The 140807-nt window shown below is 47.1% G+C and overlaps 5 protein-coding genes across 6 annotated transcripts in view; 3 read left to right on the top strand and 2 right to left on the bottom strand.

The window, feature by feature from the left end:
* LOC148593612 (serine/threonine-protein phosphatase 2A regulatory subunit B'' subunit alpha-like) overlaps positions 1 to 12768 on the bottom strand; it is a 25288-nt gene extending 12520 nt beyond the window's left edge. For both annotated transcript variants that reach the window (XM_088530293.1, XM_088530292.1), the window contains exons 1-2: positions 12732 to 12768; positions 800 to 3253 (exon numbers count right to left, since the gene is read on the bottom strand). In XM_088530293.1, coding sequence (XP_088386419.1) covers positions 800 to 2785 — 1986 coding nt within the window. In that variant the 5' untranslated portion in view covers positions 2786 to 3253; positions 12732 to 12768. The remainder of the gene's footprint in view (positions 1 to 799; positions 3254 to 12731) is intronic.
* A 1096-nt stretch (positions 12769 to 13864) lies between these two features.
* Positions 13865 to 20572, top strand: DBR1 (debranching RNA lariats 1). The gene is made up of 8 exons (XM_010218655.2): positions 13865 to 14062; positions 14135 to 14259; positions 14339 to 14419; positions 15546 to 15631; positions 16566 to 16790; positions 17636 to 17716; positions 18971 to 19116; positions 19645 to 20572. The coding sequence occupies exons 1-8, from the start codon at positions 13866 to 13868 to the stop codon at positions 20321 to 20323; spliced, it is 1620 nt and encodes a 539-aa protein (XP_010216957.2). The 5' UTR covers position 13865; the 3' UTR covers positions 20324 to 20572.
* Positions 20573 to 42488: 21916 nt separating this feature from the next.
* FARP2 (FERM, ARH/RhoGEF and pleckstrin domain protein 2) lies at positions 42489 to 103126 on the top strand. Its single transcript, XM_088530291.1, has 27 exons — positions 42489 to 42571; positions 45553 to 45787; positions 57783 to 57887; positions 59024 to 59066; positions 63295 to 63373; positions 64437 to 64534; positions 65540 to 65654; positions 72075 to 72222; positions 72803 to 72898; positions 73437 to 73600; positions 73806 to 73874; positions 75062 to 75119; positions 75566 to 75815; positions 87746 to 87924; positions 91268 to 91357; positions 91815 to 91948; positions 92492 to 92573; positions 93410 to 93647; positions 94026 to 94156; positions 94674 to 94742; positions 95066 to 95155; positions 95864 to 95946; positions 97550 to 97668; positions 98334 to 98497; positions 100546 to 100653; positions 100895 to 101046; positions 103017 to 103126. Exons 2-27 carry the CDS (start codon positions 45584 to 45586, stop codon positions 103105 to 103107), a joined length of 3159 nt encoding a protein of 1052 aa, XP_088386417.1. The 5' UTR covers positions 42489 to 42571; positions 45553 to 45583; the 3' UTR covers positions 103108 to 103126.
* A 5654-nt stretch (positions 103127 to 108780) lies between these two features.
* On the bottom strand, positions 108781 to 117633 carry STK25 (serine/threonine kinase 25). The gene is made up of 11 exons (XM_088530290.1): positions 117585 to 117633; positions 114269 to 114499; positions 113550 to 113606; positions 112428 to 112536; positions 111999 to 112156; positions 111546 to 111731; positions 111276 to 111421; positions 110907 to 111021; positions 110569 to 110640; positions 109846 to 109982; positions 108781 to 109111 (listed from the first exon to the last, which is right to left on the bottom strand). Exons 1-11 carry the CDS (start codon positions 117612 to 117614, stop codon positions 109072 to 109074), a joined length of 1281 nt encoding a protein of 426 aa, XP_088386416.1. The 5' UTR covers positions 117615 to 117633; the 3' UTR covers positions 108781 to 109071.
* Positions 117634 to 126741: 9108 nt separating this feature from the next.
* BOK (BCL2 family apoptosis regulator BOK) overlaps positions 126742 to 140807 on the top strand; it is a 14705-nt gene continuing 639 nt past the window's right edge. Inside the window, exons 1-3 of the mRNA XM_010220420.2 lie at positions 126742 to 127071; positions 130527 to 130655; positions 137278 to 137441. Coding sequence (XP_010218722.1) covers positions 126849 to 127071; positions 130527 to 130655; positions 137278 to 137441 — 516 coding nt within the window. The 5' untranslated portion in view covers positions 126742 to 126848. The remainder of the gene's footprint in view (positions 127072 to 130526; positions 130656 to 137277; positions 137442 to 140807) is intronic.

Genomic DNA, 140807 nt, shown 5'->3' with positions numbered 1-140807 from the left:
GAAACATTTATTTTAAAAACACCATATTAAAAAAAAGTAGTTTAAGATGGGCACACAGGACAGGAAATTTTAAACCAAATAGTTAGAGGTTTAAGAGATAATCAACAGAAAATGGGATCTCAGAATGGGAAGTGTCAGACAGTCTGAAGCAGGTAGTGCTTCCTGGCCCACCTCAGGCAAGTTCCATGTGCTCATTATGTGCTCCACAAAATCGATGGGCTTTTAGAGTATTCATTTCCCAGTTTGTGAATATTTTGGTTTTGAAAGTGAAGAGGCAAGTATTTCTATTGTTCCCCTGTGGAGAACCATAAGTGGGTTTGTGACAGAGGGACAGTCTCTTGCTGATGTAAGTTAGCCCCCTGTTCCAACAGAGACAGGCCACGCTTAGCCAGCAGTCTGTTCTGAAGCAGCCTTCCCTTTCCCTTTGCACTGCCTGGGATTTGAGAGGTATTAAAACTGCCATAACCTTCGCACTGGAAGCTGCAGTGTGTTTTCATCAGTGTTAGATCGGATTTTGTGTGTGTGTGTGTGTGTGTGCAAGTACTTGATAATAGTTTTAAAAGTCCTAAGGAAATGCAACATATTTACATATTATTCAGGCATGCACATGAATTACTAAAACAGACACTATACGGGGCTCTGGCTAGAGGCAAAGGTATCCCGGAAGACGCAGTTATTCCCTAAACCCTAGGGCTGGAAAGGGTCTTCTCAAGTGGGTGGCCACAGCTCTGGTACAACAAGAGCCCAAGCCGAGGGCTTTCCCACTCACTTTACTTCATGTCAGAAGCCTGGATCTTACCTTGATCACTTCTGGGGCCTGCTGAATCGCAGCTGGGACGGAGTCCTTGGGGGTATTCCCAGTGCAGCTTTTTTGCCCTACAAGGAGGGACTGCGACGGAGGGGTTAAAGTCTCCTGAAGAATCCTCATCACCTCCTTCTCCTTGGACAAGCTTCCTTTGCCTGCCTGGAATTCCACCAGCTCTTGGGCAAAGTCCTCAATGCTTTCGAGGATCCGCAGTAAGAGGGCTTTGTCGTCGTCTTCAATTTTATGGCCATTGGTTTCCATGATTTTTGACAAAGGGTTAGGGGGATCAATGGGTTTGCTTTTGGGTTCACTTTTAGGTTCAAGGGACAGAGGTAGTACCTGCCTACTCTGCCAGTCAAACACCTGCAAATGGGCAGGTTCACTCAGCTTTAGAGAGGGTTCCCTCAAAGTACTCTCCATTTTCTGCGAGAAGCACTCCAAGTCCAGGAGCAGTTTGTCTATCTCATCTTTGTCCGTCTTGCTGCATATCTCTCCTACTTTAGAGGCATCACCACCCAGCACAGAATCTGAAACTGGTTTTAGGAAAGTCATTTTCTCGGAAGTGTGGACTAGTTCATCAGCTCCCCCTGCAGCATGCTCTGCTTTAACATTGGCAGTCACATCTGGGTGGTAGCTGCACTCTAAACCCTCCCAGCTGCCTTTCTCCTCTTTCTTTACCTTCTTTAATGCTCTTTCCCCATCTGATTCTTCTTCAATGTACAGAGGCTCTGTGGAAGACGTGCAGTCAGCAGGGCTTGTGGAGGGTAACTGAGGTAGAGCACAAGCATCTTTCACTGCTCTCACACTGCTCTCCTGCGTGACACTGGGCAGGGAGTTTGAGGCCAAGCTCAAAGTGCTGGTTTGGCTGGACTGAGTGGTGCTTGTCACGTCACCCTGGTCACCTGGCGGGCTGAGAGGAGCTGTTCCTGAAGCTGGTAGCTGGATGATATCTTCATACCTGGGGGGTTGCTCATCTCCAAATACTGTGGAAAAGGGAGCCTGCTGCAATCCATGGAAACAGTTAACCAAGTCTGCCAAGTCACCAGCTTCCTTGAGCCCAGGAGACTTGAGCTCAAAGGGGAGCTTTTTTAGGTATGAAGAAAATCTTGTCATCAGATTCATATATATCATTTCGGAACTGGCCAGGGAATCATTGCTGTTCCCTCCACTAACTCTGCCTGCAGACTTCTTTTTGATGCAATGCTTTATGATGTCTGTGCACTTCTTCAGATCCTCTGAACACTTGAGCAGGATATCTAAGCACACCTTAATATCTCCACCAGAGGACCCATCCAGCTTGTGTTTTTCCAAAATCTGGGTAATGATGTTTTCTTCTAAGGAGGACTGCGGGGTGAAGGGAGCCATGGAATTCAGGCCGACTTCGGGAGAGTCATTGCTCTCCTGCCACTTCTCCCCAGGCGAGGGGCTCTGCAAAAAGCCACATGGAGGGCAATTCTCATCATTGTTAAAGTGTCCATAAATCAAGTCAAAATCAAAAGATTGTCTGAATGATTCGGATCGAACTTTCCTCCCCTTTTTGTAGGCCACATGACTGGAAGAGTTCTTGAGCTTGTCAAAGGAGAATTCCTTTATTTTACCACTGGCAAGGTTTATTGCCTCCCCAGTAATGTCTTTTAAACTGCCAGTGGCTTGTGCTGAAGATCCCTTTTTGAGCCTTGGATTACTTGGGAGGATTTGCTGATAGTCCTCATTTCCAGACAAGCCATTTTCAGAAACAGGAAGTTTATGGTCTAAGGTGGCATCTTGGACATTGAGCGCCGCACAAACACTGTGATGAGCAACTATACATGCAACATCTTGCTTAAAGAGCTGGCAAGTCCCCGTGCAGTAATGCACTGTGTGCTGAAAGTGACGGTCAATTACCACGCTGCCGTAGCAGTTCACAGTAGTGACCATGAGCCTGTAGGTTGCTGCCATATCATGGATCCCACTTGATAGGAAGGCTTCAAAATTCACCATGAATTTAGCAGGAAAAATATCACCCTCCACTTTTCACAGCCACACCAGACTGAGTGGAAACATTCAAATGTCAGTTGAAAATATTCACACTACATGAGAAACTACTGTCTTGGAAACGCCTAGAGAAGTCTGGAGTGGTATCTGCAATATGGTTACAGCAATTAGTGCAACTCACATATGGTTTGACTTAAAGCAACTCGATCACTGTACTCCAGGCGGGGAGCTTGGGTGAGCAGAGACGCAGCCCCAGCTGCTCCCTTGCTAACAGACCAGGTAGTTTCCCCAGCAGGCGTCATAAAATTCAGCCAGCTCTCAGGCAGAGGTGACAAGATGATGATTTTCACTTGATGATTCTTCTCTCTTTTAGAGTGGATCGGTAAAAAATAGACCACAATCATGTAGCCTGTACAGACAAAAAATCCACAGTATGCTTGTGTGATCCCTGTCTCAATCCAGCAAGGCAGGTCCCTGCAATGAGCAAAGGTGAGAGTCATTATAATGACCACGCAATATACGGTCCTGTTTAATACCAAACATAGGGCACCAGACCTTTATAACCAGCACGCAGGCTTGCAGAGATTAAGAGTACGCTGACATTTCTCTTTTCCCCAGGTCTGCCATATAAGAACACAGCTGAAGAGCTGGCCTATATTTATACATGGGCTGCCTGTGTGTTGCCATTTTAATGGCTCTATTTTAACCTCTCATATTATTTTTTTTTGGTCTTGTTTCTCCCCAACCAGTTGGGCAAAGTGTTAGATTTAATTCTAATGGACCAAGACATTTTGATCGTGTTGCAGACTTCTGGATTCCACTTTAGTCACAAAACTCTAAAGACAAAAAGAAACAGAGAAAAGTACTTACAGGATTCCCTAGATCCCTGGATAAAACACACACTCACACACACACACACACACAGCCTTTAGCAAAGGCTGCATTGGCTTCTATTAGCCTTTAACAAAGGTCTCTGGGACCAAAGCAAAATATTCTAAAGAGCTATAACAATCTCCATAATATTAAATAACTCACTGGAGTAGATATGCAGAACAGAAAGTAATATTTTCATAAAGGTTAAGCCTATGCAAACTGTTTTACACTTAGCTGAAGCAGTTTCTACTTGCATTTCTTATCACCATGGTCAGAATTGCACCACATATGAACAAAGACTGCTGAGCATTATTAGAAGAGAGGAAATCCTGGATTTAAGGGTCTTTAATTTTAGACATCACTCCCTCTTTCATGAATGCATCAACAATCAAATGAAGTCACCCCACTGAAACTCTGTGCACCCTCTATTGCTGTACAAACACAAATCCATTTCATAAAACACACTGAAATCCCAGGCAAACTGCACTGCAGCATGGGTTGCTTTGCTGCTGTTTGGTCAGGTAAGTGTTGAGCATTTTGCAAAAGGCCAAAGCCTGCCCAACATTTGCATTTTTTGAGTTGAGAAGCAGTGTTTTTAAGATTATTGGAGGGAATTTGCAATGTGTCATGTCCACTCATTGCAATTAGTTAGAGCAGCACAAGCTGTTCGGATCACAAGGACTGCATTTTCAAGCAGCCAGTGGCCGCTCCAGCTCCTGCACTGCTGTCTGTAACAGGCTGCCACCTGCCCAGCAGACACGGCGGGCCGAGCTCGGTACTGAGCCAGGGCCAGCTTCCCTGCAGGTTTCTGTGCCCACCCGCTGGCACTGCCCCAAAGCCCCCAGGCCAGGGAGGGCCTTTCCAGGGATGCCGGGAGGCATGGGGTGCGCCTCAGCCGCAGCCGTGACTCAGGCTGCCCAGGGAAAGGGCGTTTGCAGAACCGTTTTTAAGCCCTGCGGTGCCTATAGTCAGGCATGAAGCGAGGTAACGAGACTCCACTCCCTCCAGTCACTGACTCTGGGGCTTCAGCGGTGCTTAATGCTCTGCTGAATCAAAGCCACGGCTTAAGAAGTGCTATTGGCTCCCTGAAGTCTTCATCTGCTCAGACTCACAGGGCTGTGTTCAGACAGGAGAACCCGGGTTTTCACGTTGCCAAAAAGGCTGCTCAGCCTTGGTCTGCCAGGGAGGGTCTTCTCCGCAACACTTCTCAGGGAACAGACCTGCTGCTTATCCTCTCCTGAGTTTCCACCACCCACAAACTGCCTGGCATTTCCAAAAGAAAAGTTATAAATATTCAGCCCCTTTTGCTTTAGTATAAGCCAGGCCCCTCCAGCTGCGCTTTCTGCACTCTCCTTCCCATTTGTGTGCATCTTTGGCACTATTGCATCCAGGAATCAACACAATCCAGACAAAAACTTGTCAAAGCTAACGCAGCATTACCACCTCCTCCTGCCTCTGGTCACGCATCCTTGCTCAGGCACCTTTGCTGCTGCATCAAGGAAGGGAGTCATCAAAGATTCAATACAGAAAACAGATACCCTGTTTGCTGCCAGATTAGCTAGTGCCTTCCCAGTGGTTTATGATGTATCTTATTTTCACTAGCTGCAAAAATGTGCTGAAATACTACATGGAACAAAAATATGAAAACTCTATAGGCAGCACAAATGCAATCACATGCAGGGCAGAAACTCTTTTTCTTGCTTCTTGCCTGGCTTTATTCAACCACAGTAGCATGTGCTCACCTTGCAGCTCGCCCAAATATAATTTTAGAATGAGGCAGCAAGCATGATTCAGCACGTAAACCAAGTCGAGGCAAAGCCTGAGACAAATCTTTCTGTTATCAGATGTGGGAATTTGTTCTCAAACTTTGCTTGAATGGGCTTTTGTTGTGGACTTTCTGCTGGTGACTAAAATCTACTATTTATGAATAGCAGCAATGGAAAGACTGAGCGCGTTAAGAGGAAACACTTGTGTTTTGTCCTTCTTGGATGGCTGTTTCGTTCCAGTTGTGACTCTAGAACAACCCCAGTTCAGCTAGCCCATCTACAGGGTTCCTGCTCAGGACTGCTGCCACAAAAGCAGCTCCAGCCCCGAGGATACAGCACTGGTTTCCCAGCGTAAACTGTGAATGAATAGGGCTTCTTGTGCAACTACAGAATAATGCTTTTAAGTCTTTCCCTATCTGCTACAAGACATGAATCACTTTCCAAGGGAAAAAATTATTGCAGATGCTAATGATATAAAAGGTTATTCTATAAAACACACAAGAAATTCTATTCATGTAAAGATTATGCTGGAGTGAAGTAACTGAGCAATGACAATCTGTTGGCATGAGAACGTTCCTGCAAGCTGTGATCTAGAAAGCTACAGCACAGACCTCTACTGCTCTGCAAGCTTCAAATTAGGCAAAAAAAATCTTCTTGCAGCCTTATCACCAATTCTATTCATTATACAAGACAAAAGCAGGCAAGAAACAAACGATGTATTCTTATAAAACACATCTTTCCACCAATCTTCAGTATTTCATCCAATAAAGGGTGGGGGGGGAGATGCATCCTTGTTCTCTTATATGAGCTTTAATTCAAATTAACAGCACAGAATAGCTGCCAATCCCAAAATGTATCATGATTTTCCATGAGTTTTTTTGCAATCTGGCTCATGTCAGCATATAGTAAATTTTAAGGTTAAAAAGCACACGTGCAAATGCAGAATTTGAGGAGGGAGATCAGAACAGATGATGCAACTCGCTCAGTTGCTGGAGTTCGTGAAGGAGCTGATGTTGAGCCAAACTCCACGAAGGCCAAAGGGTCTCTGGCCACACAGATGAGCAGGCGCTGCTCCAATGGCCCTCTGGCCCTTGCGGTGGCTACGTCACCTAACACCCAACTTGCTTTTTCCTTGGGCTTCACAGTCTCTTGGGAGCTGGAGCTTGGAGCAGAGGCTCTAACAGTCACCCCAGCAAATCAGAACAAAAGGTTTTCTCTAAAATACAGAGACACTGGGTTCAGATTTGTCTTCTCTTCCTCGCCTTACAAAGAACTCAGTTGAAATCACCTTGACACACAAAGTTTAAATTAGTTCTCAAAGCTACAGAACAAAATCTACAACAAAAATCACCGAATGCATGCTTGAAGTGAACAGATGCAGACATTGGGTTCCACTCTAATTTCCAAAACTCCTGCCTCACAGCATCTTGCCAGCTGAAGTTCTACTTTTGCTAGGCCATAAATGAGTCCCTGACCTAGTGAACTTCATCTGATATATGAAGAATCTGTTGACCTTTTAGCCAAGAATGGTAAGAACACCAGAATGGACGGGGTGTAATTACAACAGGCAATTCTGTACAATTTTAGATATAATCACTCACAAAAAAAAAATCTTAGAAAAAAAGCCCAAATATTAAGAACATCAACAAATGCTCTGGTCATGGTGGAGCTCCATCAGCAGTAGAGCTGGTAGGAAATTCTTGCACAAAATCCACTTTTGAACTCAACAGACATGCTAAAATAAACTGTTAACATGGACCAGTTTGAACCCCACGAAAGGGTTTTTATAATTTACAATTTGCTCTTACTTGCACAATTTACCTTCCCAAATAGTTTGAGCAGAATTCTAAAAAGCTGTAACTTTTCATTCAGTGCTCAGGAATTCCAGAAGGAACTATTTCTTACATATACAACCCAGAGCATATTTTGATGTCCTACCAAGAGGACATGTGAGGTGCTGGTTTTGTACATAGGACTTATATGAGAACTGCCAGCTGTGCTCAATTTTCAGGCCCCTTGGCCAGGAGTGATGCACACACATACACAGATTTCAGCTATAGTCAAAAATGTTAGTGTCATTATTTCCGATTTCCAATTCAACACCAGGTTCCAGCAAAGAAGCATCAGACTTTCTTGCTGCAAAGCTGAAGAATCCTTTAGGAAGGGACATTTCCTTACCTACAAGTACTGACCTACTATAATGAAATCATGTTTTAGCCTTTCCCAGGGTTGGCAGAGACTCCTAAGTCTGGAAGAAAGATGTCTTCAAAGGTATCACTGCAGCTCTTTTCCGAAGTCTTTCCATATTGTCAGTGTTCTTATAAAAATATGAGCAATAGAAATGGGATTTGCCTATGTTAAATTGCCTCCTAGGAGCAAAATATTTAGGTCCTCTCTGCAGGCAGTGGCATCAGGCATGCACCTCAAAAAGGCAGATCACCCCACTGAGCTTAGAAACCCATCCAGCTTTCAGATGGCCACAGTTAAATTAGCTGAATCCCACCCCCAGGATTAAAACAGGGACAACTGTTTCTGGCTCCTACAGAGGCTTGTTGCCAGTGGCCAAAGAACAAGAGAAAAGGGCAAAGATGCAGGATACTTCACTGGAGGGCTGGATTTGCACCATGACATTTGTTTTGTTTCCTCTTCCTGTTCTTTGCCCGGTGCTGAGTGAGTTGCAGTGAGTTTATCTGCCCTGAACAGCACAGACTCTTCACACCTCATCACTGTACAGATGCAATTAGTTGTTTCTCACTACACGCATTATTTTGTGTCTATTGGTATCAAGTATCACTTGCTCACAACGAAGTACAGTGAGAGCTCTCTGCTACTCGGGTCACCTTTTGTTTCTGTTACCCTAATTTTGTAATTCTCAGCAAATGCCGTCACTTCATTATTTAACCTCTTTCCCAGATCACTTATAACTATGTTGAGCAACACAAGCCTAAGCACATATCCCCCTGGAATTTCACTGATGATTTTTCACCACGGGAAGAGTTAACAGGTCGTCCTACACTTTAACCAAGTATTAATTAGTGGAAAAACTTCCCTCCTCCTCCATAGTGGTTCATTTCCTTTAAGAATCATTAATGAGAAACTTTTAAGCACTCTCAGAAATTTAAAACCAGCAGAAACTTTGTGCCATCTCATGAAATAACCTCAGCTTCTCTTATTTTACCAGCTGAGACTGGATTTGTGCATTCTTGCAGTGAACCATGAAGGTCACTGCAATGGGAGCACAAATCAAGGCAGGCTTCCAAGCAGACATGACCTTGGGAATCACCTTCCATGACAGGATGATAAATGCTGCTTTGCTGCCAGTGGGGAGTTAGAGAAGTCACTTTTCACACCAGGAAACCTCTGTTTTAGTAGATTTACCCTTAAAAAAAGCCTGTATGCAACCTCTCCCCGTTTATAGCAGCACGGAAAAGCAAGCCCAGCCTCCAAAAAGATTTGGGCTAATACCAGTGAGTAGCCAACCCTGCTTTTAAAATAAATTTGGCACTACCCCCTGCAGAACTAGTGTTCTACAAGACTGATTTGTAGTTAGTAAGCGCAGTGTTATTCAGAGCGATTCCTTCAAGTTAAGTCATACTTTTATCCAGCATTTTATTACTACTATGCCCTTCACAAATGTCCAGGGTCCTTGTATGCCAGGATACTTGATTGTCTGCTGGAGAGACCCAACATAACAGCCTTAAAGAGCTCACAGTTATGGATTTTATTTGGGGGAGGGGAACAGTTATTTATATAAAGGAATATTTCATCCTTTTCAGCTTTTTCTGGAGTATCCTTTTTCATTTTTTCCCTTTGGGCAGAGCCTTGGAACTAAAGCCGACCAGACAGGAATATGTGTCCCAAGAGACTGGATTCCAGTTACACAGATGAGGCAGCAAGCGAATGAAAGTTCACACATTTTTTTCAGTATAAGACCAATCTGCTAAATATAAATAATTGTCCAGCTAATTATTGTTCCAGCCCTGAGTCTGGATCTATCACATAACCTTAACTCACGCAGCAGCCCCCAATATACTAACGTATAACTATGTAACCGTATACTAACTTTGCTTAACAAAGCACAAGTGAAAAAAAGCAAAAAGCAGTGGGAAGCATGAGCCCTATTTAGCTTTGTCACGCTGGCAGAAAGTAAGATGCTGAACCGGAACACAGCAGGGGTGAAAGATTCAAAAGCACAAGCTGAGCAAGCCTTGGGGCAGGGGTCAGAAAGCCAGCTTGATTATAAACAGCCAAGACGCACATTGCCTAACCTTATATGGAGAGAGATAATTTCATGTTAGCAAGATGATTTACCCCAGAATCAGTTAATTTACTATTAACGGTATCTAGTTATGGCCAATTCCTCTGTACAAGTTACAATCACTTTATTACAGTGTTAGGATAATGAAGGAAGAGCTATGTTGGTGCTCCCTCAGTCCTTAACCTTCGCTAACGCTGAGGCTACTGCTTACGGAGTCTCTTAAACCATGTTTGGAACATGTAATTTCAGTAGAAGTTCTTCTGCAGCAGATCAGCCATCTGCTAGTGATCTGCCGAGTAAAACAAATATCTAATTTAATAATGAGCAGAGAGACAAGCTCATACATTTCTCATTACTGTCCTATACAATTTCTTTGCGTCTTATCAGTTTTGCACTGCTCCTTATTCATTTATTTCTCACATACTTGGGATTTTAGGTGACAGTCTTTTTCTCTAGGGCGGCTGCGGTTCCCAAACCACATCTAGCACCAGTTTTTCTATAAATCAGTGATAAAAACTGTGAAAAATGCCAAGCTGGAGAGAGATGTTCTGGCTCGGAGCCGCAATCTTCTCCTCTGAGGCATAATCCCCGAGTGAGAAGTGAGCAGGCGTTTTCACCAGTCATACCTTCCACAAGCCCGTTCCTGCCAGCTCCATCTCATGCTCTACAGACCAGCAGCTGGTGAAACGCAGCAAGTTACGCCAAAAGGTGCAGCATGTCCCAGCACTCAGAGTCTGGCATGGCTACAGCTTCTCCTGCTTATGACTTGGATAAACCACACCAGAACACCAAAACAGCCCTATGAGCCAAGCAACAAACGATTTAGGGAGGGATAACTTTGCTATCCCTTTTTTTTTTTCCACCAAGGAAAATTAGGGCCAATTCAGTGAGGCAGAAGTTGTTTGTTTGCCCTTTATCTTTTGTAAAGCCCACAGAGTTTTACAAAACAAAGCAAGAACGAACATTAATTCACTTCTTTTTCCCTTCTCTCCAACATAAGTGGATTGAAACAACAAGCGATACACAAAGCATCACAGGAGAGTCTCCTATGTGTCCTAATTTCACTCAGTACTAAGCCGTTCACATTCATTGTCATAAACATAAATGAATATTCAAAAAAAGGAAGCCACTTTTAACATGCTTGCTGTTAACATGAGGCCTCATATTGCTTACTGCATCCTATCCACACACTAGTCTGAAACTGAATTATTAGTTTCACCATCACCAGCGTTTAGTGATAGTGCCTCTTAAGCACTTATTTCCACAGCTTTCCATCAGCAAGGTGATACTACCCTCACTTCATATGTAAAGAGGGGAGGAAACAAGAATATATCAATTTTGGGGTTGAAATGCCTGACTTTTTGAGGTATATGACATTACAGACGCTCAAAGTACAGTTCGTGCTCACTTATCTTCGTGTTATTCGAAATTCGGCAAGTCTGATCCAGGGGGACCTAAGCAGGAGTGAAAATACAACAGTGGAAAGTCTGGTAGAAGAGGCTTGCCTAGCAACGCATATGAACTCGGCTCTGTAAAATGGGACTTAACTGCCTTAATTATGAATGAGAAAATTCCTTCATTCCCACAGCCCCACCTCACTGCCCAAACTCAGCCAGAATTGAAGTTCTGAGCTCTAACTTATTCCTCTGAAAAGTTCAACCCTGTGTAACAGCAGAAAACCCCATCTCATGGGGAGCTATAATCTGAGTTAAGATGCTGTTGTAAAGCTTTATGCACAAGGAAGTAAATCAAGATTGCAGAGCAACCTCTGTACTGTGCCAAGCCGCATGCATCCAGTTATCAGCTTGGTGCAGATTGAGGGGGAGGGAGAAGAGGAAAAACGCAACTGTGGGGAGGATGGGGAACAATCCTCACTAAACTCTGGGGGAGAAAATAATAAATTCCACTGTGCGGCATCCTATCTATGTTGCTGGGGAGGGCTACCCATACAGAGCCATACCGGTGCTGACCTTCGCGCTGTCAACTGCTCCACAGGCTGTAGTGGAGGGAGATGAAGCAGACGCTTTACCAGCAAATCTTGTTCCTGTTTTGGTCATGCAGTCAGTCTGAACCCAAGGCAGCCTGGCCAAAGCTACCTTCAACCATGCACCTTGGTACAAGTGACAAGCACAAAATAAAGGTGACTCATGACAGTGGTTGCAGAGGTCCAGGCAGTGGAAACAGATCCTTTGTCATCAGGGAACTTTAGCTTTTTGATTTTATATAAAGTGAAACGCACATGATCTCAACTTAGACACTTATACAACAATGGTTCGTATTCATATATATGTATCTATATACATGTATATAAACAAATTCATTGTCTTTAACTCCAGCTCCTCATCATTAGCGGGCACTAAGTAAATAGTTTTACTAAACTGTAACTGTATTTAACGTAGACGACTGGAAAACTGGTTTCCCAGAGCAGAAAAAGCCGGGACCACTGCTGCTACCAGGAACAGAGGCAGACCTTTAAGCAGCACTGGGGACTACCTCTCTCTTCTCTTTAGCTCATCCCTTTGCTCTGCTAACCTGCAGTGGCAGGGAAGACAGAGGCGGAAAACAGCACCTCTTCCACAGCTTATTTCTTCAGAATGGAGAGTAACGATAGCAAAATTAGCCCTGGGCTTAAAAAAATATTTACACTGCTTGATGCCAGGTGATGACCTTCAGAGGGACCCGCTCCGGGTCAGAAATGACTCCGCTGGTTGCTCAGCCCAGGTCCTGCGAGCTTACGCCCACCTACATCTTGGATTTGGCTGCCAGCGACGCAGAGAGCTCTGGCAGCCAAACTCCCGGGGAAACGACGCCCCGCGGCCACCTAGGAAACGCGGCCAGCGATATGAAGTATCCCGCGCGCAGGACAAGGTACGCACGGCTGCACGGGGCCAGGCTCGGGCTGCCCGAGGCAGCAACGCGGGCGCAGGGAGACTCTCGCCCCGGGCCGAGCGTCCCGCTTGCCGCGGCTAACGGCGCAGGGCGCCCCCACAGCCCTCCCGCAAGGGTCTCCGGCTCAGCCGCCCGCCCGCAGGCGGCGGGACAGCTCCGCACCTACCCGAGGGGGCAGCGCCCCGTCGTCCCATGCCGGCGCCGCCGCTGCAGCCGCTGCCAGGCGCGCGCTACAACCCGCCCCGCTGCGCTCCGCCCGCGCCGGCCCCTTCCGCGCGGCGGGGCGCGGGGCCCCGCCCCGGAGGCGGTGGCCGCGGGCGCGGAGCTCGGAGCCCGCCTGCGAGCTGGGGGAGCCGCGGCCCCGAAATGGCGCCGCCTGCCCGCGGGGGAAGGGGGAAGAACAGGGGGAGAAGGAGCCCGCGCGTGCCCGCCGCGCCCCGCCCCCGCCAACGGCCGCCCCGCCCCCGCCAACGGCCGCCCCGCCCCAACGGTCCCGCCCCGCCCCAACGGTCCCGCCCCTCCCTAAGGGCCGCCCCGCCCCAACGGCCGCCCCGCCCTAACGGTCTCGCCACGCGCCGCCCTGAGGCACCCAAGGCAGAGCCGTGGGCGGGCGGGCGCGCGCGCTTTGGCGCCCTGTGGATACGCGGGGCCGGAGAGCCCCTCCGCAACCCGGCAGCCCGGCTCGTGCGCGGGCTCCGGCGGAGCAGGCGATGGGCGCCCCCGGGGTCAAAAGGAGGGGATGGGGCAGCGGGAAGGGGAGGCAGGGGCCCCGCCGCAGCCGCAGGGATGGTGCAGACGGGGTTTGCGCTGCGGGGCGCGTCTCGTGCTGTAGTTATTAGGGGCAAAACCAGGCCGGGGGCGGTCCTCGGGGCTACACGGGCATGGCTGCAGGTAATTCTGGTGACTCAAACTCTCTGCGTGCCTTCGGTTTGTCTCTTGCTTCTCCCGTAATGAGTAGCATACAGAAAATAGAATGGCAACGTAAAGAAGAGCTACGGGTGAACCAGGTGGGATAGGGGCTTGGGACAAGCCCGAGCGAAAGGCCCGGGATTTACAATACAGATTTCCAGTTACAGGTAGCTCTGCCTGAGCGAGTGGCTGAGTGACCCTCCCGGGAAGGGAAGGCGCCTCCCGGCCCGCTGGGGGCGGCGCAGCGGGAAGGCAGCGGCTGGCGCTCCGGGTTCCGGGAAGGCGCCCGCGCGGCATCGTTCTCCGCAGCGCGCACGCGCGGGCGGCGGTGACGCGCAAGGGGCGCGCGGCGCGTGCGCGCGGCGGACGCAGGCAGGCGGCGCGGGCGGCCATGAAGGTGGCGGTGGCCGGTTGCTGCCATGGCGCCCTGGACAAGCTCTACGAGACGCTGGAGCTGCTGCAGCGGCGCCATAACGTGCGGCCCGACGTGCTGCTCTGCTGCGGCGACTTCCAGGCCGTGCGCAACGAGGCGGACTTGCGCTGCATGGCCGTGCCCGCCAAGTACCGCCACATGCAGACCTTCTACCGGTGAGCGCTGCCGCGCCCGGGCCGCTCCCGCCCGTCCGGCCTGCCCGCTACCGCCGTGTCGTGTCCCCGCAGGTACTACTCGGGCGAGAAGAAGGCTCCCGTGCTCACCATCTTCATCGGCGGCAACCACGAGGCCTCCAACCACCTGCAGGAGCTGCCCTATGGCGGCTGGGTGGCCCCCAACATCTACTACCTTGGTATGGTCTGGCTGTGAACATTTGGCACCTGGTCCCTGTCCAGTCCTGCCGTGACAAGCTGCCCTCCCATCTCCCCTAGGTTACGCTGGCGTTGTGCGGTTCCGCGGCGTGAGGATCGGCGGCATCTCGGGCATCTTCAAGTCTCACGACTACCGGAAAGGTATGGTGGGGTTTTGGGGCTGTCTGGGGCTGTCTGGGGCTGTCTGGAGCTGGTGGATATCATGGCAGCTGCTTGTCAGCCACAGCAGGAAGTAAATGTGCCCTTGGAATGTTTGGGGTAGCTGTGATGCTTCCTTGGCAAGGCCACTTTAGCACTTATTATAAAGCTCTTTAGCTTTATCTGTGTCAAACTTATAAGAAGCATGGTGTCACACGAATGTTCTCTCCTGAACAGAGACTTGCTGTGAGATTGATTCCCCCAGGTTTGTGTTGAACATTGAAGGGTCTCCCTGGGTGCTTAGAGATCTGCTCACAGCTATTAGCTGATGTCAGTAATACCTGAAGATAGATTAGTCTTCTCATCTCATCCACTTGGGGGATAATAATTTCTTATTTGCAATTATGGTACAGTGATACTGTTTTTCATAAGATACTGCTTCAGAGAATCTTTGTGGGTGTCTTTCATGCCGTACAGTAATAAACTAGTTTTCTGAAGCACTTGCTGACCTGAGCATCACTCTTTGCTTACAAGACTTTTTCACAATAGTGTGAGCTACTTAAAAAATGCTTGTTGCTCAACCTAAGAGTATGGGGGAGCTGTGCCAGATATTCAATTTCCTTGTCTTGAGGCAAACTGGTGGACTAGATCCTCCTTGGTGAGGGAATGTTTTTGCTGATCTGGCAAGCTGTGCATTCGTGATTGGGCCTTGAATATCAACACATTATATCAGCGGCAACCGTGAAAGTACAGTTACTTGTTTCAGAATCATCCTGGATTTTGAGCATTGCAGTCAAACTCCTAGTTTGATGTTCCTCAAACGAATTACTGCATTTTCCACATACAGAAAAACTGGAGAGACTGGAAGAAACGTTTGCTGTAGTAGTGTGTGTGTGTGTTTTTTTTTTTTTTTTCTCCTCCTTTTTTTAAATTGGCTTGCCTCATGAATGGAAAGAGTTAGCAGACTGTTGGTTTAAGCCTTCTGTAGAGGAAAATGCAGCATCTCCCGCAACCATAAGCTGTACTTAATATTGCCCTAGAGGTTTGTCCCTCCCTGGGAGGTCAACTTGCCAGCAGAGTTAGGAGGGAACTGGCAATGCAGACAACTCTTCTTGCTTCAATGTTTCAGGCCACTTTGAGTGTCCACCATACAACCAGCAAACAATAAGAAGCGCTTACCACGTGAGGAATATCGAGGTCTTCAAACTCAAGCAGGTTAGTGTTTTTTTTGTTTGTTTGTTTTAAAAACAATAATGTATAATACTGATTTTCATTAACTTGGAAACAAGATCCTAAAACTGTTCTGAACAGTATACTGGTAAAGAACTGAGACTTCTCTTCAACACTTGCTACTTCTGACTGGATCATTTATGCTGGCTGTGATTCTGCAGTTGTTCCTGTGGCACATCTGCTCTGCTGCTTTGCTTAGTAGTGCAGACTTGCTTGATTTAGGTGCAGGCATGAGTATGGTCTTTTTTGTTTGGTTGGGTTATTTATAGGATAAAATTCACAACAAGAAGGTACTTCAATTGTATGCATTTGTTCTAGATTTATATAATATGTAGGAAGACAGGTACTACCTTGTCTAATATAAAGCCTGGTTGATAAAAAGTTGACTAGTCAAAATAAGCAGAAAATGAACCACCAGATTGAGTTGATGACAAATGTGCTGAATATTGAACCAAGGTGTAGTTGACACATTGAAACGGGTGGTTCCTTTGAGGAGGACTATCATATATATCCATTATCTCTTTTAAACAAAGCTTTTAAATCTCATGAAGAAGAAAACATTAATGTAGACAGAACTTTCTCTGCAGTTGTAGTTTCAAGCATATTCTCAGTGTCTGACGCTACCTGTAAGTTGTGCTATCTTTTATAAGGCAGCATAGAGGTGAAGCACAGCACAGAAGGCTGCTGCCTTGAAAGTGTTACAAGAGCTGTGGGGAGTCTTTTGATAACCTCAAAAGCCACCGGGAAGATTGTGCTGGTACAATTTCGTTGCTCTAAAATGTGAGGCTGTTGGTCACTGCTGACTATCCAATCTGCAAGAGAGCACCTGCTGTTATATAAGTGCCATTTTGTGCTGTGTAAATTTTTAAATGTGGTTTAAATGTGTTTATTCACCCTACCTGCCTTTTTGGCTTGATAGCTGAAGGGTCCCATGGATATATTTATGTCACATGATTGGCCAAGGAGCATATATCACTATGGGAACAAGCAACAGCTTCTTCAGATGAAATCCTTCTTCCGTCAAGAAGTGGAAAGCAACACACTAGGAAGCCCTGCTGCTTCAGAGCTCCTGCAGCATCTGAAACCCGCCTACTGGTTTTCAGCACATCTTCATGTTAAATTTGCAGCTTTCATGCAACACCAGGTAAAGAAAAAGAAGCAAGAATGTGTGTGTCCAAGTATATGTAAGAACTCCAATGCAGGAAGTCATGTCTGGAAAAACAATTGATCTTGATGTTTTCACTCGGTTATTAAAACAGCTGGCAAGCCCCAAGATTTTAATTAATCTGAAGGCTACTAGCTTATGTAAGTAAAACGTACGTTATCAGTGGTGCAACAGGCTGATCTTTAGGGACAGCAAATAGCTAACTGCTGAACTTGAAGTGTTTTGATATTAAAATTTGTAATAAAGCTGCCCTTTTAAGCACTTCTCTGAGAAAGGAGACAACTTTGAAAGAAAGTGATAGAGAAGGGCAGCAAGTGACTCAGAAGACCATAGTGGGATAACTGGAACAGGAGGGTGCCTGAAGTTAAGGCCTGCCAGGTGAAGTACTCCAGGCTCCTTAGATGAACCCAAAAACTCCCATAGGCTGAGGCTTCTTTTGCTTGATTTAAGTTTCTACTGGGAGTGATGTCACCTGCTATTCCCATTTGCAAACTATTTTCTTGTTAAGCTGTAACTCTAGACCTTCTGTACTCAGCAGATCTGTTTGTAATTATGTTACAGTTTTCTTTCAGCATCAAGGTAAAGTTGGCTCAGATGCCTTGGTTGACAGAGACCAGTGGTTCTTGCTTTATGTTGTTAGCATCCAACTTTATCTAGAATTCTACCTCTCTTTATCCCTTCACCCTCTATTATATCCCATGATGTTTCTCTGTTTGAGAAACTCTTCTTCTGTTTAAAATATGCCTTTAAATCTCTCTTACTTAATTTAAATGGCCATATTTCAATAAATATTAATGTTAGTGTAAACGCTGCTTGTTTTCTAGACGACCTCCAAAGAAGAGCTACCAAAAGCAACGAAGTTTCTTGCTCTGGATAAATGTCTGCCTCACAGAGACTTTCTGCAGGTGATGGCCATGTACAGTGTGTTTTTACTATGCACTGCACTTGTCTGAACTGCAGTGTGTGTGCTCAGATAGCTGGGGAACAGGTGTGATAAGCAGGGCATGTGTATAGAAATTAGGTGCACATACGGAATGGCCTTTGTATATGGTTGCTCTTTTTTGCCAACTTTTACTTTAGAACGAGTAGTTGACTTAACTGCTTCCTTCCTATACCAGTTTGGGTCAGATAGCAGTCTAGCTTGATGAACTCGGGCAGGGTTGAGTACTGTAACTTGTTTTCAGTGCTGTGCATTCCACCAGGATTGATGCAGGTTCCTAGGAGCATGGCTGTACTTCCCTGTTTGGTGTATATCTTGGTGTATATCTTGGCTAGGGAGAGCAACAGCTGGATTTGGGTTATAGAGATTTTTAGCTGTAGGTGTCAAATGGAGTGTCCTTATGGTATCATCACAGCTTTTTGTCCAGTTATTGAAAGATTGGTATCAGCAGTGATTCAGAAATATCTTGTTGTTGATGCACCACATGCACATCTTAAAGGCCAGGTAATCCACATGTGCCTTTGTTTCAAGGATAGAATCTTTGCATGGCTTTATTACAAATGTGAACCAAAGCTAGAACTGGCACAGGGAACAACTGGCCAGGAGCAAAGCAATGTTTATGTGCATGGCCTGCGTGTGCTGCTGGCACTGCCCTCTGTAAAGGTGCTAAAATTAACATCCTTTGCTTTGAGAGGGAGCTGTTGGCAGCATATTCTGCATAGGCAGTTGAGCATTTTAGTAGTCTCTCTTTAGAGTAGCCTTTATTTGCCAACTTAAAGGAAAGATAATTCATTATCTGTTCCTTATGTGTGGTGAGATCCATTTGTTGCTTCTCCGAAGTTGGGGGAGAGTCCGGGGTAGGTCTTTATATATATATACACGTGTGTGTGTATGTGTGTATACGTGTGTGTGTGTGTGTATATATATATATATATATATATACATACATATATAAACACCCACTGGGGTGCTAAATTGCATTTAAAATCCTGTAGCAAAATTGGCCTGGCGGAATGCTAACTTCCTTCCTTGTTGACTCCCTCTTGTTTCATATTCCTACAGATTTATATATCGAGCTGCCTTGGGAGGATTTATTTGAGATCATTAGCTCAGTATACTTCAAATTTACTTAAAATTGTACCATGAAATAACAATGCAAACTTTTTAGCCCTGGAGAGATAATTCACTTCATTTATTCTGCCATCTTTTTTTATTAAAGATAGTAGACATAGAACACGATCCTAATGCAAGTGACTCACTGGAGTATGATGTAGAGTGGATTGCAGTCCTCAAGGCTACCAACAGTCTCATTAACGTGACTCCGAGGTCCTGGAATATGCCTGAAAATAATGGCCTCCATGCAAAGTAAGTAGCAGGCAAACCAGGGAGGAAAATGTGCTTTTCTTGCGCTGGAATTATGCTTGTATTTGTCTCTTCTGCAGCCTGTCTACAGGCTAGATAATTGCCTTGGAAAATGAAGGGGCTGGTAACAAGAATAAAACTTCTTTGCTGCTCTGTGAGCAATTACTTTTTTGTGGGGGTGGGGATGGAAGTACTGGGATATGCCTCTTCTCGGGGAGCGGGGGGAGATACTTTTTGAACAACAGCAAACATGTATGTGGGTGATTTTGTCAGTTACATTCTGAGTTTGAAAATCTGTCTGGATTCCTAGATTAGGATAGTATTATTACTGAGTGTGGTGAGGTAATACGCAAATCTTTGTGGGAAAAGGGGAATGTCAGTTTTGATCCAGGATAATGGATGTTCCTGAAAATCCATTTGAGGAGTTTGGTAACTGTGGTTAGAGAAATTCATTGGTTAAAAAGTTTCTTTGCAGTAGGAACAGAAAATATAGACCATATTAACTTGTGGTAACTTTATTTACTTCCTTAGGTGGGATTACAGTGTGACAGAAGAAGCCATCAAAGAAGTGTTAGAAGAGCTGAATCATAACCTCAAAATCCCCAGTAACTTCATACTGACAGCCGCCTGTTTTGATCCCAGCAAACCCCAGAAACACAGGGAACCAGTTCATACCATCAATCCCCAGACCACTGAATTCTGTGCGCAGTTTGGCCTCACCGACATCAATGACAGAATCCAGCAAGCTAAAGAAGAGGGCTCGGTACGTGGAGAATACGAAGAGGAGGAGGAGGAAGAGGAGATGGACAGTGCTGGCTCTGCAGAGGAACCCAGTGAATATAATACAGATAATTCTGGGCTTTCATCTATTAACCCAGATGAAATCATGCTGGATGAAGAAGGTGGTGATGAGGACTTGAGTACGTGCTCTGTGGACCCTTCCCCTGATCACCCTCCTGACTTCTCCACAAGTTTTTCTGACATCAGGATCATGCCAGATTCCATGGTGGTGTCATCTGATGATGCTATGGACTCCAACAATGAGGACCTGGAGAAATCAGGGGCAAGTAAGCAGGTGGAAGAGAAGAGCTTGAATGAGAGATCTTTAAAGCGTGTTGGTTGTAACGAAAATGGGAACAATGGCATGAAAAAAATTAAGAGAAGGAATCAAGCTATCTATGCTGCAGAGGATGAAGATAAAACGGAATAATTCACATGAGATATAACTTAAGTTCTCTCCCTACCCATTTTACAGCAAGATGGTGAGAGCTGTAGTGAACTACTTACAATTTTAACAGTATTTGATCTTGCTTCTGTTACTATAAGCTGCAATGGGCTGTATGTGCCTCTTGCAGGGAAGAATATTTAGCTGGATTTAAACATCTAAGCCAGAAGCAAACTCTTCCAACGAAGTACTTGTCAAAGGATTTACAGCTTGTGTATAATGAGTTGATTTTGCTTCTGTTCTTGGTTATTGATGTACACTACTACTTATGCTGTGCAAGATTTATCGTGCTTCTTTAAAAAGATGAGACTTTTAAACTCTTAAGTTGAAGTGAGAGAATGTCTGGCTTATGAGGCAGAAGAGTCTGATTTTATTGCCTTTCTTTTTGTTTTACACTGAAGTTTTAATGCAAAGTTAGTCTTATCAATGACTGAGCTAAATTTGGAGGTGGAGTTACTGGGATGATAAATCGCAATAGAAGCGTAGTCACATTTTTATTTTTGTCTCTGGAATTGGTGATACTCCATATGCCAGAAAGCTTAGTAATCATAAAAGACTATGTCCAATATTGGCTTTTAATTCTCATGCTTGGAATTGGGTTTTCTATCATGATAAAACTGTAATTTTAATTAAAATTGTGGAAGAGAATAACGGTTCTTAAAAACTCACGTGCTGTTTCCCAAAACTTCAGAAACATCTCTCAGAACTAAAGTGTAACTAGTTAGGAAGAGCAGCTTCTGATATGTGAACACATCATTGTCTCAATCCTTACTAAGTAGGGCCATGTTCCCTTTTCATACAAAAGATTGATATTTATGAATTGCTTGAGACAACAATGAAAGCCATTAGCCTGGGGTTTAATGCTTCTTTTCTCTCATGTATAACTTACCTCATTTTTATAACTTGGTCTGGAGTCTTCTAAAGCATCTTCATGAACTTCAGCTGAGGATGACAGGAGCTGCCACGAAACTGGTCCTCTCTGAAGTAGGAAATAATCTTTTTACATTCCTGTTTGCTCCAAATGTATTAGCAAGCAAATTGCATTCCTTTGGGCCTAAAAGGCTGTTAAGATGATAAAACTTGCTGAATTCATGAAAATGCCAATGTTTTCAATAACTAGGGCTGTAAGGCTGATAAATACTATGATTTATGTGCTATGTTCTGCAAGCAGTGTATGCTGCAGTTTTTAGGAGTCTGAAGGGAGCAGGACTTCCTCAGGACCATGCTGCCAGGTGTGCTTTTGAGAGCAGGAGCAACTGCCATATTCTTTCCCTCCTCCAAAACCTAGGCACTGTGGAGAAGAAAGCAACTTTACTGGAATAAGGATTTGGGCAAGGAGCCATATGTGTCCCAAATTGGTGAGAATGAGCTACAACAGGAAAACTATGAGAAGAGAACATCTCTAGGCCACTCATCCAGCATTTTCTATCTTGTCAGCACTTAACTATGAAACCGAAATGGACCCAAGTATTCAAGAACTAGGAAAAGACAAAATTGAAGTTATCCGCAGTCTTGACCACGAGCTTTAGCCTTGTGGGTTGATGTTGTTGTAATCCTAAGTGTTCTGTTTCTTCTAGAGAACACTGTGCTGTGTTTTAAATGATTAGCTGGGCTTTGCTAATTTGCTCTTGTATCTCCTTATACTTGCTTCTCTGTCAAAGAGTTGCAAGATGTGATTTAAAAAAAAATGGAATTTTAGTATAACCCCCAACTTAGGTAAAATAGCTCTAATTTGTCAGCTAGGTTACTGAAGGAAGTTGTGAGGCGTCTTTAATGGTCCTGAGTCTGTTGCTAAGACCTTAACTATGCCTATGTTTTCTTATGATGAAGACTATAAGGGAAATGTTTTATTCTCTCTACACCCTCAAAAAATGACATTTTAAGCATAAATTCTACTTGAACTGGGGTGGAAGATGTTGGTTATGGGATATGTTTTTTAAAATCTACGGAATCAAACTGAAGTGAATGTCTCTTCCCTTTTTGGTAAATGTAGTTTGGCTTTCCAGAAAGCAGGCGGCTTTGCCAAGACAGAATACTGTTTTAGTTGTTTGTTTTCCTAATTTGTTTTTTAATGATGTACTTCAGCACCCAGTGATCAGGGTGCAGACAGTAAATGTCTTTACCACAAAACAACAATGCTCAAGGACAAGCTGTGTCTGATCTGCTTAGAGTTACTGTGCTCTTTCCTCCAGTTATTCCCATCTTCCAATGTGGATCTGCCCTGCCTCGTGACCAAGGGAAAAGAGGGGGGAGCAAATAAAGCTCAGTCAAGCCTTGAGATCCTGAATCTCAAGGCCTCTTTGAAAAGAAATTTTGAAGTTTTTCAAGCTTTAACTTTTTTATTTTTGTTATTATTATTGTTATTTTAAGGAGAAATACTTGGAAACTTTTGGTCAGAACATGGTACTGCTCCTAATCAGTGTTGGGCATAAAAAAGGTTGGATTTATTCAGAAAAAGATTTTAATGTTATGTCTGAACTACTTGAGAAGACTATTCACCTGTTTCCTTCCAGGCTACAGAGGGGCAGTGTGTGCTAAGCACGTTCTAGTAACCTACACAAAAAGAACAACTCACTTGCAAGGAAAAAAAAAGCTTATACTTCAACAAGTGGAATATTTTTCAAATAAAAGCACTTATTAGATGTTATTAAACTTAACATTTGAAAGTGTCTTAAAATGTTTCTCCCATTCTCCTGGGCCTGTCCCCAGCAGTGCCTGAGCCTGTGTTCCTCCTCACCTGTCCCTAGCAGAAATGAAGAGCTGAGAATTTCTGTGAATTTGTAAAACTAAAGAAATGCGGCTTTTTCTGGCACTCCCCCCTGCCCCTCTGTGCACGCTGCGCCCACCTCCCTTGGCAAGGGGCTGGGTGGAGGGCGCACGGGCTGCCAGGGGCTGCCCTAGGAGGGGCCGGTGTCACAGTCGTGGCGGCCAAAAACACAAACAACTGGGGTAGGTGCAACGCAAACTACACTTTATTGTTCTCCTAGTACATTATTTTCACTAGAGACAGTAACCACCCAGACAGACCCCAGTTACCAAACAACTGATTCAACCACTCCCATCCATCATCCACTTGCAACTTGCGTGCTCTGTCTCTCAGTATCTGAATACTCTTGTGTATGGATGCACTGTGATCCAACAAATTCATGCAGCACATTCCATTGAAATCTTGACAACCATGCCCTTGTGCTAGTAATAGAAAATCTATTGCAGTTCTATTTTGCATCTGCTAAGGCAAGCATGGTGGCGTTAGTCTGCCTCGCAAGCCAGCATCCAAGCTTGGCGAGTTGCTTACGCGCACCAGCAGCAGCAACTCCTGGTATAAATAAGGATGCAGCGATTGCCTCAGCCAGATTCCAAAATGTAACAGCATTGTCACAGTTCTCATCAAATTTGTGAAAGCTACGGTGCTCCCTGCCACGCCTAGTATGGGCAAGGATCGTGGTCAGATTGGGAGTCAGTAAGGTCAACCTTCCAATTGAACAAGGGCCCCCGTGGGCCCAGGAGGAGATCCCGGGCCAGGCCTGGTCCCCACATATCAAGAATACCCCTCGAGGGAGCTTTAGCGGGTGGTCTTGGCCCACAATCTTCATTGCACTAACATTTGTGGTGGTCTGGTTACACCAGTAAGTTGTGTTCTGGTATATAGGGGAATTGGGACCAACACCTTGAAAGGTTCCCTCTTGATCCCCTCTACTACCCCCCATATAACTGAACATTATACACCAATCCATTTGGAGAGAGCCCAGCAAATCAATCTCCTGAGGCTCACTATAACGTCATACTGTGCCATTAACCCATATCCATCGCCCTTCTGAGCTCCTTCCCCGATGTACTACAGCTAAACAGCAATAGTTCTGACAGCTGGGATTACAATTCTGAGAATCACCACTAAAGTTTCTCCCAACAGTCATCTCGTTACACCATGGGTTGCAGTCCTTGTCATTATAGTAACTCATTGCTGTCACTTCCCACCATACTCGTACTTGTGCAAGCACTCCAACCAGGCATGTGCTAACGGGATTCTGCGGAGCGTTCGTCACTAAGCACAGCGCGTCTGGCCCAATGGCGTTCGCAAGGGTTACCCAGACGTTGCCATCTGGTCCTCTGGTTGGAGCTGGAATCCCGAATCCTCTACTGGTACATCCAAGGAGGAAGAAGACGAGAGCTGCTGCAACACCAGTCGTATGCACCGGGCTGGAACCCATCGTGGTCCTGTGCCTTTTCTAGATCATTCAGTTGCTCCCTTTTCTGGGCCGTAATCCTTACCGTTGATGGTGAATAGCCTTTGTTGGAGATGGTACACGTCATTTGTCACCTCTGTGCTGATACAGGTTGCGACTGGAAAACTTGAGGTGGACCCGTAGAGTCAAAGCTTCCTTCTCGTCATTCCCTAAGTTCTGTGTGAGGAACACAACTCAAAAAAGGCACAAGTTGAGCAAATGGTTACTGGGGGATGGGGAGTAGACATCACAGCACAAATGTGTCCAGTATAATCCGAATCAATAACACCTACATGAACAATTAATCCACTCAAAATACTGCTGGACCATCCAATTAATAATGCACTGAGTCCTCGACCTATAGGCCCCTTTGCATCCAGAGGCACTTTAACAATATCCGTAGTTGACAGAGTTACTGTGTCGGCGGTGGATACATCCATGCCTGCTGATCCACAGGTTTTCCCTGTGAGACGGTCGCAGAGGGATAAGCCATCGGAGGTGCTCCCATGCATGGAATCACTGTGTGAGGTACTTGCGTCCCCGCGCGCCTCCTCGCGCTCATTTTCTTGTTTCCCGTCAAAGAATGCCCATTAATATGGAGTTTAGATCGACAGTGCCTGGCAAAATGCCCTGTCCTACCGCATCGATTACAAGTATTGTCCGCTGGCTTGGCAAAATGTCCTGCTGCTTTGCCTTTTCGTTTGGCAGCTGCACTCTGAGATGAGCAAGCAACCTCAGTATGCCCCTCCTGACTGCACCCAAAGCACTTGGGATTGGGATGAAGAACTGCAGCTAGAGCAGTCATTTTATACGTTACTGTTCCCACTTTTGAACAGGCTGCTACCATTTCAGGAATAGTTGGCTTCCCTGGCATTGCTTCAATTATTTTCTGACAATCTTCATTAGCATTATCTTTAGCTAGCTGAGTGCACAGTCTCTCTCTCAAGTCATCATCCTCTACTTGTTTTTCCAATGATGCAGCAATCCGTTCCACAAATTGTAAGAATGGCTCTTTAACCCCTTGCTTAACTGTTGTATATTTAGGACGGGGCGAGGCCCGCTCCATAGTTTGTATCAGAGCTGACATACCTAAACGTTGCGCCTGTTGAAGAATACTAGGGTCCCACTGAGCCTGAAGATCAGGGTTAGCAAAAAGACCCGTTCCCATCAAAGCGTCAACCCCAACTCCCCGCCGCGGATCTCCTTGCGGCAATCGCATGTTATCTAGTGCCGCCCGCTCAGCTAACCTCCTCCAGTGTGCCATAAACACTTCATCCTGTTCAGGCTGGAACAGAATCTGAGCAAGATGGGATATATCATACGGGGCTAAAAGATCCACATTAATAATTCGGATCAGACGCATTACCTCCGGAGAGTTGACGCCATATTTCGATGCATATGTCTGCAAGTCTTGCACTACTTTGCAGGCAATCGTGCTATGTTCATCCCTTCTTTCTGAGTTGGGGGCCGCCTTAAACACAGGAAAAGCTCCCAAACCACAGGCGACAACTTGAGTGGAGGCCTCTGAGGGGTAACCAATCCTATCTAACAAATCCCATTGCCCTGCTTCAGCTGCCTTTTTTCTAATCTGATTCCAGAATTTACCAGGCTGTCGCGGCAACACAGTCACCGTGGGAGGGGGGAGAGTCCATGGTTCAGCCGCTAATCTCAAGGTCTGACATTGAGAACTCCCCATAGTCTCTTTCACAGAAGGACAAACAACAGAAACCGCCCCCTCTTCCTTGTCCAAGGAGTCTTGGGGAAGGCAGAGGGGTATAAAGTTTTTATTGGGGATTTCTTCATCATTTTCCTTCTCCTTCTCCCCAGAAGGAGCAGAGGGAAACACAGGTTTATTCGAAGCCTTCCACTCGGCCAACTGCTGCGCAGGTGTCTTATAGAGAGGAGGCAAAAACTCATTGGGAGACTTTTCCCGTTGCCGCATCTTTACCAGCTCATCAGGCGAGGGGTACTTACGACTCGAGTTGGTTTCATGTTTTGACGACCCAGGGGCGCCCACGGAGCACTGCAATGCATCCATTTCCTCCGTAAGAGACTCTACGGGAGAAGGGCGCTTCTCCGGGTCCTCTCTGTCTTCACCCAACAGCGGGGTACTTTCTGGCATCACCAGGATGCTCTCCTGGTCGTGCTCAGCTTTCCAACCCTCCAAAGTCTCCCGCAGCAGCCGCCACGTAGTAGGTAAACCCTCTACCTCTTTAGAGCCTTTAGAAAGGGCATCCCACAGCTTATCACCGACCTTCTGCCAAGTGCTCACACTGAATGCGACAGCAGAAGTGGCTTCAAACCCCTGTCCTCGGCACCAGAGCAACAGGCGGCGTAACGCATAGTCAGTAACTTTGATACCTCTGTGAACAAGCAGAGCTTTCCAAGTAGATAAGACTAGGGCTTCCTGCTTTGTCAGGTTTTGCCCCATGTCTCTATATTTCCACTCTCGGCGGCGCACCTTCGAGAGGTGTCAGTCCCGTTCCCGGCGGCTCACCTTCACAAGGAGTCAAATCACAGGTCCGGACCAGGCAACTTCCCTGCTGCTCTCAAGCTACGCCGGGCTCCGCCACCACCACCAGTCGCCAGGCGGTCCACTTCTTATCATCATGTCAGGGTCACCAGTTGTCTCAGTTGTGACGGCCAAAAACACAAACAACTGGGGTAGATGCAACGCAAACTACGCTTTATTGTTCTCCTAGTACATTATTTATACAGACTTTCCTCGTTGTGGCTGCTGCTTATTGGTGAGGACTGCAAAGGACAGTAGCTAGTAACAGAGTTATGATTGGATGATTCTTAGCTTGGCCAGTTTCTGCTCTGTGGCCAAAACCTCCTTAAACTTGTTAATAACTTTCTGCTGTCTCTGTGTGAATTCCCTATCTCATGGATACACTCTAATCTTTTCAAGGTCAATGTTCTCTGCTAAGGGAGCCAGGGATTCCACAGACCTGCTGTAATCCCTGATAGGCTGGGGGCCTCTACAGGCGTTCGGAGAGGCCTCCCTGCCCCTGGGAACTCCGTGCGCAAGGGGCAGGGGTGGCCCTACAGGGCCTCTGTGTGCCCGGTGCTACGGAGCACTACGGGCCTTGGTGCAGACACCGGGGCCTTTGTGCGCTCAGGACTGCAGGAGTACTATAGGTCTTCAGGCAGCGCCATGGGGCCCGGGGGGGCCCTACGGGCCTTCATATGCCCTGCTGGGGCCTCTGTGCACACAGAGTCAGGGGGTCCTATGAGAATTGAGGCAGCCTTCTGGGGCCTCCATGAGCACGGTGCTGTCGGGGCCCTAAGGGCCTTCATGGGGCTCCCCAGGGTCTCCATGAGGTCGAGGAGGCCCTATAGGCCTTCATGTGGCCCACCTGAGACCTCTGTGCACACTGGGAAAGGGGGACCCTACAGGACTTGGTGCAGCTCCCCAGGGCCTCCAGGCCCATGAGGCAGGGGGTCCCTGTGGGCCTTTGTCTGGCCCCACAGGGCCTCCGTGTGCATGGGGCCAGGGGAGGTACCACAGGCCTTCATGCAGCGCTGCGTGGCCTCTGTGCGCACAGTGCAGCAGGGCCCTTTGGGCCTTTGTGCAGCCTCCCGGGACCTCTGTGTGCACAGGGCCAGGCTGGCCCTACGGGCCTTCCTATGGCCTACCGTGGCCTCCATGCGCATGGGGCGAGGGGGGCCCTATGGGCCTTCACATGGCTCCCCAGGGCCTTTATGTGCATGGGTCCAGTGAGGCCTTCAGATCTTCGTGCTGCCTCCTGGAACCTCTATGCACACACTTCATGCAGACCCCGGGCCCTCCATGCACATGGAGCTGGCAGGGCCCTACAGGCCTTCGTGCAGCCCCCAGGGCCTCTGTGCCTACGGGGTTGCGGGGGCCCTACGGCACTTCGTGTGGCCCCTTCGTGTGCCCCCCCCCCCCAGGCCTCCCTGTAAACAGGACTGAGGGGGCCCTATGGGCCTTCATGCAGACCCCTGCGCCTCTGTGCAGACGGGGACAGGGCCGCACTATGGGTCTTGGTGTGGCCCCCTGGGTACTCCGTATGCATGGGGCCGGTGGGGCTCTATGGGCCTTCTTGAAATATTGCAACCACCTAGGAGACCTAGGAGACTTGTACTGGCCTAGAAGCCTCTCAGGCACAAGAGACCTACAACCAGAAAAAACATCCCCTGTCCAGAATGGGTCTATCAGCCACTGAGGCACAAGTAATGTCACAAGCACCAAGACCTACCAAGAGCCTGGCCCTGCCATATCCACCACTGAGGCACAAGGGATGTTGCAAGTCTCACGTGTAGCCAGGAGTTTAGAACTTGCCTATCATCCGCTCAGGCACACGGGACCCCACAATCACCATGATCAACTCCATAGCCAACATTGCTCTTTCATGCACTGAGGAAAAAGCAATGTTGCAACCACCAAGAGCACTTAAGAGACACAAACTGGCCTAGCAGCCTCTGTGGTAAAAGTGACCAAGCAAACAGCAACACCATCAGCTGTCAGACATGGGCACATCAGCAACTGAGGCACAAGTGCTGTCATAACCCCCAGCTGCAGCCATGAAACTTGAACTTGCCTAAAAGCCTCTCAGGCATGAGAGACCTCACAATCAACAGCATCAAGCCCATGCCTACCACTGGCCTTTCACACACTGAGCCAAGAGCGATGTCGCAGCACGAAGAGCACGTAGGAGACTTGTGCTGGCCAGTAGCCTCTCAGGCAGAAGAGACCTCACAATCACCATGATCCACCCCATGCCCAAAATCGGCCTTTCACACACTGAGGAAAAAGGGATGTCACAACCAAGAGCACCTTGGAAACTGCACTGGCCTGCAGCCTCTCAGGCAAAAGTGACCTCACAACCACTACGCCATCACCTCTTCAGCATGGGTTTATAAGCCACTGAGTCTCAACAGATGTCACAAGCACTAAGACCAGCCAAGAGCCTAGCATTGCCCTATCAGACACTGAGGCACAAGTGATGTCAGAACTGGCAGGAGTAGCCAGGAGCCTAAAACGGGCCTATCAACCTCTCATGCATTAGGGACCTCACAGGCACCATCACGAACCCCATGCCCACCACTGGCCTTTCATGCAGTGAGCCAAAAGCGATGTCGAAACCACCAAGAGCACCTAGGAGACTTATAACGGTCAGCAGTCTCTCAGGCACAAGTGACCTCGCAATCAGCAGCACCATCCCTGTCCAGCATGGGCCTATCTGCCACTGAGATACAAGTGATGTCACAAGCACTACAGGAGCCTAGCACTGCCTTAGGAGGCACTGAGGCATAAAAGGAGTCAACAATGCCCACAAGCAACAGGGAGTCTAAAACTGGCTGATTAGTCTCTCAGGCAGAATTGACTTCACAAGCTCCATCAACACTCCCATGGCCAGCATTAGTCTATCACACAGTGAGGAAAAATCGATGTTACAACCACAAGAGCACCTAGGAGACATGTCATCACCCAGTAGCCTCTCAGGCACAAGTGACCTCACGATCAGCAACACCATCACATGTCCAGCATGGGCCTATCAGTCACGGAGACACAAGTGATGTCACAAGCAATAAGACCAACCAGCAGCCTAGCACTGCCCTAGCAGGCACTGAGGCACAAGGGGGTCCACAACCCTTAGGAGCAGCCAGAAGCCTAGTATCCACCTATCAGCCTCTCTGGCTGATGTGACCTCACAATCACGATCATCAACCCCAAGACTACAATTGGGTTTTCACACACTAAGACAAAAGCAAGGCGGCAACCACCAAGAGCACTTGGGCCAACAGCCTCTCAGGCAAAAGTGACCTCACAATCAGCAAGATCATCACATGCCCAGCATGGGTCTTTCAGCCACTGAGGCACAAGTGATGTCACAAGCACCAAGACAAACCAAGAGCCAAGCACTGCACTATCAGCAAAAGAGGCACAAGTGATATCATAACCCCCAAGAGCAGCCAGGAGCCTACTACTGGCCTATCAGCCTCTCAGGGAAAAGTGACCTCGCAGGCTGTAAGACACAACAGACCAAACAACTGGCAACACCATCACCTGTCCAGCATGGGTCCATCAGCCACTGAGTCTCAATGGATATCACAAGCACCAAGATGAACCAAGAGACTAGCACTGCCCTGTCAGGCACTAAGGCACACGTGATTTCACAAACCCCATGAAAACTCAAGGACCTAGAACAGGCCTCTTGTCCTTCTGAGGCACAAGTGACCTCACAATCACCAATATCAGGCCCACGCCTACCATTGGCTTTTCACGTGCTAAGACAAAAGCGATGTCGCAAACACTGAGAGCACCTAGGAGACTTCTACTGATCATCAGTCTCTCAGACACAAGTGACATCACAATCAGCAACACCATCACCTGTCCAACATGGATCTATCAGCCATGAGACACGAGTGATGTTACAAGCAACACGACCAAACAGGATTCAAGCACAGCCCTAGCAGATACTGAGGCACAAGGGAGTCCACAGCTCCCACAAGCAGCCAGGAGCCTAGAACTCATCTATCAGCCTCTCAGGCACAATCACCATCATTCACTCCATGCTGACCATTGGCCTTCAACACACTGAGCCAAAAGTGATGTTGCAACCACCAAGAGCACCTAGGAGACATGTAACAGACTAGCTGCCTCTCAGGCACAAGTGACCTCACGATCAGCAACACCATCACTTGTCCAGCATGGCCCTATCAGCAAAAGAGACACAAATCATGTCGAAAGCACTAAGGCCAGCCAAGAGCCTAGCACTGCCCTAGCGTAGGCATTGAGGAACAAGGGAGTCAACAGCCCCCACAAATAGCCATGAGCCTTGAATGGGCCTATCAGCTTCTCAGGCACAAGTGACCTCTCAAGCACCATCGTCAACCTCGTGGCCACCATTGGCCTTTCGTGCATTGAGCCAACAGAGGTGCACAACCACCAAGAGCACCTAGGAGACTTGGACTGGTGAGCAGCCACTCAGACACAAGTCACCTCAGAATCAGCAACACCATCCCCTGCCTAGCATGGGTCTATGAGCCACTGTGATACAAGTGATGTCAAAGGCATAAAGACCAACCAAGAGCCTAGCACTGCCCTAGCAGGCACTGAGGCACAATGGAGTTTACAACCCTGACAGGCAGCCAGGAGCCCAGACGTCACCTATCAGCCTCTCAGACGCAAGACACCTCACAGTCACCATTATCTATCACATGGCTACCATTGGCCTTTTACACACTGAGGAAAATACAATTTTGCCACCAGGAAGAGAACTCAGATGACACCTACTGGCCTAGCAATGGCAAAAGTGACCAAACAACGGTCAAGAACACCACCTATTCAGCATGCGCCCATCAGCCACTGAGGCAGAAGTGATGTCATAACCTCCGTGAAATGCCTACGAGCCTAGAACTGGCCTTTCAGCCTCTCAGGCACTTATGACTCCACAATTAGCAACACCATCACTTGTATAGCATGGCTCTATGAGCCACTGAGACACAAGTGATGTCACAAGCACCAAGACCAACCAAGATACTAGCACTGCTCTATCAGACACTAAGGCACAAGGGAGTCAACAAACCCCATAGGCAGCCAAGAGCCTAGAAGTCACTTATCAGCACAAATGACTTCACAATCACCATCATCAAACCCATGTACAACATTGTCCTTTAACACATTGAGCCAAAAGCAAGAGCACCTAGGAGTTCTGTACTGGTCAGCAGGCAATAAGGTACAACAGACCAAACAACCAGCAACAGCATCACCTGTCCAGCATGGGTCCATCAGCCACTAAGTCTCAATGGATATCACAAGAACCAAGAGACTAGCACTGCCTTAACAGTCACTGAGGCACACATGATGTCACAAACCCCATGAAAACTTAAGGACCTAGAACGGGCCTATTATCCTTCTGAAGCACAAGCGACCTCACAATCACCATCAGCAACCCCATGCCCACCGTTGGCCTTTAACGCACTGAGCCAAAAGCAGTGTTGTAACAATGAAGAGCACCTGGAGACACCTACTGGCCTAGGAACCTGTGTGGCAAAAGTGACCAAACAGTGGGCAAGAACATCACCTATTGAGCATTCGCCTATCAGCCACTGAGGCACAAGGGGTGTCACAACCCCCATGGAAGGCCATGAGCCTGGAAAGGGACTATCAGCCTCTCAGGAACAAGTGACCTCACAATCAGCAAAACCATCACCTGTCCAGCATGGGTTTAGGAGCCACTGAGACACAAGTGGTGTCAAAAGCACCAAGACCAACAAAGAGCCTAACATTGTCCTAACAGACAGTGAGTCAGAGGGCAGTTAACAACCCCCACAAGCATCCACGAGCCTAGAATTTGCTTATCAGTCTCTCAGGCACAAGTCACCTCACAATCACCATTACCAACCCCATGCCCTCTATTGGTCTTTCACGCACTGAGGAAAAAGCGATGTGGCAACCACCAAGAGCACATAGAAGACAGGTACTGGCCTAACAACCTGTGTGGCAAAAGTTGCCAAACAAACGTAAACAGCATCACCCGTCCAGCAAGGAACTATCAGCCACTGAGACATGAGAGATGTAACAAGCACCAAGACCAACCAAGAGACTAGCACTGCCCCACCAGGCACTGAGGCACAAGTGATATCAGGCATAATTGATCTCACAATCACCACTATCAACTCCATAGCCCCCAGGGGCCTTTCACGCACTGTAGAAAATACTAATGTTGCAACCACCAAGAGCAGCTAGGAGACACCTACTGGGCAATCAACCTGGGCGACAAAAGTGACCAAAAAACCAGCAACACCACCACCTATCCAGTATGTGCCTCTCAGCTACTGAGATACAAGTGATGTCAAAAGCAACAAGACCAACTAGGAACCTAACACTGCCCTAGCAGGCACCGAGGCACAACCCTCACCAGCAGCCAGAAGCCTAGAACTGACCTATCATCCTTTCAGGCACATATGACCCATCCGTTGCCATCATCATTGAATGGGCACCAGTGGCCTTTCACCCAAAGAGGCAACAGAGATGTCACAATCACCAAAAGCACCTAGGAGACATGTCCTGGTCTAGCCAGCCTTTCAGAGACAAGAGACATTACAGCCAGCAACACCATCACCTGTCCTGCACGGGCCTATCAGCCACTGAGCAAAAGTGATGTCGCAAGCACCGAGACCAACCAAGAGCCTAGCACTGCCCTATCAGGCACTGAGGCACAAGTGATGTCAGAACTGGCAGGAGCAGCCAGGAGCCTAGAATGGGCCTATCATCCTCTCAGGCATAAGTGACCTCACAATCACCATTATCAACACCATGGACAACAGAGGCATTCGACACACTGAGCCAAAATCGACGCCGCAACCACCAAGAGCACCTACGAGACTTGCACTGCCAGTAGGCTCTCAGGCTAAAGTGACCTCCCAGTAGCAACACCAACACATGTCCTGCACAGGGACACAGCCCCGTGCCACTGAGGCACAGGTGATGTCCCAACCCCCACGAAAAGCCATGACCCTAGAAGTGGCCTACTAGGCTCTCAGGCACACATGATCCAAGAGTCACCATCATCAACACAATGGTCACCAGTTGCCTTTCACACACTGAGGCAACAGAGCTGTCGCAACCACCGAGAGCACCTAGGGCACATATACTGGCCTAACCAGCCTTTCAGGCGCAAGAGACCTCAAAATCAGCAACGCCATCACTTGTACAACACGGGCCCATCAGTAACTGAGGCACAAGTGATGTCACAAGCACCATGACCAACCAAGAGCCTGGCACTGCCCTAGCAGGCACTGAGGCACAGGTGATGTTGCAGCCCCCACGAAAAGCCACGAGCCTAGACCTCAACTATCAGCCTCACAGGCATAAGTGACTGATCAATCACCATCATTAACCCCATGGACCCCAGAAGCCTATCACACACTGAGTCAAAAGGGATGTTGCCCTGACGATTTCATGAGGCCTCCCGGGGCCTCTATGTGCACTGGGCGAGGGAAGGGCCTATGGGCTTTCGTGGGGCCTCCCGGGGCCTCTGTGCGCACCGGGCCATGGGGGTCCTACGGACTTCCACGTGATCTCCCGGGGCCTCCGTATGCACTGGGCCAGGGGGCCTCTACGGGCTTTTGTACATCCTCCTGGGGCCCCTGTGCACACTGGGCCAGCGTGTCCTACAGGCTTCCATGTGACCTCCTGGGGCCTCTGTGTGCACTGGGCTGGGGAGGGCCTAGGGGCTTCTGTGGGGCCTCCCGGGTCCACCATGCGCACTGGGCTGGGGGGGATGTCAGGGCTTTCGTGGGGCCTCTGTGTGCATTGAGCCACAGGGGACCTCCGGCTTTCATGTGGCCTTCAATGGCCTCCATGTGCACTGGGCTGGGGCACTCTATGGGCTTTTATGTGGCCCCCATCGGCCTCCATGCGCACTTGGCCGGAGAGGCCCTACAGGCTTTTGTGTGGCCTCTCAGTGCCTCTGTGTACAGAAGGGGGAGCCATACGGGTTCTTGTGCAGCCTCCTGGGGCCTCCGTGCGCACTGGGCCTGGGGTGCCCTATGGGCTTTTTCAAGGGTCTCTGTGTGGTCTGGTCCGAGGGGGCCCTACAAGCTTCTGTGCAGCCTCCCGGGACCTCCGTGCACACCTGAGTGGGGGGCGGGGGGGGGGGGGGGCCCTATGTGCTTTCGTGCGTCCTCCTGGGGCTTCCTTGCACACTGGTCCGGGAGGGCCCTACAGGCTTTCGTGCGGTGTCCCGTGGCCTCCGTGCACACTGGGCCGCGGAGGGGTGGTACGGGCTTTTGTGCAGCCTCCTCGGGCCTCCATGTGCACTGGGCTGGGGTGGTCCTACGGGCTTTCGTGCAGCCTCTAAGGGCCTCCTTGCGTACAGGTCCGGGGGACCCTACAGGCTTTCCTGCGGCCTCCCAGAGCCTCCATGCGCACTGGGCCAGGGGGGCCCTGTAGACTTTTGTGCAGCCTCCCGGGGCCTTCGTGCACACCTGAGCAGGGGGGTCCTACATGCTTTTGTGCATCCTCCCTGGGCTTCCTTGCGCACTGGTCCAGGAGGGCCCCACGGCCCCATGTGTGGCCTCCAAGTACCTTCGTGCACACTGGGGTGGGGAGACCCTACGAGCTTTCATGTGGTCTTCTGGGGCCTCTGTGCAAACTGAGCCAGCAGGGTCCTACTGCTTTCGTGCTGCCTCTCGGGGCCTCCATGTGCACTGGGCCAAGGGGGCCCTACGGGCTTTTGTGTGGCCTCCAAGGGCCTCTGTGCACGCTGGTCCGGGGGGACCCTACGAGCTTTCATGCAGCCCCAAGGGGCCTCCGTGCACACCTGAGCAGGGGGTCCCTACAGGCTTCCGTGTGTCCTCTCGGTGCTTCCTTGCGCGCTGGTCCGGGAGGGCCCTACGGGCTTTTGTGCAGCCTCCAAGTACCTCTGTGTGCACTGGCACTGGGGAGCCCTATGGGCTTTCATGCGGCCTCCCATGGCCTCTGTATGCACTGGGATGGGGGGGCCCTACAGGCTTTCGTGCGGCCTCCTGGGTCCTCCATCCACAGTGGGCCAGGGGATCCCTATGGGCAACCTCCAAGGGCCTCCATGTGCACAGGGCCGGGGGCCCCTATAAGCTTTCATGTGGCCTCTTAGAGCCTCTGTGCACACTGGGCTGGAGGGGCCCTATGGGCTTTTGTGCGGCCTCTGAGCACGTACATGTGCACTGGCTCCGAGGGGCCTTATTGGCTTTCATGCGGCCTCCACAGGCCTCCACATGCCATGTTCTCTATTCCAGGGGGTCCATATGGGCTTTCGTGTGGCCTCCTTGGGCCTCCATGCGCAGTGGGCTGGGGAGACTCTCTGGGCTTTTTGTGGCCTCCCCGATCCTCTTCCTTCACAGGAGTCTGAAGGAAATGACTTTCAGGCTCATGAACTGCACCTTTGGTGTCAGGCGAATCATCTTGACAACAGCTGAGCTGTTGGTACGAGTGGACTCCCCAGCTGATTGTTTTGCACCACGTGGGGTTTGGTCAACCTGTCACATATTGTCCGGACTTGCTTCCTGAGTGCCTAGCATGGAAGTGGCTGGAAGAGGGTCACTTTGTGTCATTGTTTCATTGGCACTTAGAGGCATTCTCACTGGAGCATCTTGCTTCTCTCTCCAGAAGGAGGAATGCCATCAGGACATTAAATATATGTGTACATATACTATAGATATGTCTGCAGATGTCCATTCAAGATTGCTTTCTAAAAAAAACCCAAAAAAAACAAAACCAAAAAATCCTTTCCCCCAGGCCTAAACCAATTTCTTTTTTCTTCATTTTTTAGGATGTTTTGTAGTAGATCTCCATGTTGCATGCTTTATGGAAGTATCTAAAATAGAGATTCAATGACGCTGATCATTCCTGATGGTTTGGGAATATCCCAAGCGCTGAGCAATGGAAGCAGGATACCTGTGTGGATCAACAAGGAGGTCCTGTTGGCCTCATAGTTTCATCCTTCTGGACTAGCTGCTCTGATGATCTGCTAGAGTGCAGAGGAAAATGTTGCAGAGCTCAGGATCCTTAGGGATGTCTTCGTCATCCAAACACAGGCGCGCTCTGTTTTCGGCTTGGGAATCCTGTTGATGTCAAGGTTGGAGTGATGCTGGCAGTCTGGTGTGAGCGCCCACAGTGAAATCAAATTTAGAGTCATTCCCGGTCAAGTTCAAAACCTGGGAATGAAGGGAGTGTGAGGAGAAAGCCAAGGGTTGTCTAAGGAGCAGTGTGGTGGGCGACCATTGATGGCACAGTCCAGAGGTGGTAGGATGTCCAGGTCTGGCCCAAAGCGATTTGCGGGTGTGTCAAAGTTCTAGGCGTGCTGGGGAGTTCCTACAGCGTTCAGCAAGGCGAGATCCTTCTGATGTAGCCCGAACTTTGCAAAGTGAGTTTCGGTGCTTGAAATACAAATAGACAAATGAAGCTCATTGCCGCCCACGGCAATGAAAGCCTGTAGATCTAGCAAGACGGAGAAGGCAACCAGCTCTCCAAGACGAGGAACAACCTGCTCTTCAGAAACTACCTCTGGCTAGTGCAGAGGCGGCCCCAGGCTCCTAGTTTCATGCCCTAGTCTCTGTGCTCCTTGGATCCTTAGCATTGGACACGACCTCACTGGTGGTGTGACTCGAGTTGGATGTTTGGCTCAAACCCACCAGGGTCCAAGGCTACAGATGGCAACTTTCTGCTCAACCACCTCACTCCCATGGAGGCAAATAGTGGCCAAAAGTCAGAGAGACTTGAGTTGCAGCCACCAGCACTGTCCCCATCTTGAGCCGCCCCTATGGCTTCTTGAGAAGCAAATTGGGCCAATAGGATGAGCAGGGAGGAATCACAACATGAGCTGATGTCAACCATTCCTGGGAAAAAATCCCACGTAGGAAAGGAGCAGGAGCTCCCAAGCTGGGCAACAATGACATGCTGTATCCTGCAGACGGTGTAAATAAACACGCCCCGAGAGCTGCCACAAAGCATTAATTAAAACAGATCCTGCACTGCTTTAGCAGCGGATTTATTAAGAAAAAGGGAAAGTGCTGACAGTAAAATGCTTTGCTTAGAGCCAGCCTGCTCCTGCACCTTGTGCTTTGCAGTTCCTGTGTCATTTTAATGTTCCTTTATTTTTGCATTCATCTTTACTTTTAAGAAACTTTCCTGTAATGGGGAGCATAAAAGCCAAGACAAATCCTTGCCACAGAGGTACTCGCCGGAGGTTCACAGCTCCTGACCTCCAGCACCAGCATGTTATGTTCTCCAGTCCCTGGCCCAAAGAACTGGGACAATTTGTTTGCATTTGGGGGCAGAGCAGGCAATCGAAGAGTTTGCTCTGTTGCTGGGAGGTTTGCTGTTTTATTGGCCTGTTTGCTTAATTCCTAGGTCACAGGAGCACTAACATCTACTCTGAAGCAAATAGAGGGGAATTTGGTATCATTTACCTTCTTTTGCAATAGGGTAGATTGACCTCTAGAGGGCAACGTATAATCGACTTTAATGTCTTGGAGTTTCCCTATACCTATAAAGGAAGAAGATCCGTGGCACCGCCTGCAGCTTTTGCCTGGACTTCTATGCAAGCAGGCACACCTTGGCCTTTGCAGCCTGCATGTTGGATGCCTTTGGTTCTTATTTATTTATATATCTATTTATTTTGCACTGTTGATTAAGAGCTGCTGCTGGCCGTGGACGGAACCTCCTGGGTAGGAAGGACGTGTTTAGGCAGGCCAGCTAATCAGCCGGGAAGATGTTGCAAAGCCAGCGGCTGCGTGTGTGTGCGCGCACAGGTATGAACACGTGGGCTGCTTAATTTGTTTCTTTTAATTGCCACTTTCCCCCATGAGAAGCTAACTTGAAATACGGACGTGGTTATGAAAGTCAAAGTAGGTGATTAATATTAAAAAAAAAGGAAGATTGCATCCTGCAATTTTTCTGACTAGCAGAAATTTTTCCTGTGTGTAGGGGTCTTTGCTGTTTTAAGGAATTAGTTGACATCGAGGTGTGATTCTAGATCTAAACTTTAAGGCTGGTGGAGGAAAAGAAAAATATTTAAGGTTGGAGGTAGAGGAAAAAAATAGCCCAAAAACTTCTGTATCATAGAAATTGGCTTCTCTAGCTTACTTAGCAAGATACTGCTAATAATGAGTGTCTTTGACACTGTATCTCCACCAGGGGAATGAGGGTGAGTTCTGCCAGTTTTCAAGTAGCTTCATTCAATGCTGTTAAGGAACATACTCACCTGGAGTTAAAGGAGAAAAATAACATTAACTGAACCCAGCATAAAAGAGTCTGGTTGCAGAAAGGGATGTGCCTGTCTGACATTTATCCCTTGTGCTTATTGTGTGGATCAAATCTCCAGCTGTTCAGCAGTTCCCATTTGTCTAGTTTTGCCCTTCGCTTATGATACCCTAGAGATGAAATTCTGTGATTTCAGTCTCTTCTCGCTCACATTTTTCTACCATTTAGGGTACAAGTAGGTTATGACAAGGAAAAAGACTATGGTAGTTCCAGTGAAACTGGCTTGGTTTTCCTGCTCGAGGTGAGTTCTGATGCAACTTGCAGCTGGTTGTGTAGAGAACTTGTCACCGATGAGGCAGGCGGAGGAATGATTCAACAGCCCACGCAGGCTGTTCTCTGCTGTTCCCGATGTGTCCATGGGGAAGCCAGTCCGGAGAAGGGACCTGTGAGACGAAGGGCCCAGTCTTGTGCCCCTGGTTCTGCAGGTACCAAACCGTGCAGTAGCCGAGCAAGCTCTGCTAGAAAATCTGCTTTCAAATCAGTACAACCAGGGAAATCCCTGATTTTCATGATGTGCAACACGGGTTGCAGAACTCACTTGTGGAAGTAAGGATTTTTTTCCATGGTGGAAGTGAGGATTTTTCCCATGGTGGACTTCTGAGGCACGCTGTACCAAGCCCTAGTAGCTTATGGAGAAGAAGGGGGACAACCCAACGAAGAAAGTTGTCAGCCGTTGCAGTTAGTCTTGCCCCTAAGCTCAGGGTTAGGAGAGTTTTAGGCTCAGGGGAGTTTTAGGAGTTGTATTGCAAAAAGTCTGCTCGTGCTAAGTAGGCTTTTCCCTTTACCACAATCACAGGTTTATACTTAGTTATACTTGGTTATATTGGCAATACAATGAAATCAGATGCTATGCCGAACTTGGCATCATCCTGGCTAGCAAGGTTTCTCTGGAAGTGATCTCAACAATCAGGGAGGAGACCCAGGCTAAATTTGGGAAGGGGAGAGCAAGAAGCGACTCGTCTTGTGCTATTGCCTCCTCGGCTGGATCTTAGGCAGGTCTAACCCAAACTTTAGGAGGATGCACTGCTTGGTTTTGTTTTACACCAGCCAGGGGAAAGGCCCATTTGTCTCCCACATCTCCTTAAGCTTCTGGCAGAGCTTGACCACTCAACAGTGCATTTGAAAACAACTGTGCACCCCGAACACTGAAACTGCCCTCTCACCTAGTCCCGTTGTCTCTGTGAAACTACTCTTGGGTAGGGCAAAATTTGGCTTGTTTTTCCCTGAGAATGCAGATAGCAGTAAAGGCTGAACGTGGCCTAGGCTACAGTGGAGATAACGTCCGTCCCCTCTCTGCTTGTCCTCACCCAGGAGTGGGTTGCTCTGAAAGGGAAATTCCCCAATGCTGCTGCATTTTGGAAACCATAGAAGGCACCTAATGCAAGTCTGGCACTGAGTTTAAAAGACTTGTGATGATTATGGGGTTCTTTGATGCTGCCCCCTGAAACAGAGGTGCAGACTTGGGTGAGATCCATTGAGCAGATCCACAAATAAATCATTCTCCAAGAAAAGCTCGTGCATCCTGCTGAACTCCTCGTGCTACAGTGAAAAGTCTAAATATTTAGCCTCGGGTGAGCAGAAGGAGCTGCTTTTAAAAACGCACATCCTGGGTGTGCGGACACAGGAGCTTCAGTGCCTTTTCATTACCGCATAGTCTCAGCTCAGTGAATGACATGTGTTTTGTGTGAGCAATAAAAAAGGCAATATATAACCCAGCACGATCAGCAGGCTGCCGACACTCCCAAAGGCTTTGCCGTATCCGTAATTATTGCTTCCTCCCTCTAATTGCTGTGGGACGTTCCCCGCAAAGCGGCATCGGGTTTGTCTCCAGCGTGGCAAGTACTGCTTTTTATTTTTTATTTTTCCGTAAGAAAATCTCTGCGTGCTTTTTAAATGTTAAAGCAGGTGATGGAAGTACAGATTGCTCCGAAGCACCTGCAGTTCAGGGGATGTGGAAGGGACTTAGCATTTAAGGCGAGAGTAAAATCAGCCCCTCCGTTTCCATCATGCAGCGCAAGTGGGAGGCAAAATGGGACACTGGAAAAAGTAATTTCGGTTACGAAAGCACCTGAACTTACTGGAATCACAAATGTTATGAGGGAGGCAGTTCTCTAAAGTGCTATGTGCGTTTTTACAACATTTTTAAGTAAGTGCTTTGGCATGCTTTTGGCATGAATGCTTTTGGCATGAATGAATTTCTTCAGTACCATTTCCATTCTTGAGGAGAACGAGCAATGAGCCACGGTTTTCAAAATACTCTTTCATTTATTTAATTTTTAGTTGAAAAGACAAGAACATTGCTAGTCAGGAATCACTGAGCACATAGGTGATGGCCTTTTTGTTTTTTTCTCATTTCCTTAAACAGATGGGTGAAGGTCCCAAGGCCACTCCAGGTGGAAGGGGATATTCTGCATGTTTAGGTGCAAAAGTTGTGCCCTACGCTGCTATTTTTAGCTTTCAAAGTGTTGCGGAAAAGCGAAATTCTCAGTTCCAAGGTGAGCCTGAGCGTTATTGTTTTCTTTCCTCGTTTTCAGAGGTGATGTTTTCCTGCGTGCCCTGTCACCAGTCAGCCCCGGGATCCGCTTTTGGATTGCGCGAGCATCCGGAGGGTGCAGAAACCCATTCGCATGGGAGGTGCCTGCCTTTAAAATCCATCCTGCATTGGATTCCCAACGGTGTTTTCCTGCGTTACTCGAGGCCGCGCTTTGGGGTGGCGGAAGCGGCTGGCGTATTTGGGGGTATTTGGGGGTATTTGGGGGTGGTGCTTTGTGAGCAGTGGGTGCTCCCCACGCGGAGGGGACGGCACCCCGGCACGTGGGTGTCCCGCTCAACGCTCCCATTCACCAGCCGCTTTTCGGGCGTTTCTGGAAACAGAAGTGTTTTGTTCACTCCGAGGGTGAAGGCTGGACCCACGCAAGAACAAACTCTCCAGGTTTTACCCTAACGTGTTCCTGGATGTATTTTTTTAGGATTGGGCGCGGTGCGAACCTCCCCGCTGGTGACAACGCGAGAACCCCCCATTCCAGTCGCTCCCGCGCCGGGGCCGGGCCTCGAACCCGCGACCCCGAAGGGAAGGGGAGGCCCCGCCTCCCGGCCCCGCCCGCCCAATGGGGAGGCGCCGCGGCGGGCGAGGCCGGCGGGGCCGGGTGCGCGGGGCGCGTCATGGCCGCCTGAGGCGCGGCGCGGGGGACGGCGCCCGGCGCGGCGCTGCCCGCTGCCATCCGGCCCTTGGAGGTGAGACGCGACCCTTCCTCCTGCCCCGTTCCCTTCCCCGTCCCGTCCCTCAGCGCGGGACACGCGGGCGGGAGGCCGCGGTGGTGGCCGGCCGGCTGAGCACCCTCCCCCCCTGCCCTCACAGCGAGCGCCGCGGCTCCGCGTTTATAAAAGCGACAAAAACCCCCAAAAAACAACAACAAAAAGTTCTGCCGCCCGCTTCTTCCTCCACATCCTCCTCCTCGCAACTTTCGCCGCGCCTGGAACGTGTTTGGCCTCGGCAGCGCGTCGGGGTCGCTCCGCAATGGGGTTTTTGGAGGAAATGCGTGAGGAAATTCCTTCCCTTGGTTCTTTATTCCTCGCACCTCTGATTTAGAGCCTCGTTGGTGAAGTTGCGCGTTCTCCTGGCCGGGCGGGTGCCTGGAACGGGCTGGTTTCCAGCCCTCTGGTCTGGGGAGCGCTCCCAGGGTCTCCGGTTGGCAAGTGGCCGCGAGGAGCCTGGGTTTGTGGAAGTGACCGCGTGCACCCAAAATAGAGTATTTTGCCCCAATGTGACTGAGGAGCCCTTTTCTTCTGTGGTTTTTCTGTCCCCCTTGGATTCCTGCAGCGTGAGTTGGTGTTGACTTGGAAATGGTTGGTGTGTTGATTCTGCTTGGAAATAATGTATAGTAAATCTCTCTGTGTGGTTATTGCTTAACCAGGGCAAAGCGGTGGTTTTTAGGGACCTGCTTTGGGATTTCCCAGTCGCTGGGTTTTGTGGAAATCCCTAGGTGAGGGAGGCACAAGTTCCCTGTTTTGTGCTTTGTCTGGGAAATTTGGTTTAGACTAGTGGTCTGCATAAGCACTTTATAAATTAAAGATGGGGCATCTTAGCGGCCCTCTCTCAATCACTGGCTGAAAGGTGCTGCCCTCAAAACGGGTTGAAAACCCGGGTGTCTCGGGCACAAGCTGTCTCTTTACCTTCCCTGCTAGCTGAAGGCACTGCCAGGCTTCTGAAAAGTGAGTTTATTCCATCAAAGGAAAGAGCAAAACTCGCTGCCTCTCCGAGGACCGAAAGCGCTCAGTGAGCTCCAGTTCCACAGCTCGGTTCCAGCCGCTCCTCCTGGCTGTTGCTATCGCGGTAACGTCGCACTTTGTCTTGGGGAGAGCGCAAACGAGGCCGTGTCCTGGCTTGCCCGCAGCGGGAGGCTCCTCGGCTCAACGGCGGACGCTCCTTCTTCCCAAGCCTGAACCCTGGGTGCTGCTGTTGGAGCCCAGGCTCCTCGGGGGTTTTAATAGTAAAAGTCCAGCAGGAATCACGTTTGCAATGGAGAGATGCTCACAAATGCTTTGCCAGAAATAAGGAAATTCCTTGCTGGACAAGCCTGGCTTCCCCATCTCGTATTTTCTGCCTAGACACTTCTCAAACCTGCGGAATTGCCACACTGTGCTGTCTATAGAGAGTCCGGGGTAGGAACGTGCAGGAGCGTGTCGCTCATGCAGCCGTGCCCTGCTGAATTCACTTTCCTTCTTCACACCTGTGTGGAAGGACTTTGACACCTGCACTTTCCATTTGACACCACTTTCACTTTTCCTGGCTTGCAGCTGCGGTGAGTAAAACTTTCCGGCAACTTCAGGTCTGATTTGGAGCTGAGTTGTCACACATGCACCCAGTGCAAAGCCTCGACGTTATCTCACTGTGGTGACTTCTGAGGCCTGCGAATGCCTCACGTGAGCACCATTTTTATGTTCTCTATATGTGCACAAGAATGAAAACCTAAAACAAAAAAAAAATCCTGTTTTTAAGTGATATTTAAGGTTAGCTCTGTTTACTCCATGCAACAGTCTTCCTACTTACTTGCTGGAGAAGGAGAAAGGAATGTTTTCCTGATTTGCCTTTCTTCCACAGAGAGAGCACTCTTTTAGACAAAGCCCTTGATTTATTACAAAGCAAACCTCTAACCACACTGTTTCCCCCCCCCCCCGACACGGCGGTTACATCCAGCTCTTCAAGGATGAGTTTCCACATACCTTGGGTTGTTCGGACACGGTCTGGAATTCGGGAAGCGCCACCAAGAGCGTGGGGGAACCTGGTGGTTTCGGTGCAAAGTGGGGCTTTCAGAGCAATGTCGTGTTTTGCAGGACGTCATTTGGCCCCCCGCCCCGCTCCACGGCGTTCGCTCTGTGCACCCAACCGTTGTGGTTTCGGGTACGACAGGGGCGGCTGGGAAAAGCTGCAGTGTTGGCTCAGGAAGAGAGGCCCTAATTGCTAAAGCCGCCCTGTGAAGCTGCTGTTTGCAGCTCGATTTGGAGCAGGTGAGAGGTGGAGTGTTATTCTCAGGGACAGCCCCAGGCCTGGGAAGTGCCAAGGGGCTTGTTCCCCATTTCTGTGGCTCTTTCCTCCTGTGTCCTCAAATGCTTGAACTGGGCTAGAGCACAAACAGCAACTTTGACCCCCCCGGCCTCCCTGTGTCAAATTAAACATTTGCTTGACTTGCAACAACCGCCGCCAACCCAGGAAAGCAGGAGCGCCACGCGGGGCGTTGAACTGCAGCGCTTTCCTGCCATCGGGATTTTTGCAGGGTGACTTAATCCGGGTACCGTTCAGGTTGGCTGCTATCGGCTCCAGAAATCTCCATTGCGAGGGCTCCGACCTGCCAGCCTGGGCTGGAAAAGTTACAGCTTTGCATGAGTCATCATCCTAAGGGATGAAGAAAGTGGCTCCTGTCTTATCTCAGGGAGTGTTCTCCCTCCGTGGCAGAGTGGCTGAGTGGTGAGGTACCATCTTTGAGTATTCTGTTTCCTAACTGTGTTTTGGAGTCATTATTTTTCCCCCTTGCCACTTATTTTTCTTAACAGTGGCTGTTATTTCCTGGGTTTGATCAGGTTTTACTGGCTCTGACAGTGGGATGAAGAGCATGAAAGGACTTGATGTGTAACGAGGCTTCTTGGAATAGAGTTTTTTTAATTGGCTGCTGGAGGAAAAACCGTATTTCAGACCACAAATCTCTGTTTTCTTCTAGGTTTGTTTTCAACTTTGCTCACTGCTGAAAAATGGGAGAGATAGAAGGAACTTACCGAGTGCTGCAGACTCCGGGCTCTCGTTTGGGTGTCCAGAAAAACACTGGAGTGAGTACCCTGGAGCCAGGGCAGAATCTCTCCACTACCATGGCGTCATCGCCAGCCAAAATGCACGAGAGGGATCTGCAGATCAAAATAAAGATGTTGGACAACACGGTGGAAGTGCTTGACATTGAGGTAAGAGAACTTTAAACTTCAAGTACACTTAACTTGAGATAATGTAAAGCTTGCAGAATGTGCTATTGAGGCAATATCCAAAAAAAAAAAAAAAAAAAGCTCTTGTAGGAGTCTGACCTACTTATGAGTAGGTAAATGAGTAGCTCTGCTTGTGTTTTTAAAAAACACAACCATCCGTTGCTTATAAAAGATTTTTTTAAAGATGTTTATTTGAACGCAGCCTCATACAGTATTGATTTTTAACTGTGGGTTGTGTTGCGGTGCATCAGGTATCTTCAAACTGTTCTCGCTTTCTGAGCCACATGCAGCTCGTTGGGTTTGGAGACTGGGAAACAGAAGGCCTTTAAACTTTTCTATTATTATCATTATCGGTGGTTCTAGTGGTTTGTAACCAAGGTTCCTTGCAAGCACATATTTGATGCTCTCCCCTAGTCAGGCTGCAGTGCTGTACCTGCCTTTTGTTGTTGTTGTAGTCCCAGCAAAGACGAGCAAACAAGATGTTTCTGATGGTTAAAAACTAGCTTGGGTTTCTCCAAAAGAAAGCACTCTCTGGTATGATATTCACAAAAACATCTCATTTTGGACAAGTGAGACAGTTATTATCCTGCTGTTCTGTAGGTTTTTCAGTTCTCTTAGTCTTTTGTCCTTAAGTTATAAGGAATAAGAATTGGCAATCCATTATCTGTTGAGCATTTAGCACAAAAAGGTCCCTAATCAGCAACTGTAGCATTAAAGAGTCCTAGCAATGGATTATCTGCATAATTTCTTTTTGTCTAAATAGTATAGCAAATGATAGCAATAATATAGCAAAAGCCTTGGCCATTTCAACCCTGTGGGATAAGCTATTCAATATAGCTAAAATGCACTGTTTTTTGTCTACTCACTGCTCTGCTCACACCTGCAATCTTTATTGTAAAAGGTTTTCTTTATAATTATGAATTCCTTTATAAGAAGGAGACGTTTTTTAAAGTATGCAGAGGCAGCGAGGGAATCTTTTCAATTTTAAGAGAAGGATATACTTTGGGGTGTATTCTAGAATAGAAAAAATGAAAATTGAAGGTTTATGCTTTCTCCCTTTTCTCCCCAAACAGAAAGCAAATGAAACATAGGCATCCAAAACTAGATTGGATACTGGTTCTTTTAATGAAACTCACTCCTCTCCCTTTTTACAGCCAGCTTGTTTAGTTAGTTTAAATCTTGAGCGTGCCGTATCAAGGGGCATTTATCCTCTTCTTTCCAAGTTAAGCCTGCTGAAAGAGGCAGGGTTTAAAATTTAGGTTAATTCAAACCTTGGGCACATGTCAAAAAGAGGTTTCTGCACTAGAAGTTCTACCTGCATTCTCAGTCCTTTCAGGAGATTTGGAGGCTTTTGGTCAGCTCAAGAATATGGCAGATTTAAGCAGAAGTGTCTGGACTTGCCAAAATGACCACTTTGATTTTACCCAGAAATGTTACAACAGGCTAGGGCAGATTATAAACAACAGTAAAATATCTTGCTTCAAAGGGCAATTTAGGATATGGAAAGTTTTATGCTTGCTAGAAATCTTTGCATTGATTTACCGGGGAGTTACAAGTGGAGCGTGTTATGGTGATAGATATATGGGCTGTCAAAAGTATAGAGTATGGCAGGTATGTCTGTGTTAGTGGAAACAACTGTTTTTTTTTTTTTTTTTTTTTTTTATATGGTGTAGCTGGAAAAAGAGTGGTACGGAGAGTAGATGAGACTGATAATATCTTAAAATACAGTTAGTGAAATAGAAGGTCCAAATTTTTAGTCAGAGAAAGACATTTTAAGTATATATATACATACCTAAACACACACACACAATATATATTCACTTTGTCACATCCTCCAGGTGTTTCCTCTAATACATTCCATTAATTTGGGGTCTTTTACTGCCTGCTTTGCATTAGTTTATAAGGTGTCGAACAGAACTGATGCCTTACTGTGATGTTTAATCTTTAGTCTATAGACCGTTCCATATGTAGGAAATCTATAGGATTCTATAGAACTTAACAACTGTGATCAATAGTAGCATGATTCTTAACACTCACCAAAGGCAAGTGGGTCAACCTCATCTCTTCAAGGAGAAGAATTAAGCTAGAATTCTTGCTCTGTTTTATTCTGTCACATTGTTTTGAGTAAATTGTCTGTTGTGGTGTGTTTGTTTAGTGTTTTGTTTGTTTTCATTATAGCAAAATAATTTGCTTCTCAGCAAAACACGAGGATTTGTTAGTGCTGGGCACACGTCAGTTTCCTCTTGGCTTTATTTTGGTTTCTGTTTGCCTTAGACTTCAACCAGCCTGCGTTCCCTGGGCTGGAATTTCAGTTTTGTCCTGGAGTCTTGCAATGGCCTGAAGTTAAATATTGTATAAGGCTTGGAGGCCAGGCAGGTGCTTTTGTGCTGTACGTCACAAAACTTTGCCTTAGGAAACTTATTCTCTTTTGTTTCTTCCCCTACTTTTTGGCATCTTTGCTGTGTCTTCTGTTTCCATACCCAGTGCTGGGAAACACTCCTCTTTACTGCAGTCTGAGGACAGCATAGTGCTGTAAGATTTCACTTCTATACCTGCATCTTCTTATTAGCTCTTGAGCCCTCACTGCTTGTGACTATTTTTGAGTTGACCCATGTGCTTTATAGTGTGACTCGTGTTATCATATTAATAAAAAATGAAAGCATCTTGTTCTATATTAAGTTGAAAAGTTACTTGATGTTTATTCTGCCCAGCAGTCATATCGTCTTTCCTTTCCCGGTTTATTTAAACATATAAATTGCATTATTAAAAATGCAAAATTCCTTTTTTTTTTTTTTTTTTTTCCTCCTCTGGAGGCTACGTTTAGTTATAACGTTATTTGCCATTATTTTTCAACCTAAACTTGAAAGAGGCCCTGAAAATCGCCACTTTTTTGACATTTGTTGTTGGGGGCTGCTGCCTGTGACTACGTTGTGCTCCGAGGTCTGAAAACCGGGAAGTGCATTAGGCCGTCGGCTGTTTTTATGGAGCCATGGAGGAAGCAATAGGAGCGCTGGAACGTACCCTGCGACTTCCTGTGGTTGGAAAAGAAGGTTTGCAGCCTCCCTGCGCATCGGGTGTGCAGCCTGCAGTGATTTTCACCCCATCCTCAGCATTTTGGCTTTTCCCAGCGCCCAGGGAGGCAGCACGAATCTGCTTCAGTGCCTTCCCTTTTTTGCTCTCTGCTCCCACATTCACACTCTCATTTCATAAAGGCATTTTCCCCCTCCTGGTGCTGGGGAAGCATTAACAGCTTAAATATGTGGGCAGTGGGAGGCCAGACTGCTGCTGAATCCTATTAGCTCTGTGCTAAACAAATCTAAACGCTGCCTTAGTAAGTGCCATGTTTTTCTTCTCTGCCCAGGAAGAAATAGTCAAAATTCCAGCAGGAATCGCAGCCAGATGTTTGCTGTTGCTCAGTTTGGACTCTCCTAAATATGGCAAATAAGCTGCCTTGGAGCTTATTTTTGCTTGACCTCAGAAGCCAAAGTTAGTAATTCGCCATTGGAAATGCAAAGTTTTATTACAGGGTGCAGCAAGAAAGTAATTGGAGCTTTGCAGTTTGCCTGCAGTTTCCTCCTGCTCTATATTTCTCCCTAAAGCCTGTTATTTTGGGTTTGGGGGCTTGAGATTTTTGATGCTACGTGGGAATGTGGTGTTGGGTGGGGAAAGGTGAACCCACAGCCATTTTATTGAGAGACTTTGGGGCTTTTTTAAGGAAAGATGTGAGCTTAATTGGCAATATGAAAGCCACAGCTGTACACTTCTTCAGGCGTTAATTGTCATGTTAGGTAGGAAGAAAGCTGAGTTATAAACCAACGAAGGACAGAAATGAAAGTCTGAATGTTCCTGTAAGAAAAATCTATTAAGACTTTATATGCACATAATAATAAAAAAAAACACAGAAACCGTTTAGTAAAGTAAAATAAAATTCTTGGCACTTAATCCTTTCAGGTGTCTTCCTCATACATTGAATTAGACAGTGTATTTTTTTAAAAAAATGGAAAATCTGTAAAGAAAAAAGAGGTTGCCTGTTGCTTTTTTACCAACTCCTCCAGTAATGCAGCATACTCAGCAATGAAGCTGAGAGGTGATGGTAGTTTTTGGTCCCATCTCCTGTAGGTTGCAGGTGTTTCATTTTTCATAAGCTCATGATGAACACTGGTGAAAATCAGCCGTTTTACAACACTTTTGGCAAGAGACATGTGTTACCTGTCTGTCTAGAAAGGGGATAAGAAGACTATTTAAAAAAAAATGTGCTGTGGTGATACTCGGCGTAAAATCTTTACACTTATAATGTGAGATGAAGCATTTTGAGCATGGCCTCCCAACTGCTTGAGCAAGCCGAGTGAGCCCCAAATGCTTTGCAGGGGGACCCGGTGCGTGGGGAGAAGCTCCTTTTTCACGTGCGCTTTCCCTCTCTGAGATTCGGGTTACTGTTTTGGACCTCTCTGACATCTCCACAGGTCGAGACTCCCCGTTAGAGCTATCCGACATGTGGCTTAGCTGGAATCCCCAAGGATTAAGGTCACGGTCCCACATAGTCTCCTTGCCTGGCACTGGGGCAGCCAGCGCAAAGCCAGAGGTGCCGGAACCTCCTGCTCCAAATGGGAAAGTTAGCAGAGCTCCCACCTTATCTAATCTCCCCCTGAGGTATTTATTAACTCATCGCCGCGGTGGCCAAGCACTGCTCAAAGTGCATGTTAGGCTGGGGAGCCCAACTTTGCTGTTCTGTGAAAGAAGTTTTACAGAGAAAAGAAATTCTGCAGGATATTTCTATTACTATTAAATATTGCGACATTTATTTAAAAGTTCCTGTTGTCTCTGGTTATCCTGCTGCCTCCTGAGGCCTGTGTGTATTAACATGGTCAAACCTAAACCTCGGTGACTGGTATTTGAGCGTGTCACACCTGTGGATGTTGTGGCTTTAGGTGATGGCACCACAACTGCAAAATAAAATCTGGAGCCTTGTAATCCCTCATCATTAATACCCAGATCAAACTGTGCTGATGGGGGTGTAGAGGGTTGTTTTGAGGCTCAAATTAGGGCTCGTGTTCACCATGAACACGCTGATGAGACCGAGTCCTTAATGTGGACAGTTCATGTCCAGAGAAGCCTGTCAGGACAGTGTCGCTCTGGCCTTTGGCAGCTTCTTATCATCTCATCCTACATTACAGTTGCAGGTTGCTCTCCCTGGGGATCTAAACATTATTTTTTTTTATTTATAATTTATTTTTGGTAGAGATTCGACTTCAGCTACCTCTGAACTGTTTTGATCAGGACCTCTGCAGCTCCCTTATGAAAGTGATATGCAAAGCAACAGCATCCTAAAGCTCTCTATAATTATATTTTATAAGATGTTAATTCCAGTGATTCATTTCAAACTACTTTTGCTCGGCTAATCTACTGCTGTCCGTGAAGCAAACGTATTTGATTTCCTTTTTCTTTTTTAATTTCAAGTAGTGAGAATGATTGTGGATTTTTGCTTGACTTTATGTAGGTTTTCATGTGCCACTCACATTTAGCACTTGTCCAACTGTGAATGCTTCATCAGCAGGAAACTTTGCTTTTTCCGAGCACCCAATGTGTCCTATTTCTTGTGCTTTTCCAGGTTTTGTAGGCACAAAAAAACGGTCCTATTGGCCTATGGATGTTTCCCAATCTCTTACATGTAATCCCCTCCCTGTTGGGAATCCTTCCCCGTGTCAACAAATTGCTGTTTTCCTTCTTGGAGGCATCCGGCAAGTCTTGCTGCTCTGGAAAAGCGTGTTGGGTGGGTAGAGCAGCTTCACCTGGCAGCGCAGGACTTTCTGAACATTTAAATGATGACGAGTTTTAAAGCTAGCCTTAATTAAAGGAGCCAGAGGCTTGTGCTTCTAGAATAACTTGTCTGGCTGTATATTCTGGAGGCGGGGGGGTTGGGAGAAAATTTTAAAAATTGATTTTTAACTAAAAGTTATTTCTAATATGCTGCATTTAAATGGCAGTTTTTTCTTTGCCTTTGCTGCCCAAACATGTGAACAAGCGAGTTTGCTGTGCTGAGGCCTGAGGAGATGCTTCCTGCCCGAGTGGCATGGAAGCTTGATCCCGAAAACGGGAAAACTCAAACCCGCCAGCAGCCGGAGTGTCTGCCCTCCCTGTCGATCCCATGGGGCTAAGGGAGTGTCCTTGGATGCAGCTGTGATTGTGTCTGGCTTTCGCATGCATATAATTTTATTCTCCATCTAAGGCATGTTAATTTAAGCCTGCCATAGTGGTGTTCCTGCTCAAGGCAGCAAATTCATGGATTTATTCTGTATATCCAGTATTGTGTTGATGCCGTATTCCTTTTCTTGCTGTTACCCCAGTAAAATAACCTATAGTTAGGGCTTGTTACTATGTACAGGTGAAAAAAGCAAACAGGCGTATTTAAAATATCGCTTTCTTTGCAAAGCGTTAGAAGTAAAAATTGAAATAACTTTCTGTGGAAGCTGAAAGTTATTAAGTGTTCCAGTAATTAAAATATTGTTTAGGCAGTGTTGGCTTTGTGAAGGTTTAAATATTTAAATATGCCTGCATAGGAGGCCTAAGGGATTTACTGACTGAGCATGTAAGACCAGACCTTGTGAAAGGGCAGATCTGTTTTTACCGGGGGGGAAAAAAAAAAAAAGGGAGGGGGGAAGGTGTAAAATCCCAATTTTGGGGAGACCATCTGCTCTTGGTGGACTGTGGAGCAACACAGTTTTAGCTGTAAAAATCTTGTCTCAAATGAATGGTATCCCTTGCCATCTCGCGCTGTTTCCTTTTTTTGCAGCAGTTACAGTTGAAATGTCCACCGCACATTCGCAAATGTGGTCTTGTTTATATGTGACATTAAGGATAGTTATTAATAGGGAGTTTTAAAAGTCTTATCAAATGGTGTTTGGACAGAGTTCTGTCAGATTTTGAAAGGGATGTAGATAAACAGAGCTATAAAATCACTGTAATGTTTGCATGGTTCTGGGTAAGAAAGGAAATAACTTCAGTGTAACTGCTATGTTTAATCTTTTAAATTGCCAAAATTGAGGAATCACTTTTTCCTTAGGAAGACTGCTAAAGGGCACCAAAAAGGAGAGGGGGGGGAAAACAAAAGTCTTTAAACCATGAGACTTTTCTTAAACCAATCCAGACTACATCTCTGGCCCCAGGATCTCTCTTGCTGTTAGGACTGGCCAGCTGCAGTGTCAATGTGAGGCTCTTCCCTCCCTGCACGCACTGTTTACCAGGTGATTTGGTCTCCAAATAGTTTTTGGTTTTTGTAACGCAAGATCCAAGCTCAGCTGGTGGTTGCTGAATTTTGAGAGCCAGCAGTTTTGCAGGTCTGTCTGTGTAAGAGTTTCCAGGCTATACCTCTGTTTTATAACTCCCAGATTTTCCAAACTCTTGGCTTTTGGACTGATAAATATATAGATTTTTTCCAGCCTAACTGCTGCCAAAAGTGGGTTTAGTTTTTGGAAAGTTTGCACGAGGGCAGCTGGTCCGTTTTGGATGGCAAAGAGAATGCTCATAATGAAAGAAAACTTATCTTTTTTTAAGTTAAAATACATGGACGTCGAAAGGGAACATGGTCTGGGAGACGTGTTTAGTGGTTGTTGAGGGTTTTGGTGGTGCTAAATCAAGGCCTACTGAAAATCACATAGTGTGTGTTCCCAGGTTGTTGTTTTTCTGTCTCACTAAGCTAAAAGAGTTCAGCAAAGGGAGGACCTGCTGTGCAAGTCGAAATAAATGCTGGCAAGGAAATAGTAAATAGCAGTCAAACAATATATTTAAAACAAATACGGTGCTTCCAATTCTGATCTTATTTATATTTTATTCCTCTTGTCCTTAAAATTGCTAACATTGGATATTTTTACTTTACTCTGAGTAAATGCATAATTTTATATATATAAATATGTGAATATACGTAAGTGTATGTATATAAAACACAATTTCCGAGAATCTGGAAGTTGCATTTGTCAAGCAGAGACCAGCAGCTGGCTCTGTGCTGTGGCTGAGCAAGCTGGTGTATGAAGTCAGGCTTGAAGCACTTGATTTTTTTTGGAATTTCAGACCAAAAAAAATCTGATTTCCAATAATTCATTTTCATTTCTGATCCTGAAGTGATTTTACATTAAAGTATTTTTTTTTAATTTAGTTATTTTCTTACGGTCAGCTCACCTTCTAAATATTAATTTTTGCAAGAAAGACTATATGTTCCTTAGGCAGAAATTAATAATTTCCATTTAACCTAGTCTCTGTTTGTGCTTGGCGCGAGCTGCTAGGCAGTTTTCTCCACTGCCTTTCTGCTTAATCCTTCACACAGATTTTTGTGGAACACTTCAGCATTAGTTCAGTAATATCAGTAGTAGCCTTGGCAGCACATAAGGAATAACTGAGGCTTCAGGGTGGGACGTTTGCCATGTTATGAATTTCTATTGAAAATGGGACCTTTTTTCCCTGAATGAATGGATCAGGGATGGGTTTCTTGCCCATCGTCCAAATAAGAGCCACAGCAGAGGAAAAGACTTGAAAGGTTTTGTTTTGTGCTGTTTTTAGGCAGATTAAGCCTTGACATGGAGCTACCCGCTACAAAACTTAATTCTTATTTTGGCAACTTTTGAAATTTTAAGATTTTTTTTTTCAGCAAAGATGGTTATATCTTGGTGTATATGCTAGAAATAGATAAATGTACCAAAAATTGTGGAACAAAATAGTGCGAGGAAAGGTTTTTCCCGTAATATTTGAGACATAAAATAATGAAAGAGCTGGGTAGATCTCTCGGGTTTGTACCCAGTGAAAACCCATTTCACTGAAACAGTATTTATTATGCTTTTAAAATGCAACATTATTAATGTTGCTGTGTATTTTGATGGAAGTATTATGGGATAAAAATCAGTTCAGCCTGATAATTTCTCTTTGAACCTCTTACCTTTGTAAAGGATGGTCAAAATCAGAGTCGGAAAGCCCAAGGGAAATTAGCTCACAATTTTAACGTGTGGATGGTTCCTTTATAATTTGAAAGAATGAAGCAGTTTCCCACATTTCCATTCTTTGCTATTCTGCATGACTGAATAGCAGAATTTGGGGAAGAGAAGGAAAAAAACCCTGTTTTTTTGTCCCATGGTCGTATGGGATGTTGTACGCTTGCAATAGCAGCTAATCATAAGAGGCAACTTATTGCTGAAATGACAAATATATTTGCACTAATTTTTGCACTTGATTTTTTTAAATGTTGGAGCAATACCGAATTACAAGGGGCGAAGCAGAAAAGAACGTGGTTTTACTTCTCTTTGTCCTCATTTTACATTTGGCCCAACACTTCAAGGCCAAGTGATTTGTCTGTTTAGATGTTCTGAGACTGACCCTGTTGTGGCCTGCGAGGCCACAGTCTGTAAACGTGATCCTGTCTCAAGACTTGATGCTTGAAAAGGCACAAGGAGGTCTTGCGAAGGCAGGAAGCTCTTGGGATGAACCAGAGTCCAACTGCTGACAGCGACTGTGCGTGGAAATGTTTCCATGGCAGTTACTTTCCTGAACAGCTTTGGAGAGCAGCAGATAAATGGTCCACAGGGATCTCTAGAGATGTTGTCTTCTCTCCCTCTTGAAGCTGGACTGTTGCCTCTACTGTGTCAGGACAGCTGTGACTTTGTCTACATGAGTCTTGAACACATCAATGATGGAGATCCTGGGGCCTCTTTGAGGATCCTGCGCTACCCTTTTGGGAAAGGGATATTTCCTGCTGCCAGCTTGAGCTTCCAAGTGGCAAGTTGTGGCTGTTGCCCTTTGCCTCATCATTTGCCTCTTCCAAGAAAAGTTTGGCTCAGTCATCTTCATAACTACCCTGTAGGTAATAGTAGGCAGTTGTTAGATCTCACTTCAGAAAGCTGTGCGGCTCATTTCACAAAAGATATCAAAGACCTGGTGTTTCAGGATACTTTCTGGCCCATGAGACCTAAAGATAATAAATCTATCCGCAAAAGTTATCGTGACCTGGCCTGTCTTCATGGATGGAAATATGAGGCTGGTTGTGGTACTGCTGCATCCCCCGCGGAGGTTGCTGGCTGTGAAAGATTCCTCCTCAAATATGTGGTGCTCGTGAGCAGTAAACATACAACAAAATAAATTTATGTGTGTCTATACTCCCTTTTTTCAAGTCCTACCAGAGTTAAAGGTAGTTGTTTTCTTCTGTTAAGACTTATTTACAACCCTTCATGCTTTTCAAGCCCACAAGAGTGTAGCTGTTAAGAATCGGCAGCAAAACTGTCCATGCTGTCTGTTTTAATGGGAAAAATTGAGATTTTTTCCAGATAAATCAGGCCTCCCTCAGGGGCACGAATGTTTTGCTGGAAAACCTGGCAAACCAAAGTTGTGCTGGGCGCTGTCACCGTCGTTCCAGTGTCTTCGTCGTTCCAGAACTGCTTCCTAAAGTGCACATGGAAATCTGCCCGCTGCCATGGTGTTTTGAATAGAAGCAGGAATGAAAAGGAGCCGGAGGAGGGGGAATGGGAGCTGCTTGGCCAGGGCAGTGCGTTTCCAGCTGCCGCTTGCGGAGGAAGCCCGAGAAGTGGCCGCGCTGCCAAGAAGGGAACAGGGAGCCCTCTGAGGCGCTGCCCTCACGTTGGGAGTGAAGAGCACAGTTAAGTCTTGGTGGGGACGTATGTTAGATCAGTTCCTCCTGTGTTTGCCTCTCATCGGGCTGAGAGGCTGTTTTGGGCTGCTTTCCTCAGCAAGGCGCTTTCTTCAGCCGGCATCTTCTGCAGCTGGAGCCTTCCCTGCAGCTCTCGTGTGTTGCTGAAACAGGTAACAAGGACTGTAGGAACACCTCGAGCCTCCTGCTGTGTGGCCATCCGAGTTCATTAATGACATTTTGCTTGTGGCAGCTGCTACCATCGGGCTCTAATGGATGTTGAGAGCAAATTGGTGTGCTTGGATAAGCAGGCCGAAGCGGTGGCGTTTCGGCATGTTGGGAAAGCTGCTCGTTTTGCCCTGTGTTAGCACAGCTGCTTTCCGGGGGGTGGCTGCTCTGTGGCTTTGCACCCAACTTGACTAAAGATTGTGCAGAAGTTTAGTTGCGGGGGGGGTGGTTTACAAATGATTTTTATGTGGAAAATGCAGTATGAGAGGGGGATATTGAGCTTCCCACTGGTTTCTTTGGCAGAGAACTTGAGCCCTCTTGTGTGTCCTTAATCAACAACAACAACAAATCTATTAATTACCCTGTTTTTTGTTGAGCATCGTTGCAAGAGCAAAGTTCGGAGAGTCAATTTTCAAAGACCATCTCCCTAAAATCCAGATTCTGGCTTTATTGACAAGGGCCCTCTCTGGCTGTGTGTTCACCAGGAGCTGTTAATGTGGCCCCTGCAAAGTCCTGTTTCCAAAGGCCTCCTCCTTGCCCAGGTGCTTGTCGAGGGCTCTTAGGTCAAGGGTAGATCCTAACTGAGCGTCAAGACCTCAACCAGCATTAAGAACTCAGTCCCCCCTTAACTGACTCGGAATGTCTGCAGATGTTTATAACTCTTTGGAGGCCAGAGGGTTAAATGAGATGCTGCATTAGCCCTGCAGTGGCTGAGAAACGCTTCTCAACCCGTTTTTTTTGTTTATTGGTGTGGGTTTTTTTTTTTTTTTCTGCGCAGAGGAGCAGGATGTATCTGAACATGTAGTTTCCTGGTGAGAAAAAAAAACAAAAAAAAAAACCCACAAACAGTGTGTCGCTGATCCCATCTGATCTTACAGCTGACCTTGCCTTGAGCAGGAGGTTGGGCTTAGATGACCTCCAGAGGTCCCTTGTAACCTGAATTAACCTGGGAGCCTGTGCAACCTGTTTGGTTACAGCCACGTCTGAACAATGGCTATTTAGGTGTTACAGCATCAAAAGTGGTCAATAATAATGTGAAAAATTGTGCCATATCTTACTGCTACTTTGTCATAAATTCTAATTCATCCTAATTATCCATCTCACTCTTAATTGTTTTTACTTTCACAGTCAAAGTGCTATGGGCAAGTATTACTGACAGAAGTTTACAAGCACCTAAATTTGATGGAGTCGGACTATTTTGGAATCGAATTCCAGAACATCCACTCATGCTGGGTAGGTGAAGCTTTCCCATGAATTCTTTATGATGCAAAGGTTTGGGAGAATGTGCTTGTCTGAATGTCAGAAGTTTTTTTTTTTTTTAAATCCACTTGAGCCTCTTGTGGGATTATCTGTTTGATTATTGTCAGTCTGCTTTGCTCCTCAGAACAATGGCAACTAGTAAGGAGGAGCATCAGATTCTGCTTCTTGTTACATCTCTAAAATGCATTAAAAAAATCTCATTTTATGCATAAAATAAAATGCATAAAAAAATCTCTCATATTTTCAGGGTGATGGATAAAACCTTCCTTCCCTGTGAAAATTAGCAACTCCCAATGTAGTCTGCAGAACATATATAAAATCACATTCCGCATGTGCAGCACTTTTAGTGCCGATACTTCCGCCTTCAGTTAATTTTCTCCTTTTTTCATCCAACATTTTGTGTTCTCCCAGTCTTTTACCCTGTACCTTGCAAAGAGGACGATGTTGCTTCGAAATTAAAATACTCCCCAAAGTCTTAATTATTTTTCTCTGTTACTTTCCCTAATGTTAAATCTTGTATGCAGAAAATATTTTGAGTGACTCAGAGCCTTGTGAGTGCTAATGCAAACTGCTGTTGAGCTAAGGAACTGCAGGGAAGCTTGTTCCCTTTCTGCTCCTTTTGCAAAGCTTCCAAAGCGTGTCTGGATCTAATGAGGTTCATAAAATCCCCAGCTGTTTCTCAGACACACAAGTAACTAGTAAGGATTGAGTTTAAACCATCGCTTTGTTACATAAATAAATAAATAAAATTGAGCATCTGAAGTACTTTTTGTTAGCATTATGAATTCTTCTTTTTACTTACACTGACAACAGTCTCTTTGAAAGCCTCTTCATGGGAAGAGGATGAATTTGTGGGAAATGAATATGACGTAAAACTCGTTATATAGTGTGTTCCTGCAGGTGAGAGAGGGGAATGGAAAAAAAATGGATTTTGTCGTGTCCTCCGGACCTTCTGCAATTCTGTACTCTGACTTCTGTGTACAACATACATTATTACAGTGAGAAAGAAATATATACTCATAAAGAACTGCTTTAGTTGAAATTACTTTTGATGTTTTCATATTGTATTGAAATGCAACCATCAGTTTGTATTTTTTCTTTAATTTCAGATTTGGCTGGAACCTATGAAACCTGTTATTAAACAAGTACGGAGTAAGTAATTTCATTTTTTTTAAATGAAGTTTTCCTCCATTTGCATCTGCTTCATGTGGGTGGCTTTCATGATTGCAACTTGATTTACTGGTTTTGCTTCCTTGAAAATTGCCCTTGGTAGGGGGTGAGAGTGACTCCTGTTGGGACCTGTCAACTTGATGTTTTTCAAATGTAAAATATGGTGGGTGGAATGTGAAATTACTAAACATAGGACCTCTTGTCTGTGATAAATATCCAGGTTGGATATTAGGCTGCTAAAGCCAAGTTTGACATTTGTGATGTGAACTCCCTAAGTTGTTTTTGATGGAAACCAAAGCAATAGGCTGCTTATGGCACCCATTGGGTGGGAGAAGGCAGTACCCACAGCCGTGACTCTGTTTGGGAGCTGATGGGCCTTTCAGACAGACTCTAATAGCCAAAATTATCTCTGCGTCATTCCGTCTTGCTGGACAAATTCAGAAATCCTTGAATTTCAAGGGAAAGAATAATGTCATCTTTTAATAGAGCCCATGCAGGGGTTTTTTGTTAGTTTGTTTGCTTTCCTTCTCTAAATTCAAAGCTGGAAAATATGTCCTACAGAAAAGACATGATGGAGCACAGAGAGGTGTGGGAATCTGTATGAAGCTTGGTTGCTCTTTATGCTGTTTTATAGTGTATATATTGACGAACCTCAGTTTTAGACCCATGCTGGTGGCCACGTGTGCCCTGCAGGATACATGTCACCCTCAAGCCACCTGAGACAACGGGGATGGGCTGAAATATGTGGCTGCTCCGGCGTTTGGTGGTCTGCCCCACACGTTACAGTGCTGGTGATGTTAAATTAATTCTTTAGGGATATTCTTAAGCTGTAGGAGACGTCGCTCTGTTGTCTGTCACACATGAAACTTTCTGGAATGGTTTTAATGTTGTGAAGGTTTTGGTAGCTTGGGGTTAGCTTTTGGTAGAAGGTGCTTTTGTAGCACTTTTGATTGCTGAAGGAGTCCCGTCCTGGCAGCCTGAAAATTGAGATGAGTTAGGGCTGGAGAAAGCCTTGAAAGTGTCTGTGCTTACGACCAACCTGCTAATTGCATAAGTAGTAATTTCAGCTGGGTTTTAATTGAATCCAATAAGTGATGTATGATTGTGTATAGGCATCTCCATGAGAAGAATCCTAATGATACTGAGCCTTAAGCAGAGATTTAATTTAACTGCTTGATAGTATCTGCATTTCAGAAATGCAGATGAAGGAAACTGTAATAATGGGATGATTTTTATGCCTGGAAATAGAGCTCTGTAACCCTGGCCACGTGTCCCTTGGCTTCCACTTCAGCTTGTCCCAAGTTGAGATCAGCAAAGGGGTTGCGTGTGGGAGTTGTTCCCAGCAGTTTCCCCCCTACAAAAAGCTTTAAAAAAGCTTCAGCTGGGCAACCATGAAAGGTCTTTTCTTTTTCCTGTATTCATCTCTCTGATGAGTTTTACTGGGGATTTTGAGGGTTTGGACGGGAGATGGAGAGAAAGTGGATACAGCATTGAGAGGATGCTTGGTGTCCTCAGGGGTTTTAGATTAATACAGTGCAAACACACAAATGTACAGAGCTGGTGGCAATTGCTGTGTTCTCACATGGTTCTGAGCCTTGGGCGTAGTTGTTATAGAGTCTAGATCATTAAAATGAAATTCCGGTCGGTCTTAGCTAATGGCCTCTTTTGGGATGTGTATAAAAATGTTGCTTTGTTTGAGGAGGATCTTATTATCAAATAACTTCATAAGGAATGCAGCCAGTCCTATCCCAGCACATGGAGTTTATTGCTCTTGCAGGAGGTAAAATGCATGCTTACGTGGTTTTACTTACTACATAAGAATTGCTATGGAGCCTGCTTTAATATGATATTTGTTAGAGCCAAAAGTCTGGTGTGCTGCCCCTGGATAAGACAAGGAAGCACTTCAACTTCGCAGAGGATTTCCAGGTTTTGATCCAAACTGCAATCATTATGCGCACGCGTTTTTGCTGAGACGGAGAATTTACAGGGAAGGATTTCATGCTTCTGGCATTTGGTTGCAACAAGGATTTAATTTATACATCCGTGCCAAGAGTAAAAGAATGACTTTGTATGTGGGCTTTCAGGGACGTGGTACACAGCTTCCAGCGTGTTCAACATCAGCTTATGCATATGCGGATGGTTTTCTGCATCCACTGTCCCTAAATATCCTTTCTTGGAGGAGTTTGTTCCAAAAGTCTTGAGATTTTAAGGCGATTTTTTTGAAGACAATGAATCTTTCATCTGAGCAAATTCCTGGAACTTGGAACGTGTGATTTCAGGGCAGTGGTAATGCAGCCAGAAGGCTTCAGGAGCTGGACTGATCCCTCTACGCGGTGTTTAGACATCTCGCTTTGGGTTAAAAGCTTATTCCAAACGGCGGCAACGCAGCAGGATTCCTCCCTAATGGTGAGGACGGAAGGTGCCAGCACCTTCCTTTCTTTCCTCCCTATAGACTTTCAGGCAAGATGGCTCCTCACAAATAAATGTGCAAAATGGCTGAATATCAGTTCAGAGCAGGTGAAAATGTTTGTCCTGATTTTCATTTTGGACAACTTTCTTTTTCCAGATTTGGCTTCTTATAGTAAACTCTGCATCCAGTCTAGGACTGGGTCCAGTGTTTCTTTACACTGAAACCTTTTCCTAATTAGAACATATTTATATATACATACATATAATCACAAGCTGTTGATGCTTGCTGTTGGTATGAGCCCATGCCAAATGTGAGCTCTTTTGTGTAATGTAAGGTTTTATTTCCAGCTTGCTTACATTTGGAGATATCCCATTCCAATTAGGATTAGGGTTTTAGCGTTATGAATCACCAAAGCTTTGGTAATTCTGCGATCTGACTCTTTTGACAGCTGGATTAGACTTAAATTCTGTTCTCCCAGCTATTTGGCAGGGAGCAAAAGTTATTGTTCCTGTGTTAGCAGCTGAGAGGGGAGCATGTGAAGGAACATGCCGCTCTTGGGAGCGGGGATGTAGAAATCGGATATTACAGGTACAAGAAAAACCCAGTAGTCAACAACATGGGGAGAAGGCAGGTGGGTGAAAGGAGGGATAAAACATTGGGCCTTCTGCTGTTGGTCTGTCTTGAGCTTTACTGGCTCCGAGTGCTCGAGGTTGTGCATCTTCATGTCCCTTCAGGTTACCGAGGGAAGGGACGTGTCCAGGACAGGTCTCTGTTCATCCCCATTTTCTGGCCTCGTAAATGTTGAGCGTAGCTCCGTGGTGGAAGACGCCTTCTGGTCTTGGTGCTAACTGAAAATGTGCAAGCAATGTAAGATGGATTTAAAATAATGAAGGGACAACAAGATGGGAGGTCTAGACTTGGTGTCTTTGTATTTCCTGAGAATTTGCACTGTTGCATCTCCTGGATAACCTTGGAGTGATGAATTTTTTGGTTTTGATTCGGGCTCAGAAGACAAATGGGCTACACTGTTTGCTGGAAGGGGAGCTCTTGTAATGAAGCCCAGCATCAGAGCTGGAGTAATTTGCCACGATAACATCTTGGGAAATCCTCGTGAGTTAGTACAGCCAGCCCGTTCATACACTGACAACAGGCTCTTAAAATGAAGATCACCTTATGTTCTGACTGGCTGGAAAATATTAAGCCTTTTCTGTTTTCCCCAAAATAAAGATTAAACCCGGATGCTGATATTGAGCAACGTCCCCGTACGTGGCAGGGAGACACTCTGCTGCTCTGTCCAAACCATTGGCTCCATAGAGGCTTGTGGCCATCAAGACAGATGCTCAATAGGCTGAATGGTGAAGTTGAAGCTAATTTAATTGAATTTTATGCTTTTGTAAAATGCTACATAGAGCATGATGAAACACTCTTTACTACCAGCTGCCTTCTTTGCCTTGGTCACATGAAATTCTGGGCTTACTGATTCCTTCCACATCATTTCCTTAGTGTTTCAGTGCAAGGTTCAGCTTGTTACGCGTTGTCCTCTGAATAAAAAATACCTGTTGCAACTTGGAAAGATGGTTCCAGTTATTTACATTTCTGTTGAGATTAGTGTAAAGGATTCATGGCAGCGTGGTGCGTGGCAGTCTGTGTCTGCTCCGCGCTGCCTTTGGGGAATATCAGACCCCCAGACACCAGTGCAGCTTGGAGCCGGCGTGCTGCAAAGCTGCACAGAGAGGCTGTGGAGTCTCCTTCTCTGGAGATACCAAAAAACACCTACTTTATTTATTTCTTCTTTTTTAGGACCAAAGACTACAATGCTTCGTCTAGCCGTCAAGTTTTTCCCTCCAGACCCTGGCCAACTGCAAGAAGAATATACCAGGTAAGGTATTGCTTGGAGAATTTGGTTTCCACTACCTGTTGGAATAAAATCAAGGTCAGTTTGTCCCAGACACATGACTCCATTTTTTTAAATGTTTAAAGAGCTTCTTTAGTGTTTCTCCCAGTTTTGTCTTTGCTCCTCCGTTTTTTACTCTTAATTGGTTTCTCCTGTAGGAATTATGTAAGGGATGTAACTTTCTGGAGCAGGCGTTGTATGTTTTTGTCTGCCTGTGTAGTGCTCATCATTGTGAAATTGTGCTCTGTGCTTAGGACTTTTAGATGTTTCATAATGCTATTAACTATCTATGTTCCTTTTATTGTAAGTGTGTCAAAGTATCACAGATACGAAGAAAATGGAACACACTTTGAAACTTTCGTTATTGCCAATATTGCATTCATAAAAATTAGGTTAAAATAGTTTTAGGCTACAAAGTCATTCCTTATTAACATCTGGTACTTATTAAATAGGATGCTTTCAAGGCTGACATGCTTTTTTTTTGCTTATGTATTTTGCAGACAGCTTATTAGTAATATAAAACTGTCAAAATCCTTTTCTCTAACAACAAATTTAGGAACTATTTTATTTATGTAAGTGTAGTGTTAGAAGGCAATATAATTGGTACTGTCTTTAGAGAGTGCTGACATTACTAGAAAATGTAACCCCTAAGTAAATTACCCTAGTGCCAGCTGAAATATATATACATACATATTTTGCCCAATATTCTCCCATCTCCATTTTTATAGATAAAATCATTTGAGGTGCTCCTTAAGTTTCTTTGTAGCTCAAAATTGAAACCACTTTTACCTGACAAACTTGTTAGAGAGTGAGTTTTCCTTTGGTTTCCTCTTCCCATGTGCCTGTTTGCACTGTTAAATTGCACCATGAAGCTGGATTAGTCACAGGTTGTTTAGTTTTACTTGACTGTCCTTGATGGTAACACTTCTATTCCGTGCTTTTTTTTGCAGAGAGGGCAAATTAGGAACCACTGCCTAAAAGAATTGTTCAGTTGTTCTAAAATCCTTCACATGTCAACACTTTTCTTTTAACTCTCCCTTTCTTTTAGGTATCTGTTTGCATTGCAAATCAAGAGGGACTTGGCAGAGGAGCGGCTGACCTGCAGTGACAACACGGCAGCTCTCCTCGTCTCTCATCTTCTGCAGTGTTAGTATCTCAGCTGATGTTGCTGAATTGCATTAAGCAGCATACAGAGGCTATTGCCTGCTTTTTGGTAGCTAAAAGCACTTTCCATCTTTCTATATTTCTCTCTGTACATGTAGTAATCCTTACTTTGAACAGGGGGATTTTAATCAGGGCTAGCTAGTGGTGTGAGGAACATCTGGTACTTATGTAGAAGATAATTTTGGCTGCTTGGGAGAATGTAAAAAATGAAGAAATCCCTGCGTATTTTTTTTCCTCTGTAGACCAATTCAGTAGCCTTCATCTCCTTGAGAGGTGCCTAATTCAGTGCTTCCTTATGTTAGTTCTAAATTTTCTTTTGGCTAGAGAGCGATACACAGAGGGCTGGACTTTAGGAAATGGGAATTAAAAGCAGTTGGTTTCAGACTCAAGTGCAAACTCTTGAGGTTTCTGCTTTCTCACTCTGCAAGCATCCGAAGCCTTCAAAGTCTGGTTTAGTCAGGCACCTTGAAAGACTGAATGGGATCAGGAATTAGATGACTTGGGCTTAGCTTGATTTCTCGAGCTGGAGCCAAGTGACATGTTACAAATTGATAATATGATCTACACAAATGGGGTTTTCTGCCTCCTTGCTTGATAATACCTCTTCAGATGTGCAAAATTCATCTTATCTGACTGGAAGAGCAAACCTGTCTTGTGTGTGCTGTGAGGTGCACAATTAAAATATTGCTAATCCTTTTACAGTATCATTCTGGAGAAGAATTGCAGGGCAACGTGGCACTGCTGAGGAAATACAAGTGTCTGTGGCCTTTCTTACCTTGTTCCCAGTGTACTAGAAAAGTACAGTGAGGGGGAAAAAAAGTGATTATTTTTAACATAAGTATCTTCCAATTTTATTTCTATTTAGTTAAAAACGCTTAGAGGCAAATACAGTCTTGCTCTTGGGGTTTCTGTAATTCTGTATCTTCAAAGCCTGTCTCTTTTTTGTTGTTTCTTTCTATTCTAACTATGTTTTATTTTTTGTAATAGCTGAAATAGGGGATTTTGATGACTCGGAGGATCGAGAACACCTTGAAACAAATCAGTATTTGCCAAACCAGGAAAGAATTCAAGGGAAAATCCTGGAGTTCCACAGGAAACATGTGTAAGTGAAGATTCACAGTACATTTTTGAAATTGGTGAAGCAGTTAGACCCATCTGACGGAGTCCAAGTACAGTGGGTGATATTAAGAATATACATGTTAAACACCATTTGTAAACACCATAACAAGAAAGATTGGGTGTAGGAATAATTTTCTTAAGAGGATACTTTTTAAAAGAGTTTTTAACACAGCTTAATCTATTTATTGTGCATGAATGAAAATTCTAATGCAGCTATTCAAACCCAGAGAGGTAAGATGCTCTGTTTAAGGGCAGTCTGCAAGTTCGTGTGTATTGACTTTGCCCATATATATGGCTTAAGTTAAATGCTTGTGACAAGAGGGAGCACAGTGACAGCACTATTTAAATTTCTTTGTTTTTTCAAGTATACACTGGATGATAACAGCCTTATTCACTGGCATTTCTAAGAGGATAGATGACAACAAAAATGAATATTGTTTTGGGTATAGAAATTAAATGTGCATTAGTTCTAATGCAATTTTTTCTTTGAGAGAACAAGGAAGGCAGGAAAAGAGGACAAAAGTTTTTCTCAAGTGATTTTCTAATAATGTGTCAGAACTAATCCCAAAATATAAAAGTTGTTTTAAAACAGATTTATTCTAAAGAATCTCCAGTTTGCAAAGTGTAAGTTCAGCTTGTCATCAAACACATAGGACTTGCTTTTGCCTAATAAATAAGGAGAAATAAATGATATTGTGCTCATTTTGAGCTCATGCTTTACACCTTAATGCATGAAGAAAATAGAGAAGGGTGAGAGGCAGTGGGGGAAAAAGAACTTTTATCAGAGTTTATACAACATTCAGTAGGAAGGTTGTATGTTTTAAAGTCTAGTGAAGATGGTTTTAAAATGGCCTTGGTGGAGCTTGGCTTGGCGATGTGTGGCATGAAATATTTTGAGGAGGAAAAGGAAGATTTGGGGTAGGATGGAACTGTAGTGCTTGCAAAGAGTGACTGGACCTGTTATGCACAAAATAGTACTCTGAAGGTAAAGGTTTGCACAGCGTGATCTGTGTGTGCCACAGCTTTGCTCTTTTTTTTATCTTTTAATCATAAAATGGTAATAATTAAGGAAACATTTCAAATTATCACCTACCATAGCTGTCTCTTGTGCAGCTCTCAGTGTGGGCAGCTTAAAACACGAGCTGCTATTATCATTTTTTAAATCATTTTAAAATAATAACAGAAGAAATGAATTTTAACATATAAATCTTTTCTCTGATTTTTGAGACCTTGTGTTTTAGGGCTTAGCACTTTGAAGTGCTTTTATTATTTGCAAAGAAAGTTCAATGCTTGTAGCTATGGATCATAATCTAAGTACAGTATTAGACCTTTTATTTTTACTCCTTCATGATAAACTTAAGGATTGCAGCTGACTGACTTATTTTCAAGACAGAACTAGGAGGGTTTTATGGCAACATCTCTGTTTAAAGCTGAGATGCCTCCTATAACTGAAAAGCAGCTTTTGGCTATTTCAGTAATGAATTGTTAGCTGATTGCCGGCATTTCTGTTCAGTTTTGCTGTTGCAGAGTAAACTTCATTAAAAATACTTTGTTATTTCTCACAAGACAAGAGAAAGAAGTGCAAAAACAATTAGGCAATAATTCTAAACAAAAGAAAACACCCTTTTTTGTGCAATTTCGAATGACAACGGTGCTGCAAGATGCTGCAGAGTTTAAACAAAATGCCAAATCCTTTCCTGGAACCAGGAAAGGGTTTGGCAACACCATGGAGCGCAGATCAGCGGCTCTCAAACTGGAGATGAAACACGTAATTTTTGTAGTCCCCGAGATAAATGTCACCAGAACAAGCCCAAGAGATTCCTTTTTAATAGGGTATCTTCATCTGATCCCTCTTGCTTTTAATTTCCCTGTTTTACTTCTCTGGGCTGCAAGGCAGGAGTGTGTAATCTGAGACAGGGACGGGTAATTTTAGCAATAAAGTCTTGAGCTCTTTTCAGTCCGACTTCTTTTAATCAATTCTATACTATAAAGAAACTTATATTGCAACCTGGCCTACGTTTCCAGCACAGCAAAATGGATGGCAAAGATGTCGTTACTTCATGAGTGCATTTTTCATTAATTTAATAACAGTTGAAATGCAGCATAACTGTGTTATAAAAATTATTGCAAGCCTTATTTTTAGAAGTGCTATAAAAATGTGCACTCGGGTCAGGCAGAGATGAAACCCGGAGGCGTTTGGGCCAGGAAAAGCTGCAGCTGAGCATCAGGGCTACCTGAGTATCTTGGCTGCTCGTTTTAAATCTCCTTGCTGCTTTGGAAAAGGTTTGTTAAACAGATGTGATTTTGGAAGCACTGCGAGTCCAAAAATAGCTGTGACTTCCTTACACGTCCTCGCTCTCTTGCCTTCCCCTCGGAGCACTGGCCACCCTCTTCCATTTTTAGTAAGGCTTGTGAAGGTCCCAAAGTTTGCCCACTCTTTTTCCACATTTCTGTTAGCGGCAGCAAATGGGAACGTGGAATTTGGGCTCTTGGCTCCTTCCTGGCCACGCAGAGTGCTGCTAAATGAGCAAAATATTTTTGTTCTCCCTTTAATGGTCCTTGTCCTTTGGGCTTTTTTTTCCTTCATATTTTATTGCCTTCGTTTTCCTGTGTGATTCCCCTGCTCATCTTTGGCGACGTGATACCTTCTCCAGCTAAGGTTTGCTTCTGCGTCTTGTCATTTAAGTGTCACCTCCAGGAGAAGAAAACGGGCCTTTTCTGACCAAATGACTCCTCTCCCCACTGCTGCTTTTTGCCTGTTTTTATTTCCCATCTGTGCAGCCCTTGCTTTGCTTTGAGCACCCTTACTTACAATATATCAGCACGCTCTGCTTTTCTGCATCCGACCGAGTCGGGAGCGTGGATCCGGATCCTAACGCTGGAGGAAGAGCAGCAATTCCTTTCGGTGCAGTGCTTGAGTTGTGGACTTCTCTGACAGCGCCTAAGCTCTTTGGACTGACGTTGGAAGTGTCTCCTGGCATTAAAAAACAGCATTTTGATTTTATATAGCTTCACTGTAGCTGTTGGAGCTGGCAAAAGAAGGTAAAGCTGAGTGGAGCGGAGCCTGTGTATCCAATCCATTCTGTATCAAAAGAACCACCAATATACAGAGGTGGTTGTACTGAAAAAGAGGGGGTTATAAACTGGTTTTCTATTGCATTTTCTTCAGCAGAAGTCTGTATTAACTTTCAGTTCGATGGTAAGTTTATATTAGTGGTGCATGTTAGTGGCAGTATTAATAAATCCTGGCATCCCAAATACTCAAAATATAATGCTGCCTGTTGTCTTAGAGGAAAAGAAGTGGAAAACTGCCACAAGGTAATTGCAGTCCAGGGTTAAACGTTAGAGGATGGATTTGTGAAAATAAGTGCCGAGTCTGTTTCGCTCGATGGACATTTTCCTTTAGTTCACATATATTGTTTGTATCCACGACTGTGTTGCTTTGTGTGCATGTGCGTAACTCAGGAAAGAAAGCAAAGATTTGTTAGGCTAACACTTGTGTTTACTGTTATTCCCCACCTTTCACAAATCGCTAGCCTAGCTGTCATAAGTTAAATTCCTTTTTGGACATGTGATTTTGGTGAATTGTCTAGAAATTTTGCAGGAATCTAAAATCCTGCTGCTTCTACTCCAAGCAGTTGTTAAACATGCAGAGTTTTGAATATTTCCTCTTTAAAATTCTGCATGAATCACTATTTTTAAAAGCAGTGTAAGGCACCAGGCATTTCTCAGCATCTGTTTGCAATTGCTTGCCTGATGTTGCCACAGGAATATTAAGTGGCACATGAACATGTGCAAATAGTTGTCACTGTGGACTCATGTAAGGCACCTTTCCGTTAAAACTCGTTGCAGTGGCAGCAGTTTTTGCTGGAAAACCCTTTTAACAGGCAGTCTGCTGGCCGCTGACCTGGGGAAGACTAAGCAGACTGATCTGCTTAATGGATGGACAAAATTAGCCCAGGCTGTTTGCAGGCTGGGCAGATTAGTCTGCACCGGGAGTCTGAGGGTGATGACCACGGAACTGCTGCTCCCTTGGAAACGTTTGTCATGTGGCGCGAGCCTTCGTCCCTGGCTTCCCCCACGCCGCTCTTCCTCCTTCGGCGGCTACAGCCGTGGCAGAATATTCCTTAAGGGCATTTTCTGCTCTTCCTGGGAAGCGCCATGGTTTTGGTTTGTACCCGGGGGGTCAGAACACACAGTAATTAGCAGTGATGCCACATTAGTTTCTCAGGAAACCGGACCATTTCTCAGGAAGTTTTAGCAGGATATTGTCCAATTGTTCCATGCGCCCTTTTATCCTAAATTTACTCCCAGGAATCAGGGGGGCTGACACTCGCAAAGCTGTGGCCAAAACGAATATTTCTCATCTATTTTGTCTTGTAGGCAGATAACTAATCAGCAGAAAGCACAGAGCAGATGTTATAACACTTAAAGCTAGCGTAGAACGTCAAGAGTTTCAGTGAAGGAAAGAAAAATCTGCTTTACCCCTAGACAAAACTAGTACAGGAGGTAGGAAAGCTGGTAGGAATAAGGCAGTGAAGCTTTATGTTTGGTATTTATTTTTCCATTTGAAATAAGACCCCCAGAAGATGGGTCTGTACAGTCGCATTGTCAGCATACAGGGTCCTGCAATACTGAAGCTGGAATTGGGTCACAACAGGGACCAGATCTGCATAGCTTGGACTTTTTATGCTGTCTCTGCTTTAGCCTAAGGAGCATTTTACTAAGTATTGGAGGAACATTAGTTTTTCTGACAATTTCCATTCCTTACAGGCTGTCAAGTTGTATAATTTTAAATTGTATAATTAAAATTTAAAGTTGGATAATTCAAATCTAAGATAATTTAAAATTTAGTGCTCCCTCCTATATGTAGTTGCTATGTTGTAGTTGTCCCTGTTAGAGAAGTGAAAATTAATAATCACTTCAGTGTATATTTTAGAAGTCTATACAGAGCAAAAGAAGTTGTTCAATCTAAACCATGATGCAGACAGGTAGAAGGAGGTATTTTTGACAAATGCCTGGAAAGAAAAGATTGGGTAGCACAAGGCTTTATTTAGTGCCCATGTCATGGTTGACTCTACACAGGATGCAAAAATAGATCATGCTGCAAATAGTTTATCTTCTCTTTTAATGAAATGGAATATATATTTGTGGGAGGAAGGCAATTTCTTGGAAAACAGGCCTTTTAAAAGTTCAGCTTGACTCTATGTGCAGAAGCCTAGGCAGGTTTCAGCCCTCGTGGGCCGTCAGCAGAAAGCGATGGCTCTTCTTTCACCCACATCTCACCCTCTTAATTGCAGAATAGTTGAAGTAGTCCTTAATTTCCACAGCAATATTTGTTCTTTGAAATAACCCCCCTGTCTGGACCCACCCAAAGTACAACACACAGTTATGTTACTAATAAGTAAAAATACCTGCCAATGTAAGTACCAAGAATGTATTAGATCATTTTAAAACTTGTGAAACTTCTTTCTTTGGGGATCATCCCCATTTTTGGCTCTTGGCCCTCGTGCGTGATTCCGTGCGGTTCCTCCCGCTCCCTGGCTCCAAGTTTTCTGCCCGCTTCAGGAAACGTTAGTGGGAGCAAAAAAAGATTTGCTGTATCAAGTAAACTCCCCCGCGTGGAGAAGGATGGAAAAAAGGATCAGTTTTGATAAAGCAGGAAGGCAAAATGCTGTGGTGCTGCAGTAAACTGCCTGAGGACTAAGTAAGTGCCTGAATCTTGAATCCTGTGGATGCTACATGGTTCGTTTTTTTTAGTTTGGCCCCTGCTGCACACTCAGAAGAAGCTGCTGCTTTTGAACATGCTCTTGTTTTCCTGTTATTCCTATGCCAGTCGTTACTTTAAAAACAATTTAAAGAAATCTTTCTCTGACTTTTTTGACAAGGAGGAAAAACCTCCTTCCACACCCGAAGGCCGGGGAGATCACTGCACCACGTTTAATAGTGTTAGCCTAGTAATTTTGACGTGAGTCTGTAATCTCTCTCAAATTTGTTATTCTGCTTTGTTCCTATCATACTAGTAGGTGATGTTTTCATCTGGATCTGTTTGCTCTGGGCCTGTTAATATAACTGCATGTGCAAAGAAGAGCCTCGTGGTTTGAATTTAGGGTTTATTGAACTTCCTTTCTTATCAGCTGACCAAGCTCTTAGCTAGCTGGTATCTGTTTCAGTGTAGCTGCCTGGGGGATGCATTTTAGTTTGACTGTTTGCTGTTGCATATTGCCTCTATCACAAAGGTAGCGAATATTTCACATGGAATAAAATTATCAGACTAGATTAGAGGATTCTGATAAAGTGCCAGAGTTGCAAACTTAAATACTTCAGCCGTGTCGGCAAAACTACTATCAAATTGTTCTTAACAACTTTATATCTTTTTTGTTGTTGTTGCTCCTCATTACAGGGGTCAAACTCCTGCTGAATCAGACTTTCAAGTGCTTGAAGTTGCCCGGAAACTGGAGATGTATGGGATAAGATTTCACCTTGCATCGGACCGTGAGGGCACAAAAATTAATCTGGCTGTTTCGCACATGGGTGTGCTAGTGTTCCAGGTAAGGTGGGGAAGGGTTGTTGCTTACGTGTGTCTCTGGATTAGAAATGGGGGGGGAGGAATCTCTTGCTGCTTGCTTGCTCGCTGCTCTGGGATCAGTGCTTTGAAACTGTGATAGGACTTGTGTTCCAGTCCTCTTTTGAGCTTTCTGTCTTGTGAAGCAAGTATCAACCTGAGATTTTGCAGATACTGAGTGGCATTAGGGAAAATCAGCTTGGGTGAGTATGTAAAGGTCTGTAAGCAGTGCAAGGGCAAAGGAAACCGTGTTAAATAGGTTGTAACTCTGATCTTGCTTCTGCCATACAGTATCCCGACTATTGCTGAGGTTAAATTTTCAATTCCCTTCCTCTTAGATTTACAGGATTTTCTAAATTCAGTTTTAGTGTCTGTCCAGTGCGACACCACTTGTAGCCATCCCCATCTTGAAATACAAAGGTGCTCAGAGGAATATTGCTAGCAAAAATACGGATTAAGCAGGATGGGGTGGGTGTGCACATGTATGCGTGTGTATGCATGCAGTGGATTGTGCTTTGCTGCTGTTTCTGAAGCTTCTTGTTTTAACTTTTGCTGTTTTAATTCAGGGCAATACGAAGATCAACACCTTCAACTGGTCTAAGGTCCGTAAACTAAGCTTCAAGAGGAAGAGATTCCTTATTAAACTCCACCCAGAGGTCCGTGTAAGTTTGACCATAGTCGTAGGCTTAACTATATAGAAACATATATGCATTCCTAAGTATTCCTCTAACTTTCCTGATCTAGGAATGTGGTGAATATCTACTAATTTGTTTCTAATAAATATCAGATTGTATTGGGGTGAAGAAAAATATACACATACCTAATTATATATATCTCAGAAGCTAGAATCAGCACACATAATCTGCAGGAATAGTTAAGTATCTCTTAGAGACACCCCCAGAAAGTTGATGAAACTTCATACTCTGTACTACTTAATGTGAATTATATCCAGCCTGTTCCTGAGCTCTTAGACAAGTGTATTTTAAACATTTTTATGTTTTCAAAGTAAACAGATAATTTAGAAAACTAGTAGGTGATTTTAAACTGCATTAAAATTTGTAGCCACTGCCTTAGGTAGTATGAAATGTGATATAGGAAAATACTGCAAGTCACTGCAAATATTTTTTGTTGCATATGTTTGCTTTGTCCTATTCACCCCCATATTAAGTGCTACTTGAGCCTTTTGTATTTCGTTCCCAGGGTCCGTATCAAGATACACTGGAGTTTCTTTTGGGAAGTAGGGATGAGTGTAAAAACTTCTGGAAAATCTGTGTTGAGTATCATACGTTCTTTAGACTGTTTGACCAGCCAAAGCCAAAGGCTAAAGCCGTGTTCTTCACCAGAGGGTCTTCCTTCAGATACAGGTAGGGAGAACCACAATAAATGTTTTAAAATGAGCTTTTTGGAACTCAAAAAATGAGAATAAAAGGAGAAAAACTGTTCTAAAGTAATCCAGCTAAATTAACTATCTCAGAATCTTTTATGGATTTATAAAAACTCCTTGCTCCAAAGCTGACCATAATTTTAATCTACTGCATTTCCTAACCCTGTCCTTTATTGGGTTCACAGTGGACGGACGCAGAAGCAGCTGGTGGATTATATCAAGGACAGTGGGGTGAAGAAAACTCCGTACGAAAGGTAAACACAAAGGTGGTTGCCAAGTAAAATGCTAGTTGAGACTTTGAGTGCCCTTATTTCTTGAATTTCAGTGCTTTTAATTGATGCTTGGTGGCATGGTCTTCTGCTGAGCTTTTAGATACCAAGTTCTACCTAAAATTCAAGGTAGCTATTTTTTTTTTTTGCAATTTATAACTTTGTGATGATGCAAAGGAGCTTATGGAAATTTCAGTGTTGTGTCTTAATATTTGTGGGCAATCTGTGACTTGGCTTTCGAAGTCCTGTGAAGATGCACTGCAATTATTGAGGACTCATATATACTTGTTATATACGTCTCTATTTGTGTAGTTTGGCTAAAAGGTAGTGATATTTGAGACTCCAGCTTCTTCTGTATATATAATTCCGCCTTTATAATTGAACTTGGGTTCTGGATGTCTGGAAATAAGGCCTTAAACCTCCCTTCTCTTCTAAAAATAAAAAGGTTTGATAATGAAAAAATACTGGAAATATGAAATAATTTTACAGTGGAAATGCTTTTACTTGACTATGAACTGTTCCCTCTAAAGGTAGGAAGCTCTTCCTAGTCCCTTAAGTGAAAGATTATATGAATTTAAATAGAGTTTTCAAAAGGTTTGCATTGAACTCTGCTATTAATGAGTGTGTTGGGCATCTGAGCTGCTTTTCTTTATGAAAGTGGTTTTTTTTTTTTTTTTTTTTTTCTAGCAAGTAATTGCTATGGACTGAATCTAACCATCAGTTTTAATGTAGGACACCACTTCTGGGGATTTAATGCTTAGACTGCTACATGGTATAAATTGTGTAGTTGACTGAAAGATAAAATATTTGTATAATTGCTGCAGATTAACTCATTCTGTTTTGAAGCTGTTCATCTGTGATGTGTAAAAGGAAGAAAGCTAAATGAAGTGCTGCTTAGTCTCTTCTTTTGTCCCATTTTGCTCTTGGTTTTCTCAGTGGTTACAAGTGATCTGAGTCTTCCTCCCTTCCATTTTCTGTGCATTTCTTGCTCCCATGTTGTTTAACTTAGAGCTGTTGCAACTCTCTTAATTTTTGGTGCGGTCATGAAGAAAACGAGCAAAAATACATATTGGACCTCTTTTGTGGGCTATTAAAAGGAAATATGTGAAGAGGGAAGGGAGAAGGCCGAGTGCTGGCCTGGATACTCACCCTGGTTGTTCTCTTTCCCGCAGGCGGCACAGCAAAGCTAGAGTGTCTGCTCACGCTTCCAGCCCGGATGTGCCAAAACAGGTTAGTCCTGCAGCCCTCTAGATGTTGCTGTCAAGGAAGCTGTCAGCCAGCCAGGTGCCTTCTACGATGCAGCAAGAAACAAGAGTGTAAAAGCAGCAGTTTCACGGAAAAGGGCTTGCAGTCGATGCAAGAGGTTAAGGAAGCAGTGCAGGGTTTGGCTCTTCTTTGTAGGTGCTTTCCTTTCCCTCACAGGTCTTTTCTCAGCAGAGGGTATAAACTGTGTGATGTAGTTTTCCACTCAGTTATGAAAATCCATGGAAAAAAAAAAGACCTGTCATCTTTTGAGGGATGCTGGGTCTCTTTCTGTATATGGTTTTATTTGATTAAAAAAGGTGCTATCTTTGAAGCATGCATTCCTTCTGTACTGGGAGCCAGATGTGGCATTTGCTTTTATGTATTAAAAAAAAATAACCTTTTTACTTGTTCTCTTTTTATTTCCCCCTCAGAGTGTCCCCTTCACTGAAGGCTTGAGAACCCCAGGGTCTCCTGCCTCAGCAACCACCCCCTTCCATTCAGTTCACTCAGCGACCACTCCTACTCCTGTCCTGCCCATCTTTGCAGAAACCAGCCCTCCCTCGGCAGAGCCCCGCGCGCCCTTCGCAAGGATTCCTGAAAAAATTCCTGCCGCGCCAGCGGAAGAAACCGGGAGGAAGCCGATGCCGCAGCCTGGATCTGCCATGCTCCAGTCATTCCAAGGTGTTGGGTTTGGTAGTGTTGCAGGAAACTGTAGCTCTGCTTGTCCTGTGGTTGAGAGCAGTTGTGGTTTAGACCCAGGCGTAGAGAAGAGTAGCAAAGAGAGTAGGGCTGCTGGTTGTAGAAATGACAATGATGAGGATGACTTTACCACGGGTGTTTTCACTGCTGAAAAAGAGCAGCAGCGCTGCGGTAGGGGTGCCCCCCTTTTCCCAAATTCTCCATTACAGGTTTCAGAGGAATTCATTGATGATGACCCAGCAGAAATCTCCTTTTTTGCTGGGGGATCCGAGGCGTTTTCATACATGTACAGTGGTTTAGAGCTGAAGGGCTCCGAGCTTTCTAAGCACGCGCTGGAGTCATCTGCCTTAACAACAGAGGCCCTCCAAGAAAATACAGTCTCTTCCCAGTCAAGCCCTGACAGGTACTCAACAGAAGCAGTCGATATGAATATGGAAGACGAGTTTGAGTTTGATGAAGGGAACGATTTCAATGGCAACGAGAGGCCTTCGAATACCTCCGAATTGTTTGAGGTCAAGGCGCACGCGAGCCGCATGCAGAGCCTCCTGAGCCCGTCTGAAACGAGCTCCCTCGTCAACAACCGCTCGGAGAGCAGCTCCCTCAACAACCTGCCCCTGAACGGCACCTCCTCGCGTGCCTACAGCTCTGCCAACCATTCCGAGGCCAGCTCCATGGTGAATTTCCCAGCCTATTCCGTGCGCTCCGAGTCCAGCTCGGCCTTTCAGTTCACCGACATCATCGATCAGCTGGAACAGCTGAGTTATCCGCCCACGGCCACGGAAGACTCCAGCAGCACGGACACAGACTCCTGGGACTCCGGAACGGCGGCTACGCTGGGCGTAAACCTCTTCTTTAGCAATCCCCAAGCGACCGGTGAGAATTTGACTTTTGACTTTCAGAATAACTTAAAGAATCTCACTCAAGAAGACTGGACGGAAAACGCACATGTCAATCACTGATGGGCACACTGATTTTTGCCACGGATGCCTTCATGCTGTTCCAATGTAGAAGTCAAAAGAAGGGTATGGTGTCAGTCACTGCGAGCTGGAAAATTTTAGTCCGGTGGCTGTTTTTTTTAACTCTTATAATACAGTTGATTTTCTTTTGCCTTCAGTTCCCTGAGAGCATCGTAGCTTTGGCGCCACGTTCTATGCGTGGCATCCAAAATGTGCCTTGATGTTGGCTGTGATGCTTCCAAAATACTGAGTTTCAGAAAACGCAGTAATTTCGGGGAGCATCAGCTACTTTATGCAGAAATCTCAGAAATTCCAGTATATCAAAATATATTTTGGCCATAAATATGTGTCTATCAGTCATGTATCTTTTCCCAGATGCTTGTTAACAAGTCGCCACATCTGATGAATGAGATGATGTCCTGTACTGCAGCGGGAATCTTCTTACTTTTCCACAATCAGAAAAAAAAGGCAATCTTCAAATCAACTATGAAGGATAGTTTTTAAACCATCAAAACTATGCAAAGTGCCTGCTGTATACCTCAAAGAATAAGTATCATACGGCATTTAGAAGAATATGTGCAAGATCAACTGAAAAACAGGAGTCAAGAAAACTTCTCGCGAGGACAATCATTATGTTTTCTGATTGCAAAGTGCCTTCAGTTGTCTAGCAGCAAGCGAGTTTGTGGCTGTTTTGCAGTAGTTTGGAGATATATGCACAGACTATGAAAGCACTTAAGCCCCGTAGCTTTTTCTCTAATCTTATTTTCCTTTATTTAATCACACTGCAGAAAAATGCTCACAAATTAGTTCATTCCAGATGCAAAGTCTGCTTTCTCTGGGGAAGACGGGCGGCAGTAAATCTGGTGGTAGCTTTGGCTTTTTCTTTAAAGTGATGTGCTGTTTTCAGCAGAAGACACTTTGGGTAAAATTGTGCCTTTCTGAGAAATTATTAGAGAAAATATCGTGTCCTGCAATAATTCGCTTTGCGTTGCCTGTCATCCGGTTTTGCAGATGCCAGAAGGGGATCATAATGTACCGTTTTAATCAGCTCCTGAAACAAGCAGGTTACGATGACAAGCAGAGTTTTGTGCTCACAGATTTGTTATTCATATCGATTTTATCATAGCTGGACTTGTTAGAACACTTTAATTTTTAATCAAACACTTTAAAAAAATGCTATTTGACAGAGGTCTCCAAGTTCAAAGGAGTCCTTTGCAATGTATGGTAGAGTATAATGAAGCAAAATATCCTTCAGTCACCTATTTCTTTAGTGTTTCTGTAGGCATGATTATTCCTCACAGCACTGTGTTGTGGCTGAATATCAGAATCACTGTTATTCCTGTAGAAACCTGTTGTCTTTGCCCATCTTTGCACAGAAACCCAGACCTTTGTAGAACAAAGTAGTGGTTTGGACTTTCAGTCATGTTTAATCTTTTTTTCACGTTTGTAAACATTCTACATGATTTTTATTTTTATTTTTCATTCCATTGAATGTGTATTCTCAGTCTTTGGCTTTATTCATACCTGTGGATGCAGTGTCATGGATGTTTAACGTGACACTGGTAAATAGACACTTGGGGGATGTCTTTGGTTGTAACAAAACCTGGTACTTTTATGCATTTAGGCAGGTTATCTCCTGTCCTTTTAACAGCTACATTATGTAACTTCAAAAAAAAAAAAAAAAAGAAAAAAAAAAAGGGAGAAAAAAGGCTTCTGTCCAAACACTTTACAGATAGTAGAGATGTGGACAAATCTGTAGCTAAAGATATAGAGGGAGGCTCTTAATTTTGTTTGATCTCTTTAAAAAAGAACCAAGGTTCTGCTTTTTAAAAGTGACCTTGTCTGCTAACGTTCAGCTTTTCCTCGATCGCAAGCATTTGCTCTCACTCTGTTAGAATTGCTTAACATGGGAATAAATCCAGCCAAATTCCCTAGATTTTCAAAGGATCTTAGAAGCATTTGTGTCCTTTCAATAAATATACTTGGTAATCCTTAGAGGATTACAGCTTTCTGCAAAACAGTTAATCCAAAAACACACCTATAATGTATTTCTGCTTGTATTCTGCAGCTACCCAGGTCCTTTATTGGCAATTTTAAATCTCAGGGATTTAAGGAGAAAAAAAAAAAGGCAAAAAAGCATTTGAGAGTATTATTGCAATAATGCCCCATGCTACTTTCTGGAGGAACAGGAGTGACTAGACCTTGAGCTTTGGGCAGGATGCAGGAGACCTTAGGTCAGGACTTGGGCTGCTCTGTGAGGTTGTGGGCAGGGGAAGAGCAGCAAGGGAAAAGCTTTGGCCACATGCAGAGCCTTGAGTTTTTGGGGATGCGGATCGCCAGAACCGCGGATCTCTTGCATCCTTGGATCCGAAGTCGGGATGCTGAGGTAAGGACAGCGCTGGGCTCCGGTGGAAGCTCGGAGTCCCGTGCGAGGAGCCCAGTCCCTCCTGGCTCCCCCAAAGCCTATAAAGAGACTCAGAAGAGAAACAGTAGCAGAAAGACCCCTGGGAATGCGGTTTCTCTGGCATTTCAATACTGCTGCGCTCAGCCCTGGCTCCTGCTAGATATGTCTTCGCTACCAAGTGTTCAAGATGGGGCTCCCCTGGTGTTCTGGACTCAATTTTTCCTGTTTTTTAAAGTTCTCTGGCTTCCGAGGTTACAGGTAGATGTTTGGCTGGTTTCTTCTGTTCTTGTTTTTGCAGATAGGCCCTAAAGGGGAGGAGAGCACTTCAGTTTGTATGTAGTGTTTGCATTGCACCGGGCAAGCTGGGAGAAGTAGCTTTCCAGCGTTTCCTCCAGAGGGATAGACCAGGCTTTGCGTTCCGCTGGCGGGAGCCGTTGGGAAAAGCAGCCTCCCTTGGAGGGCACGGGACAGCTCGGTGCTTCTCCGTGCCCCTCAGCACCAGCTGCAGGTCCCTTCGGAGCAGCAGGGTCTCGCCAGGGTCCTCTGCTCCTCCATGGCTGGACACGCTGAGGAGAAGGACTCTCCGGCCTCCGTTTCTGCTGTTTTTCCTTGCATCGTCTAAGGGAACTGATGAACTTCAGCGTGTGCTTCCATCCTCAACTCAGGCCGTGCTGGTAGGCGCTCAGTGTTGCTCCTTTCCATTTTTGTTCCATTTATGCCGTGTTGATACTACTAAAACCTCCTGGTACCGCTTTTGCTTTGGTTGGCTGGAGGTTTTCTCTGAGCACAAAAGCTTTCGCGTCGAGCAGGTGGGCGGTGAGCGCCAGCAGGCACCGAGATGGTGCTGGCCACCTCAACCCAGGAGCTTGGACCCGAGCAGGACCCGAGCAGCCGGTGGGATCGGGGGCCACCCTGAAGGGAGGGCGTTTACAGGAGAGATGAGAGGTGTTTGTGGCACGTCCTTCTCTTGGGAAGGAGGGATTTGCAGCGCCGAGGTAGGAGCAGTTAAAAGGGACAGCGCAGAACCTCAATTGCAGGGAGAAGCGAGAGGTTGTGTCCTCCTTCCCCCGGCATCGCCGCCGCGGAGGCTGTCTGCAGTCCTGCCAGACTTGGACGCCTTCGTTAAGCTCTGCACGGGATATCTTGGTCTGTGTTTTGGTCCTTAGCAGATGGCTCTTAATTTGCACAGTGGCCTCGGGGAGGATCCTCCGATCTGTCAGCCATTCCGGTTAAGTTTTGGTATAAAGTTGCCTGGTCTTGTATTACCTGCTACGTGTATACTTTGTAATTTCGAAATATTCATTATCGCAGTAATAATACATGCTGTGTCTTTCCTGGGAGCTGTGGTGTTTCCCCTTAGGATGGGATAGGGCAATACGTTGATCTCAACTTTATACTCCAGTGAATTTCAAAGTTACTGGTTAAAAAGACGTATGGACGTTTGTTATCCTGTGGTCGTAGGTGCTTCTGCTTTAAGGGGTTTGCTTTGCCTTGGGGGTAGGTTTTCTTCGCTCGCCAATCTCAGTGAAGTTAAGGTTGTGCAGAGACGCTAACAAAAAGTCATTTTATGCCTTTTGATGCAAACCTGTCGGTAAGTCATTCCCATTATTGTCATTTTGCAAAAAAAAAAAAAAAAAAAAAAAAGAAAAAAGAAAAAAGAAAAAAACCCACACTCTCAGGCCGTATTTGTCAAACAAGTAGAAAATACAATTTTCATTGCAGCCTTCTAGGCTGCCATCACCTGTAGTTATTAGCAGATCTTACACTGAGCTTGCCACAAGTTGCACGTGTATACGTATGGGCATACATATACACTCTGTGTACGAATGTTGTGAGCCTTGACAGGTGCCAAGCTATACTAAAAAAAAGCTCCCTTAATTCACTTGCTGCTTGTGGGCTCCCCGCTCACGCGCCGAACGAGCCGCAGCTTTGCGGGCCGGAGATTTGGAGCCAGGGCGAAGCCGCTGCCGGTTTTACAAGCTCACGATATTCCCAGCGCTGCCGTTTGGGACAGAATTCCCAAAACGGGGTCCAAACGCTGGTTTATCCCTATATCCAGGGGTAGGCGCAAGCCTTGGCTAGCGTGAACCCCGCTTCCATAGGTGCTGCTGTTTTCCAGAAAGGATCACGTTACGAAAAACCAAAGGAGGGGCTGGAATTTCTTCACTGATCTCTTGAACTTTTATCTTTTTATATCAGTAAATGTTTTATGGAATGACCTGTTGGGATTTTTTTTTTAATCTCTCTGTTTCTGTTCAGATTGCCAATTATGAACCTACAGACTTGTACCAAATCATCATTTGAATTGTTTATGCAATAAAATAAGGAAAACTTTGCTATAAATGACCATGTGGGCTTTTTAGCTTTATTTTTTCTTTACCCTTGTGTTTGAAATAGAATAAAAATTTGTTCTCCTAGCCAAGGCATCTTAGGGCTTTTATTGCCAGATTTCTCAAGGCAGTTTTTTCTCAGTGCACCTTTGAAAACAGAGCAAATACAGATGTGTGTGTTTGCCAAATTACTGCTTTGTGCAAACCTTTCTGCTTGGGATACAAATAGGGCTAAAAGTTGAGATTTTCCGGATATTTGTTGTGGGACAACTTTTTCCAAATGTCTCTTGGACTATATGCTGTATAGCTTGTTTTTGAAGGCAATCTTTAAGCTGGAAAACAAGAAGCTTCATATTTCCTAGGTTTGAAGTTCTTTGGGAATCTGTGCCCAAGAGCTGGGAAAAAATCTCCTTTTCTTTAGTAACATAAACATTTGCTTAAAAAGAAACACACATAGTAAAACTTGAGTAAGTAAACTGAGAAGATTTGTGGGCTAATTTGGATTTCCTAATTTGGGGGAGCTACTTTCTGTTTTAAAAAGAAAAAAAAGAAAAGAAGAATGTGCTTGCATTGGTTTTCAGTGAGCAGGACCTGTAGTGTAACACTTCCTCTGACCTCCTTTTGAAAATCAAGAGAGTTTTAGAACGAACCACATTAGGCCTAACTTTATTACAGTGGCTAAATTTGATCAACTGTTTTCTTTGCAAATTTTCACCTATTTTTACACAGAAGCAAGGAAAAAAAAATCTGCCCAAAAGGAATAAACCATCCAGGAATAAACCATCTTAGCCGTGCTGCAAGCAGAGAGGTTCCTGCAAAGCAGGGATTGGAGCAAATGCAGGTCAGTATTTGCCTGAGCTTTGCTGCTCCTCGCAGCCCTCTGCTCAGAGGCTCCAGGATCCCGCATGGGCCTTTAAAAATCACACCCAAAAGCACCCGTATCGATGCAGTGTAAATAGAAATCTAACACTATATAACAGCATGAATGTTATAAAAGTACGGTATGTGCCAACAGGTATGTATCTTTTTGACAAAACATAATATAAGCCTAAAAAGGAGGTTGGAGGGAGGCAAAAAAGGGCAACATTTTCAGATCGTGGACATTAAGCATAAAGTTGATAAAATAAAAAGCTCTCTTTTATAGTGTGTGTACATATAAATACATATGTAACTTAAGTAAACAGCATTTCATAAGTCATATGTCTGCTTTAAAGCCTTATTGTACCAATTTGGATAAAATAAGCAGAAAGCTGGGAATTTAAAATTTCTTAAGGAATTTCTGCTGAAGATTCTTTACCTCCAAACCATCTCCCTGATTCTTAAAGTTTTCAGGAGAGAGCTGTGCTCAGTAGCTTGAAATAAGGTGGATTCAGGATATTCCAGGAATTTGGCATGTGATATATTAGCTGGCAGAATCCTGATTTGAAGTGCAGGTGTTAGGAGTTCAGCAGGGCATTGGGCAGGAGTCCAGATAACCATGCATGCAGTTTTTTAGCTTTGTTTAAAGAAATATATAAATATATATGTGTGTATGCCCATAAAGGGAATCTACTCATTAGCTGCCATAGGAAACTCCCTTCTGAAGTGGTACTGCTTGAACTTCATGGAACTTGTAATGTGTTCATTGATGATTGTAGTCATTAAGATACCAGGTTTTGTGACTCTCTCGGAACCCTTTGAAGCACTGAGCTGTGAAGCTTCATGCTGCCAGGCCTTGCACTTTATTTATGTCAAGCTTGGCATTCAAATCTGGTGTTCTGTGTAAGGTATTAGCGTAGGTTGAAGAATGGAAATACCCTCTGAAAAATAACTGAACGGGGATGCCCAAGGCTTCCCGTAGATTGTTATATATATAAAAACATATATATGTGTGTGTATGTGTATATAGGTATGCATATGTATATGTACACACAAAATATATATACACATACATGTGTGAATATGTGTGTGTGTATATATATACATATATGTGTCTTTGTGTATGTGTATATATATGTAGTGGGGGACTTCTGCCATTTTATATTAATATAGGAACAAGTGGTGTGCTGAAAAACTGGGTTGCTAAAATGCAGAGGTACTTCAAAAGTCAGAACCACAATTTAAATTCAAATACAGAAATTTAATCCCTCTCCCTGTGAGCTTTTGGTTGTTTGGAGATAAATATTTTGTCTCTTACTTATTGTATAAATATGCCTCACTTTAGCTTGTTTTGTAGTTGCAAAAATGTCTTGATATATGGATATCTTTTAGAGGATTATTAGAGCTAACGCATCCCATGACTGATTGCAAGCAACAGAAGTTGCAGGGTCTGAGTTTTTTTTTTTTTTTTTTTTTTTTAAAAGCCATCTAGCTGACTTTCTTGCTCATTTTTCCCCTACTTATGGAAAAATAGTTGCATTTTCTCATCTGTGTTGGTTTCTTTTTGCTGGTGAAGCTTCATCTGGAAGCTAATTGCAGCTCCCTAGCATGTACTCCTGCTGCTAAACCTAATCCAGTACCCACAGCTGCTTCGGGTTAACATAATAATATATAATTCAGATAAAAACTGGCTGATTAACCCAGCTGGCCCTGTTCCAGTGCCACGTGTTCCAGGTGACCCTCCTTGAGCAAAGGGCTTGGGCTTGGTGATCTCCAGAGGCCCCGTCCCACCTCAGCCGTGCTACAAGTCTCCAAATGAGCCCGTAGTTCCTGGCCTCAAGCTGCAATTTTCCAAAACTTTTCCTCCACTACCCGCTGCTTCTCTGAAGCCTGCACCAGGCAAGGAAACCCAGTGTAAAATCCATAAGAGTTCAGTGAAGATTTTGGCAGTTTTTCGGAGAGCCTGGCAAATAAGAAGCATGTGGCTGCTTCTCTAGCAAGGACAGATCTAGGCGATTCTGAACAAATTTGGGGCATGCAAAGTGAATTTAAATAATAATAATTTAAATTTCCCTTGATCCAAAGGAAAAAAAAATAATGTAAGTTAGCTTTGATATCAGTGAAAGGGATGGGAGTTGAATGCTCTTGAAGAAAATACAAGGTAAGGTCATTATTACAGCAGCTGGTTTAAGGCATTAACAAAAAAAAAAAAAGAAAGGAAAAAGAAATTACTGAAATGCTGGAAAAAAAGAAAAATTACTGAAATAATCCAGTAGTGATTTACGTACGAATGGTATTGTATGCTACATAAAATCCTAAACCTACTTCTGTTTTGAATTTGAGCCTAAGCCCTTGTATCTGAGCACACTGATGATCGGGACTGCTGAAAAATAAGCTCTTGCTCCAAGCAGAGAAAACATTTAGGATGCGTCTGGCACTTGCACCCAACAGTTCTGCTTTTCTCACAGCAAAAAGCAGAGGGGAGCTACATTTGTATCAAGTCCTAGTTTCATGTATTGGAGACCATCACATTTTTATAGCTGAAAGAGGAGCACAGCATAAGCAGCTGTAAAAGGAATTTATTGATATTATACAGTAAGTGTGAATGAGAAAGCTGGTTATCTTCTAAGTCTGTAGCTGTATATACTCGAGCCACAGCACTGCTGGAATATCTTGGATTTGGCCTTAGTGTATGTGTTTTATTTTTATTTCTGCCGGCCTTTGTCAAAATCATGTGGTTTTCTTCGCTTAGAACATGAATGTCTGGTTATAACTAAATAACCCAATGAAGAAGCTTTGGTATTCTTCAAGATCTTGATTTAGACCACTGGAGTAAACTTGGTTGCTGTGTTTTTGGCATGGTGCTAAGTGCGCTCGTACGTGATGTGGAAGCAGGATATATGTTGTGTACGGAACGACACGGTGCGTTTGTGTGCCAGGTAGCCATGTCCTTCCGTAGAAACCCTTCCTGCAGCTCCCAAAGTGAGATTGCCCCATGTCACACGCTTGTGTTGTGACCTAATGGAGAGACGCAGAGAGGAGCTTGCTGAAACGCCCAATGGCCCTCTTGGGTGTTTGGGTTCCCTTTTAACGTCCCTAGAAGATGCTGCAGGCTGGAGAGGAGGCAAAGCCCCACAGCAAAAGTCATCCGCAGGTTCTGGTCTTCCCATCAACTCCTCTACCTCATTGGGAGCTTTCCACGTTGAGAAGCTGCTGAGAGCATCAACCACTGCTGAGCCTGGTGCACGGAGTCATCTTCTACCAGCCCTTTCCCAGGAGGAGCCTGAGGCACCTCATGGCTTGGCTGCTCACCTGGAGCTCCCCACTTTCTGCTCGAGGGGACGTGATGTTTTTATCATCGCTTCTGGAGAAAAAAAAAAAAAAAAAACAGATGGAGCTCTAGCAACTTAGGAGTAGCCCTTTGCAGAAGTTGTTCAAGTTACGTCCTGCGTATCACGGTGGCAGTTGCGACAAGTTCTTCATTATTTTGATCCTAGGGAAATAAAAGATGAGCTCCACAGTGTCCTCTTTGCCTGCCCATAGGCAGAGGAAGAACAGGGCTGTCCTGGAGAAGTGGTTGGCATCTTCACCTGGAGGTGGGCACAGAAGAAGCCATAGACCTTTAGCTCTTGTCTTCAGCTTATCATGTAGCGGAATGTGCCTTTCGTTTTCACGATTTCCTCTGACTTCAGGGGAGCAGGAGGAATCTTGATGTCAGACACCAATGAAGGAGGATTTAAACTGGACTTTGTGGCCACCTTCTCCTACCCGAGGTGACAGCATGAACACTAGAGCAGCGCGGCAGGCCGTGGTGTTCATTCATTGTACGTGACTCCCTGTGTGTCCGGATGTTGCAGATGCTGAGAAGTGATGAAAAGGTGACCACTTGGGCACATATTTAGCTCTGCGAGAAGCTCCAGAAAATCCTTTTTCATATGGACGTTGTGGCTTTTTAATTTTGATTTCTTAAGCCCTCTTCTCTCTTGTTTCAGCATCTCCAGCACGTAAACCTCCTAGAGCGGTCGCCTCCGTAACGCTCTTGCGCCTGAAGCGGATGTTAGGAGATGTTCTTGGGCTAACGCTAGAAGCGCGTGGAAGCGCGGAGGCGCGCGGCAGGCGCGGGCCCTTTGCCTGGCCGGTGTATTAATAGTTAACTTGCAGCCTCGATAAGCTGAATCTCTTCCAGGTGACCGCGGCGTTCAGCTTCCTGCGGTTGCCGATGTGCAAACAGGCCCTCCTGCCTCCTCCCGGCGCCGCTCCGCGGGAAGCGCCTTGGCTTCCCGAGCCAAAGACCAGCCCCGGGCCCTGCCAAGGGCAGGAGAAACAGCTCCTGGCTGCTGCCCCTCCAGCACGTGCAGCCTGCGTGCTTGGGAAGGGATGCCTGAGAGTCGAGGAGGTCTAATTTTTGTAAAAAAGAGTCCTTTAGAAATGATTTTTCATTTCCTGCTGCTGTGCGGCGTGTTGTTTTAGTAGCATGGAGCAACGTGGTCCACGGGCCCGAGCTCCAGCCTGGGCTTTGGGAGGTGATGAGTTCACGCTTCCGGCTTTGCCGTTGTGCTTGGGTTTTATTTTTATTTTACCTTTGCTCAGGTAATTCGGCCTGTGTTGCCTTCTGCCTCTCATGCAAAAGGAGTAAACACAGCGGAGAGCCCCAGGTGTGACTTAATGTTGGAGCAACGGGGTAAAAGCGATGGGCATCCAAGTGCCAATACCTGTGTAGCTGCTTGATGCAGGGAAGCGTGCCTGGGAATGAACTCTAGTGCATGGTCCCCTTTCTATAGTGATACATTTTCCTCCCCATGGCTACAATTTTGGAGATCTCCTAAAGTCTGAGTAGGTTTTTTTTAGCAAGCTTTGTCTTTTCAATTTATTTTTCCAGATTGGAGAATAGTAGGGGCATTTGTTCTGACTTCTCTTTGGGTGAAAATGGAGTCCTTATTTTAAAGTAGAAAAATATTTTAGCAAAAATCATTTTAAAAAGGAAAATTAAAAGGTGCATTCTTGGTACTGCAGTATAATAATCCTGTACAAATTATAATGCTGTATTTAATAAAAAAAAAAAAAAAAAAAAAAAGGAAATCCAGTGGCATTTGGACAGTTTTCCCCGGAGGCTAAATAATTTATCTGTTCCCCTAAATGCAGTTTTCAATTTTGTCTCTATAAACTGCTACTGGATTCAGTTGCTCACGAAGCTCCAGTTACTTCTGAGAGATGCACGCTCAGAAGTAGAGGTGTCTTTTTTTTTTTTTTCCCCCTATTATGTGAGGTTGTTGTTGTGGTTTAACAGTGGGTGTGTTTTAAATAAACTATTTTTTAAACCATTTTTTTTCTCTCCTACTCCATCCCCTCCTCCTCCCGTTCTAGGCCTCTCCGTGGACCGTTCCCAGCTCTCTTCCTTTACGCTGAAGAGTCCCCTGAGTTTGAACCCGGCCTTTCCAGTGAATTTGAACTCAGCCGGCCAGGGTTCATCTCCCCTTCTGAGCCCTGTCCTGAGCGATGCTGGTGGTGCCAGGATAGAAGATGAGGATGAAATGAAACGGAAGGTAAGAAAGTGGCACCCCCAAGAACTTAAGCAACAAGGAAAAAGCTGTCATTTCATGTGATGAATGGTGCTTTTTGTGCTTCACAAATTGTCTTTTAGTTTTCATTTCTTAAGTGTCTATTTCAAATCCACTTGATGTGTATTTGATATAAAACAGTAGCAGGGCCCTAACTCTGTTGTATTAGAGTGTAAAAAATCACATTCCCTTGTGTTAAAAGTGTCAGAAAGAGCTGAAAGCAAGTGAGCTACCTGAGATGATTTTCACTGAGATAGTGCACTGAAAAGCAGGTAGGAAAGATAGCTGTTGGCTCTGGAAATTGGTGTCTTTGGCTGATTAGCTAATGAAAGATTGTCACGTTGTGATGTTAGTCCTGGCCTTATCTTTGCTGTGTGGTGTCGTATTTAACGTCAGTTGATTGGATCGCCCTGTCATGCGGAGCCTTGTGGAACGATTTAATTTACTGTCATTGAGAACAGCATGGGGCTCACATTGTTAACGTCTAAGGTAAGTTCTTCTTGGGATCCTAACTTCTATCCATGTTCTCGCCTTGTGTTTTACACCAGACCTCCCGGCCCTTCTTTTTCTGAGCATAGCAGGACCTTTAGAGATGTTCTGAGGTGTCTGCTTTTGAGCTGCAATGGTCCTAAGCTGCTTCAGCTTTCCCACTAGCAGGCATTGCATTTGACTTCTTTTACACTCAACCAGGCATCTGTGGTGACCTGGCTTATCCAGAAGAGCAGCCTGTGTCACTGGAGCTGCCCGCTCCATTGCTAGGACTTTGCTGAGTGGTGGATAATGCCCTGGGCCTCACGTGAGTTTGGGGCTTCTTCTCTGGAAACAGACAAGCAAAAATGTCTGTGACATCTGCAGGTGCAAGAAATCTCAGAGCAGGAACAACTCTGTGTCCTCAGAACGTGCTTATGTTCCTCAGCCTGACCTTCATCCTACCAATAAATAAGAGACATTGCTTGCCTTGCCCATGAGCTCCTCAGCTTCAGTGCAGGACACTTCCATTTTGACATTCAACCATCCCACCCTCAATATTTTCATTTAGTTATGGGGCCGTGCACTGTCAGTGTGTGTTCTTTCCTCCCAATTTACTTGCAGTCTAGGTGGTCTTTCCCAAAACACTGGTAGCAGGGGAGGCCTTTCTGGTAGAACCTACCTCACGCTTCTGCCCAAGATGGGCTGATGCTCTCCTGAACAGGGTATATACATCCATCACCTGTATTGTGGATTCGTTATAGATAAATGCTCACAGGAGAAGGGAAGGTTTCACAAATAAGTGAGAGCTGAGGTAAAACTGGGGTTGTTCCTCCCCACATACACACGGGCCTTCAGCCTTGCCTTCTGCATTAGACTTATCAAGGTGGGGCTGCTTATCGAAGACCATAAAAATGAAGCTTTTCAGCTCCATTTTCAGGTTTTCAACCTAGTTAGGGCACAGTTAAGGCCAGCAGGTACTTGTGCAGCTCTAAAAACTCCAGGAATTTATGTATATGGACACAGTATCAATATGTAGTTCTACACCAAATCACCAGGCACTAGCGAGTTATTTTTTAATAGGTAAGGCTGAGCCTGAAGTCTCAATTCTTTTGTAAGCTGCCATATGGCTCTGTAGCTTTTAACATTTTTATAGGTTTTAAAATCACGGCCATTTATAATAGTTGTAACGTGGAGAGAGCAAAGAATAACTGCACTATCTCTTCAAAATGCTGAAGTCCAGGCCTTTCTGCTTCATTTTCCAAGTCTAGTATTTCAGTAGATCGAGTTTTCTTTCAGGCTGACCTGTACTTACTGATCTGTGAAAGTTACACACCTCAAAGGGAATTATTTATTGCAATTGATTTTTTTTCTGAGCCATATAAGGCTGCAATCTTCATTGAGAAACAGTATTGTAAGTGGGGGGGAGGGGGGAAAGTATGCTGAAGCCAATGTGACAAGTTAAATTTCACAACTACTTTACTGTAGTTATACACACAAAAAAAAAGGGAAGAAAATTTTGCGGTGGTGCTTTAATTATAAGGGTGATGCTGCTATAATTCTGCTTAGTTAATCAAGGCCTAATCGAGGCCTATGTAGGTATGAGCTACTTAGATTTATGTTCAAGACCTTGCCTGATATTTTCAGGTAGACACCTTTGTGTGTGCTGCAATATTCTTTTACTAAATATAAGACTGCATTGCATTATTTCTCAGGTAGGTTGGGCTACAGGCTCGTTTCATAGTTAACGAAGGCAAACAAATAACTGAAATGCCTCCAGCCACCCCTTTTGACTGAACACTTTATAGCAAATTTTAAACCCTTTTGCTGTGAGCTTTCTGCTCCCAAACATTGTGGGGGTGCCAGGTGATATTTTTTGATAGTTTGGTGACATTGTAATGTAGATGCAAAACAGACAGCAAGCTAAAATAGTCTCTCAATTCTTGCACTGCACAGTGCTGCTGGTGTCTCGTGGTCTTTTATTTTTGCCCGGCACGTTTCTGCCTCTTGCCCCTTTTTTTCCAGTGGGTCTCCATCATTTGCCTATTTCTTGCACTTACTTTTTTTCAGGCACGAGCTGGTTTCGTGTCAGTGCCTGAAGGTTTTTGACAGATCCCGTTTTGCACCGGTGGCTGCATTGCTTGTCAGTGCAACTGGAAAACTAAAAGTGAAAATGCGCTATGTGAGGCTTGCTTTTTCTTTTGCTAGTACCATGCTACTTATTATTTTAAATCATTATGTACTCAAAGCAGCCTACCAGTGCCTTGGACTAATGCAAGACCAAAAAAACAAAGTGGGAGAGGGCCCTGAATTTCAACAGGGAGCAATTTGGAAAGTAGCAAGAAAGTGAACAAAAGAGCAGGGATGCAACAAAGAGAGCAAAAAGGAAAACACTTGGGAAATGAAGAGACTTTGCACATCAGCTGGTGAATAAGGTGGGAACTTGCAGAGCTGCTCCAAGGTAATGAAAAAGGATGCTTTAAAGTAATCAAAAGAGGCTACAAAGAATGATAAAGAGCAAGGCTCTGGATGTGCATATTTTTGCCTCCTTGTTTAAGGAATAAAACAACCTGCAATGATATTTTTGAGAGTAGGGAAAAAACAGTCAAGCAAGGATCGTAGCAGAAGAGTCTCTCCCAGAGTGCTCGAGAAAATGCTCGATGACTGGCATCACTTGAGAGTAACTCCTGAAACAACTTTCTTAAACATGCCAGAGAAAGCTGTTGTGGGAGAGGAAAACGATACCCGCTCTGCCTGGAGCTACGTGTTGGGGCGTTTGGATTTGTGCTGAGGATTGGAGCATTTGTATCAATACAGCCCTTGGATATCAACACTTACGGATTGCTTGGTTTCCTTTCAGCGCTATCCAGCCGACAAGGCGTACTTCATAGCAAAGGAGATTCTTGCCACAGAGCGGACCTATCTGAAGGACCTGGAAGTTATTACTGTGGTAAGGGTTTAGAAATGTCTTTAAAGGTCTTCAATGTCTTGAACGTTTTTAATAATTAAAAAGAAACAGTGTGTAAAACACAAAATGCCTACAGCTACTAAATAACTCGCACGATGCTGCGAGTTTGATGAAGAAGCAGCTGCGGATGTTCTGATATAAAAGCGGTTGTGTTGCCTCTGCTGTGGGCATGTTCCAGCCATTCAGGACTTTAGTGATTTAGAGCAGTTACAAAACATCTCAGCACTGGATTAGGAAACCTGCTTGTGCCTGGAGCCCATAATGAGCCTCGTGTTGCAGTGTGTGGCAAGGCAAGACATCTTCCTTAAATAGCTCTCCTTTCCTCCTGCGCTTTCTCTGCACGGCCGCACTTTCCTCTTCCCTACATCCTGCAGGAGCAGAAATGATAGAAATGTCCCAAATACGTACTAAAAATAATAATTTGTGGTGTTTCTTGCAGTGGTTTCGCAGTGCGGTCCTCAAGGAGAACGCCATGCCAGAAGGCCTGATGACGTTGCTCTTCTCTAACATTGACCCAATATATGAATTTCATCGGGGCTTCCTGAAAGAAATTGAGCAAAGGCTCTTGCTGTGGTGAGTGTTAAAGTCAGATGCGTGGGCAATAATCAGGGAGAGCCTCTTTCCCTCCCCTTACATCAGGACCATGTGCAACCTATACTTGAATTGGTGTTTTTGCTTAAGTGGAGCCAAGAAAAAAATGTTTGAATATATGGGGATTTTTGAAAAGTGACCAAATAATTTTTGCAAAGTCCCTTTTCGAGCCCTGCCTTTTCCATCCTGCTTCTTCTCCCCCCCCATAAATAAGCTTAGCGTTGTTCATATATTGCAGAACAAATTATTTCTCGTTTCAGAAAATGCATTTGGTCTTTTAACCTTCATGTTACTTTCTTCAGACCTGAGGCATAATAATAAATACCATTCAAAAGGAGATATTTTACTCCTCTTCAAATGATGTTAATATACTGGCTTATTTTTGCTCCCTCCATTTCTGCATTAGTGAAGTAAATTATTTACTCTATACCTGACTATTCTGACTCACTTTTTGCAAAGCTTTCTGTCCTGGAGAGGACAAACTAGATAGATAAGATTAAATAATGCTTTTTCTATGCTTTTCAGGGAAGGAAGAACGAGTGCTCAGGTGAAAGGAGATTATCAACGAATCGGAGATGTCATGCTCAGGAATATGCGTACTCTAAAGGTAGGTAAAAGATTAGAGTAATAAAATTTCAGGGTTACAGATTCATTTTTTCCTGTTTTCAAGGGTGGTAGTTTGAGCTCCAGTGTTTTTCACTTACCTTGAAGTGATTTACAGACAGTTATCGTTCGTAAACCAATTAAAAATAAAACATAATAGAATATGCACAGCGAGGTTGTGTTCCACTGTTGCTCAGTTTACCACCTACGTTTACACTGACAAAAGACCATGTGTTTGTTGGTTACTGATGGACTGACAAAGAAAAATTGGTTTATTAATTAGTCTTAACTGTGTCTTCCTATACTGGCACAACTCTCTTCTATGCAGATATTGTTCCATAAGTTGGTTGAATTCCAAAATTTAAGTACTTTTTAACTGCAGAGTAGCTTGTTCTAAAATGTAGTCACTTTTATTTGGTAAACAGTTTTGTGAGGCAGTTAAAATTGTGCTGCAGTGACCGAATAATTATTCCACTATAGCCAATGTTTTGAAAAGAAGTACAAAAACACAGATAGGGAAATGCAGAGACTTGGCTTCTGTTTATTTATTTAAAACTTCTCCATTATTAACTTGCTCTGCCATATTATAAGGTGAAGAGAACAACTGGGTAGATACCAGATTTTTATAATACTGTTTTTTCTTGAAGCAGTTAATACACATGATGATGTTAGCATTGCTTTTTGCCAGCATTGATGACATATGTGGCATCTTGGATTGTATAATCTTGGTTAGAGCCACATAAAGAGGAGTGCAGATGCCTTTTTGTTGTTGTATTCACTATGAAATCTGTTAAAGACCACTTTGCTTTGACACTAGGAACTTTCTATATGATTCAACAGGAGTTTACCACCTACTTGCAGAAGCATGACGAGGTCCTGACTGAACTGGAGAAAGCAACGAAACGCCTAAAGAAACTGGAAATGATTTATAAGGAGTTTGAGCTGCAGAAAGTTTGCTACCTGCCGCTCAACACATTTCTGCTCAAACCCATCCAGAGACTGATGCACTACAAGCTGATCCTGGGGAGGCTTTGCAAGCACTACACGGCCGAGCACCGGGACTACGCGGATTGCCGGAGTGAGTGAGCGCTGGGCAGAAACCCGTCCCTGTGCTCGGGCAGCAGTCTGCATGTTCTCATCCCGTGGCAGACAGCAAGCGTTGCATCTACAAATTCAAACTCTCTTTTTCTCCATTTGGAGTTTTATTTCTGTGTGTAGTTCATCTTTCTGACTCAAATCTTGCTACTAAATGAATGCTCTGATTTTAACATCTTGAGAAAAGAAAGAAAAAGGAAAACACCAAATAGAAAAGCAGAAAACTGACAGGAGTAGCTGCAGCTTAATTTCCAAGTGGCAGCTTAATTCAAACAATGTTTAGGCTATGTTTTATGATAAAAGCTGCTTCCTGGGTTTCGTGCGCTCCGCGCTGATCTTGTTGGTGCTGTTTTGCTTTCAGATGCCCTGAAGGAAGTCACGGAGATGACGTCTCAGCTCCAGCACAGCCTGATCCGCTTGGAAAATTTCCAGAAGCTGACAGAGCTGCAGCATGACTTAATTGGTATTGATAACCTCACAGCACCTGGTAGGGTAAGTAACATTGCTTAATTTTTAGAGCCTTTGTATTATTATTAATTCTTATTTCCAAGGAAGTTCATTTCAAGAATGTGTCTACAGCCACAGCCTTTTACTGTATATTTTATGGAATGATATAAAGGCTTTGCTGAATTGTCTTTTGTAATTGGTCACATTTACCTTTTGGTGATGTTCCTGTGGGGAACTAGGACAAAAATCCTACTGCTTAGACCCTGGGTACACTTTCCTGCTTGCAGTACAGCAGCTGCTGGATCTAAGGAGATGCTTGGCCCTGTATTTGTGTGGGAGGCAGCACATCATGCATTCAGCAGGAGGTGTGCTGCCAGCTCTGCCTGTGTCCTTCTGCTGTGATCTCTTCTTGTGGATGGAGATTACATGGACACCTGAAGGAAAGGCATAACTTCACATTGAGCAAAACTTTTAGCAATTACTGCTGAGCGTGGAAGCATCCAAACTCTGTGCATTTGGGAAAGATGGAACTTTGTCTGACTCTTTTCTTTTTCCTCTGCAGGAGTTTATCCGGGAGGGCTGCTTGTACAAGCTCACCAAGAAAGGTTTACAGCAACGGATGTTCTTTCTGGTGAGTGCTGCTTCTGCTTTTCATAAACCTAAAATATTCGAGATAAAGCTGGCATGAAACTGTTTTCATGTTGGGATTTTCTTATATGCGGCAGGGGTGGTGATAAAGCAGCCTATTCAGGTTGTGTCTTTAATGGCACATTTAACAGAATTTTTGAAGTTAATTGCCTCTGGCTTATAAACATGATTACTTTTAAGGGAAGCAGACAAATCGATGAAGGGCTGGTGCTTTTCTCAAACAACAGGTTTTATAAAGAAGTCAAAAAATACTTGGCACTGACTATGGTCTGGAGAATATTGATTGTATCTCCCTTCATTTCTCAGTTCTCAGATATGTTGCTCTACACAAGCAAAGGTGTTACAGGGACAAACCAATTCAAAATTCATGGACATCTTCCTCTGCATGGCATGTTGGTAAGTGGCTTCAAATTGCATCACCGTATTAAAGAAATGACTTTGCTGTCTGTCAGGTCAAGACATTTATTTCTTGAGGGCTGTGATGACCAAAGCAGCAACCTGCTCCAGAGCAAGTCAAAGCAGCTTTGCCATCTTTGTGGCCTCTGGTGCTGCTGACTGTGGACTTGGACTTCCAGAGAGCCTATGTACTAAACACAGAGCTGTGTGTGGGAATAAGCTTGTTCATTCCCCCTTGTCAGCAAGACAGCTGGAACGCCCCTGTTTGACGAGTCGTTGCTGTGAAAAGACCATCTGAGAATATGGATTTATCCTACTGTGTTTTCCCTGCTTCTCAGCATAAAATCAATCCCCCCAGCATGTTCTAATGCAGTTGTTCTTTCTGTGTTTGACTTGCAGCTAATAGTGCTCGACCCACCGGTGAGTAATGAGCTCCATCCTGCTCAGAATCCTCCTTTTTCGGTCCTGTTGGATGTGGTACCATGCAGCTGCAGATGTGCCCTTAGAAGAACACGATATAGATTTTCATATAGAGCCAAAATAGACTTGAATTAGGCAGTATTTATTAAGGAGTAGCTGTTTGCACTTTCTGCAATTGTCTCGTAGTCGTCTTGTGAGCAAAAGTCCTACCCAGCCCTGAAAAGGAGAGTTTCGAGGATTTATCAGTCACTGAGCAGTGATGAGAAAAACCTTTTATTTTTCCTGCAGGTGGAGGAGAGTGAGAACGAATGGGCTGTCCCACACTGCTTCACTATCTATTCAGCACAGAAAACCATAGTAGTGGCAGCAAGGTAATGTTAATTTCCTTAATTGCTTGTGGTTAGTGCGTGTCTACTCAGAAGAGTTAGAGTTTGATTACTTAGTGCAGAGCCAGGATGGTGTCTCATGTGTTCCCTGGAAAGGGCAGCTTTAAAACAGATACACGACACTTCCCAATTCGTTTGTCAATGTTGTTTTCCAGGAAAGAGCAGCTTAATAAGCAAATAGTAAATTATTCTTTTCAGTGTAACCTTTCCCTAGACACTGAGTTTAGGGCGAGGAGTTGTCCCCCTCACCTAAGCTCTCGGGTTCAGCTTTAGGAGGGTTTCAACATCTGCAGTTCCCTTAGAAAGCAGCCGGGGTTGTGTCCCTTGGGAATGCAGAACTGGAGCAATAAATCTCAGTTTTTAATTTTATAGGGTTTGTTTCTACTAGTTAATAGCTCCTGTTCTTAAAAAATAACTATTATTGAACACTTGTCAAGCCAGGTAGGCAGTGGCATAGCAACTGGTGCTTTTTGTGTGCTCACATATTCAGAAAGCAAAGTTTGCCTTATTTTTCCCTCTTTTTTTTTTTTTTTTCTTCCTCTTATTCCAGTCTGGGACCTCAGGGTTTTTAAGGTCAACAATTTCCAGGCAACTGTTGAGCCAGAAAGTGCCTGAAATGGTCTTAAATTTGGAAAAGTAAATGTAGGTTGTCATAACTTGGGAATAGTTCAAAGGGATTTTTTGCCTTTGATTTCTTCCCCTCCCTACCTATCAGAAAAAAAAATACGGCTGGCTTAGACCATGCTTGGAGTTTGCAGTCTAAATGGAAAACTTTCTGGAATTTATGAGCTACTACAAAAAAACAGGTGGCTACAACAAAATGCTCCATCAAATACTCCATAGAAACGTATATGACACTTTAAACAAAACCTGTGCAGGCAGGGAATGAAGCAGGAGGGGGAGAAGAAATGCTGAGGCCATGTTTGCTTCTGGAAGGAAAAACCTTGTGCCGTTGCATTCGCATGAGAACGGGGATACCAAGACTCAGCTGTGCAACCTGTGATGGGGTCTGTGTGAGCTGAAAGAAACCCTCATCTTCCTGCACCCTCTGTATTTGCTTGAGATGGAAGATAAATCGTGCATCTCCTTTGAAAGCTGATTTCAGGTTGCTTTTCATCCTCCGAATCGTCCTTTCCAGTGTGGTCATAATCCTGCATCTCCAAAGGGCTCTTTTTGGTGTGGAAGTGTGAACATGGATTTGACATAGCTCTGAAGCCCTTTAAATGAAGAGCATCCCTCTGCATGAGGAACAGCGATGATCCATGCTGGGTAGTTACTCTTCAGAGGATGAACAGGAGATTTCACGTAGTGCTTTTTGCTCTTTCTTATTCAGCCCAAGATTTAAAATGATTACATTAAACTTTTCCCAGGGGGCTTGAAAATAGCAGGGAAAGTGATAGGAAATGAGTTTCCTATCAATCAGGAAGGCTGCTTTTAGTCACGTTTCTGAGGAATTCTGATTTTCTTTTTCAGTGGAAAAGGATGCCTTTTCCTACTGGGGTGGAAGTTTTGCCTTCCTGGAGAAATGCAGCCCTGTAATGCAGTTTTGGGGCCAGGGAGGTGACATTCATGCTGTTTCGTCTTGCAGTACCCGCCTGGAGATGGGCAAGTGGATGGAAGACCTAAACGTGGCGATCGAAATGGCCAAGAAATCCACAGAGAAGTCTGAGATGCTTCTGGAAAACTCCGTGTGCAACCGTTCCAACAGTAAGTAGCTCTTCTTGCCTTCTTGAACAGAGTGAGGTGAGATTCCTCCTCTTTTTTGTTTTCCTGATGGAAATTTGATGACATAAATATTGTATCTTACCATTCTTACAGTATTGGAGAGCTCTTGTCCTGTTTTATTCAGAATGAATATGCTTGTCTTCCTAGCCTGGTGTTCCTGGCAGGCTAAACCCAACAGAGATCCTCCAGCTGCCGAACAGTTAATTTTATTGGGTCCTCATTTATCACTTACCTATCTCTTTTCTCCATTTAGCAATGTAATACAATTTCTTGCCCAGAAAAGTTGTCCTTTCAGTCACATCTGTAGCCCAGTGGTCCTGTCCCTGTCTTCAGTGTTGGCATGGATGTGAAGAACCACACAATATCCCTCCTTGGAGGAATTTTTCCAGTTCCTCGCTAACAAGGGAATCTCTTCAGCCCCTGCTTTGGAATGAGTGCTATAAAATGCTCTTCTCCTGTTAAGATCAAATAGCAAAATGCATGCAATACTGAGTCAGCAACCCCGGGTTGAGTGACGACTTCAGACGGGCTCATTTTCAAGCTGGCTCCTAGCAGACGAATCCCAGCACTTTGAGGCATTCCTGCTTTTCTCGCTGTCATTGTCTCGCGCCGTTTTCTTAAACAGCTGCTGAATTCTCCTCCCCCAGGATCCTCTGATGAGGTCTCCCTAGAGCAGGAGTTCGAAGATGACACTCACTCTTCCCGTAGCTCCTTGGACAGGCAGAGCCACCACCGGGCCAACACAACCATGCACGTGTGCTGGTACCGCAACACCAGCGTCTCCATGACCGACCACAGTGTGGCCGTCGAGGTACCCGCGGGGCGCAGCGCTCACGGGTGTCCCGCTGGCTCCGCGTTGCCCCGTCGCCGGCAGGAGCGGGCGCGAGGGAAGGCGGCTGCGTGCGGGCCCATCTCCGTGCACGTCCGCGTCCGCCGCATGCGCCGCTCTCCCCGCAGCAGGGCTCTGCTTCCGCAAATCCTCCGGAAGAGGGAATTGGCCAAGCAACTGCAGGATATCCATAGGACCAAACTCCTCTGAGTTGACTGCTCTTTGCATGGCTGCTGCCTCGGGTGCTACTCTGCCTCAGGGCTGGTGCAGCGCGTGCGCTCAGGGCGCCTTCCTGTACCAAATCCCATGCATATCAAGACCATAAACTCCAGATTCCCTGATGGAGAACAGGGAAGTGGTGCCCACCTTTCCTTTCAGTGGCCATTCTGCAGGACACCTCCCTGGAGGCCCTCATCCTCGCAAGGCTTCCGTGAGCAGGGATGTACCAAAAATACCTTGGAGAGAAAGAGGAGGTTGCTCGCTAGGGAAACACCGATAATCCAGGGGGCTGCCCCTGTGTATTTCCACCTTCGGATGCCCTCACCCTGCTTTTTGGTGTAATGGTAGGAGCTAAAAGCTGGGTGCTGAAGCCTCTGTGTTTTCAGGCTGCATGTAGCATGAATCAGCTCTCCGTGGGCAATTTTCCTGGAGATGGGTTCCGTTGGCTTCATGTCCAGAAGTTTGACGTTTTAGCCAGCAAAGAAAACTGGGAAGTTTCTGGGATGCAGCCTTCCTCCTCAGGGCGATAGCCTGGCAAAAGGCACCGTTTTGCTGTGTCCTGTCTGGATGAGGAGACCGGCGCGCTGCAGGCTCTGGTGCTGAATGGGCCGGTTCTCACGCCATCCTCTTGCTTTCATCTGTTGCATGTTCTAACACCACCATTTTTTCCCTCACTCACAACCCATTTTCCTTTAACAGATGCTTTTCTCATGTCTTGCTTCTCTTATCCTAATGTTTGTTTTTTTCTCTTTCTCTCCCCCTTCTCTCCGCTCAGTTTTCTGCTCTCTTGCTGTTTCTCCAGAGCTTCCTCCTCGCTATTTGCTGGGCCAGGCCCAACGGCCCAACACAATCACCCATGTTTGCTGGTACCGGAACCAGAGCCTTTCCCTGTCTGATTACCTGTGCATGATTCAGGTAAAAAAAAAAAAAAAAAAAAAAAAAAAAAAAAAAAAAGCCTCAAGTTCACCACTGGTGGGAGGAACCAGGGGATTCTCAACAAAATTTACCGCTCCTCACTCTGTAATTCCATAGCGGATCTCAGAAGTTGTACTAGCCTGAAGAGGCCCAATCCATCCAGTGGCAGAGCCGTAACGATTCTTCAGTGCAGGATTTCCTCCTATTTCTGCTTCCTCAAATGGTTCTTTGTGCTTTTCCCCTGTTTCTTCTGCCTTTCGTTCTCAAATCCCCTTGCTGTTATCCCGTGCCGTGGGTTTTCTCCCGCCGCAGCGGTGCCCAGCGTGTTTAACCCACGCAGTGCTTTCCTGCAGCCCGCTTTGCTTCGCGTAGCTGCTGCATCCTGCTCCAGCCTCCGTTACCAGTCCGTTTCCCCTCTGCTTTATTTTATTTTATTATTTATTTATGTATTTATTTTTGGTGGGTAGAAAAAGTTAAACAAGGGGATAAGTGCCTTTATGGCCAGTGCTTTTCCAAATGAGTTTTCCTGGCTGTAGACTGCAAAGGATTCATCAGTCCAATGGCAGCTGGGCCAATGAATCGGTGCAGCTCTCTCCTTTGCATTACCTTGAGTGACTCCAAGTTGCAGCAAACACTTAGACATAGAGTAACTCAGTATCTGTGGAGAGAAAATGTTCACTGGGCAAAGGGCCAAGAGTTGCTTGGGCAGAATTAGTGAATTAGTGAAGACACAAAGCCATTCTATTCCTGTATGAAATACCCAAGAGGCCTTTGAGAGCGCAGGAGCAAGAGCTGCTACGCGGGAGCTTTGGGGTTTTTATCCACGGCAGTTTTGTCTTTTCCTCAAGGAAAAGCGAGGGAAATCTCACAGGGGTTTTCCTCTCGCTCCCTCCCAGAATCAGCTCTCGGGATACTTGCTGCGGAAGTTCAAGAACAGCAACGGCTGGCAGAAACTCTGGGTCGTCTTCACCAACTTCTGCTTGTTCTTCTACAAAACGCACCAGGTAGGCAGAGGGGACCCAGGAACCCAAGGAGGCAACTTTGGGGGACCAACTGGAAACGGAAATCATTGGCTTTGGAGCAACCGTTCTCTTGAAGGAGACTGAGAAATGGTGCCTTTTCAGCAACCCAGTAACATACTAAGACCTTCTTAAGTCTTCAACCAAAGAGCCAACGCTCGAGCTGGCCGCCGCGGAGCCGCAGCGGGTGCCTCGCGCTAAGACCTGTGTCCTTGGGCTCTTCCAGGACGACTTCCCGCTGGCCAGTCTCCCGCTCCTCGGCTACGCGGTCAGCTCCCCCACGGAGGCGGACGGCATTCAGAAGGATTACGTCTTCAAGCTGCAGTTCAAGTCCCACGTGTACTTCTTCAGGGCTGAGAGCAAATATACCTTTGAGAGGTAATTTCCTGGGTTCTTTTCTGTCTCGGGATGCACCATTCTGTTAGTTCATTAGCTGGGAGGCTGGAGTTAGGGTATTCAGAGCTCCCAACCGTCATTCAAATGACCTTCCAGAAGACCCAGCACGTTCCCAGTGAGAAAGTTCCCTTTTTCATGTCTATAAAGTTTGCAGGTCCCTCTACCAGAGCCTTCCTCCTTGCAAGGGAAAAGATGGTGATTACAGCTGGAGCTGTAGGCTCAGGGGCAACTCAGGAGGCTGGAGGCCCCTTGGAGCTGGGGAGTAGCATGGTTGGAAGGGCTGTGAGATGCTCAGCCCCGCTAGGTAGTTCTAGGAAGTCAGATGTCTGGGTCCAAAACACTCCTAAATGAATCAGGTTTGAAACAGATCATGTACCAAACTTTCTCCTTAAAAACCATATGGAAAACCTAAAAACATTTTGTTTTTCTCAGAAAGCCAGATCTCCCCCGGCAGCGTAATGGGCACTAATCCTCTGTAGTGGATATTTTACGTGGCTTTCTGCCTTGCAGGGTGGTATTGGGCTGTTTTGTGTGTTTGGTTTTGGAGTGTTTTGTTACTGAGAAGTCCCCGCGTGCTTCTCCCTCACTTGGGAGCACATCACATAAGAGTGAGCAATGTGCAGCTCAGCTACCAGAAGTCAAAGAGTTTTTATTTTTTCTCATTGTTTTGTTCCCATATTATCAGGAGTTGAGGATCTGTTGCCTAATTTACTGTAAGAAAAGCAGCCCATATGACTTGAGAGGATAGGCTGGCAACAGTTGCAAGAGGCAACAGTGTGCACTAATAGACACAGTTGGGAGCTCAAAGCGCTGCAGATCATTCCTGGGACAGGCAAATTTGCTCTTTAGTGTGTTTGTCCCATCTTAAACTAGGTTTAATGCTGTAAAAGTCAGTCTGTAAGAGCAGGAAGTGCAAGTTCATGCAATTTTTGGATTGTCCCTTGAAAAGAAAAGAAGAAAATAGATTTCCCATGTAGCTCCTATTCCAGTGCTGGCTCTTTTCTTTAGATACATAACTTGGGGCTTCCCTGGCCTTTAGTTTAACCAAGAATCATAGAATCCTTAAGGTTGGAAGGGACCTTTGGAGGTCATCTCGTCCAACCCCGCTGCACAAGCAGGGTCACCCAGAGCACCTGGCACAGGACTGCGTCCAAGCGGGTGTCTCCAGAGAAGGAGACTCCACAACTTCTCTTGGCAACCTGTTCCAGGTCACCCTCACTGTCAAGAAATTTTTCCTTAAGTTCCTGTGGAATTTAAGGTGCTTCAGTTTGCGGCCATTTCCTCTTGTCATATCGCTGGCCAGCACTGAGAAGAGGCTGGTCCCATCCTCCTCACTGCCTCCCTTGAGGTACTTCTAGACACTACTCAGGTCCCCTCTCAGCCTTCTCTTCTTCAGGCTGAACAGGCCCAGCTCAACCTGTTCCTGTTCCTTTTTTTTGCCTTGGCCCTTCCAGCTCTTAGGAAGACATTCAAGGAACCTGAAAATATCAGATATCCAGAACACGATGGAGTTGGTGAAACACTTCAGCTGGATGTAGGGAACATCCAGTGTCTGAAGTGTTTTGTGGTGGTGGTTTTCCACGTTCCTGTAGTCAGTTGAAGTGAGAGAAACCAACTAACATGCCCACAATTTGGCTTAACTCTTGAGGAATAGAAATGTTGATAAAAGAGACCATCTGTTAGAGCCCTGAAGCTTTTCCTGATGCAGTCTGCTGTATATGCTCTAATTGCTCCAGTCTGCTCCCTCATTTATTTCTATTCATTTGAAGAATTAACTTTTTTACTAACACGGGGTGATTAGTTTCCCAAAGGAATATTAAAAGAGAGTTAGAAAATGTTCTGTGATGCCTGGTTAAAGTAATGCAATCCCTAACCAAAGCACAGGATTAGCTTGAGGTGACAGTGAGCAAGGGGTCGAGCATCCTAATGTCCTGTCATGTCTTTCTTGCTAGGTGGATGGAGGTGATCAAGAGAGCTACCAACTCTCCTGCAAGATCAAACCTGCTGCTTCCGAAGGAGGAGAAGGAGAGTCACACAGACTGAAGCGGGGCAGAGCGGGATCTCTGCTATAATCCAAATAAAAGAGGTGCGTGGAAACAGGAGTCCCTGGCGTGGCTAAAGCAAAGACCCGGGATGCTCATTTCCACCTCGTCTGGGAAGCGAGAGCGAGGCTGTTTGGGACTGCGCAGCGTGGAGGAGGGTCAGGTCTGCTCCAGCTGCACCTGCCTAGGGAGAAGCTGACAACAACGTGCAACGCTTGGTGGGAGGTATTTCGTACCAAGCCTGCGCCCCTGCCTCCCCTGAAGGCAGCCGAGACCCCTCTTTCTACACGGTGACTGCGTGGCCGCTGGTGTGTTTGGCTGGTGGCCACTGGTGTGTTTGGCTGGTGGCCGCCGGTGTCAGGCTCGCTGGCTGCCGGGAGGCCCCTTCCCCGGGCGCTCGGCACGGCCGGCCACGCGGCCGCTCGCTCACCCGCTGCTCTTAACGTCGACCTGCTGGCGCAGTCCCCTTAGACTAACGGGGTCCACAGATATCTTAGCTTAAAGTTAATCACGAGCAGAAACCGCAGCGCTCAGAACAATTCTGCTCTTTGGAAACTGTTATGGCAACAGTTTTGCAGGGGAAGGGGGAAGCCTGAACCTCTAAGCTGTTGAGGTGCCAGGATTGTGGGTCGGTCCAGGTAGGGTACATGGTTCTTTCCTTAGAAGCCCGCTAAGTTGCATGCTGAGAAGGTCACCTGCTATTCTCATATTACGGCTCCAATGTCTCTTCATCCTGTAACAGGTATTACTTAAGGCAGGGGCTGGGAAACGCTCTGTCCACCCTCTGTGGGGTGATGTTTTCGAGGCGTTTAAGCAGCATGGGAGGACAAGCTCCTCTGAAACCCACTGTCGCTTGTGCTTCTGTGTCACTTAAAGACTTTTAAAATCCCTATTCTTACTTTGAAACGTGGGGCGGCCCCATCTTTCATTTCACATGAAGGTGTAAAAGTCACTGGATTCTAGCTGGAGCGTTAGTGTCTGTGGACTCTATTAAACCTCTGTATCAACTCCGAAGCGCTTGCTGTTTGTTCTGTTTTGGTCAAGCTGGTTGCCCCAAAGAGGGAGTGAGAAACTAACTGCCACAAAACGCTGTTGGACCTGGTTTCAATGGACTCTAGGGACTCCATTTACCTTCTAGGTAGAAAACTGTATGTACTAGGAGAAGGAACTAAGAACTTGTGTAGGGAGGGAAAAATGGAAGTGCTGCATGTTGTGAGGATGAAAGAATGGTGAGATCCTTGTGGAAAGGGGAAAGGAGAGAGGTCAGTGGGTGCAGGCTCCTAGGCTGTGTTAGGCTGTGGGCTAAGTCCATCCTGCATGGAAAAGGATGAGGATTGCAAGGAGTGAAGGAGTCCAAAGAGATTTCCAGACCCTCACCTGCCATTTGCTTCGTGGACAAGAGCGACAGCAGATCCAGTCTTCACTACCCCCTCAGTGACCATTGTCCAGTGTAAGTTAAATGTACTTAATTTATTAGCATTGTCTTTTTTTTTTTTCCTTAATCATCTGTTGTAGGTCTGTAAATGTGAATTGACGACGTATGTTATGACCTAGTTGAACACGACTGTTTAAAGTAAATAGCTTCTTGCTATAAAACACTCTCAGCCTCTTATTCCTGGGCATATCCACCCCCTCAGTTGGGGCTGCCATGGGAAGGCAGACGGGATCTTCACAGGAGCATTGAGTTTCCTCAGAACTTGGAGGTTTTGTGCTCCTAATTAATGGATTTCTCAGGTCAGCTGTGTTTCTAGGTGGTACCCCCTGCTCTGTGGTGAGGGCAATGTCCCAAAGTCTTTCCCGGGAGTGTTTCCCTCTTTCATGAGGACTCTCCCAGGCCCTGGCAGCCCTTTGCTGCCCTCCCGCAAGGAAGGGCTCGAGTAACAAGGTCCCGAGTGGAAGAGCAAGGGGTGGCCTCTGACCAAATCTCTGCCCTCTCCTTAACCCCAGCCATTGACTGCATTGACCTAAATACTGGCTCTAGAAAGCTCTGCTACCATAAGACGTTTTTACAGTGCTTAGGTTTACTGAATAAAGTGTTTTCCAAGGTTATCATCCAATCTCAGTGTCAGCAGTGCTCCAGCTGCAGCAGACAGGCACCACCCAGCCCGAGGGACATGGAGGAGGAGGAGGAGGAAGAGATGGCCTGCGGCTTTCCTGAAGTGTGAGTGACACAGGACCGGGGCAGCTGGAATTCAGCAAGCCTCAAAGGCCAGTCCTGCAGGTGGGGCTGAACAAGCCCTTGGCACAGCTAGAAAAATGATGTGGGGAGACCCCCTGAAGGTGGTGGTCCGTGACTGCTAAGTCTTTATGTTGCTAATGCACAGATTGTTTGAAAACCCCACGTGTATTTACCCTCCCCTCAGCTCTGTAGCAGTGCGATGCCGTTGCTGCTCCGACTGCAGCAGAGAGGCAGGGAGCAGAGTCTTCCCTTATTTTTAGGTCGCTGAGCAGCGGATGATCCCTTAGTTTGAGCAGCTTAAGCCCTTAACCTTCATCTGGGTATTTACTTCCTTCAAGTCGTGTGTGCTCCCTGCCCTGCCTTGAGGGGGGTGCCTGGAAGAGGAACCTCTTGTGCTCCCTACCAAACCCCAAGAGCTGCAGGAGGCAGCAGGACTTAGGTGGAGAAAGTGGAGCTGAACCGCGCTACAGCCAAGATGCAGGAGCACGGCCTAGGGGCCAGAAGCTTCATTGCTGCTGGCAAAACTGCTTGCCTCTCGCCCTGGCAAGCTCTCAAACCAATGAAGGTGTCAATGGTAGATTAGTTCTTCCATGAAATCCCACGTCAGGAGTTTAGGAGGTCAAAATTTCTACTTTGTTGGGACTTTGCAGGATTCTGGTGCATCTTTGCTACCGTCACTAGCACTAGGAAAGGCCAGTACAAGTGGTCCTCAATCCTCAATTATTTCTTGCTGCCAAGACACCAACTAAGGGAGAGAGGAACCCATGTTCTTTCTGCCACCACAGAGGATCCACAACAAATGCATTTTTGCATCAATTTCTACCATGCAGGTAATGACACTGGAGCCATTTCTTGTGGCAAAAGCTGCTCTAGACAGCGCTCCATTAGATAATTCACATCCTTCTTTCACACCGGCCCATCTGCTTCACTTAACCTCAGTTCCAGTGTCAGCAACACGCACATAAATGAGGCGCTCGGTGCCTCTGTTGCGCTCCCAGGCGCCAGGGTGAAACTGCCTACGTTGCCATTGCAAAGGTTGAGAGAGTCGGACGGGTGAGGGATCATTAATGTAATTAAGTGCTGGAGCCTTTGCTTTGTAAAGCAGCTGCTCAGCCGCCCACAGGCGCCGCGGGCGTCCGGCTTGTCCTCAGAGCGCTGCGTTGATCCGATCCTTCTCCCTTCCAGCTCCAGCAGAGGGAAGGATGCGCTCCGGCCGCTGCGCTCTCAACAGCTCCTCGAAGAAAGGTGAGTGCAAGCACGTGTCATTTACAAAGAAAAATCCCCCCAAAAGCATGCTCAGAGGGACATCAGTGGGTCTCTGCTCCCACCTTGGTTTTGGTTGATTTCCAAAGCAAATCAGCTGCCAAATTCCGCCCGGCTCCCTCAAAGACGGAGCCGTCCTCCTCGCTTTTCCAGCAGCAAGGCAGCAAAGCCGGTATTGTAAGCACGTATGTGGACCGCGCTCTCCTCCACGTCTCTCCTGTGACGAGGTGAAGGCAGAGGTGCCCCGCTGGCAAGAGAAACTTTAATCTCCATCCCGCAGCTCTTTCCAAAGGAATCCAGCAAAACCCACACTATTAACCATAGCTGCACTGTGGGAAACAGCACAAACCTAGCTCAGCACCAGCCCCTTATAATGGGATCATTCTTACCGTTATCCCTTCCCTTTTGGAGCAGCTGTTCCAGAGCCGTGTTGGGAGGAGAGCGAAGGCCCTGCGGCTGCAGCGCGAGCCAGCGTCCCTGCTCTGGTAAAGACGAGTGACACAAACCGCGTTTGATCCTTTACTTTATTGAAAGTGGCAGTTCCCTTTCAACGCTTTGAAAGCTAAAACTGTCGTTGCTTCGAATACTGAAGGAAGGTGGTTGGGCTTGTTTCCTTTAAAAACTTTACTCGTTACGCTGCAGTGCATGTGAATAATAATAATAATAATAATACAAGGTACCTTATTGACACAATTTGCTACCGTCATGAACAACAACTTTAAAAAAAAAAGCAGCAGGGACCTTTCTGCTCACCTGCAGCCTCTGCCTCCCACCTCCATGAGTGTCCTCGCTCTGTGCTAACACCTTCTCCCGAGGGGATAGGAAAGGGGTTGCTCTGTGTTTATTTTTCCATAAATACAGGCTCCGATAGCTCCCACGGCACCCAGGGAAGTGTCCCTGCACAACTGGGCTCTGGCCCCGCGGAGCGGCCGCGCTCGTTCAGCACAAGGTAGAGCGGAGCAGGACGCCCCAGCGGCCCTGGGACACCGGCACGGCGGAAACGGATGTTCCCTCTGAGACCAACAACACTTAAAACCTGAACCCAAGTACCAAAAAAGAAAAGAAAGTCTAGCCTTGCTCACGCACAAAGGGGCCTAGCTTTAAAAACAGAAACGCTGAGCAGCTCTCGGCAGCTTGCAGGGGAGCCACGTCATTCACAGGCACCCACAGACAGGTTGGGGTGTCTAAAAAAACAGCAACCTCTTTATGGTTACAGCATCCAGGCATTAGGATCCTACACCTGGTTTCCTGGACCTTTCGAGGAGAGATTTCAGATCATTAACCTCAATTAAAGATCAGCTCGAGGAACTAGTGCTATAGAGAAGGCAAAGCGACGTGGGGTGGCTCCGCTGCACCTCCCTGGAGCGGGTGATGCAGCAATAGGTGCTTTAACCTCCCTTGCTGGCGATCAGCAACGCGCCCGGTCACCGGAGCAAAGCCCTGGCTTTGGTTCAGCTCCCAAACTGCGCGAGGAGCCGCTGCGGGAATGTGGACAGGAAGGGCATGGCGGCCCAGGGTGGTTTTGCTACCCCAACTGCAACATACAGACACTGCTGCTGTTTCCCATCTGATTTTTATCTTCTTGTAGAAGACAGGGACTTTTTTTCTGCCTCAAAACCCTCTACAAAAGGTGAAATTGCCTTTCAAAGAATTGAAGCCCTGTCAGTGTCTTGGTTGTCTTATTCCCCATCCTTTTTTCAAACCCTTCTGCAACACTGGTGCAAACGCTGTGGGGCGGCCACTCAGCTTAGACCCCAGGGCCACCAAAAGCCACCCGCCTGGCCCCTTTGGCTGCAGAAAGCTGCACGGGGAGGAGCCTTATCTGCTCCCCAGCCCTTCCAGACCGGAGCACGATCTCTTTGCACGGCCCCACGGCAGCTTTTGCCGAGGACCAACCTGGATGAGCCGAGGCCCAACACACCAGAAGGGAAGCACGGTCAGCGGCCCCGTCCTGTGGAAGGAGACGCGAGGGGAGACCCCCAGCAAGCTCCACCATTTCAGCTGACTGCAGCTGAAAGCTTTTCTTTCCTAGCGTGTGAAGGAGTCGAAAGGATCCTTGGGAACAAGCAGCGCACGGCGGTGCTGCTCCCACACGCTCTGTGGGGAAGGGCAGGAGGCTGAACCCGGCATCAGAGTTGCCTTTGAAAACGTAGCTGAAGAGAAGCAGCTCCAGGCGTTTACCTAGAATAAGCTGTGAACCAAACCAAGCCAAACTGGATACATCCAGAGGGAAACAATTAAAAACGGCATTGAGTACATTGTAAAAACAATTAGACCGCCCGTCTCGGGCTCTGCAAAAGGTCTAAATTGTACTTGCATTGCAAACCCCACCCTGGGTTATCATGGAAACACGTGTACATGAAGGCTCTGAAATGTCCTGGAGTCCGTAACACCATGTTATATCCAACAGCAGATGGTGGTCGGGTTTCATGTGTAGCTCTTATGAAGCTGGGACAACAAAAAGAAACAAAAAAAGAAAAATCCTTTCTCCCCTCCTCAAAACAGCAGCAGGGAATGTGGGTGTCAGCGGGCAGAAGTCAGGTGGTTCCGACTGTGTGAAAACCTGCAAGAACAACGAGAGGAATTGGTCGACCTGTTGCTGTTGTATCCAATAGTGTTTCCTGACTGGTGAGGAAAGGGGAAGGGTGAGGATGAGCACTAAGAGCGGCGATGGGGATGAAGCTGAAGCAGTGTTAAATTAAAGCCTGATAAACTCATGAGCCAGGAGCTGATGTTGCTGTCTGCACTACACAGATTTCACTGAACTGGGTCCCAGCAGCAGAGCTAAGTTACTCCAGTACCTGCCAAGCAGCAGGGATCTTCGTGGCGCTGTATAATCCTCCCTCAGCGATTTATTATTAAGGACCTGCTACCTGATCCTGGGTAAGCAAAGCAACCCCTGCAAGAAGTGCTTTAAAGCACGTTCCTCGCAGTGAAACGGATACTGCCTGGTGCAGAAGTGATCCAGGGACGTTCTGCAGTGTGGCCACGGCTCGGGTAGCGGGACAATCAGGATCTCTTAGGGATGGTGAAGGTGGGGAGCACATCACTGTGGAGTGCAACACCTCCTTACACGACAGCAACTGTTTAGTGTAGGAAAGGGGTTTTTAGGGCACGATGAACTGACTGTGTTAGATAAAAAGCGTTTAGAAGTGACTGAGGAGGTGGGAATGTCCAAACTGGCTGCTGGTTGCCATCACCAGTATTTCTGTTTTGGGTGCCTGGACTGCTCAGCACCAACCATACTCTAACACTGCTACGTGGTTCAGAATGGCTCCCGGCGCAGGGGCCACTCACCTCTGCACCCGCTCTACCATGTGTGCTATGAGTTTGTCAGAGATGCCTGGGCAGGACTCCTCGGCCAAGCTGAAGGCGTTTTCCAGCTCCTCCATGGCTCCCACGTTGCCTCCGGTCTGCTTGTGCTTGTCCTTAAGCTGCAACGTGTCAGAAACACCACGCTGGCTCCTGGCCTCGCCGCAGGAAGCCCCGTGCCCCGTTTGAGCAGGATACATCAGCTGAGCACTGCCTGCCCACTAACGAAGCTGGGCTCATTAAGGGGCTTTACAGCAGCCTCACTTAAATTGTCCCCATGCTGGAAAGGCAGTTCAGCTCTCTGCTAACACTATCTCACCAATAACAGTGGTTTTGAAAATTAACTCCTTGTCCCCAGCCAGAACGCAGGCCAGGGAAGCAGGATGGATTTTCCAAGCTCGTTTTCTCTCTGCCTAATCCCTTAGCCTTGGGCTGCCAGCCCTAGCAGAGCACACAGTGACAGCCCGAGTGCGGCGCTGCCCGGGCAGCAGCCAGGCTGGGAGCAGAGGGGCAGCCGCCGTCCCGCGTCTCCCTCGCCCGAAGGCGGCGCGGCCGGGAGCTCCAGCGCTTCCTGATCACACCGCGTACAATTCAGCCCTACTCTGTACCTCGCCCCACATCCCTCCTCAGAATCCTTCCCAGGCACCAATCCCTGTCAGGGCCCTCGTCATCTCCAGCCCCCGCAGACAGACGGAGGGTCCTACTCACCTCCCCGAACACCGGGTGAACGAGTGTGGAGAGACACTGCGACCGTGGCTGCCTCTTGATGGGCTCCGTAGGCTGGAAAGTAACAGGCGCAGGAGTCAGGGGCACGGACTGCCCTAAACCAACTCCTAAACCGCTGAATTTCAAAGCACCTCGACCTCAACCAGGGCTCAGAGAAGCAGCAGCGCACAGATGTGGAAGAGGCGGCTCTGGGCCACTAGCTCTTGATACCAGAACTAAGGTCAAATTTATGTAGAACAAGAGTGATTGCTGGCTACCCCAAGGGCCTCAAGGTTGTGTTAAGTTCAGTCTGTTTTTTATGGAAGAGATGGCAAACTGACCTTCTGGGAACTGTGAAGAGCCATTCCTTTGTGCAGTTTGCCCAAGGAGTTGGGGCGAATAGTTGGTGGGAACGTCCAGATTGGACCCTGGTCTCCATCTTCTGTGTCTCCATCACTAGAAACCCAAAGCAGGAAGTCAAGGCAAAACATCCCCGTATTCATAAGCTCTCCCTCATGTGATCTTCATGTCAGTACAGGGCTCCAGGCCTTTCCCTACCCCTAAAAATGCCCAGTCAGGAATTAGGCTTAGTTATAGCATTATTTATGGCGAACCTCCCGGAGTCATTGGTCACTCCAGTCTCTGCCACTACGGATAAAGCTCCACAAGGGCAGCCTGGCAGCAGGCTGACCCGCTCGCAGTGCACGTACATGTCAGAGTCACCAGAACTGGAATCCTCCCCGTGGCCCTCGGACTTCCAGCGCTTGAAGCGGTCGATCAACTCCATGAGGAATGAGGTTTTCTTGGTGTAACGTGTGATGAACTTGTGCTTCAGCAACTCTTTAGCCGTCGGCCTCTGGAGCAAATACGGAAAACACGCTCTATAGGGTGTATTTAATTTAATTTAATTCCTCCTTCCTAAGGAAACTTTAGCCTGTGCAAGGCGCTGCCTGAATCCCGGGGCAGACAGCGATACTCACAAATCTCGGATCCTTATTGAGGCAGGCTTCCACGAACTCCTTGAAGGGCTTGCTGTGATGTCCCTCCAGCGTCGGAGGGTTATTTTTGGGGATCAGGAAGAGAACCCTCATAGGATGCAAATCAGAATTCGGGGGCTCTCCCTTTGCTAGTTCAATGGCTGTGATTCCAAGGGACCAGATATCTGCCTGAGAGAGGAGCAAGAAGAGTGACCGCAATTCTGTGAGGGGCAATTCTGCCACACGAAAGCACTGAAGTTTTGATAGACCTAAAGAGCTTATTACATGGAACCAGGTAGGGTGTTTAATGTCTTACGAACTTCCCTGCAGACACTGCACCATAAGAGGGCACTGTTGTTCCTGCAACAAGCATCTCCAGCCCCTGTATTAATCCTAGCACTATTATTTCACTGATAGTAACACTAAGTGACCACCCTTCTGCTGCGCCCAGCTCACCTTGAAGTCGTAAGCAGACTGTTTGATGACCTCTGGCGCCATCCAGAACGGAGTCCCCACAAAGGTGTTTCTCTTGATCTGGGTGTCTGTGAGCTGCCCAGCCACGCCAAAGTCGGCCAGTTTCACATCTCCTTGCTCCGAAAGCAGCACGTTGGCAGCTGTTCACACACACAAGTCCAAGGGCGCTGGTTTCTGACCAGCTGCAACCCGCACGGAACTGAACCCAGAGAAGGGACCTCTCCATGACATCCCCCAGACTAAAACCAGCCCAAACTGAGTTACAATGAAACAAACCATTTCAGATCTAGAAACAAGTAACCCAAGAGAAGCAGCCTTGGAAGCCCTTCAGACTATACCTGCATAATACTTGAAGCCATGTTCGGAACATCCCTTAAGGGAGGGAAGAAGGGCTGAGCTCTCCCCTCTTACCTTTGATGTCCCTGTGGATCTTCCTCTCCGAGTGTAGGTAGTCCAGGCCCTTCAGGATTTCCCGTAGGATAGTAGCTATGTAAGTCTCTTCCAGGGGCCCAGGCTTCAGCTGAAAAAAGGCAGAAGTTGACTTAAAGAGTGAGAGATGCCTGAGATTTCCCAGCCTCTCCATCTGGGCACGCGGAAACCTTTGTCAGGTGCTGCAGGCAGCGCTTGCTACACCAGCCCAGTGCACGTGTTACTCCACAAGCTTCACATCCACTTTTCTCCACTGATCTCTGCATCTTTAAATGGGAAAAACTCGGGGGGATTTAATTTATTAAAGGCTTCCTGTACCACACACAGCATAACCGTGCCCCACCAATAGCAGCTCTTCTCTTCCTTTGCTCTGCAAATACTTCTTAGCTTCTCCTGCTCAAGCCTCTTTGCCAACATCCAAAAGCTGAATTTAAGGCTCCACAACAGCCCGGGGAACATTTTTACCCTCTGGTTCTGCTCTAACAGGGTATTAGAGTATCAAAGCTTTTCTCCTTTTAATCAGTTCTCCTAAACAAGACCAGCCTTCCCAGTGCAGTAATTGATGCTCTGACACTGAGATGCCTTCTGCTGATGACAGGCCCCTAATACACCCTTCCTCTAAGTCAGTGCAGGCTCAGCAGCTTTCACGCTGGGCCCTTCATTACTGCTCTGAAAAAAACACACTTCATTATCCCAAGGAGAAAAAGCACAATCCATGCTGAAGAATGCAGAGCAGCCGGCCTTCACCAAATGAACCTCGGCATTGGTATTCCCTTAAAATCTGAGGTTAGACATCATTTGTGTTCCCAAGCACTTGGAAACCCCTGCTCACGGACCAGGGCTACAGAGACACCAAGCAACCCTGCAAACTCTGCATGGGAGCTGATCCCTGGTTCATTGAGGACAGACATGGACTCGACCTGCTCAAAAACAACTGGCTGCGTTGCCTTTCTGTCCACTGGCTCCTTTCCCTCTCCCGGGACACAAATCAGCAGCACGTCCATCCCGCACCCCTCAGGGCTGTCGGAGCGACGGCACGCAGCAAACGAGCGTCTATCTTAGAGACAGTTCTCAAACCAAGGCTCCAGCTTACCAGGAACTTACCAAATCCAGGGCTGAACCTCCTCCCAGGTATTCCATGATGATCCACAGTTTCGTGCCCTGCAAGCAAGAATGCAGGTTAAGAGCTCTTGGAGTGCAGCTTTATCTGAGCAGGCTCGGTACTGCCACGGGAACCAGGCTGTGCAGCCCACAGGGATAAGCTGGGCTTAGAGCTTTGCGACTCCACTTCAGCCCATCTCCAGCTTGTCAAGAACCAGGGGAGTTTTTCAGCCTCCGACCTTGGTAATGAGGCTGCCAACTCAAAAAGTGGATTGGCAAAACACTCTTGCTCCCCAAAGGGATTCCCAGGCTGAGATTTGCAAAGTCCTGATAAGAGATAACGGAGGCGGCCCAGGAAACCGCAGCTTTTTTGATGTTTCCATTAGAAGGCTGAGAAAATGCATGATGGCCTTGGAAAAAACACGTGAGGAATCATCAGGATCCCCAAAGTCTAATGCTTTGCTCCGGTCCCAACGGAACCTCCGGCAGCAGCCGTGCAGAGGCTGCTCCTGCTCAGTGCTGACAGCCTCTACCAAGGATTCCCAATCCCATTCCCAGTGGAAGAGATGCCACTTGTCCCCGCTCTCCTCCAATGACTCTGGCCCTCGTTTTATTGCTCCTTCAACCCTCAATACACTCTTCCCTCGCTCCTGCCTCCCCATGCGAGCGTGTTAGAGCTCAGTCTTGTAATAAAACCACACTAATGCAGCAGGATCTCCTACCTTCAGGTAGGAGCCATAGTATCGGGTGATGTAGGGACTATCGCACTGGCTGAGCACTGTAATCTCCTGCTGAATGTCCTCGATTTCATCCTCGGCCTCCTCCAGGTCGATGATCTTGATGGCCACCACCTCCTTGGTGCGGTTGTCGATACCCTTGTACACCTCCCCGAAGGACCCCTTGCCGATGCGCTCCAGCTTGGTGAACAGCTCCTCGGGGTCCACCCTGGAGTGCTGGAGACAGGAAGAAATCAGGGAGTGCAGAGCAGCACCGTGCACACCCGGCAGCACCGGCCTCATCCCGCCTGCCCCTCTGCGTCCCGCTCTGCTGTTTAACCACCCCCCGCTCCATGAACGGGATCCGGATCAGCACAGAGCATGCCCTGGCTGGGAAGAACTGCAGAAACCTTCTTACAAAGGGCTTTCTGCCCCTACAGACCTCTCCCCTTGCGGGGAGAGATGCTGGGAAGGAGGATGTCAATGAGCTCTTCAGAGCCCACGTTCAGGCCCACGGAGCCTCCCATCTTTCAGAAGCCACGTTAGGTACCCAGCTATCCCAGAGGAATGCGAAGAGCGGGATGGACCCTCCATCTACAGACTCGTTCTTCTGGAGCAGCTTTCTCTGACTGGCACAGCCAGGTGCAAAATAAAAAATAAATTTAAAATAAATTTAAAAATACCCTCACCTGAGAATTACTGACTCCCTAACAGCAGCCGGGCTTCAAAATTAACAGTTCAAGAGTGAGGTTGAAGAGCAAGGGAAGAAGCCAGAATCATTTTCTGGTGCCACTTCATCCTGCCCAGCTGCACACCCGGAGGCCCTGCTCTACTTGAGGCTTTTTGTGATTAGATTTTCTGCCTTTCGTAAGAATTAGCGTAGAAATAAGGCTGCAAAGTGCGCTCTGACGGACGGGACGCAGCCGAGCCGCTGCGGTGAGCTCTGCGCGCCCGGGGCTCCTCCGGCTCCGCCACGGCGCCCGCAGGGACCGTGAGATTTTATCCAAGACCAGGAATGCTGCACGTTCCCACCTAACCCCAGGTTTGAGCCAGCGCCCGGCAGCATCGGGAGCTGCTTTATGATTAAGCCACCGTGGACGCCCAGCGCGTTGCTCCATGGGGAACGCCAGGATGAGGAAGGACAAGCTTTATGCCCCGGGGGTCTCCAGGCACGTGTCAATCCGAGGCACGGGAGGGTCGCTGTATATCCCTGTGCATCCAAGGCAGCACCCAAATGGGCTCTACCGGGAGCAAACACGCTGGGAAACAGCCTGGTGGGGAAAGGCTAAGCTGGAGAAGTCACAGGGGAAGAGGATCTGAACTCGAAAGGCGCCAAGAGACAGGGCAAGCACAGGGACCGCGGCGGGAACGACCCTCCGGCTGACCCGGGCTCCCAAGAGGACAAGCGCAGCTTCCATCTCCGGACCGACCCACAGCAAAGTGGCCTGGACGTTTCCAGGCCCAGTGACCCACTGCACAAGTGCCACCCATGGTCTGGAAAAGGAGCGTCAAGCCCATCTGGGCCACATTACTTTAATAACTGCAGCTGACTTGGGAGTTTGGTGTCTCCAAAGCTCTATGTGGAACTACAGCAGTGCCTGCTGTTACCTCTAACTACAGAATTTTCCAATCAGCCAAGGAAATCGGCCCGAGACGGTTTTGACCTGCTCAAGTCTAGCTAAGGAGGCGATTCCTGCAGCGAGCAGCGCTTGGAAATACAAATATAACCCGCGGTGGCGAAAGGGCTTCGCAAGGAGCTTCCTTTTGCTCCAAGGCAGCGCGATGTTACTGAGTCAGAGGATTCGAGGGACATCCTCCAGGCCACGGAAGGAGCAGAACCGGAATGGGGGCTCGGCCCGCAGCGCTAAGTGCTGCTAAGCGAGTGCATCGCGTAGACGGGAGAGCCAAGACTGGGCTCTACGCGCGGAGCAGACGAGAGACAGCGGCCTCAACCAGCCGAGGCGGGGAGGGGAAGGGGAAGCCATTCGGGGATTTGCCCAGGCTAATCCAGCGGCGCTGGGAATCCAAGCTAAGACAGGGCTCCGACACCTCCAGTGCTGGGGTCTCTCCGTTTCGCAATTCCTCCCCGCCATTCCCTGGATTCAGGCAAGCGGATCTTCAGCGCAGGTGCCCCTGCCCTCCGGCAAGCCCTGGGATCACAGGGATCGTCCGGCATTCCTGGAGAGCGCCTGGGAGCAGACAGCACAGGCTGCTTTCCTGTTCCAGGAGCAGGCAGAGAGCCACGGCATGACAAAAATCAGACAATACCCTATAATATACAATAGACTAAGAGACTAGAGCCCTCTGATAAGTTCAGTGAGTGCTGTACATAAAAAATACACACTGCAACTATACCAGCAGCTTGTTGGCATTCACCTAAATCCACTCGCAAACAATTCCACCAGCTCCCTACTCCTCTGTTCACAATTATCCTCCTTGGTTTTATCAGTTTCTTCCAGCTCCGCTCTCCTACCTCCTTATCTACGAGCTTGAGAGGAATCTCTTCTGTAGCTACAGAACTCGGCCACTTCACATTTTTCCAGCGCTAACTAGACAGCGTCCTCTCTTCCTTTCATTTCTCTCCCTGTTTATGACTCATCCAGGCGCTATATTTGCATTTAATTCCACAACCGTGGGGGAAAACAGCTTATGTGAAAGGCAGCCTGCGATCCGAGATGCAGCGCGAACCAATTTTGCACCGAGGAAGCCCAGGGAAAGCGTCGTCTCAAACCACTGAGCCTTTCAGCGCTTAACGCTCCATCCAGGAGCAGAACAGAAGGCCGGAGCTCTCCTAAAACACGGCTGGGGCGGAGATGAACCCGGTATCGACGGCTGCCGGTAGTCAGGCGACCAGTTTGGGAGGACAGGCGGTGCAAGGCAACGCTAGGAACGTGGTTCAGCTCGAGGCCCAAGTCTGACATCATCCTTGTGCGTCCTCCGAGGAAAACGTCCTCGCCGGGAGGGCGCTTAGCCACATCCACCGGGCCCAGCATCTCTCTCGGGAGAGACACGTGCTCCGGACCAAGAGCACAGGCGCGACTTGCCCCAGTTGCCAGCGCAAACACTTCTGATATAACATGTCTGCCTCTGGCTGTAAATGCAGCTTTTCTCACCCCCTTTCCAGCCTCCCTCTCCTAAAACACCCGGAGAGACAGTGATTCCCGCTGAGAGCGGCACTGCTTCCCTCAGGGAGGAGCAAGGCAGCGGGATGAATCCCCGAGGAGCCGCGAGACGGGCGCGCGGCCCCGATGTGACTTGTCGGGAGCGTCGCGCTCGTCGCCGCCGCGGGATTTCGGAGCGGCGCCCCCCCGTCCCCGCTCACCTGGTTGGCGAATTCCCGCAGATGGGCCATCCCGGCGGCGCGCTCCCGCGGCGCCTTCCCGTGCGCCGGCTGCCTGCCGCCAGCGACACGCGTGAGCGGGGGACACGCGGGAGCCGCCACCGCGGCCCCAGCCCCTCGGCCACCCCTCCTTCCTTCCACGGGGTGTCCCCTCCTGCAGGGCCCTGCTTGGAACCCCGACATTGCGCCTTTGGGGACCCCCACCCCGTAGGGAAGCCCTGCAGCCTCAGGGACCCCACACCAGTGTCCCCAGCACGGCAGCCCCAGGCCCCCTGGGGACCCTCAAGCTAGTGCCACCCACATGGCATCCCCAGTCCCCTTAGGAGCCTCAATCCCAGTGTCCCCAGTCCTCTTAGGGGCACCCAGCCCAGTGTCCCCAGTCCCCTTAGAGACCCACAGCCCAGTGTTCCCAGCATGGCATCCCTAGTCCCCTTAGGGACCCTCACCCTAGTGCCACCCATATGGCACCCCCAGTATCCCCCAGTGCCTCCAGACACCCCCGTCCCTTAGGGACCTCCACCCCATGGCCCTGCTATGGCACCCCCAGGCCCTTCTGGGGCCCCCAGCCCCGTGTCCCCAGCATAGCACCCCCCCAGCCCCCATAGGGACCCCCAGCCTAGTGCCACCCCTATGGCACCCCCCAGTCCCCCCAGCCCCCTCAGGGACCCCCAGGCCCCTTTAGGGCCCCGCACGCCGGGTCCCCACCACGGCCCCCTCGGGCTCCCAGGGCCCCAACATGGCGCCCCCCGCCCCCAGCGCAGCCCCCCGCCGCCCCTACCCGGCCAGCCCGTCGCCGTCGCCCCTAGGGCCGAGGGCCCCGGCTCGGCGCGCGCCCCCGCCGCCGCGGCGCCATCACGGGCCTCGCAGGGCCGCGCTGGGACACGGAGCTCGGCGGCGGGAGCACGGGGGGGGGCGGGCGCGGCACGGGGGGGAGGAGGCAGCGGGCGGGGAGGTGGCCGCACCGCGCTGCCTGCTGGGAGACGTAGTCCCCGCGCTGCCCCGCGCGCGGCTGGGCGCCCCCGCGCGGACTACACATCCCGGCAGCCCGCGCGCGGAAGGGGGAGGGAGGTGGGGGCGTGGCGCGCGCGGGGGCTGCTGGGAGGGGAGTCCCGGGGGGCGGCGGGCCAGCACAAGAGGGTGAGGCGGGGACCACAAATCCCAGGAGGCCCCGCGGCGGGGAGGGCGGCGCTTCCGGCGTCTTCCGTCGCTCGCCCCCTGAGGCGGCCTGAGAGGAGCGAGGCCGCCAGGTGGCAACAGGGCGCCGCGGCGGTGGCCGCCCGCGCTGCCGGGCGGAAAGCGGGGATTTGTCGGGGAAAATTCCCTGGCACGAGGGAGGCACGAGTCCTGCGGGCGTTCTCTATCGCCCCCGGTCTCATTTGGCTATTCTGGGCATATATGTCCAGAGGGGGATGATCAAGAGCACAAGGGCTTGAATTATGGTTTGGGGAGGGTTTTGCTGTCCGAAAAGGAGAGGGAGTAATGTTACCTGCTCATTAATATCCCTTTCTTATGAGGGTTTTAATACTAGCCTCAAGCTGGTATATCTGGTAGCGCTGGCAATACTGAGTCCTCTTAGGAGAACATGGGCCTCGGGTGCCAGGGAATGAGAAATCAGATCTCAAATATGTTGTGGGAGTAGCAGGAGGAAGGGGGCAGAGGCCTTGAACGGGTCTGTTTTTGCTTCCCCACCTTGACTTGCAGCATCTTGGTGTTTTTCCTCTTAAGGAGCCGGTCTGTAAAATGAGCTCTGCTGCTTCCGAGGAAGGGGGCAGCTCTGTCCCTGAAACAACAAGTGCTCAGCAGGAAGCCTGCAGTGCCACATGCCGTCTGCCTATCCATCCGTCTGTGCATCTGTCTTGGTCATGGAGGCCCTGTCTTTCCCATGTGGAATGACATGAAGCAACACCGACTCCCTCCATTAGAGCAGCAAACTGTGAGCTTAAAACTGTGGGAGCAGCTCGTGTGCGAAGCTTTGTGCACTTCAGCCGTGGCTAGTCGCTCGGCCGAGGTAGACACCTCTCTTCCTTTATGTGTTTCCACTTGGGGCGCTGGAAACGCTTCCCCTCTTTTCGGTTGTGCTTAGCAGCCCGAACTTGCTGTGGAGTCACTTTGAACGTGAGGCGACCTGAGCATCGCTGGTGTCTTCCCCACGGGGCTGTGGGACTCTGCGCTCTCGCTGCCACCTCGCTGGCCTCTTCCCAGTGTGGAATTTCTGGAATTCAGATAGGTAACTGTTAGAGCAAGTCTTTGTGCTCAAAAGAGCTTCAGTCACACTGTGTTCACATTGCTGAATCCACCCCTAAGTCTTTTCTCTGCCGTAAAACTAAGTATCTAAGCTGTGAGCAGCTGATGACATTTGGAAGCACTGGAAAGCAAAGCATGAGGATCAGTGCGTGTGGGGCAGCTGTCTGGGCACATTACGAGGAAGCAGCATCGCTTGTGTTGAGCTTCAGGTATTTTTGTGAAAAGTGGCTCTCCTTGTCCAAATCCTTGTAGATTTTTCTTTTTTTCCTCCCTTTCTCTACTAGTTTTTCACCTCCTCTTTGACTCCTTGTAATCAAATTATCAACTGAACTAACTCAATGGGAAAGACTTCCCTGGTGTTTAATGTTGTCCCCAGAAGCTTTTGCTCTCAAGAAGTTGCTTATTCATTCCAACAACTGACACACTTCAGTAGCTAGAGACACTGCTTGTGCTGAATGAAACTCGTTCTGGTTTTTCTTCTTTGCTCTGTCACAGGTGTTTTCCTGTATTCAAAAAAGAAAAATAACCCCTTCCCCAACTTCATTTCTGGGAGCTTTGTTTAACACACAAAGACACTGCTGCTGTTTATCTAATTTGTGGAAGCTGTAGAAATGCTGAAACGCACATCACTGTCATCCCTTGATAGCCAGAGTAGAAATTGTAGCATTGAGCTGTGCTCAGCTGCAAATAAACAAGTCCTCAACCCTGCCCGTCGCCGAGACTCGCCCTCTCTTTGAGGCGAATAGAAAAACAGATTAAAATCAGTGACCTCAGACAAAGTTTCCGGCTTGCTGATTTGCAAATGTGATTAAAACCGACTTGAACCGCTCTGACTTAAATGGCTGTGCCCGGATCGTCGCTGGCAATGGCTTTCGGCATCTGGCTCCATGGTTGTTTTGTGCCAAGGGCTCTGTGCCAGGATCAGATGTGCCGGAGGAGGCCAGCGGGCTGGGAAAGGAGCAGAGCACTGAGGGCTTCCTGACTCTTGTTCATGGCATCCCAAGATGCTCGCGGCATCCTCAGAAATAGGTTAAAATTTCCCTTCTTCACCCTTTTATCTTGACTATTACATGTGCCTGGCTTAGGTTTTCAGTGTCAGGTAACCAGAAATTGCTTTTCTTTCTTTTATTTACTGTCCTTCACCATAAGTCTTGAATGTTACCATCTTAAAGGTTCTGGGAGGCCCGGGCCTGCCGAGCAGTCGCTGCTCTTGTGGAAGGATTTGTTGATGACCTCTCAGCGTGTTCCTGACTTGTGCAGGGGGGTAAGAAGATCCAAACCCCGCCAGGTACATTTCTGTGTGCAGAAACAAAACACGGGTGATGCTCCCCTGCACTGTTACCTTGCCAGTAGCAGAGTGGAAATGGTTCCCTCCTCCACACAGCTACTGTGGTTGTGCTAACACAGCTACTCCTGCAGCTGTGCTGCGGACTGGAGGTTTATCTCACCCAGATGAAGAATTACGAGCCAGTTCCCCGAACCTCTTCTTTCTGCCAACATACACAAAATTATAGCAGTGCGATGCAGAGGACCAATGGAATGAGTGGCTGGAGGTGAAGGTTGCTTTAAGTGACCCCAGTAGTAAAAAAATAAGTGTTTTTGCTGTCCCTCTGAGCAGGAGGGTTAAGTCCTGCTGGCCAGAGGCAGTCGTGAAGGTGACATTTGGCTGTGTGGAGTCCCACCAGTGCATCTAATGTATAGAAATGCTTTGCTGGTGTTCGGGGTGGAACCCGAAGCTCCGTGTGGCATCACTGGCTGCGACGCAGTCGTGTACAATCGTGAGTGGGATCTGCACGGAGCCGAGACGGGCCAGGCCTCCTGCTGTGACAACGTGCAAAGGCAGCTTCCTGAGGAGCACAGGCGCTGCCCTGCCCAGCACTAGACGCTACCACTGACAAGCCCGAGCCCTTCTGAAAGTCATTAAGGGCTTAATTAAAGCTAGGGGCGAGTCCTGGATACGTAAAACTCGGCTTGAAGGTCTGTGGGGCCTGCTTAGGGCACGATGAGGTGAGCAGGGCAAGAGCCTCGTGGTTACAGGACTCACCAATGTGTCTGCCCATATGAGCTATGTCTGTGTCCTAGCATGTGGCCTGGAGCAGTAGCCAAATGTTCTAGAGCTCATAAATGCTGTGTAAGTCTTGGGATTTCTGGATCATTGCAAACAGAGGCATCTCTCTGGTAGAAATATACTTAAACCGGAGTGGGAACCAATTCCCAAACTTTGTAGGTGGCCGAATACTAGAATGAAACTGGGAAGCATCATCCATTTCTGTGACTTGGAGCTTGCAAGGGAAGAATCCTCTCTGCTGCCTCGGGGATAGCGACTGCATTAGCTCTTCTGCATTTTCTATTTTAGTGCTGCAGTATGTAAATATTTTTGTGGTGTTTTGAAAAGAAGCTATGGCTGTGGGACAGGCTAAGACTGGTGCCTGCTGAGTGTCTGCCTTATCGCTGGCGTGTGAGCTGATGTGTTTAGTGAAATGTGAAGAAGACAACTGCAGGATAGGCTAGTAACCGGAATGGTTGTGTCTCTGGGGTTGCATTCCTGAGCTGATAAGGCAGGTTCAGCAGGGATCTGGAGGAGGTCGTGTCTGCAGACAGTGGGAGCGAGCAGGGCAGGTGGTTCAGAGAGGAAAACGTTGGGTGTTGGTGATCACCTATCTCAGATATACATAAACTTGTCCTAGGGGATACGTGGGTTGCTAAACTTGAGGTGTTTAAATCGTTAGACCTGTGTCCTCGTGAAGGAGAGCTCCCTAAATGATGTCACCGTTGGCTCTTTGGGCTGGCGTAGACACGTGGCGCTACTAAATCCCCTCCTGGGGGGAGTGCTCCAAGACGGTGCCATCACACAAGTGATATAAATAACACAAATTGTGATTTCCGAAGGTTCTGAGTGAAGGTTTTGGGTTCCAAAAATCTCTGTGTTTTGCCTGGGTCCCCATTCAGTTGCTGCTTCCACGTATTGTTTTCCTGTTGCAATGGGCAAGGTCTTTCTGTTTTAAAAACAAACGTTTCACCTAAACTCCCTGTTCCTCCCTGCATGGCTTTGCAGCCTGAAGTCTGACCTGCATTTTCAGTGATAAATGGTAACTTTAGCCATACAGAGCGGAAGCATTACTGCAAAAATGAAGCAGGAAGAGGCCGTGTGGGGAGATGGTGTGCTAAAACTGGCTTGGTCACCAGCCAGTGTTGGCGTGAGGCAGAAGAAAGTTCAGGGGTGCTTTAACAGAGGGCTTTGGAATGGTCACGGTACCAGTTTTGCTCATCTCATCTCTAGGTCGAAACCTCTTGTAGCAGGCAGGGTGTAGCTGGGTTGTCCCTGATTGTCCTGCTGTTAACTGTGCATCTCTTCCAGGTCTCTCTGCTTCCCTGAGGCCTGGTTCTGCACCGACCCATGTCTTTCCGCTGAAAGTTGTTGCAGGCCAGCGTGAAACGGCTGGGATCAGCACCGGGAGGTGAGATGACACAACCTGGGGTTGTATTGGATAGAAATGGGCTGGGAATGACCTCCTGGGTCACCCGAGGTTGGTCTCATGCTATCACAGGAAACCATAGCCTGAGGTCCCCTTCATAAGCTTAGCGTGCTTGACCTTAGCTTCCCATTTCACCTCTTCTATAACTTTTTTAAGGCCCTTCCAGAGCTTTTTTTTTCTCTAACGGCTAAACTCCTTAATATCTAAGTCTAAACATATTTGTGGATAGCTTATGCTTCTCGCTGATGCAGTTTCTCCAGGATTTGCTTCCCGGTGATGTTACTTATAAAATGTAGCCATCACTCTGTGCTTGCCTTGGCTTTGCTAAACACATGTGGAAAGTTCTTCTTCTCATCTCCCTGTCTCACACTGGCAGCAACTGCCATGGAGATGCTGTTGTTCCAGCCACAGCGGTGGCACAAGAATAGGAGCTCTGCTGGCAGCAGCATTTTGGGGTGTTATAAGCTCTCTTTGCACCGTTTCCCAGTATTGCTTTACCACAAGGATTTTTCCAGCCTGGATCAAGCCTCTACATGCTGTAGCCCAAACAAGCGACTGCAAAAAGGACCTCATTATACTGCTCCTTGGACTGTAACCCCCTGTTCTGAGCTCAGCAAAATGTTCTGTGCTGTGGTTTCATCTCCTGCGCTCTTAGCGGTATCACTTAATGCACAGATAAATAATAAATTCCATGCCCTGATTTTTGACACAAAATCCAGCTCCTTATGCGTCGCCTTCGTGTTTTCAGTTCTTGTCTGCACTGCCTGGTGGAGGTCGAGGGGGTGCCGGGTGCCGTGACAGCCGGCTGTGGAACACGTGGGACGTGTTTGGCACCCGGGAAGGCGCCCTGGCACTGACACGCTCGCCTGGATTCTGGCAAAAGCTCCTGTTACTTGAGCAGTGCTCAAGCACTTGTCTTTTCAGCACTTGTCTTTGTTTCAGAGAGCTGTCGAGATGGTTTAGACGGGGCTACTGTTTCAAGCGGGGATTGAGGCCGCGTTTTTAATGGTTTTGCAGCTGGTAGAATTGGGAAGACAAAACCATGACTTTCCAAGAGACCACAGGCCACGTTTCTGCGAAAAATAGGTAGATTGGGGATGACTCAGTAGTGCAGAATCTCTGCAGACCTGATTTTGGCCTCTGAGGGATGGATTTTTGCTTCAGAGAGTATATTTACATTTCAGGAAAGCTAGTGGATGACAACAAATTTCCGAGAAGATCCTTCAGCCAACACTTGAGGTGCTGAAGATGAAGCGCCGGCTCCATCACCAACCTAACACGGTCACGTCAAGCTAAGCCCAGGCTCCAGACCGGACTTCTGCTGTGAAACATGGGTGTCCAGCCGTCCTGATGGGGACCAATATCCATTGCTTTTGACCTGCTTTTGTGTTTCAAACAAGCCATGTGCCCAGTTAGTCAACAAAAAGTTCTTGTTTTTGGAGAATAACTCATGGTTGGGGCCTTTTTTTTCCTCCACAGAGCTTCTTTTTCTGAAAATTCTTTTGTTTTAAATCACAGCCAAAAATGCCAATGTTTCTACGGGGCCTATGGAGTCAAAATGGTGCAAACGGAAGCAAAGCTGACAGCTGCGGCGTCAATGTGATAATGCCACAACCAGAAGCTTATTTTGAGGTTCATTTCTAAGTACTTCGGAATGAATTCAGTATTTTACTTAAACTTTATTTAAAATCTTTCTCTCTTTTTCTGAACACCTTGGAATGAAATGGGCAGGTTTCTGCAAAGCTCTTCTGTTTTGGACAAACTTTTCTATCATCAAACTTGCTACAGTTTTTTAATTGGACTCCTCCTAGTTTGAGGGAACCTGAAAGCTGCAGCAGCAGCACATCTTGTTTAGCCCTGTGTTTTAGCTCTCGTTGTTAATCCCTCCTGTCATTTTGAACTTCTAGTCCTGACCCCCTGTCCAAGTGCAATATCCACCCTCTGGATTGCAGCATTCCCGCCCGCGGCTGCTGCACGGAAAGGCCCGGCCAAGGCTGACTCTGCAAGAGCTATCGTGAGCGTCCATCTGCATCAGAAGTTAAAGCCTTCCTGGTCCATCCCAAACTTTCTCTTACATCAAGCAACCTCATCTAGAAACCCTTCTCCTACCTTTGTCCCAAGGGATCCACCTTGAGCAAAGACCTCGCAAAGACCCAACACAGCCGCCCAGAGCCTCCTTAAGAGAGGAGAAGGGGGAGGAGAAAACCGGCTGGAGCAACCCCACCTCCCAGTTATTTCATTTTCCTTACAAGGCTAAAGCTCAACGCTGTCCTCTGCCTGCCTGGGTTCCTTAAAAGCAGCAGAGCAAACCCGAGGATCCTGGCTGGGCGCAAGGCGGGATGCGGAGGCCGGCGGGGATGGAGAAGGAGGTGCCGGCACTGGCATGAGCCCTGGGCACTGCGGAGCGGCCAGGGCTGGTGCTCTGCGGAGGTTCTGCATCCTGAAGCAGGCGCTCACTCTGCAGACCTTCCAAAGCGGTATGAAAGCGACCCCAGGAAGTCACTGACAGGGAGGAAAACTGCAGCCTGAGAGGTAACTATATTTCTCACTGGGAACAGATTAAATTACATGGCTGTGATTTAGTTTAAGACTGATTGTAAGTGAATGACTGAAGCTGAGGAGTGAAAAATAAATTCACTCCCATCTGGGTACAGGATTTGATGTCACTGCAAAAGCTGTACTGGCTTAAAAAGCCAGCACATTTATTCGGGTGCGGGAAGAATTTTGGGTTGTCACTTTGGGCATTCACACCTGAAAACTTTTTTTTTTTTTTAGAAGCAGCCTTTTGGTTTTCCTCTGCTGTTGCTAAAGGATTTGGAGAAGTAAAACCCAAGCTGCAGAATCAAAATCTAGAGCAGGTTTACAACAAAGAGCAGTCATTCTGTCTGAAGCTTAGTGCTAGCGAGGCATTTAAAACACTCCTGTGTTCGAGTTCTTGCAGTATTTTAGTGCCATTTCCTCAGAAGGCTTCATGACCTACTGAGCTGGAATGTCTGTCTGCATCTGGTTGGGGTGATTACTGCTGGAATTTGGGATTTTTTTTTTCTTGCCTAGTTTAATTGAAACAAGCTGAGGTTGTCTAACACATTCTGGGAATCGTTTCCACTCTAGTCTCACTGAAGCGCAATTGCAGGACTCGCAGCTGAAGCAGAGAAGTGAAAACATCTTGGTAGTTCAAAACTGTGGGCCAAGCTGTCCCTGAAAATACAAGGAGCTGGAAGATGGGAAAATTTGGCCCCTGGTCTGTAAGATGCCCCGAGAGAGATGTTGAGCAAACATGATGCCACTTTTCTTAGCGTTGCTGTAAGGTGCGACACCTGAGCCTCTGCGTTGCATCGTTGTAGCCCTTAACTTTGTAACCTGAGTAACAGATGCTGTTATTCACTAGGTAGAATGACCTCCTGGCCTTTGGTGAGCAGCTGCAGGAAGCCGTGACACATCAAGAGGGCCGAGGATCCCGGGACGGCGCCTGCAGGGTTCCCCTAGCGCTGGGGCCGCCGTGCGCCGAGCTGCTCGGCGGCCAAGCATGGAAGTGCTGCGCCGCTCCTCGGTCTTCGCTGCAGAAGTGATGGAGGTTTTTGACCGCTCTCCCACCGATAAGGAGCTGGTGTCCCAGGCCAAGGCTCTCTGCAGGGACTACATAAACTCCCGGCTGATCCGAGCGGGTGTCAGCTGGAGCAAACCCGAGTACAACGCGCCGGTGCCTGGTGGCAAGCTGGCCGAGGTGTCCGCCATCCTGCTGCGACTAGGTGAGTGCCCGTGGAGCGAGCACGAGCGTGAGGCCCATTGGGAGCAGCCAGCAAGCTAAGTTCTGCTTGGACTATGTAAGAGCTGTAGTTCATGCAGTAGCTTTTGGAGCTGGGTGTTTGAATGGATCTTGCTATGTTTTCTCCGGACACGTGTCACTAAGCTGTTGTGACACAGCCCAGCCTGGTGTCTATTAGAGTTCTCCGGACTCTCCTTTTGGACTTCATCGGCTGCTCACCTAGATAGTTGCTTGCAGTAATGTTTAATTTGGAGGTAGCTGCTTAGACCGTGAGTACCAGAAGTTTTGTAAAAGCTGTTTTCCAGTAAGTGCCGTGTATCTAATCTGCCCTTGCCTGCCTGAGTCATTCAGCAAGAGAGGAGTTTTGCTTTCTGTCACTGTGGCAGCTGTTAGATCTTCTGTGCTTGGGGCAGCCGCACAGCGTGGCCCGTCTTTCGTACAGGGGCCTCTGCATAAAGGTAACATCACCTACACGTTCCTGTGCAGGAAGAAAAGGATGCCCATGGAGGCAGGAGAGGCTGGGCAGGGACTTGTTCAGCCCCGATACCCAAATAACACATGCCTGGAAGGCTGCCTAGGTGCTGACACTTGCCTGGATTTTTTGCTTGTCTTAACTTCCCCTGTACTCAAGCCACTTGTCTTTTGCGATCCCTTCGCTCCTGGAGGCTGCTTCCAACATCCTTCTTTGCCTGCAGGCTGGAATATTAGTTCATGTCTGGCTTGGAAACTGCAATTAATATTTGCATCCAGTTTAATTACATTACAAGTAAGTCTGCGGAAGCAGTGTTCAGCTGGGCCTAACCAGCTCAGGACCAGGATGGCTTTCCCACTTTATCCTCTTTCTTTCTGCTTCTCTGAGATGTTGCCCCAAATTTCTTTTTTTAAGGCATTGCTTTTCTTAATTTTGACTGACTTCTCATTCTTCTCCCCTTTTTCTCCCATGTTCTGATCTTTTTTTATGGGTGTTTTTTTTTCTTTCTCTTTTCTATTTTGATTTCCCACTTTTTTGGGCTTTGTTTTTTGTTCTTCTGTCAATCTCCACACTGTCTCTTTCGCCCTCCCTTTCTTTTCTACCTGGCTTGGGGGCTGAGATTTGGTTGCCTTCAAGCAGATCTTCAGTGGGTGGCCAGGAGTGTGGGAAAGGGCAAGCAGGTGGCAGCCCGGATCTGAAGGCGTCTTCTGGATGACTCTCCTGCTACTTATTCATGTCCAGATGGAAAGATTTGGCTGATAGTCCCCATCTCTTGGCTCTTCTCTGAGCAAATCTGGAGACAACCATGGTACCCATGCAACAAGAACGGGGAACAGCCCTTCCAATGAGAACAAAGAGTTATTTCCATCCCAGTTGTTCATAAGCACCCCCTGCCACATGGCTTGTTCCTTCTTCTTCCCTGTCATGTCCATAGGCAATGCCCAGCAATGTGGTATCTGTTGTCCTTTGCTCCTTGTCATGTAGTGCAAGGAGTCAAACCCCGTGAAGGTTCTGAGAACCCTATGGAGGTGAGAAGTTGAGGGTGGTCTCAAAGGGCTGCTGGGCTCAAGAAATGCAGTTGTGAGGCCTGAGGGAGTGGGAGCCAGGAAGACTGTGCCCAAATTAGTGGAATTAGGTAGTTGGAGAGGCAAAACCCTTTGGTTTGGCCAAATGAGATGCCTCAGACCAGCCCGTCCTGTGTGTCCTGGGTCTGTTTTATCTGAACTTGGTGGGAGAAGGAGGAGAAACTCACAAATAGCTCTGAATGTTGCAATGTGTTCAGTGAGACAGGGGGGATACCACCATGTGCTGCTCCAGAGGTCCTGGAGACCTCCCTGGCAGGGAACCTGAGTAATCCTGGTGCTTCTTTGCCCTGTTTTTCCTTCCCCCTCTATTCTTCTCTGTGTTCATGCCTGCAGGACAGGGCCTGCTCTGCTGGCACAGGTGCCCCCAACCAAACGCGGGCCCAGATCTTGCCTGAAGCCTCTGGGCACTGCTTGTTACAAGCTGCAGCAGTGGCAGAGGACCAGGTGCTGATGACGGTGCCCTCCTCCTTCCCACCCATTATTTTTGGTGAGAAGAGCTGTTGAAGGGTATGATATAGTCCCTCTTATTGGGACTGCCCATGCATCTGCTGGGTTTCTGCTTGAAATTGTGGGAAAATCCTGCACGTACAGCTGGCCAACACTTGTTATTTGGGGAATCCTAGAGTGGTTTTTGTAAGGTTCAGTGGTTAGTGACTCAGTAACACACTCCTGATTTGGATGCCTTCCTCCTTTCTGTTGCCCACCTAAGAGATGACGTGACATTTTCAGGAGGATCAAGTCATCTGGGTCTTGTGGTGGGATCTGAAGATGTTCTTTGAGCTCTCCTTTTCCCCTGCGCACCCCGGAGCACATGTGTGTGGTAGAAGGACTGCAAGGAGCTCCCATCTCAACGACCAAATGGAGAGCTCCATGCCCAAAGAGCCATTTCCATGTGGTGGGAATTCTGCAGTGTTCCTACAGCACTAATCCCAGTTATTTTAGGCCTGTTTTTTTAAGGATACATAATATGGACATGCAGGTGTGTTGTAGGCATGGTAACTTTGAATCTGTTTTAGCCTAAGTGACAGGAGTGAAGATCCTCCACTGAAAATAAGGATGTGATAAAGGAGAGGGACCTTATTCATGTTCCTAACAGAGGAAAATCTCCGACGTGTGCGTGGCCCACAAAAAATACCTGCAAATCCTTGTGAGGAGTCTCGCTAGAGAAACAAATCCATCAAAAAGCAGGTTTCAACAACTTCCTTCAAAATGAAAATAATGGTTTGTTTTGCTGCGACGGGAAAGCTCTGCTGCTGGTTCCCAAGCTGCAGAGCCCACGTCTGGAGTGGCAGGGGGTTCTCTTCCTGTGCTTGGTATTTCCATCTTGGTCTTCAAGCTAACTGGACACAATGGGGAACTTTGTTGCTGAGGCATGAGCCAGGCAAATGAACGTTCTATTAACCATTCGGAACTCCTGGTCTTCACTCAGTGCCCATTTTGGTGTAAAGTAGCTTAAAAACCTTTTTTCCATCAATACCATGCAGCTCTGGATGGGCTCTTGTCTTTCATCAGGCTGCAGGATGCTCAAGACTCACATCTGAGGGCTTTTTTTTGAGAAATCTTGGTGTTTTGAGCAGCCTAATGTGCCCGAAGCGTGCAGAGAGGCACGTGCACTCCACCTCCGATGACCAAACCGAGGTGACCCTCCCCATCGTGGGCTGGTCTCCTGTGGTGGAGGAAAGGCAAGTGCAGGTCCCCGTCCCATCCCACCGCGCTTAAGAAGACCGAGGGCAGGAGGTCTGTTAGGAAAGGAGAGCAGGTGATCTGTATGTGGAGCTGGGAATAAATCTCCAGCCGGAGGGGCACGTGGGGCGCGATCCCCACGCGGCTGGAGCAGAGCCTGGTGTTCTCGGCGCTGACTCCGAGCTGTTCTGTTCCTAGGGGATGAGCTGGAGTACATCCGCCCCAACGTGTACCGGAACATCGCCCGCCAGCTGAACATCTCGCTGCACTCGGAGACGGTGGTGACGGACGCCTTTCTGGCCGTAGCCGCGCAGATCTTCACCGCAGGTACCGTGCCCTGACGGAGACACAGGTGGGGCCGGGTGGACAAGGACACCATGGGGCCCAATCTCCCGGAGACGTCATGTTTCTGGGATCGCCTGCAAGGTGGGGCCTCGTCTCTGCCAGAGCTCCGGGCAGTTTGGCAGCCTGCCTGGCTTTAATGATTTAATGAGAGCTCTGGGATGCTCTGTTGTTCTGGCAGGGAAATGCCCCATTTTATAGATCCTCCTGGCAGCTTCTCGATCGTTCTAGAAGGCACCTCCCACCCTTCCTCATTAGAAGCTGGTGTTACCCCGTTGAACGGGGAGGTCGCTCATTCCAAGCGCCTTTGCTCACCGCTGGCAACGGGAGGAGAGTCATTACATGGGAGTCTCCCTTATCCCAGCTCACGTTGCATGCTCTTGGAGCCAGAACTAACTCATCGCAAGGGAGTTCCCCTCTTCTGGCTTCCTTCCCCCAGCAGGAGCCAGACCTGCAATGGAGCCTCCTTCTCGCAGCTGTTCTGGGCCTTTCTCGCAAGCAGAAAGGCGGCAGCTTCGGCTTTCCGGGGTGGTGGCTGCCAAACAAGCAGGTGCTTTGAGCTTTCTCACCGCTCAGACACGATCATGCTGCTGCTTGGCCAGTCCCAGTGCTAATTGACAAAAGCAGAATTCCCCATGCTACAGTCCTGCAGGGGAATTTCTGTCCCAGCCTCGGTCCCTCTGCCCGTGACTGATCTCCTGATCGCTGCAGGAGAAAGGAGATTTCATGTTGAGGTGACTCATGGCTTTGGGTAAGGCAGGTCCTGGCATAACCGTGGGTTTTCTACCAAGTCTTGTTGTGTTGCCTGTGGAAAGAACAATCTTCCCGAGAGGGACTGCCTGGGCTCCCAGGAAGGTCTCTTGAGGCAGATTCATTCCTTTGGATTCATGGAAATCCAAGGCACGTCATAAAAAAACGAATGGCTCCGTGGCGAGTGCTGCAGCCCGCGGCGTCCTTCCCAGCTATGCCTGGAATGCAGAGACGGCTGCGCCGGGCCGGCTGGGGACACCACACGGGCTCGGAAAGCCAAAGCTGGACAAATATGACCAGAATGTCTGCGTGTGGTGGCAGTTGGCCACAGGTGCCCTGTCTTGTCCCGCCGGTAACGGGCTCTGCTCTCTCCAGGGCTCACCAAAAGCAGCGGTCGAGCTTGTGGGCTCGTGTATTTGCTGTCCAAATGAGTAGGTTTTGCTCCAAGGGGAGCGTCAGTGACTGGGGTCACCTCGGTTATTGGCACCATCTCTCTTTTTTGCACACGCTCAGCTGCATGAATTGCTGGCAGGTGGTTTCCAAGCCTTCCCTGTGCTCTGTGAGCAACATTTGCTCCTCTTTTGCCCATTGAGAGCAACGAGCAGGATGGCCCCTGCATGCACAGAGCTGCAGTTATGGATTCAATCACTTACTTGTATCAGTTCATCACCCTCCCTTGCCAGAAGTGGGATGAGAGGCAGAGGGGAAAAGTTTGCTGATTTTTAACATTCCAGGATGCCGGCTGCAGTCTTGAGATTCAGCATTTAATGCTAGACTCTGCAAATCAAGAGCTGCCTGTGGCAGCCAGACATTTATTTATTTATTTATTTATTTTCCTAGCTCGGAGGAAGGAGGTGCCTATTCAGCAAAGGAAACCAGGGAGCACAAATGCAATCTGAAAGTTTTTCAAGCCAATTACTGATGGTTCAAGCAGTTGAGCCTGTTTTTAACAGCCTGGCTTATTAAGAAAACAGCTGCAAACAACAACAAAAAGTCTGACTTTCCAGGCACCTAGACAGCCTGGGGTCCTGCTTTGGTCCCTCACAAGGCCTATCCACCAAGGTGGTGGGATATTTTGGCCTTATCTTGCTGGAGAATTTTTCACCTTAGCCTTTTCTCCTTTCTTCTAACAGTCGTCCTGGTCCCCTGTTTTGCTACAAGGGGGAAACGTTATGTTAGATCCAGTGGAGGTCAGCAAGGACCGTGGGTTTTGAGTCCAAAGCTGCTCTGGAGCCAGCAGACTTTCCACCGGCTTCAGCAGGCTTGGGAGCAGAGCCTTTGCCTTGGCTGTTTAAATAAGCTCCAGAGGGAAGGTTCTCCCTTGGTGGGAGAACAGAAGGGGAAAAGGCAGACCTGCTGTTGTCCAAAAGGGATTTCCTTCTTGTTTTTTTCCTCTCATGGGCCCTGGTAGGTTTTTAATCAAGGATACTCGGGCTGCTTGGAGCCCTGCACAGCAAGGTGCAGGATTGTGTGGTTACTGGCTTGTCAGGAGGAAATACTTTCCCTTGCAGCAGCAAATGCTGTTAGAAACACGTCTCGCTGCCACCTCATCTTTCTGGCCGCCTGAGCGCGGATCCTGCCCCGCGTCGCTTGTGCCTGGCTGCCTTCCCCCCGCTGGCAGGGACACGTGGCACTCGATGGCGTTTCTCCCAGGTCCGATTTGCAAGTCTGGCTTTGCTGCCAAGCGAGGCAGGGGCAGGTTTATTTGGATAACCTCGGGGAGCGGGCGCCGTGCGTGCGATGGGAGAGCCCGCGCGGCCGGGTGCTCCCGACACCGCCGCCGGGCCAGGCGGGCTGCCTCGCAGCGAGAACGCTTTCAACAACAGGCCTTTCTTGCTAATTCATTTTCTCCTGGTCTCGCCAGTGTTTACATACCTCTGGCTCCACGGCCAGCCTTGAGTCTGCGACTTTGATTTTTTATTTTCTAAACCTCCTTCCAAGCGACTTTTCACATTTTCTGCGTCCTTTGGAGCTGATGCTCTTGTTCCGTCTCTGCAGACAGGAGCTTTCTCTCTGGTTTAATTGCTTCTTTCGGGACTGGTTTTATGTTCCCCTCTGTATTTAGCTGCCTGCCAGTCTGCACAGTGGGAATCCATGCCTGGATCATCTTTCTCCATTGCACATAGTGCTGAGTGCCCTTGTCTCGCCAAGCCAGATGTTTTGAGGAGTTGGGAGCACGACAAGGCATTTTCTTGGCTTGTACATCGTGACCAGAAGCAATTGCAGCTCCTGCTGAGGGATGCGTCGAGCTGGTGTCACTGTGACATTGGCCTGAGCGTTAGCGAGGAGCAGAGGCAGATTTTGCCTTGCAAGCACACTGTGTGCCTCTACCCTTAGCAAGAGGATTATTAAGAGGAATTATAGAATCATAGAATGCTTAAGGTTGGAAGGGACCCCTCGGGTTCATCTAGTCCAACCCCCTGCACACGCAGGGTCACCTAGAGCACGTGGCACAGGACTGCGTCCAAGCGGGTTTGAAGATCTCCAGAGAAGGAGACTCCACAACCTCTCTGGGCAGGCTGTTCCAGTGCTCTGTCACTCTCACTGTTAAGAAATTTTGCCTTAAGTTCCTGTGGACCTTTTGGTGTTTCAGTTTGTGGCCATTACCTCTAGTTCTGTCGGATCTCCTGAAGAGAGGCAAATAGAGGGCATGTGTTCTGGGAAAGGGCACGTTAGAGGCTGCTGTGGTCTCTTCTCCAGCACTGTGCCTGCCTGGGCTGCTGAGCCCCACAGACAGACAGACAGGCCACAGGCCCCATGCTTGGTCTGCAGCAGCTGCTGGAGATACCGTCTGCTTTTCCCCATTTGAGCGTTCTCCTGCAGCAGCTTGACCGAGCAAGAGCCCAGGATGTGTCCTGTCGGGTCAGATCAGGAGCCCAGTGGCTCAAACCACCCAGCTCTGTCTTCCATCTCCAGCAGTGCCAGTAACAGGTGTAATGTAAAGAAATCATAGAAAGGGCAAGTTTTCCTTTCCCCTTACCCAAGTGGCTCAGCTTTTCCAGTAACAGCAAAAAAAAAAAAAAAAAAAAAAAAAAAAGCAGATGTAAAGATGAGCTTGACCGCTTGACCTGCATGTGATGGTCTGCAGCGAGGAGGAAAATGGGAAGTGATTGCTGAATATCACGTTCTTTACCAGCAATGTGGGCTTTCTCCGTGGTCTGTGTGAAATGGAGAGGGGCTGAGTGTTTGTCAGAGCAAACCTCTTTGTTCTGTGTTAAGGAAATCGTAGAGGGTTGAGTTTGGAAGGAATCTCTGGAGAATTAACTAGCCCGGCTGTGCTCCTGAGGCAGGAAGTCAGGGATCTGTTGAGCCTTTTACCTTCCAAAGGTTGTGGATTGACTTTCCTTCTCTTGGAAGGAGGAACTTGGGTTTAAAACCAAGTTGATCAAGGCAGCAGTCTTCCCTGCCCAGGTGGCCTCAGCCACTGCCATGTGGATATCTCAAAGGTGGTGGACTTGCCTCTGGTGTGCAAGAGCAGGGTCAGTAAATGCTTGGGAACAGGTTAATTCTTGCAGAATGTCTTAGATGACTTTGGGCCGCGTATGCAACCCAAAAGAAACTAAATGCAAGGAGACAAATTTCAGCAGGGATGGAGAAGGAGCATAACTGCTTTGCACCAAGGCCGGGCATCGGCCAGCTGAGACTCTGGTCCAGAAGAATGTGGCCACCAAGAGGTCACCTTTCCAAGCCTCTCTCATTAGGTGGAGTGCTGTTGACCTGAGACAGGATAGCCTCTTTCTGCTCATGGAATTTACCAGGAAAAAAGGTCTCTCCGGGGTTTTCTAATGGGAGTTTTGTAGCCTCTTCCTGGCTTGCTTTGCTGGCTGCCATGGTGACACACAATGTGAGAAAGAGAGATTAAATAGTGCAAATACTGCACAGGAGGTGAACTTCCTGAGTGACAGCTCTGGGGAAAGGACTCACAGGGCCTACTCGGAAAATAAAACCACAATTAAAAAAAATTATCTGTATTAATAATTTCCTTCTGGTCTTGGAGATAGCGAGTTGGCGAAAGGCAGAGGATTGCAGGGGACTCTAAAGCCCTGCAGGGTTATTGTCCTTAAAGCTTCTTGCCAGGGTATCTTCTATATAGATTTGGGCAGTGGACAAGCAGCTTTTGTTTGAAACTTTGTTTTTTCCCCAATCCAACAAGTGCTATTCCCACGGCTGGCATTGAAATGTGTTTTTTTTGTTTGTTTTAATTTTGCATGTAAAATAAAAATCCTAGAAACATTAGCATGAGCATCACTTTGGAGGCATCGTGTGGAAGGGATGGTTCTGCTGAGCCTTGTCCATACTGGGAAGGCACAGAGGGACAAGCAGGAGGGCTTTCAAGCCCTGCTCTGTAGAGAGGTTCTGAGGGCCTGGGAATTTGGGAACAAGAGGAAGGAAAGAGGCAGAGACTTTGCTTCATTTCGCTTGTATTTAAACATTTGCTGAGCATATGCAGTTTCTGCTCCTTAGATGTGCTGCCTGAAATGATTTCCTCCCATCAGCTCTTTTTCATTCTCATTGCAACCTGGTCAGAGCAGGTCCATGTGCTCTTAACCTTCCGCGGCTTCACCCGGCGTCTGCCTGTTTCTTTGGAGAGACTTTGGACGGGCTCCGTGGGCGTTGGACGCCGCCAACCTCTTCACTACCTGCCTATGGGACGCTGCCATTCCTGATACTGGAGTGAGGGAGCGGTGAAACTCGCGGGCAGGATCGGAGGAAATCCGTGGGCCGTGACACCCGGGCAGCGCTTTGCTGCGGGAGCAGGAGGGTTGAGCTTCCAGGTCACCAGTCCTGGGAAAAGCCTCAGGAGGGGCTGCTGGCAATAACGTTTCCACGTGGCAGATTTGTGCCCCGGGGAGATGCGGGGCGGCTGGAACCCAGAGCTGAGCTCGTGGCTGTGGGGCACTTCCACCCGTGCTCACAGGAAGAGCCCTGCAGCTGGGACAGCTTCCGTGGAGCATTCCCTTCTGGCAAGTTCCCGTTTTAGGAAGTTCTGCTCGCCGGGAGATTAGATAACTGCAGGACATTCCCTCCCCTGCGCCTCCCTCCGTGGCATGTGTGACGCTAAATGTTACAGGCAGAGTCTCCAAGCTTTGAAGGTGCCTGTCTTTGAGCAGGAGACTTCTGAAGTCCAGGAGGCCCCCAATCCTCTTGGTCCTCCAGCTTTGCCCCTCTCTTTTATTCCTGTGTCATGGTGGAAGTGGCTGTGAGGATGCTCGTCTCTCAGGCACCCTGTGTGTTGCTTTGCAACAGTCTCCATTGGTCTGGAGCTAAAAAGAGTTAACGTTTTGTCTTCAAGGTGGAGATTGCACAAACCCTTTGAATCCCATCTCCTCCTGGGCTGCGTGTGTGGCTGAGAGTCATAGAATCATAGAATGCTCAAGGTTGGAAGGGACCTCTAGAGATCATCTAGTCCAACCCCCTGCACACGCAGGGTCACCTAGAGCACGTGGCACAGGACTGCGTCCAAGCGGGTTTGGAAGATCTCCAGAGAAGGAGACTCCACAACCTCTCTGGGCAGCCTGTTCCAGTGCTCCGTCATCCTCACTGTCAAGAATTTTTTCCTTAAGTTCCTGTGGAACTTTTGAGTTCTGCAATATCAGCAATGGCGGTGCCCATCTCTCCTTCCTTGGTGACCTCTTTTGGGCACCAAGTGTTGAGGGGAGATTGAAGCATGTCCAGATCACGTGACTCCTTTCTTCTCCACATGGAGAGTTTTCCTTAATCCAGCTGCCATGGGAAAGCTGTAGCTGCTCCTGAGCTCCGAGCAGCAGGCACGCCAAGCAGGCAGATTTCCTGAGGGAGAGGTGGTTGGTATCGCTTGTCCGTGGCTGAATCCGAATGTCCTCTCTTCTCCTCGCAGGCATAACGTGGGGCAAGGTGGTGTCCCTGTACGCCGTGGCGGCCGGGCTGGCCGTGGACTGCGTGCGACACGCGCAGCCCGCCATGGTCCACACCATCGTGGACTGCCTGGGAGAGTTTGTCCGCAAGACCCTGGTGACGTGGCTGAAGAGGAGAGGAGGCTGGGTAAGAGACACTGCTTCCTTCTGTCCACCCGTGAACAAGTATCCTGGAAACACGGGAAAGAGCCAAGCTCACGGAACTGAGAGGGCCTACACTGCAGCTTGGAGTGTGGCAAAAGCACTAGCAGGCTTTAAGCATCAGACTGTCTGCAGGTTCTCTCTGCGGCCCGTGAGAAATGTCCTGCAGAGGCCAGGGCAGAGGAGGAGCTTTCTTAGGTGCTGTGGAACAGCCAGGCACCTTTCTAGTGACCTGCCCATGAGCCTGAGGTGGCTGCTTGGCTGTGTTAAGTGTCAGAAGTTGGGTGGCAGGGACAGAGATGCTCCTTGGAAAGGCGAAGCCTGAAGCCCTCTGGAAGACATACTGCCTGGCAGATGCTGCCTGGAGTTAAATGTTCCTATGGGACACCACAGAGCTCTTGGGACATCTTGTTCCCTTTCCAAACTCAGCCACAAGAACAAAGTTCCTCCTTTGCAAGAAGTGACATTTATTCCTGAGCCGTAGGGACACGGGGAAGGCCCCCGCCTCTTTCAGACCCAGAGAGTGGTTGCTTCCAAACTGAGTCTAGGTCCCCCACTGTTGTAGTTTTAGTGACCTGAGTTCCCCAGCGGTGAAGTCACCTGGGTGAGGGAAAGTAATAACATTTTGATTTAGCATGCTGTGTTTTTACTGCCTGTCATTGCTGCCTTAAGTGCTCCATGCCCTCTCTACAACTTCATGTGACTTTGAGGCCAAGTGGGTCAGGGAACGGCTTGGTCAGGCTGCAAAGTAGCCTTAGATTTGAGTGCTTTGGTCTGATTCATTTGATGGCTGCACAAACAGTTGTGCCAAGATAGAGAAGAGGATATCCTGCAAAAGGAGCTGATTAGGTGGCACTGCTCCTGGACGTGAAATCCCTGCTTTGGTATCATTGGAGGCTGACTTTGAACTAGGTATCCGTAGAGTTGGTTGAAATGTTTTTCCTGGAATGATTTTTTTTTCTTGGGAGGAACAGAAAAAAAAAAAAAAAAAAAGATATTGCATAGGAATGTGCCTCCTCCTAGTCTCCAGCTAAGTTTCTCTTTGGATAGTGTGCCTGCTTTGATAAGCTAACATCTTGTTTTGATTTTTATGTTACAGTCCTGGGCTTCAAAACAACATGTTTTGATGGTTCCAGATGTTTTTTGGAGTGTTTTTTTGTTTTGTTTTTTTTGGGGCATTGTTGTTGTATAGCACATTTCCAATGTTTTCATGAAAGACCTGGCCCTTTGCAGCTGAGGTGCATCTACCCACGGGCTGGTGGCAGTCACAGCTTTGAGTTTTGAGTATCCTCGCCAGCAACTTCGGGCTGCGGAAAAGAGACGCCTTCCCTCTGGAAACTGCATTCCAGGTTTCTTCTGCCTGTGTCCCGGCCTATGTTTCCCTGCGAGTCCTCCCTCTCCATCTAGGCGCTGTGGGATGAGATTTCCTGGTGCTCTTCACGACGGTGCCAGAACGCAGCGGCTCTGCCCAGGAGACCCTCTCACCTGCAGCCTGTTTGTTGGTTTGGCTTGGCATCGAGTCCGTGTTGCTGCGGTGTGCCTGGTCCTGTCTCCCACATCAGCACAGGCTGAGGCTACCGGGAGGAACCAGCGTGCGCTGAGCTGCTCCAGGAAGGCAACGGGGAGGTCTCAGAAGGGCATTTGAGAGTCTCCAGTTGGCAGTAGGTTCCCACATGCCTCCTCTGGATGGCAGAGGAAGCGCCCATGCCCCTCCAAAAACCCTAATCTCTTGGGGAAACAAGAAACATTTAACCCGTTGAGGTATCATCTGTGCCTGGGAAGAGTTTGCAGCCTCAGTGGTGGCCTTAGAGCAGCATGGAGGGGTTTTTAGCAGCCCCGACGTACGTCAGCTCCAAGGCAGAGCACAAGGGTTGAGCTCGTTTGATAAATAATTAACAGGCAAGGATCAAACTGCCGTCGCAACAGCTTATCGCTGCCTCATGGGACTGAAAAACTTATCTAACGAAGCAGCTTGGAGATTCTTCTACTCCAGCACCTTATCAGGTGTGTTTTATCTGGATAAGAAGAGTTAAGACAATTACTCAGCAGCCGAGCAGTTTTATTTACTTAAGCGTGCACCGAATGAGTTTGTAACGTTTGGATTTGCAGGACTCTTTTTAACTGAAAAGGAAAGTCTGTGTGCAAATCCAGATGATTCTGTGATTTGCAATTGGCCGTTTAGTGGTTCGAGCAGGAAAACAATACGCTGTGTTCGGGGTAGTCCTGGCAGAACTGACCCCTGCTCATGTGGCCTGAAGGTGACATGTTCAGGCCACCAGTAACTTAATTGAACTGATTGCCGTGGCTCTCCTTGATGTGCCGATTCCATGTCCTCCTGGCATCCCATTCCCTCTTCGTCCTTCTGCTCCTCCTGCAACCTCCACTGGTGGCTTCTTCATGGGCTCAGGGTCTCCTTGTGCTCCTCGGAGAAGAGCAGAGCAGATGGATGCCCTTGGGAGGGAGGAACTGCTGGGAAGGTGACTGAGGCTGCCGTCAGGCAACCTTTGGCCTGTAGATGGTGGTGGAGTTGGTTTGTGTTGCTGTATTGACTAACCACACACTAGGGATTACATTTGTCCCTTCAAACCTCCTTTGTGTTTTCTTGCACTTGTTACCCTGTGAGTGAGTCACGTTCAGCTCACTGGTGTTGTGGACACATGCAGAATTAGTGGAAGGGATTATGGGGATACTCCTCAGTTCTTAAGTCACGTTTTGGTGTCCGAGCTGAGGGCTTGACTTTGTTCTGTGTAAGGCTCCTGTCAGAAAGCAAGTTTGGAGCCCTGCTGAGCCAGATCTTGGGGGCTGCTCAGTATTTTGCCCTGCTTGTGCCAGAAAAACAAATTCTCCTTCACATGTGCTGCCCAGGGCTACTGATAAAAGCCATCTCTGACCAAAACCAAAGTTGACATGACTACAGTCCACATCTCCTTGTCTTAGGCTGCTGTTTAACCACAAACATAGATACTTTCACCACCAAAAGACACAGTTTTCTATCATGTCCCTCCTATTCACTTCAGCCCTCCTGCTGTTTTCTACCTTCTCTTATCACCATTTGAGATCCCGTCTTGGTGAATTTGCTGCGTGGTTGTTGTGTTTTTATTCATTGCAGGCCAGCCTGAAACCAGCTGCCCAAGTGATCTTTAAGTCTGACCCACACGTCTGGGAGGCATCCCTGCCAGCATACACATTTCCACAAACAAAGCGTGCATTACTTAGGAATTAAATTGGGGTTGGCTTGCCTGAATGGGTTCCAAGTAAAACATGAAGGCCAGAGCAAGAAGTGCAAGCAATCTGAGCTGATGTTAAACAGGACAGGCTCTGGAAAGCATTTTGTCTGCACAGAAAAGGATAA

This window comes from Tinamus guttatus, unplaced genomic scaffold (genome assembly GCF_059628265.1).
Source record: "Tinamus guttatus ecotype Peru unplaced genomic scaffold, ASM5962826v1 Tinamus_guttatus_pri_ptg000364l, whole genome shotgun sequence".
NCBI classification, from domain to species: domain Eukaryota; kingdom Metazoa; phylum Chordata; class Aves; order Tinamiformes; family Tinamidae; genus Tinamus; species Tinamus guttatus.
The sequence above is the reverse complement of the archived record's forward strand: the minus strand, read 5'-3'. Positions and strand labels throughout refer to the sequence as shown.

Bases quoted from the DNA above. Each gene is read 5' to 3' on its own strand.
- DBR1 (XM_010218655.2), top strand. From the start codon at position 13,866: ATGAAGGTGGCGGTGGCCGGTTGCTGCCATGGCGCCCTGGACAAGCTC. The intron at 14,260-14,338 runs GTATGGTCTGGC...CATCTCCCCTAG, and splicing joins CCCCAACATCTACTACCTTG to GTTACGCTGGCGTTGTGCGG. The intron at 17,717-18,970 runs GTGATGGCCATG...TTTTTATTAAAG, and splicing joins CTCACAGAGACTTTCTGCAG to ATAGTAGACATAGAACACGA.
- FARP2 (XM_088530291.1), top strand. From the start codon at position 45,584: ATGGGAGAGATAGAAGGAACTTACCGAGTGCTGCAGACTCCGGGCTCT. The intron at 93,648-94,025 runs GTGAGTGAGCGC...TTTTGCTTTCAG, and splicing joins GGACTACGCGGATTGCCGGA to ATGCCCTGAAGGAAGTCACG. The intron at 95,947-97,549 runs GTAATGTTAATT...TTCGTCTTGCAG, and splicing joins ACCATAGTAGTGGCAGCAAG to TACCCGCCTGGAGATGGGCA.
- STK25 (XM_088530290.1), bottom strand. From the start codon at position 117,614: ATGGCCCATCTGCGGGAATTCGCCAACCAG. The intron at 111,732-111,998 runs GTGAGCTGGGCG...CTCCTCTCTCAG, and splicing joins AGTCTGCTTACGACTTCAAG to GCAGATATCTGGTCCCTTGG. The intron at 109,112-109,845 runs GTGAGTGGCCCC...TTGTTCTTGCAG, and splicing joins ATGGTAGAGCGGGTGCAGAG to GTTTTCACACAGTCGGAACC.